Below are 144,179 nucleotides of genomic sequence, written 5' to 3'. Positions count from 1 at the left end.
AAGGATGGGCCTGAAACCATGCTTGAACTACCTCTGCGTGGTGAAAACTGACAATTGTCCCACACAATTACATATGTGACCCCTTCACCTTGACAGGCTAGCTCAATTTCATTGAGAAACTCAATAAGATGTGCAGCATTGTAGGAGCCAAGTAATAGCCTACGTCCTAGGACGCCATCTTCTGAGATAGCTGCGCACATAGAGATGTTTCCTCCATGTTGTCCAGGCACTTGGACAGTGGCCTTTGGCCAATAATGTTACGCCCACGGCGACGAGTTTTGGCAAGGTTAAAGCCCGCTTCTTTAACAAAAACGTACTTGTTCACATCAGCATCAAGCACCATAACCCTCTAAAAAATATATATATTTTGGTTAGTTCTTTTTACACTGTTGTTCCAATATGTGATGCTTCAAATAGTAACAGTAAAACAATATCATTGTCACAATGTCATTGTTCTCCTCAATTGCCTGCTTTATTTCTGACAGCCGTATATCATTCCTGGCCCTCACCATTTCCACCACTGCCAACTCTTGCTGGTCGGTCAGCACACAGCCACGACCACCGCTATGGGGTTTTCTGTTAATTCTAAGCATAGAACAGAGAATACTGTCAATAGATCATGATGTACAAATACTGTAACATGTTTACATGCTTTACAATTTACTGTGAATGTAATACAGTAGTATACATCTTCCAAACTTACCGGTTTTCTTGGTGAAAGGTTCGGATGATAGAATTGACAGTTGATCTTTTTAGATTTGGCTCAACTAATCTGGCAGCTTCTGCCATAGTAAGGCCTCGGTTCACCACATGATCAACGATGATGGCCCGGACTTCATTAGAGACAACAGTTTTGCCTCCCCCTCTCCGATGACCAACCCTTTGATGGGCCCCATGCCCACCTCTCTGACCTCTCTGACGTATCCCATGCCCACCTCTCTGACGGATCCCATGCCCACCTCTCTGACGTATCCCATGCCCACCTCTCTGACGGATCCCATGCCCACCTCTCTGACGGATCCCATGCCCACCTCTCTGATGGATCCCTCGTCCACGAGCTCTTCCAATTCCTTGCTGTCTATCCTGGTCCATGTTGAAAAAATTGCCAGTGTAAAAAGTTTACACCCTGACTTTTATATCTAATGTCCAATTGTGGTTACCCCATCTGAAATCAATTAGCAAGAACGAGTTTTCATCAGGTGTGGTTAATTTTTATGTTCGTACAAACACATATTTTATTTCTGTAGTTCTCAATCCATATACTGTATTGCTGAAATGGAAATATATAGGTTTACCAAATGGTTCAGTGATTAACCATTAAGATCAGTGGGAATAAGTGTTGGTCAAATGTATTTACACAAATCAGATGAGAAGCATATCAAAAGTATTGTGAGCATTGCATTGTGAAAGACAATTATTTCATACGAAAGGTAATTCTTGATGACACACTGATTAAGTGTGGTGAAAAAGTGAATGTGTAATTTTGTGCGTTGTACTTAGTCAATTGAACATGTGATTACATGTTTGAAAAAACAGACTTTTTGATGATCTGCTTTGAGTTTTGTACTAACAGTTGTGAGGTTTTACCACATACATGCGATAATAGTACCAAAGCGAATAAAAAAAAACTATATTATAGATAGATAGATAGATAGATAGATAGATAGATAGATAGATAGATAGATAGATAGATAGATAGATAGATAGATAGATAGATAGATAGATAGATAGATAGATAGATAGATAGATAGATAGATAGATAGATAGATAGATAGATAGATAGATAGATATAATTATTTACAATTTATTATAGTCAATTACTATGACTGAGAGTAAAAAACACACCAAGACTGAGAGTGACACACACATCAGTAGTCTGGGTTAGTGGTAACATACCCTGGGGTGAGATGTAACATAATGAAATAAGGATTATGGATATGTATATATGGATATATATATATATATAAAACTAAAACTAAACTCTTCCTCCTCTATGTTTCTTTTCCTCTTCCCTTTTTCTGGTTTTTGCTACTCTGAGTAGTATAATCTTGGTATTTCCAGGGTATCCACCAGGGTTAAATTTAACATAATGAAATAAGGATTATGGCAATTATAGAGAGAGAGATCAAAATTAGAGAACAATTTAGAAACATTAGATTTTTTCCAGAAATATTGTCGATATTCATTGTTTGAAGGACGATTAGCCTGTGGGTATACCATTGTTCTGCTAGCATGTTTTACAAAATACCAAGGTACTTCAACAAAAACCTTCAACAAAAACTGTGATAAAAATTAGAGAACAATAACCAATGCAGCACAAAAAAAACATAGAACTAAAATGTGATGCTTACAGCAGTCAAAAATTAGTAGGAGGTATAGAGGCTCTTGCTTTGAATGAGCTCAGCACATCTGCGGCCACAGGACATCACTATATGCTCACACTGCTCCGGTGTGATCTTCGTCCACTCTTCTTCCAGTCTCTTCCACAGTTCGGTAACTGTAGTGGGTTTCTTAGCCATAACTTTGTCGCCAATGATTTTAAATAGATTTTCAATGGAGTTTAATGGGATATATATACCTGTCCTGTCTTTTGAATGAAGCGGGTGATTCTGTCGTGCGTATGGAGGACGGAGGATCGTTCCACCAACAGGAACTATGAATGAAAAAGTTCTGGAGAGGGATTTCATGCCTATCTGTGATGGTACCACAAGCCTTAGCTCGTTAGCTGAGCGAAGGCTTCTGGCGGGGGGTTGTAGACTCCTAGGTGTGAGTCCAAGTATGTGGGTGATGAGCTTGTGGAAGATCCATAAGAGTCAGAGCTGCAATGCATCCATCAACACCAGAGCTGCAATGCGCAGCATTCTGGATCATTTGCAGCATTTTGAATGCACAAGATAAAGGTCCAGCCAGAAGCGCATTGCAAAAGTCAAGTCTAGAAATTACCAGGGCTTGAACAAGAAGCTGTGTTGCATGCTCTGTAAGGAACGGTCTGATTTTCCTGATGTTGTGCAACGTCTTTGAGATGTGGTCTTTGAAGGACAGCTGGTCATTAAAGATTACTCCAAGATTTCTGACCAACCCTGAAGGGGTAATCAAAAAAGAAACCTAGCCGGATGGTAAAATCGTGTTGTATGGTCGGATTAGCAGGAAAGACGAGCTGCTCAGTCTTTGCTAGATTGAGCTGCAGGTGATGTTTTTTCATCCATGCTGAGATGTCCGCCAGACAGCTTGAGATTCGTGCAGCTAATGTCGGGTCATCTGGTTGAAATGAGAGGTAGAACTGTGTGTCATCAGCATAACAATGATATGAGAGGCCATGTGCCTGAATGATGGGTCCTATTGATGTAGTGTAAATGGAGAAGGGGAGAGGTCCAAGCACTGAGCCCTGAGGAACCCCCGTGGTCAGTGCATGTGTTTAGGATACCTCTCCTCTCCAGGCAATCTTAAAAGACCTACCTGTGAGATAGGACTCAAACCAGTGGAGTGGAGTGGAGTGGAGTTCTTGTGATGCCCAGTGATGAGAGGGTGGACAGAAGAATCTGATGATTCACAGTGTCAAAGGCAGCAGATAGATCAAGGAGGATGAGGACTGATGATTTGGATGCAGCTTTTGCCATCCGCAGGGCTTCAGTAACTGACAATAATGCCATCTCAGTTGAGTGGCCCTTTTTGAAACCTGCCTGGTTTAATTCCAGTTGATTAGACTGTGAGAGGAAAGATGAGACCTGGTTGAAAACAACTCTTTCAAGTGTTTTTGCTATGAATGGTAGGAGAGAAACAGGTCTGTAGTTCTCTACAAGGGATGTGTTTAATGTGGGTTTTTTGAGCAGTGGGGTTACCCGAGCCTGCTTGAATGTGGTAGGGAAGATGGCGGTGCAGAGAGATGTGTTCATGATGTGTGTGAGTGCTGGTAAGAGTGTAGGGGAGATGGCTTGTAGAAGATGTGAGGGGATCTAGAGGGCAGGTAGTGGGATGGCTGGAGAGGAGAAGTTTAGATACTTCAGCCTAAGTGAGTGTAGAGAAGAAGGAGAGAAATGTTTGGCTGTGGATGTGGCTGATTTAAAATCGTGTGTGTGTGGAGGTGGGAACTGACTGCTGATGATTGTGGTTTTATCTGTGAAAAAATGGGCAAGATCGTCTGCAGATAGAGAGGTGGTGGAGGGGGACAGAGGAGAGAGTTGAAAGATCTGAAAAGTGTGCATGTGTCTGAGGTGCTGTTGATTTTGTTGTGGAAATATGAGGATTTAGCTGTATGGATATCATGTGAGAAGGAAGAGAGCAGAGATTGATACTTACTCAGGTCAGATGGGTTGTTTGATTTGCGCCATTTTCTCTCTGCTGCTCTAAGTTTGGTCCAGTGTTCACAAAGAACATCAGATAACCAAGGGTTAGAGGCAGTAGAGCGTGCTGGCCTTGAAGATAGAGGGCAGATACTATCTAGACAAGAAGTTAAAGTAGAACATAAAGTGTTTGCTGCAGAGATGAGAGGTAGAAAGAGAACGCAGGTTTCGTCTGAAACTAACTGGTAGAAGAAGTGAAAGTGTACGAGGAGTAAGACATAGATTAAATGTGATGAAGTAATGATCAGAGAAGTGTAAGGGTTTGACCAAAATGTTTTCTGTAGTGCAGTTGCGTATGTAGATGAGGTCAAGTTGGTTGACAGATTTGTGTGTGTGTGTGTGTGTGTGTGTGTGTGTGTGTGTGTGTGTGTGTGTGTGTGTGTGTGTGTGTGTGTGTGTGTGTGTGTGTGTGTGTGTGTGTGTGTGTGTGTGTGTGTGTGTGTGTGTGTGTGTGTGTGTGTGTGTGTGTGTGTGTGTGTGTGTGTGTGTGTGTGTGTGTGTGTGTGTGTGTGTGTGTGTGTGTGTGTGTGTGAGGTAGTAAGGAGTTTGAGATCGAATGAGGATAGAAGGGAGTGAAAATCCGTAGCATACAGTTTGTCAAGGTGGATGTTGAAATCTCCAAGGATTACAAGTGGGCTGCCATCCTCTAGGAATGAGGATATCAGCACATCTAGTTCCTCAACAAAGGTTCCCAATTGACCTGGAGGCGGTAAATGACTACAAGATGAATTTTAGCAGGAGCTGTAACTGTAATAGCATGATATTCAAACGAGTTGTTATTGCATAGAGAGGTGTGGGTTGAGTATTTCCAATTGTTTGTGATGAGAAAACCTGTGCCTCCACCTCTGCCAGTGTGGTGAGGGGTGTGCGAGAAAGAGAAGTTATCAGAGAGAGCAGCAGGGGTTGCTGAGTCTTCTGGATGGATCCAGGTCTCAGTCAAGGCCAAGATATTCAGATTGGATTGAGTGGCAAAGGCTAGAATGAAGTCAGCTTTGTTTACAGCTGACTGACAATTCCAGACCCAGAGAAAGGGAGGGAGGAGTAATAGTAGAAGAAGGAATAGGACGCAGATTAGCAGTGTTGCGCTGCCGTCTGCGTGTGAAAATGGAGCGTGGGTTAGAGATAGTGGGTATGTATTGTAAGCACATGAGAAAAGAGAGAAGGAGAAAAAAGACAGAGAAATAATTACTTAAGTGCATTCTCGGTGTTCATTCTTCGGTGGAGTCGATCGTAGGTAGAGTCAAAAAAAGATGTCTTTACCCTTGTCGGTCTTCACACGAGGCAGCTGAATGCTCCCGCTGACGCGGCTGACACGCTTATTAAATACACACGGATCACTACTTGAGTGAGAACAGCTGTGGAGGCTTTTATAATTAAGATAATATAAAATTATATAAATAATTTTATATAATTAAAAAAAGAGATATAATATAATAAATAAATAAAATAAAATATTAAATTAAAAAATAAAATATAAATTAAAAATTAAAATATAAAATTATAAAAAAAGATAATAGTTATCTCAATTAATAGTAGACACTTGTAACTAGTTTGAATCACAGTTTGAACACACTGGCTTAAAAGTATTCTAAAATATAGACAGAAAGGTCAAAAATGTTACAACCATCTCATTGTCCACTGGGGAAAGTTGTTTTCATAGTAAAAATTTCTTCATCAGCTACGGAATCATGGTATTCATGCATATGCCTTTAGTTTGTTTTATTTTTAATAAAATAACGTATGACGTATGTCTCAACCATTCAGAAAGAAAATTCTCATCAAGAGGGGTCAGCTCCGTAAAAGACAGGATAAAGTTCAATAGCAGAGTTTAATAATAAATACAACAGGTAATATAGATAAAGACGCTAATGCAAATGACAACGGACAAACACTAAGTGACGTTGAGGAACTAATATATACAGTACATGGTGATAACCTAGATGACAAAAACAGCTGTGATGATTAGTGTCCATGGGAACTGGTGGGAAAAATCAAACAAAGGAACACATGTGATGAATGAAATCAAACTAAAAGTCCATGAACATGAAACTAACAAACACAACTGACATATTGTGACACATATACAGAAGGAAATTAAACCAGGGCCATACAAAAACGGCATAAAATTCGGCATAAAAACTCCAGCTCTATATCCTCCCCTCATGTGTGCATTTATTTAATTATTTATTTATGTGTATGTGACTGTATATATGTATGTGTATAAGGGTTGGCAATGTTAATGTGTTAATGCATGTGATTTGTTTAAAATCCTTAAGACCTTAACATTAATTCTTAAAGTTACAATAATTTAATGCAAATAAATTAATAAAGCAAAAGTGCATCATTAACGTAATTTACCTTACACAGTTAGATGATTTTGGTAGTCTGAGATTTTCCCGCTGAGCATAAATGGCGCAAGCACACGGTTGCCAGAAATGCATATTCTAACCCTTTACCCACATTTTGCTTCTCTCTCTGTATGTGATCAGAGCATTTTAATCTGCTAAACCCAATAAGTTTTCAGTCTAAAGATCCAGTAAAGTAAACAAATTAATTCATTCAATCAGTCCAAAACTGCACCAATGTAAAGAAAGCCAGGATTAGGCTACTTCAGAGTGTAAAATACAAACTGAACAGAACACCACTGCATAGCCAGATGATAGACAAACTAAATTAAAACAAGCAAGCTTCTCACTAGTAAAGTGTTGATGGATGAGGACTGCAATCAAAGTAAAGAAGACTGTGGTGTCGTACATTAATTTATATTAAAGGGGTGATGAATTGAGAAATCAGCTTTGCCTTGAGCCTTTGATATATAAAGTTTCATCGTGATATTAGAATATCCTCTTTTGGATGTTTGAAGTTTTGGAGTTGAAAGAACTTTAGTACTGATAGGCTTTATGTGCGATCACTTTGGGTGCGAGCACAAAATCTGCGGGAAATAGTAAAATAGTGCGCAATACATGCCAAAATTCAAGCCATGTAATACCAACAATATTTATAGAAACAAATATGTGTATAAAAATAGTGAGTATGTTTGTATCAAAACAAATCAACTAGATTAGAATTCAGTAAAAAAAAAAAAAAAAAAAAAAAAAAAAAAGAGCTACAAGACCATACTTTCAATACTTTGCGTCTATTTTTGTAAGTTACCTTAGTCCTATATTTGATTTTGTGTATCTGTTTGTATGGATTTGTTTTGCTTAAAAAAAAGCAAAAAAGGAAAAAAAGAAAACCTTGGTAAGGGCTTTATGGCTCATAATAAGCTGTCAGTAATGGTATATTTTCTGATATATTTCACTGCCTCATCATCTGTCAGTCTGCCAGGTCCATAAATATTTTATCCTTTATCTTGTCATTCTTGGTTGGTTTATTGATAAGTTTATGACAGCATACTAGTAATGTATTCATATAATGATTCTGTGCTGAAGGGGTGGGGGGTAGATAGACATAATGCTATTTCATATAGTTTTTTTACACATTGTTTAAGACTTGGATTCCCATGGTAAAATTGGCCGAGGTTTCAAAAAATAAGCTGGACGAGAATGAGAGAACGAGTAAAATTTCACTGAACAATAACTTCTCCTGGAAGGGGTGCACGCACACGTCGACCAGAGCGATAGAGCAAAAGCACGCCCAACATGCTTTTTTTGCTTTAGGGAAGTCGTTGCCTTCACTGCACAGGTCACATGACTTCACAAAATCAACAATGTCACCAAAGAAGTGTGTTTTTGGTTGTGTAAAAACCATCTGAACAAAATTTGTATGCATTTAGCATCTCCCCGTCCGAGACAATGTCACGCTGAGTTAATCACCTAAGGATTGCTTTAATTTACATTTCATTGCCCCCATCTTTCCTCTCCATATGTTAAAATTTACCCCAAATCGTCACGTTTGAGAATAGACATAAAAATGCAGTATCCAAACTTAAATGGCTGTAATTCAAGAATGCATTGGAATATAAACCTAAGTTTGGTCTTGTTTTAACAAAAACACTCGACAGATTATTGTTGCAGTGAAAGCAATTCAAAATATAAAAGTATGAAAAAGTTATGGAAGTTTTAATTAACTGTAAAGATAACTACTGTACTAAATATTTTTTACTTTATATAAAATATATATTTTACAAAAAATGTTTTACTCCAAAATTACAATAAAATCAGTCATATTTCTAATCAAGCTTTGTTCCAAATTTGAAGTTGATATCACAAAAATGTAAGTTCCCATGATATGTTGTTTTGGCGCTGTCGCAAAAATAGCCACCGGGTGTCATCCACATTCCATTGATTGTTTCTTTTAATGCATTTTCCTGTAAATTTCTGTCCAAATACCACTTCCATCACAAAACAGTCAGCAAATAAGTAACCTTGAGACTCTGACCCTTCCGACAATGTGTTTTGTCAAGATTAGAAAATATTTTGATTATAAAGTAGTTAAAATATTTTTTTTTTATATGAAACATGACACCGCCCACTAGGGGAGGAGCCTGCTAGAAAAAAATGACCATTTACACTACAGTTTCCATGGTAACGCAAGGTCTGATTTCAAAAATGTTTTGAGTTCATATAAGTTCATAAGCTTTTGAATGATACTTAATTTATGATGATTACTAATATACAGTATACAAGAAAAAAAAAAGGCCATCAAAAAAAGAGTGCCAATCGTCCCAACTGTGGGACGGTGACAGTTAAGGGGTTGATTTGATCAGGTATCATACAGTATTATACATGTTTGGTATCATCTGAAATGTCTCAGTTTGACTGGTAGAAAGGTCTCATTCTCACAGAAGTAAAGCAAAAGTTAACAAAGGTTTTAGAGATATTTGGCTTGCAGTGGATCATGCAAATCATCATTTTTCCCCAGTAAGGTGTAAAATACCCACATCTGGAACAGTGATTAATGTAAATTCCTATTAACATGTTTCCATTTGAAAGAGGTTTCTGTCTTGATCTGATATTTAAAGAGAGGCGATTTGTAGAATGTTCGAAAGATCGGAGTCACCACGCAGGAGACGGGATTATTGAAGATGACGTGTTGGTGAGCAAATTCAGAGGAGACACTAATTGACACAGGCTCTGCAGACATTTCAAGGATGTGTTCGTTGGTCATGGCTGGGCGCAGGTCCAGCATCTGATCTGGATCTATGGCCCAGATCCGTCCGACTGCAGTAAACCTCGGGATAATTGACTATAATTAGCATAGATGCCACTCTTTTTATGATGTAACGAGTATATCAGGTGTTATGGGAAGTGTTCCCGGTTCCTTTGGTAAGTTTTGTCAGGGCGTTAAGAAATATAGAGCTGAGTATCGTCAGCATAACAATGAAAAGTAATGCCATGCTTCTTAATGATATCTGTAGAATGTACAGGGTGAAAAGCAGTGGTCCTAGCACTGAGCCTTACGGTACTCCATACTGAACTTGTGATCGGTGTGACATCTCTTCATTTACTGCTACAAAATGATAACAGCCAGATAAGTATGATATAAGCCATGCCACTGCAATTGCACTAATGCCAACATAATTTCTGAGGCTATTCAAAAGAATATTGTGATCGATAGTATCGACTGCAGCGCTAAGATCGAGTAACACTAATAGAGAGATACAACCACGATCAGATGATAAGAGTAAATCATTTGTAGCTCTGATGAGAACAGTCTCAGTACTGTGATACAGTCTAAATCCTGACTGGACATCCTTACAGATACAATATCTTTATAAGAAGGAGCATAATTGTGAAAACACTGCCTTTTCTAGTATTTTTGACAGAAATGGTAGATTTGAGGTTGGCCTGTAAATTACTAATTCTGTAGTATCTAGTTGCATTTTTTTAATAAGTGGTTTAATTAGCGAACTTAAAAGTATCCTAATGTCAAGGATGAACTAATGATATTACGAAGAGGATATATGACCTCTGAAAACACTTCTTTTAATTTTTCCTCAGTGACAATACAATGCACTGTCTGATGTGATATTGAAGTAGACGACTGCATGGTTATAATTTTAGTCCTAATATTTTTAAAGGGGGGGTGAAATGCTGTTTCATGCATACTGATCTTTTTACACTGTTAAAGACATGGAATCCCCATACTAAACATGGAAAAAGTTTCAAAAGTTAAGGTGGCCGTTTGATGGGAGTATTTCTTTGTCAAAAATACTACTTCCGGTTAGTCATAAGTTTCGGCAAGTTTTTTGCGATCATGCGTCCCCTTTGACGTTAATGGGGGCGGAATTTCCTTGTATGGGCCTTACGGACAATTCTACCGGAAGAGCGTGAGAGAGAGAGAGGGAGAGCGAAAGTAACAGGCTACGCCCATCAAAGCGCTGGCTCGTAGGCTGCGCTGCACAGGTGATGTGCACAATTAACAATGACATCAAAACGTGCGTTTTTGGTTGCCAGACCAAGACAGTCCTGCACAGATTCCCCCAAAACCCCGCGGTAAGGCAACAGTGGATGGAATTTGCTTTTCCGGATCAGCAACTGAGTTGCGCGAATGTTTATATCTGTTCGCTGCATTTCGGTGCCGACTGTTTCATAAACAAGGCCCAGCTTGACGCCGGATTTTCCAATCGCCTAATGCTGAATGATGGAGCAGTCCCAACGGTAAAGGTCCCAACGTTAGAACCGCGGGCGGTGAGTTAGACTGCTTCAAATGTCTGTGTTTTTGCCTATGCTCATCAAGTAGCCCAAACATGATCACGTATAGTTACTATATATATTACTATATATAGAAATTGATCAATGGAGCATGCGATGTGTAGTGCGTGTCCATTTGTTTAGCTGGCCACTATATGTGTAACTTTATGTTTGTGTATTGTAAAAGCACTCCAAACAACAATACACAAAGAGTGGGGAAATATGTTGAACTAAATAAGCGCGCTTCTTCATTCAAATGCGCTACTATTCCGTGTCTTTCTATGTAAACACTAACTTAGCCTGCCGTGCAAAACCAGTCCGCTTAATAACGTTACAATTGTCTACACAAACCACGCGTAAACACACACACACACGTGCACAACTGCACTTCTCACATGTACTCCTTCAAAGACAAAAATACGACGATATAATTCAAGTATAAATATGTAAATAACACAAGCCGCTAAGCATATTATATAGTTAGTGTATAACTTGTACCACATAGAGACGTCCTGCTCTAGTCGTTTTTGCTGCTGCTCCTGTTCAACTGCAGCCTCTGGGTCTGATTCCGGATCATAGATGTATGGCTGTATCTGATTAAAAGCCATATTTTTATTTTGAATAAAGTTTTTTTCCCGTTGTTAGGGATGACACAGCTTTACGACGCACTCGACTCAACACAATAACAGCGACGCGCACACGTCATTATTTAGCTCCGCTCACACGATACGCCCCCACCCGCTCGGCTTTTTTCGGAAAGACTCGGAACAGCGCATCTTTCTTATATAATTATTTAAAAAATAAAGACTTTTCGGAGATATGCAGGATGCAATGCTACTCTATAGGTACTCAAGATTGACATGACACTGACTGAAACTGAGTGTTTCACCCCCCCTTTAATCTTACTAGTAAAGAATTCATAATGCCATTACTGCTGTGCTGTTTACAAACATCAAAAGTTGAAGCTTTATTTTTAGGTAATTTAGCCACAGCGTGGAAACAGTGGATGGATATTTTTTTATTTTTTTTGTTCCCTGCATTTTGGCAAGGATTGTTTTATAAACAAGGCCCAGTTCAACTCCAGATTTGCAGATCGCCTAATGCTGAAAGATGGAGCGATCACAATGATAAAGGTTCACGGTCATGTGTTGGAACCACAGGCGGTGAGTAAAACTGCTTCAAATGTCTGTGTGTTGTTGGCTATCAGTGCATAAGTGGACACCAAATAAACAACATGGACGTGACTCTTTAGCTCCGCCCTTACAATACAATATTTTATTTGGAAATACTTGGTACAGTGTACCTGTCTTTTGCAAATATGATAATAAATGTGAGATTTGGTGGGTTACCTAGCAATGAGGGTGAGAGGACGCTGGCGTTGTCTGTTTGCCGCTTCTCCACCCAAAATCAAGTTAACTGTACTGTTAGATTTTATTTTATTTTATTATGACTCTATAAGTACTCACGATTGACATGAAATTGACAGAATCTGTGTGTTACACATATTTAAGTCATTTAAGACAGCTCCACCATGATGCCATATATAACAGATTGAACATTATCAGTTTCCAAACAGAGACATCTCCCCTTTTTTATATAAAGCACTATAAATGCACTAATCTGAGTACACAAACCACTGCTGCCCTCCATCTGTTGACCCAGAAATGGCTGGGGGTCACATTAATAACCAGACTTTTTTGTTTGCAGAGTATGATAATGAATGCAAAGCAGTGTGCAGTGTTGTCAATCTACTGTATTTAATGATCCAGATGTGAACGATTACCCACAAGAGATGTTTCGCATGCCACGTGAGAGTGTTGCAGGGGATTAACAGGACACTTTAACAGGACACAGTATCCCATTAAAAGTATTACTTGCTTCTTCGTACCGGTAAGTGTGTGTGAAATGCTGATTTTTATGGATCTTGACTGGCATCTGAATAATGCTCAGTGGCCACAGCTGAGATCACAAAATGTATGTATGTATGAGTTGACCATTTTATGCGAATGAGTCTCTTGCTCAATTTTATACCTGAATATTGAGGGGATGGTAGTGCGAACAGCTGCAGAGTTGATGATAATCTTTTCACAACGTCTAATCATGGACATTAGTCATGATGAAAGCATCATGGACATATCTTATTTTTTTATGGAATACTGCAGTATTTATTATAAATGATTCATCATTATCTTTTGTCATATTTTGATTAATGTACTCTCATTATCTTTTAGCAAAATATCTTCCTCTCCCTCTTGTAATCTCTTGTGTTTACTGGCGTAAGGGCAGGGCAACCTATCACTCACATAAGATCAATCAATAGCAAACCACAACCATCCAATCAATTCCCAAGGGGAAAAAAGGCACACCAACTTGGCCAATTTCTCCCATTCTTCTTTTCAGGACCTCTCAAGCTCCATCAGGTTGAATGGGGAGTGTAGGATGGACAGCAATTTCAATTGGGTGTAAGTCTGGGTTTTGGCTGGGCCACTCAAGGGCATTTTCCCATAGCCACTCTTGTATTATCTTGGCTGTGTGCTTAGGGTAGTTGTCTTGTTGGAAGATTAATCTTTGCCCTAGTCTGAGTTCCAGAGCACTCTGAAGCAGGTTTCCATCAAGGATGTCTCTTTGCATTGCTGCATTCATCTTTCCCTCGATTCTAACTAGTCTCCCAGTTCCTGCAACTCAAAAACATCCCCACAGCATGATGCTGCCACCATCATTCAGGAATGGTATTTGCCAAGTAATGAGCAGTGCCTGGTTTCCTCCAGAAATGAGACTTGCCATTCAGGCCAAAGAGTTCATTCTTTGTTTCATCTGACTAGATAATTTTGTTTCTCATGGTCCTTCAGGTGAGTCCTTTAGGTGCCTTTTGGCAAACACCAGATGTGCTGTCATGTGCCTTTTACTGAGGAGTAGTTTCCATCTGGCCGCTTTACCATACAGGCCTGATTGGTGGAGTGCTGCAGAGATGGTTGTTATTAATTGATAAATTGTTATTAGTTAATTGTGTCATAATGTATTAATTCCTTAATAACATATAATAACTAATAATGTAAGTTAATGTGTTAATTATCACAAGGGGTCAATTACCACAACTTCCAGTTGTCTGATTTAATTAATCATTTGCTAACTGTTTAGAAAGGTATGATTATGCTATGACTTGTTGGGGCACATGACTATTAACTGATTAAAAATTAATTCAAAACACATAACCACAATTACATATTACTTAATCAATTAGTTAATAGTCATGTGCCCCAACAAATAAAGTCATAACATAATGATACCTTTATAAATAATTAGCTAATAATTCATTAAAGCAGACAACTGGAAGTTGAAATGCTTTGACGCCTTGTGGTAATTAACACATTAATTTACATTATTAATTAATATAATATGTTATTAAGGAATTAATACAATATGACACGTTTAACTAATAACAATGTAATGATTACTTATCATCTATTAATCATGTAGAATCTTCATTAGTTGCTAATGCAGTAATCATTAATAAATGGGTTAGTTCTCCATTAATAATGCATTAACTCATGATTATCTGTGTATTACTTAAGCATGAATTAATGCATATCAGTGCACCTGTAACTGTCCTGATATTAGAGTAAAAATTACAGAAGAATAAAATAAAGCATATTTTGTTACCTTTTAGAGCTTGGAAGGGTTCAGTTTGAGACGTTTTATACCATCATCATCACCACATTACATTGTGTGTAATGTGGTGGCTAATATTCATGGCTAATATTCATCATCTCAATCATATTCTCAAAACTATAATTTTCAACATGAGGAGGAGGGTAGTGAATGGCGTCCTGGGTTACTAAAGACCCGAGGTGCGCTTTTACGGTTTAACAGGGATAAAAGCAGGGTTTTTGTTCAGTAAACAAAAAACTCCAGACAACATGAGCTGTGGAAAATTATAAATGATCTAGGAGCTTTATACAGCTTTTTACGGTGCATGCCATTGAAAACAACGCAAGTCTATCCCTCACAGCCTCACGTTCATACGTGTCATTGCTTTGCTCTAAATAAGGCCTATAAGAAATATAGTAAGTAAAATTATTAATTAAATTATTTATATTTTTATAAAGCTTTTGACGCTACAATGCACAAAGTGCTTTACACAATAATAACAATAAAAATGAAATACATAATGAAGAGCTATACACGATACACAATAAAGCAAAATATAATATAAGGTGTCAAAAAATTATTATAACTTCCAATTTTATGCCAAACTCAATACTCAAGAGTTATACTTTGTTATAGTTTAAATAATGAATACTATTTAATGTTACAAATGGCATTCTAAACAGTTATATCACACAAAATGTATACGTTTAAGATGAGTTATGGTGCTCAGTACTGTTATTAGCTGATGCTTATTTCCGAAGCCCTAAAGGGTTCTCAGCCATGGGGAGATTCCTTCCTTCAAGACAAATGTATACATTACGACACTGCTCCACTTTCACTTCTTCATAAATCTTGTGAAATTGCTGAGTTACAGTAATTGTGGTGAAGCCCCTAGCTCATTTGAGTCTTACCGTCTGATTCACTACATTGATCACCTATGTTCTTCCATTATACTAATTACTTATGTGTGAAAGCTAATAAGTCTCCCTAATCCAACACTAACGCCATTCAGAGATGTCTGGACAATATATATATATATATATATATATATATATATATATATATATATATATATATATATATATATATATATATATATATATATATATATATATATATATATATATATATATATATATACAGTCTTGTTCAAAATAATAGCAGTACAATGTGACTAACCAGAATAATCAAGGTTTTTCGTATATTTTTTTATTGCTACGTGGCAAACAAGTTACCAGTAGGTTCAGTAGATTCTCAGAAAACAAATGAGACCCAGCATTCATGATATGCACGCTCTTAAGGCTGTGCAATTGGGCAATTAGTTGAATTAGTTGAAAGGGGTGTGTTCAAAAAAATAGCAGTGTGGCATTCAATCACTGAGGTCATCAATTTTGTGAAGAAACAGGTGTGAATCAGGTGGCCCCTATTTAAGGATGAAGCCAACACTTGTTGAACATGCATTTGAAAGCTGAGGAAAATGGGTCGTTCAAGACATTGTTCAGAAGAACAGCATACTTTGATTAAAAAGTTGATTAGAGAGGGGAAAACCTATAAAGAGGTGCAAAAAATGATAGGCTGTTCTGCTAAAATGATCTCCAATGCCTTAAAATGGAGAGCAAAACCAGAGAGACGTGGAAGAAAACAGAAGACAACCATCAAAATGGATAGAAGAATAACCAGAATGGCAAAGGCTCAGCCAATGATCACCTCCAGGATGATCAAAGACAGTCTGGAGTTATCTGTAAGTACTGTGACAGTTAGAAGACGTCTGTGTGAAGCTAATCTATTTTCAAGAATCCCCCGCAAAGTCCCTCTGTTAAAAAAAAGGCATGTGCAGAAGAGGTTACAATTTGCCAAAGAACACATCAACTGGCCTAAAGAGAAATGGAGGAACATTTTGTGGACTGATGAGAGTAAAATTGTTCTTTTTGGGTCCAAGGGCCACAGGCAGTTTGTGAGACGACCCCCAAACTCTGAATTCAAGCCACAGTACACAGTGAAGACAGTGAAGCATGGAGGTGCAAGCATCATGATATGGGCATGTTTCTCCTACTATGGTGGTGGGCCTATTTATCGCATACCAGGGATCATGGATCAGTTTGCATATGTTAAAATACTTGAAGAGGTCATGTTGCCCTATGCTGAAGAGGACATGCCCTTGAAACGGTTGTTTCAACAAGACAATGACCCAAAACACACTAGTAAACGGGCAAAGTCTTGGTTCCAAACCAACAAAATTAATGTTATGGAGTGGCCAGCCCAATCTCCAGACCTTAATCCAATTGAGAACTTGTGGGGTGATATCGAAAATGCTGTTTCTGAAGCAAAACCAAGAAATGTGAATGAATTGTGGAATGTTGTTAAAGAATCATGGAGTGGAATAACAGCTGAGAGGTGCCACAAGTTGGTTGACTCCATGCCACACAGATGTCAAGCAGTTTTAAAAAACTGTGGTCATACAACTAAATATTAGTTAAGTGATTCACAGGATTGCTAAATCCCAGAAAAAAAAAAATGTTTGTACAAAATAGTTTTGAGTTTGTAGGTAGACACTGCTATTTTTTTGAACACACCCCTTTCAACTAATTGCCCAATTGCACAGCCTTAAGAGCGTGCATATCATGAATGCTGGGTCTTGTTTGTTTTCTGACAATCTACTGAACCTACTGGTAACTTGTTTGCCACGTAGCAATAAAAAATATACTAAAAACCTTGATTATTCTGGTTAGTCACATTGTACTGCTATTATTTTGAACAAGACTGTATATATAATACGCAGCATCATAGATTTTTCTGATTAATTGACTTCATATTGATGAATGAAGACACATATTTAGAATTGAAAACTGATGCACCTCTTGAAATAAATGTTATTGCTTGACAAAAACTTTGAATGAATTTAAAGGCCCACTGAAGTGCCTTGAAACATGTGTTGACGTAGGGGAGACTGGGGGCAATTGTAACACATTTTGGTCATGTTGTCATTGCTCAAAAACCTTTTGAAATATTTGGATAAAAATTTTATGTTGGTAACTTGTATCTATGTTCTACTTGTTATATTTCACCAAATTGTTGTACAAGCAATGTTAGAGTCACAATACTGATTGAAACATTACAAGTCAAATGTTACATCTGCCCCCACATGCGGGGGCGATTGTCACCATATGGGGGCAATTGTAACAACACATGTAATACCTTTGTATAAATATCAAGGACCCCAATAAACTTCAAAGAATATAGATATAGTTTAAACTATTTAAAATCAATTACAATATGGACAGTGAAACTTCCCTTACTATTTTCCTTGGTCTGAACAGCATGCTGTAAACAAAGAGTGTACAGGGCCTACTCAGTAAAATGGATCCAGATTGAGAGGCAAAATCTTTAACCTTTGTACTATGCCACTAAATATATTGATAACACAGTATACATAGTTTAATAGGGTATAGTTAATTTGTAGGCTATACATAAATATTAAACTAAACAGAAAAAACTTTTCACATTATCACATTATTATTACGACATTAGAAAAAAAACAATCATCTATTTTCTATATTGAATTTCCATGGTAGGCTTGTATTACAAGCCAAAAATAATAGTAAATATGTTGATCTTACACCAATGCATAGTATATGGCAGTCTTTAAATGCATAGATATTGAAGAATTAGAAAGCATTCAAATTTGCTCTTGGTGGGATTTGAACCCCGGTCCCCGGATTGAGAGGCACTCAAAGACTATAAACCACTGGTCTGCTACTGCAATATTTAGAGATGTATGACATAGATATTTAAAAACTGAACTAAATACCATTTTCTCAAATTATTGGGGGGGGGGGGGTACTATTTTGATGGGTGTCGGGGGCAACCCTACTAGCTAGAAACAATAAAGCAAATGTTTGACAAATATATAAAATGTTAGAAAACAGAATGGTCATGAATACATCACAGATTTAAATTTATAGACATTAATTTTTATATTTTTACATAAACAGTATAAGGAAAATTCTGTAGATGAAAAAATTTACTTTCACGCCTAAAAAATGAGTCTTTGCAGAAAAACTTTACATGCACGTATCACTCAGCAGCTTGTCCTTTGGCAGGCAGAGAGGGCAGACTCATTTCTGATTTCTGGTGTAATTTGAGATGTTACCATTTCCCCCTGTTAAGCCGCGTTTCCACCGCAGGAACTTTACCCAGGAACCAGGATCTTTGGGGTGGTAGGGTCTAAATGAAGTTCCGGGTAAATATTTCCCCCTCCAAACGGCCCTGCTCGCGAGGTAGTACTTTTTCAAAGTTCAGGAACTTTCGAGGGCGGGACTTGGGCGCTGAACATGCTGATTGGTTTAGCAACTTATTTCAACCGGCATTTTTAAAAGTCTTTTGCGAGGTTCGTTCTGCATTCAGTAAATATCAGTCTTGCTCTCTGTCTGATGGCGCGCGTTCATCTCAGCCATCTCGCGTTCAATGTCCGTAATAGCTGATAATAATATACATTGTCATTATAAATCTAGCTTTACAAGCTTTCTGAATATGCTAGTGCTCTTTTCTGTCGTTGTTAATTAGGCTACCTCTTTAGTAAACCTATACATAACCAACAAAAGCAGCAGAGCTTGAATCTCTTCCATACTTGTTATTAATTTTTTTACAGTCTATTTTACACCATGTAAATGACCTGACCCGATTACTTTTAAGTGTGCGTCCTTACATGACGTGACAGCATGCGCCGCGCTCATGTTGACGAGAGGAAAGTTCATTTTTCTGAGGTGTAAACTTTTTATTTCGTAAGTTATGAAGATAATGTTGGAATAATGACACAGCGTATATTGCCCCAGGCTGTTTTTACTTTAACTTCGCCTGACAGAAGGATTAATTTTTTTTCTGAGATGATTATTACACTTTACAACAAATAAATAGCTTATTAGTCCTGGTGGCCGTTAAGAATTGCTATGGCTACAGTTAACATGTTCCAGCTGCTAGAAAAAACAGAGTTGACATTTTTGATGCGGCAGACAAACTGCATGTGACAAAATGATTGCGATTGAAAGTCATCACATGTAAACACCAGATCGGTTTAGATAACGTCTCATGTAAACAGTCCACTAAATATTTCAATCGGAATGAAAAAAAAGTGTGCTTGTAAACGTGGATATAGTATCGCGCAAAAATTATTAGCCTACTGTCCGTCACTGACATGGAGAAGAAGGCGCGCAGTCCTACATCACCGGACTAATCTGCCTAATCATCATGGAACTTTAGGCCGCGGTGGAAACGCAGACAGTTGCAGGTCTGGGGGGAGAAAAGTTCCTGTAAAAAAGGTTCCTGGTACAATTTGTTCCATACAATTGTTTGTTGGTGGAAACGGGGCTTTACAATGGAGGGAATGCATCAACGTCACTTTCCTGCCGTAACACGCCCCCTCAGCCGGGGCTGAGTGGCAGAAGAGCTGCTGCGTGACCGGAGTTAATGGAGGAAAACACAAGTAGAGCAAACAATCCTTACAACTTACCAAAGATTCAGTGATCCATGGATAATGATATGCAGCCAGGAATCGTGTTTTCCTGACATTTTTAGGAGCCTCATTTCGACAAGAATGTTTATAACTGTCATTCATCACATTTTTCAAGTGAATCCCGCATGTTTATGTGGATGGGTCCGTGTTTTGAAGCGTGTAGTGGTGGTAATATACTTTATATTCACTAAAAACTGACCGCAGTGACGTTGGTATACAATGAATCTCTTATTTTCACAATGTCTGCACTTACAGAGGATTGCTGCGCGTGTTTAACTGAACTCAGCGCCTGGACAAACGGTCGAGCGGTGAGTGATTCCCAATTCAACACCTGTGATTGGCCAATTCCATTGTAGAAGTCTACAAACATGTCTGTGATTGGCTACATTACTCACCGAGGCGAAAACACGTTGGAAATGTAATCATTTGACGAGTGCAAATACAGATACACACTGGATCTTTTGCTAGCTTCTTTTCGCTGATAATATGCAATTATTACGAATTCTTACAGAGGATTACAGATCACAGACAAGCAGTTATGGGCAGCTTTTCACTCTAAAAGCAGAAGCAGCAGCAGGTGGCAGTGGTTTGAGTGAGAAAATTACACGCTATTATCAAGTCCGTCTCAAGCTCAGAACAGCAATGTCTATGCGGTCCGTGGACAAGCCTCCCCCTACCCCCCTTCTGGTGCAGGGCCTGGTTTTGTGTGTTTTCGCTGCATTCGCGCTGTAAACCAGTGCTGCCTCTCAGTCTTTCTGCCACTCAGCGGGGTGTAATCACAGTCACTCCAGCTGACGATGACGTCACGTGCATTCCCTCTATTGCCCCCGGTCTCCCCTAATTTACCCTGAAACGGCTCCAGCTGTTAGAAGCCCCTCCCCTTTTTTTAAAACAGCCAATAGCGTTTTATTAATATATAGTTTGACTAGACTAGAGTCTTTCTGTTTGGTAAAACCAGTTTCCTCTAACACTGTTTATCAATATAATCTCCTCCATATCGCTTTGAAATGCAGAATTTGTGCAGAATTTAAATGGGTTCGATATTTTTTGTTGTCTGCACCGACTAGCACATACTGTATCTGCGCTGTGCTCTCATGTCTGTAGTCTAACTTTAGACCAGAGCCATTGGTGTGCATGTGTGACTTCATTCACCTCAACTGAAAGCATATTTACACTGAATCGTTTCCTATTGCATATATAGTGTACTTTCACCATGTAGAAACAACCTGGTCTCACAGAATTCCGTGAAATGAACGCGGATCCTTAACTCAAAAATCTGTGGTAGTTTTACGGAATCGCCTAAAATTCCGTTATGGGTCCACGGAAGTGATGCCTATGTAAGTCAGTGACAGTCAGCATCCATGGTCCACACATGGATTCCCTGTTCCAACACCTTATATTCATCAGTTTGATTCAGTCAGCATAATTTTCTTTTCTTTTTATTCAGACATTCAGACAACACAATTTATTCTGAAAATACAAATATTCCAAGTGTTCCGAGGCCAAACGATTGATTTCTGTGAAGAAAATCCTCAAAGGCGATCAGTAACATCGAGTCCATCTGCCGAATATTAATACATTTCAAATATTGCCGCCGGAAGAAACGTCACATCAGCTTTGACAGCATTGGCTGTTGTATGTCACGTGACCAATTGCGTCATTACGTCCGCTTTGATTGTAAAATGCCATTGGCTCTCGTGTGTCTCGTGACCGATGGCGTCATGCTAAAAAGTTATTTGTATCATTGGAGCGCACTCATCATTTCGCCGCTTAAAACATTAAGATCAACTCTGTTTTTCACATGAAGATATCGTATGTCTTCAGAAGACTTGGAATGCAACGATGAGTAAATACTTCTATACTGTTTTGGTCCGTTTTTGCAATAAATGTCTGTGACTGTAGTCTACATTTATTTGCCTGTTATGTGTTTTATTTTATTGAGTGGTTAGGTTTAGGGTAGGAGTGGAGTTAGTTGCTCTGAAATATAAAAGTAGGCTATAAATATTCATAAAATCATGTCTACTTTTACAAATGCAAATAATTAAATGTGTGTTGGGAATCTGTGTGTGGACCACGAATGCTGACTGTCACTGACTTACATAGGCATCACTTCCGTGGACCCATCCGTGAAACTACCACGGATTTTTGAGTTTTGATTTTTGGGTCCGTGTTCATTTCACGGAATTCTGTGAGACCAGGTTGGTAGAAATCAGTAAATGAAATGTGTGAACGTTTCAGCTGCAGCTTCAGCAGTGTACAGGGCGGGCTGAGAAGGTGAAGTCTGCGATGATGTCATCAAAATCTTTAATTCGTTTTAACGGAAGTGAGAGACTGTAAGTTTTGAATGCTTATATCTCCTAAATGCAAATTTTGTCATTGTTTTGTCATTGTCACACCAGCTTATTCATAACTTTAAGGCAAACATAGTCATAGTAAAAGTTAAAAACTTAAATTTTGCTTTCAGTGGGCCTTTAAGGTCTGTAACCTGGACCTGGTCTGGAGATGCCAATTCATGTGTGAAAATGATTCTCCATGCGACCTCCCAACCAATCTTTCACAGTTTGATCCTGATGAATCTTAACATTGTCATCTTGGAACTATGGCCATGATGTATCTTTAAGAAGTGAAAATATACCCTCTACATCAATTAGGGTTATAAGAACTGTTGCAAAACATAAAACATGCTAGACACACAATAATGATCCAATCAGACTCTTGAGCGTTTGCCTTTTTAAATTAAAACAGCGACTTTATTTTTTGGCTGGGCAGTATATTTTTATGCTCGACTATTCAAAAGTTTGAGGTTGGTAAGATGTCTAAATGTTTGTGAAAGAAATCTCTTCTGCTCACCAAGGCTGCATTTATTTGATTATAAGTATAGTTAAAAAATATTTTGTGAAACATTATGACATCTTAAAATAACCGATTTCTGTTTGAATATATTGTAAAATGTAAAATCTGAATTTTCTACATCATTACTCCAGTCTTCAGTGTCACATGATTCTTCAGAAATCATTTTAATATGCTTATTTGGTGCTCAAAAACATTTCTTATTATTATACAGAATAATTCGTTTTTTTGTAGAAGCCATGGATCATTTTATTCATTAGGGTGTAATTTAATAGAATGTTGAAAATAACTAGAATACTGTATATTTGTAACATAATAGTCTTTACTGGCACTTTTGATCAATTTAATGCATTCTTACTGAATAAAATCAATCTTTAAAAAAAAAATCTTACTACACTTTTTCATTTTTGAATCAATTATATAATTAATACAAATAAAACATAGTGCATTCTGTATATTAAACATAACTTTATTTAATATAGTTTATAGTATTATCTACAGAGATCGGAAATGGCAAAGACAACACATATTCTCTCACAGAGGAACTCATTTTAAACATGGGTTTCATCCCACATTGAATTTTCAAAAAAAAAAGAAAAGAAAATCCATTCACACATACAACACCCACTGCACAAACATCCGGCAAATACTTGCAACCGCTGCCATTAATATGTACATCAACACTGTACTATGTAATTTGAAACACAACAGACTAAACGCTACAGTGACGTATCATCAGTCAATGGGGAAGGAAGCAGTTTCATTGAGTACATGCAATACAATTTGATGACACATGCACTGGTCTGCTAAATGAACATCCAAAGCCTGTCACATTCAGGTGCTGTGGTGGAAATCCCTATTCATAACTACATTTTTGATAATAAATATCAAAAATGTACCCTAAAGATGACCACTGTTATGGGTACAAATCAAGAAGTATCCATAGAAGCGCTTTAGAATATAAAATGCAGCTGTGTGTGAAAATCTCTCTCTCTCTCTCTCTCTCTCTCTCTCTCTCTCTCTCTCTCTCTCTCTCTCTCTCTCTCTCTCTCTCTCTCTCTCTCTCTCTCTCTCTCTCTCTCTCTCTCTCTCTCTCTCTCTCTCTCTCTCTCTCTCTCTCTCTCTCTCTCTCACACACACACACACACACACACACACACACACACGTCTTCAATCAGTCCTATTTCTTTCATACTATGGCAGTATTTTTGATCTTTTCAGTGATTAGTAAGCATTACAACTGAGCCATAAAAAAGCTGCATAGGGATTTCTTATGGCCTTAACTGGAACTTCTAAAACTGCATAACATCCTGAGGGATGTTCAGCGCATAGCTATCCTTAAGTCAGCGCATAGTTCACATTTAAAATTACTATTCACCAAACACAGCAATTCATACACATCTTAACAGAACAGCCAACTAGTACTTGCAAATTTCCAAAAAACTAATGAGACATAAACTTGCAGGGACCTATATTTGATATTTCATGAACATCTGTGTGATATTTCACATTGTGTACTCCAGCAGGGAACCAGCCTCTGCCTCAGTCGACTGTAAAACTCAATTTTACCACTATAGGCTACTGCTGTTTTGTTGTAGTGAAATGTTATTCTATACCTTACATCACTACAAATGTTTACACCATATGGCACACTTGAAAATGATTCAAATGTCATAGCCCACTGGTTTTGGGCTCACAGCTGGAATCCAATCTGATAATGACATGCAACACTACAATCAGTCATTTAGCGAATGTGCTAATAATAATATATAGGTTTCCCAACCTAACTGGACGGGGCGCGATTGAACTTGCAATGACAAATAAGGGTGCATTATCTCTAGACTCTATTGACGTCATTTATAACCACACTGTAGACATTTTAAGGTCATGCAATAATTCTACAGATTTGTAAAGGGCAAAACAATGAGAAAAGATGCATTTCACAATGTATTTGTTTTCCCTGAAAGTGACTATTAATACTGATAGTGCTTCTGTGGCTTTTAGCCATTGAGCTTCATATACTATGTCCCCTCGGTAACCTCACTCATATGGGACCTTTGATCCACTGCAGACTCCTCGTTTGTTGCCTAGAACATGACCTCCTCACAGCTGCCGTAGTCACTCTCCACCATGTCTGAGCCAGCATAACTGCGAGCTGTCCTTCTAGTAGATCCAGGCCGAGTGGATCCGCTGCTGTCCGCGTAGGAAGGCTGTGCCACGCTCAAACGCACACTAAGCCTCTTATAGCTGCTGGAGACGTTGTCCAGGCTGCGAGTGTGCTGGGTAGGGTAGTAGCTTATGGCCGTGTACTCATTAGGGCACTGAGAGCTGGGCAACGGCAGTCCGTCTGGCCCCAAGAAGTCATCTAAGTTCTGATTGCTGTAACAAGGGGGTAATGGAGCACGGCGGTCTGCGCGGTCCAGTGGGAAAGGGAAGCCTCCGAAACGAGAGTTCCTGCGTGACTCTGTGGCAGTAGTTGAGTAGGTGCTTTCCACAATGTCAAACTGTGGGAACTCTCGAACCGAGGGTCGGCCATAGTAGTCTGGATCAGCTGGATACACTGTGAATGAGAATTATTATAAATTGTTTAATTCTTTTTTTAGCTATGAGTTGCCAGATAGTTGATTAGTTCTGCAACTAGATAACGGGTCTATGTCAACTAGCCACATGACTGTTGCAAGTTGCACTTGTGTTAGATAAAAATAGTTAGAAACATTTTCATAAATGGCCCTTTTCGAAAGTTTGGGCATTTTAGTTTGAAGTTCGAAGCATTTTATTGCCAATTACAATCAAAATTTTGACATTTGGCTCAGAACTATTAATCAACCTGTTAGTATTTGGATTTTTCTTACAGTGTTTTCATCTCAATCAGACTAACAGTTTCAAAGATATTTGTGAAAGTTGTTTAAGTGCTAAATCGCAACATTGCACTAACCATAAGGTGAAACCTAGAATGTTTGGTATCGCTGGACTCAGGAGACGAATTCCATTAAAAATAAGTAAACCAAATCCAAAGTTTAAGCATGTGAATATTTTACCACTAGGCGTCGCTGGCTCAAAACTTCTTAAGCTCCTTCAGGGTATGATGCTGATGACCCATACCAACTATACACTAATGAGTTTGTGAAATATAGCATTTTGCTACAAAATTCTAAATGGCCGATATGGGAAATTTTAATATCAGTTGACTCGGCATGCCACCCCGAAATTTCTACCCCTTACGGTTCAAAAGTAATTTGGTGCTTGGCCCCTTTTCTATGTGAATATATTTTGAAATGTAATTTATTTATGTAATGCAAAGCTACATTTTCCACACATTACTAATCATTACAGTCTTCAGTATTACATGATCCTTAAAAAATAATTTATTATTAATAATTAATTATTATTAGGGTTCAGTTATCAACTATTAAAGGGTTAGTTCACCCAAAAATTAAATTGATGTCATTAATGACTCATCCTAATGTTGTTCCACACCCGTACGACCTCCGTTCATCTTCAGACACAGTTTAAGATATTTTATATTTAGTCTGACAGCATATCCAAGTGAATGCACACTATACTGTCCATGTCCAATGTTTTAGGGAATAAAAACATCATCAAAGTAGTCCATATGTAACATCAGTTAGTTAGTTAGAATCCCTTGAAGCATCAGAAATACATTTTGGTCTTTAGACTTTAGACTTTTTTCAGCATTGTCTTCTCTTCCTTGTTTGTATTCAATCCTCAAATAAAGATTCAAACAGTTATAAATCAGTGAAAGGGTTAATGATTCGAAACACGTGTCAAACTGCTAATCATGAGACATTGGCGATCCGAATCATTGATCGATTCACTGATTCATGACTGTTTGTTGACGGACAGATGATAAACAGTAACGTAATCATGCACGTCATCAAAGGCGCTTGGATTATATTTGTTCAAATCTTAAACGGAGAGCTTGTTTGTATATGCAATCACCTTCACTATTTCTCTCAGAAATGATGATCATGTTGGGTAAGTACTCTGTGTATCATTAAATTCTTGTATTTTTTTACAACAAAACCCGCCAACAACTAGTCCAAAACAATAACTTCTCGGGAGGTTCTCTGGGGAAAAAAATGGTGTTTAGGACTCCACTAAAATTCGCACTCATGGGTCTATAGATCACATATTAGTCGCTTCAACCCACGGACAAAAAAAACTTGGCAACATAGTGCAGTTGAGCTCTGTTGACATTTGATAATGCATCGCTTCGTTGCTCTGATTGGTTGTAGGTCTACCCAATTGAAGTCTTTCCTGGTTCGGTTGAAATACGCCTCATAATCACAGCCCAATGGAGCAGTTTCAGACTCATATTCTGGCTAGAATTGAGTATGACCACGTCAGGCTACCTTTAACTAGTTGCTTATTAGCATGCATATTACTAGGATATTGGCTGTTTATGTGTACTTGTAAAGCACATATTAATGCCTTATTCTTCATGACCTTATTCTACATCTCTTAATCCTACACAATACCTAAACTTAAATGCTACAAAAACTACCTTACTAGCTATTATTAAGCTGTAAATTAGGAGTTTATTGAGGCAAAAGTCGTAGTTAATAGTGAATGTGTTCCCCATAGTAAAGTGTTACCATTATTATTCTCATCATCATCATCATCATCATCATCATCAACGTTGAAAACACTTGCTTTACTATTTTTGTATATTTAAATGTGTTCTTGCTAAAGGATCGATTTCTTTAAAAAAACAAACAAAATTTCAAACTTTTGCAAGTATTTTCTTTTACTATTTTGTCTAAAAGAATAATGGAAAAAAGAAAATAATTTTTAAATTAATTTAGACATCACAATATTATAATGTACAGAATGAGATGTGCTAATTTACATTTAAGTTAAATTAATAAATTAAATTAATAAATCATTAAATTATTTGTTTTCAAAGATTCATTTTAAGTGAAGAGTTCGATAATGGTAATGCTAAACGTACAAATAGGGTAAATAAGCACACACAATTAAATATATAAAACAATTGCCAATAGTTATCTAATATTTACCAACATTGAAAAATTAAGAAATCTCCACTATCATCTGATAACCAGTGTGATCCCTAAAGGCAAGAGCAAAAAGTTCCTCTCACTGCTGTGTGTCATTCATTTTATACTGTATATATGAAACCAAATACCTGATACATCCATATTATATATATATATATATATGTTACACAAATAAAGTGTCACCCAGAGTCTTCCACAATACGTGAGTGGGATGTGACAGTTTTATGCTCTGTTTATAACAGTTATGACAGTTTACGGTGATAAATTCACACACTGTCCATCAACACATTGGTGTATATACTGTGTATATACTGCACACTGTGCCACATCCACCACAAGCCCTAGTTTAATATGTACTTTAATTCTCAAACTTTTTTGAAATGCTTACGTAACGAACGTTAAGGATGCAAAACTGTCCTTGAGATTTTAATGTCAAACGTTTTTAAGCCTTAGCTTTTAAAGAGAAAAAAACACGGAGAAAGCGCTCAGAATGATAAAATTGAATATGACCCACACATGCTTTTCCATTGACCTGCACAAGCACACGCAGATATTTTTCCTTCACCTCTCTCAACTTGCATTATGTGACTAAATTCCAAATTAAATGAAGAGCCTATGGGAGCTGAAAAAATAATCAATAAAACTTGAGTTCTTACCTTCGTAGTCATGCTCCCAATTGTTTTTCATAATAGAGTCGTTATCAGAGCTGGTGGAGGGTGGAGGAGGTAGATTGGGGGCCACGCTGCAAATCACAGGACCCTGAGGCCTCTGTGACCGTAGTCCCACCTGAGGGCCGAGCTCTCGCTGTTCACGAGGTTTGTGTGAGCGGAACGGACTGTTGTCCAGATCACCTACAGAGCCAATCAGGGTGCTGATCTCCATGGGAGAGCTGATCTCAGTTTCTTTCATCATGCTTTTGGGTAAAGTTGGGAAGTAGCCGTTGGAATCTTGCACGCAGCCGGACCTGTGCTTCCTTTTGCTGACGTAGCATTTTCTGAAACTCACAAAGGCCACAACGAGAAGAACAAGCCCCAATATGCCTGCGCAGATCTCTGCGATTTCCACATAAGCAAAGTAGGTGGTGCGCTCACAGCGGATGGAGTTATCCGCCAGTAAACAGTCAAAGCCATCCAGACATGGATTTGGAGTGCACGCAATCTGACATCTGCAAAGAGAAGGAACAATTGACTGAATGTAGGAGCGTGTGTGGGTTGCAATGATCTAGATACACACAAAACTCATAAACCACAGCTGAATTACCATTCATTGAGATGGTATATGCCATCCTGTATGTCATTTATAGATTATCTTTTTCATACTAAATGTCCAGTGTACTAGATCAAAAAAATAATAAGAATATATATTGAATGTTATCAAACCATCATATGGGTGTTTTTGCACTTTTTTTTTTCTTGAGAAGAAAAAGAGAAGAAGATATTATTCTTTTTTTTTTATATCTCCTAAAACATATAAAGATATATATCCTAATCACATTTGTATATAAATGTATATATTATATTGCATATAATTCTACTGTTAAGACCAGTGTTGAGGAATGTTACTCCCTAAAAAGTAACTAACTGCATCATTTAGATACTTTTTGTGGAAAGTAATGTGTAACAATACATTTGTGATTACCTGGGCTGGGCTTGCTTGTTGGCTTTTTAATAATAAAAAATGTAAATGTAAAGGCCTTTCACACCAAAAGTGAAATGATTAAGCCTCAGGGTGAAGTAAATGAGATTTCACCAGATTTCTCTCAACATGGGGACAAGAGTGGTGAATAAATGGGAAATCAGTAAATACATGGAAATGCAAAGCATCCTGAAAAAGCAACATAGATATATTTTTGTAAAATTAAAAGCAATGTAAGTAATGCTTGAAAAAATAATAATAATCTGATTATGTAACTCAGATTACTTGTAATATGTTTCTTGTTATGTTAAGAAATTTAAAGTGAAAATTCTTTGAAAACTGATTTTTATTTTTTTCATTTAACACATTACATATTCAAATAATTGCAATAAATTAATCATTAACAATGTGTTCGCTGTTCTGGGGGGGAAAGAATAACAAATAAAATTAAATATATAAATAAAACAAATTAAATAATCCGTAAATGAGTGGTACATATTTTTCATCAATATTTCTCACTACTTACTATAATTTAAAAAATGACTAATTATGCAGTACACAGATGTGTTGTTCTGGCTTTTGTCTTGCATCACTAATAAAAACAATAATTTTTACATAATCATATATTAACAATAATACCAGATATGTATCATGTGCAGTACTAGAAAATGAATTGACATAAGCACCTAATATTATTTCATAACTAAACAGTGTTCTAGTAACCAACATAGTGTTATGCTTTGATGCACACAGAGACAGACACTCAGAAGGACATCTATTGATTGAAATCCTCACTCCATGACTAATTTGCTCAAGCTTTGGAGTTATATATGAATGAGGACAATCAATATTGTTTTAATTTGTTAACTCAAAGGCGAGTTACAGCTGAATGCCAAATGCATATATCACACGTAACCTGTGTGGGCATGGGTTCATTAAAGAGATGAAGACACAGAATACACAAGTATTTATTTTCATGCAGATTAGTCATTCTTCTCAATGCCTTCACCAAGGACATAATATGCATGCGTGATTTCAAGAGCTCCGCTGTGCGAGTCTCACCTGTTTCCAGCAATTTGTGTGGAGCAGTTGCAGATGTACCCTTGATTATTTGGCATACACAATCCATCGGCACATGGCTGGGATGCACAAGGATTGCCCGGCAGCTTGCCGATCTCACAGCGGGAGCCATGGTATAGCACTGGACAGCTACAATGAAACCCTGGAGGACAGATGTAAAAAAAAAAAAAAATGCATCTTATACTTCAGACAAGATAATGGCAAGGTAACAAAGACATTTCCATAGAGTCTTCTCTGCTTGTGTAGACTGACACTGGGGTATTGAGTTATCTTCTGGATGCAGATACAATGGAGATCATCTCCCTAGCTTTATTTACATATCCGTGTATTTTTTCTCAGATACTCCAAAGACATTGAAGCATCTTGGTTTGTTGTCCCTTACCAGTTTGTTAAGGGACCTCTTTTAAAATTCAAGAATGAATTCCCTACTTCACAATTTTATTACATGAAACAGAGATGAAAACAAGAAAATGTGAAATATGGGTTTTCATCACTAAGGCACACTTACTTACCATCCAAACTGGCCAGGTTGTGTTCAGAATAATTAGAGACAATTAACAATAATGTTTAATTTGATAACATTAGTGTTAGAAACTAATGATTTTTTGGCAGCATTTGTTAATCTAGGTTAACGTTAATACACTATGATTTCCTGTTAATTAACTAATGTAAATGATGATTAAACTTTATTGTAAAGTGTTACCAGTTAATACATTTCAGTGCAATCTCTATTTTAATAAACCTCATCTGTTTTTATTATTTGCATATGTATTATTATGTTGAAAATAAAATTCATTTCATTTGACAGAGATGTTTGTGTTCATCATTTATTGTTTAATTAACATTTACCTAGATTAAGAATGATATTATTATTAAGTAATGTTCATCATAGTTCATGATATCGAATGCGTTAACTAATGTTAATGATTATTGATTATTGATTATTGATTATTAATGATTATTTATTTTAAAGTATTACCAATTTATTCTTTTTTATGATCACAAACCTTATCCATTTGTATTATTTCTACACTACTGTTGTGGCATTCATTGAATTTAATTCTAGTGATCATGGCATCAGTAATTCATCATAAAATTATGTAGCGTTAAAATAATCCTTATATCAAAACTCATGGTGTGTAGACTAACAAGATATTGGCATACAGATTTGGTGAACCAATTTGCTTATCTTATTTTATAAGTCGGTAGGTAAAACAAAATGGCCAAATTGTGCATTAGAGTAACATTGCTTCCCCACCTCCACTGGAGTCTTCAACACAAGTGCCTCCATTGTCACAAGGATTACTGGCACAGATCTTCGCATCAGCGCAGCACTGGTAGATCCCAAAAAGTCTGCCAGTCTGCAGGCCAGTCCTTGTCATCCCCTCCTCTCCTCTCACTGCTTCGCCATTGAAATGTAAGCTGTCCAAACAGCCCGTGAAGCCCAGTCGCTCTGCATCTGCGCTGGGATTAGAGCTGGCCAGCACCAGGGCCCCACCGGACTCAGTGAGCTTGCAGGGTTGTGGCAGGGTGACAGAGTTGGAATGGCTGGCATCAATGGTGAGTCTAAGGGTTGTGCCATTGACCTCCAGAGAGACATGATGCCAGTGGCCATCAGCCACAGGGTGGTTGGCCACCTGTATACTGGCAGGTTGCATGTTGCCACATCTATATCTGAGCCACAACTCCTTGTCATCCAGCTAGAAACACAAACATAAAAGAGTCAATTATATGTTCGTGATGATCATGATAAAGAACAGGACAAAAATCTAAAGCATTAGAAGAAAAGAGCAACAAAGTCAAAAGTCAAGTCTGTGTTTGTAGAGTGAGCATGCACTTTATTTCCAAAGTTCACTTTAGACATTCTACTGATACTAACTATATGTAACTTTGCAAATATACATGTCAACTCCTAGTCACTAGAGCATTAGTAGACTGTCTGCTTAATATCTGCTAACACCTTATTGTGATGCTCCCCAACAGACATTCTACTGACTATATAGGTCACTTTGCAAGTACAAGTACTTATTCTACTATAAATAATTTATATCATAATGTATCTCATAATCTTGACCTTTTTACAAGTTATAAAGTATAAATTGATTGATAAAGTCCCAATGGCGAGTTTATATCTCTCAATTCTGACTTTATAACACGCAATTGCTAGATACAGTGGGGCAAAAAAGTATTTAGTCAGCCACCAATTGTGCAAGTTCTTCCACTTAAAAATATGTGAAAGAGCTGTAATTTTCATCATAGGTACACTTCAACTATCAGAATTAGAAAAAAAAATCTGAAAATCACATCATCTGATTTTTAAAGAATTTATTTGCAAATTATGGTGGAAAATAAGTATTTGGTCACCTACAAAAAAGCAAGATTTCTGGCTCTCACAGACCTGAAACTTCTTTAAGAGGCTCCTCTGTCCTCCACTCGTTACCTGTATTAATGGGACTTATTTGAACTAGTTATCAGTATAAAAAAGTGGAGTGGCTTCGTAAGAAGCATTTCAAGGTTCTGGAGTGGCCTAGCCAGTCAGCAGATCTCAACCCCAATGAAAATCAGAACAGCGACAGCCCTAAAACATCACTGCTCTAGAGGAGATCTGCATGGAGGAATGGAGCCAGCAACAGTGTGTAAAAAACTGTGGAGACTCAGAAAATGTTTGAACTCTATTCAAAGGGTATATAACAAAGTATTGAGATTAACTTTTGTAATTGACCAAATATTTATTTTTTGACCATAATTTGCAAATAATTTTTTAAAAAAAGTTTTGTTTTTTTTCCTCTCATTCTGCCGCTTATAGTTGAAGTGTACCTATGATGAAAATTGCAGGCCTCTCTCATCTTTTTAAGTGGGAGAACTTGCACAATTGGTGGCTGACTAAATTTTTTTTTGCCTCACTGTACGTCAGTATAGTCAGAATAGTGAGACATAAATTTCTAATTCTGAGGAAAAAAACTTTCCCCTCAGAATTGGACTTTATAACTCCTAATTCTGACTTTATAACTCACAATTCTGACTTTTAACTTGCAATTCTGACTTTATAACTCACAATTCTATATCTCTAATGATGTTTAGTTGAAAGTTTAAAACTTAAAGTTTGAAGCTTTTCACATACAATTCACTGTATATATGAATTGCCTTTTGAATATATTTTTGAATAGTTTGATGTCTGCGGCTTGAATAAAGTTACATATTTACGGACTGTGCTCAGCTTGCATGGCTCTTGCTGAGGTAGGTTACGTAGCTTGTGTTTTTGCTCAGTTGGAAGCATGTGCTCTCTGTTCTCGCTCTGTGGGAGATAAAAAGTCCTTTGAGCGTTGAAGGTAGTTGTGAAAGACAGAGCTAGCGGGAGAACACAGTTTGTTCTTGTTAAACCGCACCAACAACTTTGTGATGCAAAACCACAGTCCAATCAGGAGCATATGAATGCACACTGACATTATGCCTCCTCAGCATTCCACCCACAAATAATAGATCACTCACATATGCATGTATTAGTTTCCTGTTCTGTGCATTAAAAAAACATAGCTTGTGTGTGCACTTCACATTTGAAAGTATTACACTGATGCTGAGAGTATGCATTATTAAGCAACATCTCCTTCATGGCAGCCTCTTAATTGCTGCGGCAGAATCTTCAGAGAGTTTTGCAATGTGAGAAGTGAGTACAGAGCCTTTTGCTCTGATCTGATACCAGTCAGCCCATGGGTTTTGCTCATTTGCTTTCATTGAATGGAGCTGCTGTTTGATTTTTCTGTACTGGGCTGCGCTGAGTGAGCAGTGGTGGTGGGGAGATGAGCACAAAAAAGGAAGAAGAACTTTTCCCAGGAGGATTCATCGAGGGTGAATGTTCTATCAGAGTTTTGCTTCCTTGAGGGCAATGCTGAGTTTGACAGGTAAAAAGGTTGTTATCCACCAGAGTCCACATCAAAACACATAGCACATAATCTTGCTGTGCTTGAAAATCGGATACAAAACATCAGCTAACTAAACATTTATGGTCAAGCAAGCAATGCAAAGTATCCTTAAACTTAAGTGATACTCCCTCCCTCCCAACCTATATATCTTGGGAGAAAATTCTGAAATGAAAATGTTTGCTGATGTAGTTAAACCTACTACTGTTTTACACAATATAATATTAAACAATTCTCTGAAATATTACATTTCCTGAAATTATCTTGACTATATCTGCCACCTTGAATAAAATGCTGCATTAGAATTTGGTAAAAATTACAGATTGTAGAAGCATAATTTTGTTCTCTTCCCTTTGGAAGAGGCATGGCATTAGTGTGCATGTGATGCCTTTCAATGCTGTCTAGCTAGGTTTCGTAACAGACCTCCTGATGTGAGTCCAGTTAGAAGAAAAACCTAATTATGTGATCAATGCCCCCACGCTCAGACTCCTCACTGCATTAAAGGGTATCAGTTCCACCATATCTATCCCCCAACAGATCTTGTTTCTCTAAATAATGTTAGATCAGACCTGTCAGTATTTATAAATGCTACAGCTGCTTAACTGACAAGTCACCTTTTCTTCCCTTTCTCTTGTCAGAGGTGGCTTTGCTCAAACAGACTACATTTCCATTTAAAAGTAATTACTTAGAAGGTAAGAAAGCTTAAAGCTACACTGTGTAACTTTTTTAGTTTATTCTTAGCTAAAATCACTTAGTTCTTTCAAAAATATATGTGCTCATTAATGTATATTTACTTCTTTCAAGTAATAATGCATTCTCGTAATATTATAATATACCATTGAAAATGCATAAGTGTTAGGGGTTCGGATGGCGGTCGCCATGTTGCTCCTCCATCTTGAAAGTACATTTGCCAAAGAGGGACATACCCGTAAATTCAAGCTTCGCTTTTCGCGTTTTTACACTCGATGGCACCGTGTCGAATGTGAAGAGGAGGATTGCTTGAGGCTGCTATATGATGATGGAGGATCACTCATAAGCCCCTTTCTAAATGCACTTCGGACCCGCAATATTCCCGGAACAACCTTCTGTGTGAAAGCAACCACGTCCCGGAATTGATTACCGAATTCGACCCGGGTCGGGGACCTAGTAACATTGCGGGATATGTATCAGAGTCGCCAGGGAAGCGGAAAAGAGAATTAAGACGGCAACGCAACGGGCAAATCAACAAGACAAAAGTAAATATCGGAGTGGCCTTTCCAAGATGGAAAGAGCTCATGAGGAGCAACGATTTTAAAAAAGAACGCCGACGTTTCCTGCTTTCTTCTCGACAGGTAATATTAATTCAGCCTATTTGTGTATATTGGAAGTTTTATTGTTGCTTGGCTAATTATATCATGGTGTGCTGAGCATAACACTAGAACGACGTCTAGGATAGTTTTCCTCGCGTCAATGATGAAAAAGTATTGTTTACCTTATAACATAAATCCGTGTTCTATGACGGATAACATGAGATTAATATTTGAATTGCATTATAATTTGTTTGCCTTACGCTAGTGATGTCATATAATATAAAGAATAAATAAATAAATAAATAGCTGATGTTAGCAATGAAATGGTAAAAAATAACGAAAACGTAAAACTATTATTCATTTTACATATATTAATTTGATCATAGATCATTTGGCAAATTAAATAACTGCAAATTATAATAGTTTTCAAAAGTAACCTCATCACTTGCAACCGCTTGCAACACTCACCGAAGAGGTCGAACTGGAAGCCATGACTAAATCGGCCACCGTAGGAGTTGAAATGAAATCGAAATTAAGAGGAACAGAAACTATTATACACTGGATGGTCATATACCGTTTCACCACTAGATGGGGGAAAATATCACACAGTGTAGCTTTAAAAATAAAAATAAAAATTCTAAGTAGGAGAAGATTTGAATTTTCCAAGTTTCCAAGTTTTCCAAAGCTGTCTCTCCTCTCAAATGAAATAACTGATAAGATGTGAAGTCATAGGAATTTGCTGATGTGCACCAGAATGTTCATTCTCCAGAGAGACTTATGACTTACAATTATGTCATGCATGGCTATGCAGCATGTGAAGATATATGCCCTAAAGATTTCTTGGATGACCACGTTTAACAATTCCTTTTGAAGCCCCTCTGCAACAATGAAATGGTCCAGCTTGCCAAGTTTCAAAACCCAGAGGTAAAGCTTTGAAAAAAGTGCACTTTTGATGTTGCAAGACACTTAAATTAAATATTCAATTATGGTGCATAAATCCTCAGGGAGAAATGTTATGATTTTCAAGCAAGGTCGCTGTTTTAAGTCTATCCGCCGTCTTTATATTACTTACAATATATAGAACATGAATCCACTGAAGCTGAAGTTTCAAAGCTGCATTTAAATAAACAAATACTCAAAGCGCCCTCACTCTACCTCTGAGTCAAATGGGGAGAGCAGTCAGCCATGAAGTCATCATAACACTCATTTCAGAAACACAGGTTGATTTATCACTGATATGCTCAAAGGGTGGGATGAAATCCACATCACAAGTCTTAACTTCCTTTATGGAATGCATTCTTAAATATTAATGCGCAATTAGTCGCTCATGAGAACAAACAAGCTTCTATAGCATTTGTCATGGAGTTTAGTGAAGTTTCCTGTGATCGTTCCATTGTTATCTGGATGGCTGGGTTTAACATACAACAATTCACTCAAAGTAAGGTTTTTGTGCAAGAATGTGTCAGTTAAAGATTCTTTTGTCAGAGTATTTGAAAAATGTTGTACCTCTAGCGTTCCCCAGTCAGAGGCATTGGTGGACATCACTGTGCCTTTTGCAGCAAATGTCTTGAGTCGAAGAGACAGATGGAAGTCCTCTTTGCCCTCTTCTATTTGATAGATGTATTTCAGATAACCCTTGCCATCAAACCTCACAGCCGATTCTGCAATGCAGGAAGAATAAATGGTAAGTACATTTGGCAAAATGTGTTTCAGCTGTCCACTTTCTCTTGAAACTAATAACTGATAACTGGCATCAAGTTAAACAGGCCTACCAGTATCTCACTAAATAAATTAATGTAAAGCATCGTTTTTATTTTATTACTTTAAAATAATATTATAAAATATTAATATAAAATAAAATATTTCATGGTTTCTATAAAAGTAATATGCAGCACAACTGTTTTCAACATTAATAATAAGAAGAAATGCTTCTTGAGCAGCAAATCAGCATACCAGAATGATTTCAGAAGGATCATGTGACACTAAAGACTGGAGTAATGATGCTGAAAATTCTGATTTACAAATTACTTTTTAAAGTATATAAAAATAGCAAACAGTTATTCAAAATTGTAGTAGTATTTCATATTTTACTGTATTTTTGATCAAATAAATGCAGTCTTGGTCAGCACAATGTTCAGAAATCTTAGTGACACCAAACCTTTGAATGGTATACAACACAAAACAATGAAAGCACATGCGAGCTCTCAAGATCTAAAAATAATAAATGTATCAATGTAAATACAATGTGCTTGCTCCTATTGTTTGTATAATCAATATGCTGAATTTACAATCATTATTCACTGGATATTCCCTTCTGGCCTAGCTCTCAAATCCTATTGATGTTCTCATACATTAAAATATAATGCCCCACACTTGACGTCAATTATGACGTCTCATCTCACACAATGTGCGTGTGCAAAGATGTCATATAGTTTCAGACATCTTGGAGTATAATGATAATAAAGTTATAGACCTATTGGTTCTAATAAACCTTTTTAACTCCAAGACACCCCATTGTCCAAAAAAATATTCAAACGCCCCGTGACTTTTCCAGTATTTTTATAATTTCCTGGAATAACTGGTAAAAATGTAAATGATATCAAGATTTTTATCAATTTATACTTTTAGGATTAGAAATCAAAACGAGACTTTATTATATACTCAGGTTTTCCAAGACACGTGTTTTTCAAAAACAAAAACAGTTGTTTGAGGGGGCAAATTATAAGAAATATATTTTAATATTATCTTTTAATATTTTAATTTGTTTAACTTATTTTAGAGCTTGTTTTGTCTTATTTTAAATAGTTGTAAGACATCTCGATGTTTCCTTGTAGGCCCTTGATTGAGAAATACTTATATAAAGTATTGTTTTTTGTTCTTATTGGAGCTTGAAAGCCCCTGGTCACAATATGTTTTTGTTGTATTATTTTGTTTTCTCTGGACAATGAAAATTCTGTGAATTTGTGATGTCATGAAAGGGCATTTCATTTAGGGTGTACTGTCCCTTTAAGGCTAACCCAGAGCAGTAAAAATAAAGGAACAACTAAGCAGTGGTGGGCTGTCAGGGCCATCAGGGCCTTCTCTGCTGGCCCTGTCAAAATTATATATGTGTGTGTGTGTGTGTGTGTGTGTGTGTGTGTGTGTGTGTGTGTGTGTGTGTGTGTGTGTGTGTGTGTGTGTGTGTGTGTGTGTGTGTGTGTGTGTGTGTGTGTGTGTGTGTGTGTGTGTACTTGTCTACCTATCTAACAGGGGACCTTGGCGTCGTTACACACTCACCAACAGGGGACCTCTGAGCCAAGAGGGGACATTTTTCAAGTCCCCTGTTGGTCATGCATTAAATCATGTGAAAATGAAGAAAAAACTAAAGAAATGCTCTGGTGATTTTTTAAATGTTTGACCAAGTAAGGACCTACAGGTGTGTGTGTTTAAATCATGTTAAAATCAAGAAACAACACTCTGGTGAATTTTTAAATATTTTGACCAAGAGGGGACCTAAGAGTGTGTGAGTGTTTAAGGCCATGCTCAGCAGCTCCCCTGTAGGCTGGAGCAGGAACTGTAAGAGCCCTTAAACACACGTCGTTCACACACACACACACTCCTCTATTGTTTGAATGGCCTGCTGTCCTCTGACTCTAGAGCTGCTGTTTAACAGGCTGCTTACTAAAGGAACAAACATTATATAGATTATATCTCTTTACTAAATACCCTGACTAGTTTCAAACTTTGCATTACTTTAAAATTAAATACTACAGGATCCAAGAAAAAAAGGATTAAAAAATCTAAACAACCAGGATGTAATTAGAAATACATCTGCCATCAAAATGTGTGTGTCCTCAGTTTCTACAAATAAATATAGTAAATACCATCCATCATGGCCGTGGAGAGACCGTAAAACTTTATTAAATTATTAAGGGATCTCATTCAATGCTTTTGTAAACATTTTTTGTTTCTGTGTATATATATAACATTTTAATGACAGTGGCCTATAATTATTGAAAAATAATGCATTATTTTATTTATATATAAAAAAAAAAGGTACGGTAAATGGGACAAACTTTGCATCTAAAGTTCTTTTAAACAAGTGTTAACATAGACATTATTAAAAACATTTTATTTTAGCCAAGTATTTGTAAAAATAATGTGTGACTTTTGGCCCATATAAAAGGCCCATCTTACCACCTTATACATTTATGAGCTTTTTAAACTAACCACTTTTGATTTATTTATGTTTAACAAAATGATGCAGGTCCCCTGTTAGATAGTAAATCACGACGCCTGTGTGTTTGCTGTGACATTTCTTATCATCACAAACACACTACAAAGATTTAGAGTTTTTACAGCAATACCTGAGTTTAAAGGGTTAAATCAAGCAGAAATAGCTCTCTAATGTATTCATTGCAGGTCATTATTGAATAGTGATTGTTACACACACACACTGACTCAGGTCCCCTGTTAGATAGTAAATCACGACGCCTGTGTGTTTGCTGTGACATTTCTTATCATCATAAACACACTGCAAAGATTTAGAGTTTTTACAGCAATACCTGAGTTTAAAGGGTTAAATCAAGCAGAAAAAGCTCTCTAATGTATTAATTGCAGGTAATTATTGAATAGTGATTACGTTACACACACACTGACTCAGGTCCCCTGTTAGATAGTAAATCACGATGCCTGAGTGTTTGCTGTGACATTTCTTATCATCACAAACACTATGTAAAGATTTAGAGTTTTTACAGCAATACCTGAGTTTAAAGGGTTAAATCAAGCAGAGATAGCTCTCTAATGTATTAATTGCAGGTCATTATTGAATAGTGATTACGTTACACACACACTGACTCAGGTCCCCTGTTAGATAGTAAATCACGACGCCTGTGTGTTTGCTGTGACATTTCTTATCATCATAAACACACTACAAAGATTTAGAGTTTTTACAGCAATACCTGAGCTTAAAGGGTTAAATCAAGCAGAAATAGCTCTCTAATGTATTAATTGCAGGTAATTATTGATTAGTGATTACGTTACACACACACTGACTCAGGTCCCCTGTTAGATAGTAAATCACGACGCCTGTGTGTTTGCTGTGACATTTCTTATCATCATAAACACACTGCAAAGATTTAGAGTTTTTACAGCAATACCTGAGTTTAAAGGGTTAAATCAAGCAGAAATAGCTCTCTAATGTATTAATTGCAGGTAATTTTTGATTAGTGATTACGTTACACACACACTGACTCAGGTCCCCTGTTAGATAGTAAATCACGACGCCTGTGTGTTTGCTGTGACATTTCTTATCATCACAAACACACTGCAAAGATTTAGAGGTTTTACAGCAATACCTGAGTTTAAAGGGTTAAATCAAGCAGAAATAGCTCTCTAATGTATTAATTGCAGAGTGATTATGTTACACACACACTGAGACTCAGGTCCCCTGTTAGATAGTAAATCACGACGCCTGTGTGTTTGCTGTGACATTTCTTATCATCATAAACACACTACAAAGATTTAGAGTTTTTACAGCAATACCTGAGTTTAAAGGGTTAAATCAAGCAGAAATAGCTCTCTAATGTATTAATTGCAGGTCATTATTGAATAGTGATTACGTTACACACACACTGACTCAGGTCCCCTGTTAGATAGTAAATCACGACGCCTGTGTGTTTGCTGTGACATTTCTTATCATCACAAACACACTGTAAAGATTTAGAGTTTTAACAGCAATAACTGAGTTTAAAGGGTTAAATCAAGCAGAAAAAGCTCTCTAATGTATTAATTGCAGGTCATTATTGAATAGTGATTACGTTACACACACACTGACTCAGGTCCCCTGTTAGATAGTAAATCACGACGCCTGTGTGTTTGCTGTGACATTTCTTATCATCATAAACACACTACAAAGATTTAGAGTTTTTACAGCAATACCTGAGTTTAAAGGGTTAAATCAAGCAGAAATAGCTCTCTAATGTATTAATTGCAGGTAATTATTGATTAGTGATTACGTTACACACACACTGACTCAGGTCCCCTGTTAGATAGTAAATCACGACGCCTGTGTGTTTGCTGTGACATTTCTTATCATCATAAACACACTGCAAAGATTTAGAGTTTTTACAGCAATACCTGAGTTTAAAGGGTTAAATCAAGCAGAAATAGCTCTCTAATGTATTAATTGCAGGTAATTATTGATTAGTGATTACGTTACACACACACTGACTCAGGTCCCCTGTTAGATAGTAAATCACGACGCCTGTGTGTTTGCTGTGACATTTCTTATCATCACAAACACACTGCAAAGATTTAGAGGTTTTACAGCAATACCTGAGTTTAAAGGGTTAAATCAAGCAGAAATAGCTCTCTAATGTATTAATTGCAGGTCATTATTGAATAGTGATTACGTTACACACACACTGACTCAGGTCCCCTGTTAGATAGTAAATCACGACGCCTGTGTGTTTGCTGTGACATTTCTTATCATCACAAACACACTGTAAAGATTTAGAGTTTTAACAGCAATAACTGAGTTTAAAGGGTTAAATCAAGCAGAAAAAGCTCTCTAATGTATTAATTGCAGGTCATTATTGAATAGTGATTACGTTACACACACACTGACTCAGGTCCCCTGTTAGATAGTAAATCACGACGCCTGTGTGTTTGCTGTGACATTTCTTATCATCATAAACACACTGTAAAGATTTAGAGTTTTTACAGCAATACCTGAGTTTAAAGGGTTAAATCAAGCAGAAATAGCTCTCTAATGTATTAAATGCAGGTCATTATTGAATAGTGATTACGTTACACACACACTGACTCAGGTCCCCTGTTAGATAGTAAATCACGACGCCTGTGTGTTTGCTGTGACATTTCTTATCATCATAAACACACTGCAAAGATTTAGAGTTTTTACAGCAATACCTGAGTTTAAAGGGTTAAATCAAGCAGAAATAGCTCTCTAATGTATTAAATGCAGGTCATTATTGAATAGTGATTACGTTACACACACACTGACTCAGGTCCCCTGTTAGATAGTAAATCACGACGCCTGTGTGTTTGATGTGACATTTCTTATCATCATAAACACACTGTAAAGATTTAGAGTTTTTACAGCAATACCTGAGTTTAAAGGGTTAAATCAAGCAGAAATAGCTCTCTAATGTATTAAATGCAGGTCATTATTGAATAGTGATTACGTTACACACACACTGACTCAGGTCCCCTGTTAGATAGTAAATCACGACGCCTGTGTGTTTGCTGTGACATTTCTTATCATCACAAACACACTGCAAAGATTTAGAGTTTTTACAGCAATACCTGAGTTTAAAGGGTTAAATCAAGCAGAAATAGCTCTCTAATGTATTAAATGCAGGTCATTATTGAATAGTGATTACGTTACACACACACTGACTCAGGTCCCCTGTTAGATAGTAAATCACGACGCCTGTGTGTTTGATGTGACATTTCTTATCATCATAAACACACTGTAAAGATTTAGAGTTTTTACAGCAATACCTGAGTTTAAAGGGTTAAATCAAGCAGAAATAGCTCTCTAATGTATTAAATGCAGGTCATTATTGAATAGTGATTACGTTACACACACACTGACTCAGGTCCCCTGTTAGATAGTAAATCACGACGCCTGTGTGTTTGCTGTGACATTTCTTATCATCACAAACACACTGCAAAGATTTAGAGTTTTTACAGCAATACCTGAGTTTAAAGGGTTAAATCAAGCAGAAATAGCTCTCTAATGTATTAAATGCAGGTCATTATTGAATAGTGATTACGTTACACACACACACTCACTCAGGTCCCCTGTTAGATAGTAAATCACGACGCCTGTGTGTTTCTCTCCTCAACCCCCCACTCACAATTTACATTTCAATAAGGGAAGACTTGAAAAACCAGTTTGTGAACCACAGGCCAATAGAGCTCAAACTACCAATGTGGCAGAACCCTTCTCAAATAAACTAGAGAAGATGCTGGGATTTGCCCTGCCAAATTAAACTAAATTACAGTTTTTACAATCGCTAGGCCACATTTCTCAATACTTTGGTCATTTTCAAAACTTGTTCTCCAAACCAACTTTCTGCTTCACAGCAGTTATTTCACATTCAAAATCCACAAAAACTAACAAAACACTTAATTCATGTCTCAAATCAAGTGCCAATGATCCACAGTTTAGCTTGCACAGACTGAAGTTGTGATCACTGTGTGAAGAGTTTTGAAAAAGTGACCAACATTTGTTTGACAAATTTGAGAGTGCCAGAGACTTTGACTAAGGAGAATATTCTGAGCACACTGTGTGATGTTATTGAGATCTTTTATGAATCTTTTTAGAGGTGACAAAAGTGAGAGTTCCAGAGTATCTAGCTGAAGAAAAAAGTCTGAGCACAGCATGCGATACTGTTGAGATCCCTTCTGAAACTTTAGAGGAGACACATATGAGCAATCCAGTCTCTCTAGCCAAGGAGACAAATCAGAGCATAGTATGTGATGTTGTTGAGATCTCTTATGAAACTTTAGTGGAGATAAACATGAGAGAATGTCATTTTTTGTCTCAGGATAAACATGTGAGAAGCGGGAGACTTAGCCTTATGTCTCAATTTGATGTTCACTTGATCTCATTTCTGTCTAGGAGAAAGATGTGAGTTGAGAAGGAGATCTCAGGTTTGATTTTCCTTTCCTCTAGGTTGGCCTTTGGTTCACAAACTGGGTTTTTAGGGCCCTATAAAATCCATTTTATTTTTTCCCAAATTCCGTTTTTTCCGTTTTAATTTTTGCAGATTCCTTTTTTTCCGTTAAAATGTTTGGTAATTCAGTTTTTTTACCCTTTACTGTAATTTTGGTGAAAAAAGAGTTTGCTTTTAATGTTAATATAATACAACATAAAACAAAAAATAGAAATGACCTTAAATTTATCGAGGTAACAAACATCACATTTACTTTTTAGGACAAATATGATATTTGACATAACACTGCACTTCAAATACTTCAAATATTAATGGTTATTAGCTTTAAACTTTCCGGTAAAATAAATTATAATAGTTTATATAAGTTAAAATGAAAGTGCTCCATTAGCTTTTTCTTTCAAGTAATTTTTTTTTAAAAAGAACTAAAAAAAAAGAATCATAAGAATCATCTTTTACAGTACTCTTAAGTACTATTAAGTAAAACATTTAAATTTGAAAATTAACATAAAAAAAAACATTGCACCATGAAATCATGTAGTGAATTGTTCTGTGTGTTTAACAATCACCATTATGATATCCAGAGCTGTGAAAAATAAAAATGCACGAAAACACAACACTGCCAGAAGTTTTTTTCCCCAACTTCAAAGGCCCCTTTAAATGATTAAAACTAGAGGCTTAATTTTAACTTTAAGGTTACTTATCATGTAATCTACCCATAGGCTACAGCATGTTAAATGCATGTTTGGAACAGACTAACAGAGGGGAAAACGGTCGCATTTGCAGCAGATATGCATTGCTGCCTAATGTGCCCATTATAAATCAAAGCACGAGATGACAGGGGTCGAGCAGAACACCGGAAAATCTGACAGAATGGACAATATTGGTCTGTATGTGCAATACACGAGCGCGGCTCACGCTCTCCATACGGAAAGCTTCTGCGCCGCCTGCGCGTGCAGTGTGAAACCGCCGTTAGCGTCGAGTTTCTTAACTTTTTCGCTGCCGAAAGCAGAGCCGTGGAGACCAACTTCGCCATACTTTCATTGTTTTGAAGGGCGAGCTGAAATGACGGGAGGGGTTGTGTCGCGAAGATTTGCTTCCCCCCGTCTGCACTTTCCTCAGACATACGTTCTTAACCCACACGACACAGAATTTCATTACAAATATGTAAAATTCCGGGGAAATCTGCGTTAACACTAGATCCCGCGTTTATATGCAGATTCCGCGTTAATATGCCAATTCCGCGATTCCGTGCTCGCGGAAATTATAGGGCCCTAGGTTTTCAAGTCTTCCCTTATTTATTATTATTAAAATGTAAATTGTGTGGGGGGTTGTGTGGATCTACTGTGTTTGTGGGCCCAGTTTACAGCAGTTAGTTCACCTCCAAATGAAAATTAGCCCATGATTTACTCACCCTCAAGTCATCCCAAGTGTATATGACATTCTTTTTTCAAATGAATAAAATCTGAGTTATTTAAATTTATATTAAAAAAGTCCTGGCTCTTCCCAGCTTTATAATGCCAGTGCCTTGTCGGTCCATAAAAGTGCATCTAACCATCATATAACTGATCCACACAGTAACTGATCCATAGACTAAAATACTAGCTTTCGGTTTTCAGTGCCACACGAATCACATTGCGCTTAAAGGACAACTCCGGTGAGAAATGACCCTAGGGGTAATTAACAGATGGTTATCGAGTAGATCGTTCTCTGGGATGCGGTTTCATGAAAATTCGAATTTAAAGAGTTTTATCTCTAAACACAGATTAGCTTATAATGTTTGTCAATGGGGCATGGAATAAGTGAAATTAAATCGCTAGTTAATACCACTAACAAGGCTCAAAATAACCTCACACTAACAAGGCAGCATAATGAGGATCCCTACATGCAAACCGCAGCATTGAGAACTTGTTAGAGTACATACGGTTTAATAAGAAGATACTTTATAAAGACAGTACATTACGTGTTTACAGACTGCAGCCATCTTGGAAAACAGTCTCGACTAGTCGAGCCACGAACGCTGTGCTAAGTGAGCTGACCGATAGGAATTAAGTTTGTGAAATCTAATTACATGGACTTTTTTTTTTCTTTTTTTTTCTCTACTGCGTTCAGTGCTTTCTTCCGGAAACAACGGCCCATATGAGATTCCAAGTCACAGTTCATCACTTAGCACAGCGTTCGTCACTCAAATCTGTTTTTAGAGATAAAACTCTTTACACTTGATTTCCATGAAAACGCATCCCAGAGAACGATCTACTCGGTAACCACCATCTGTTAATTACCCCGAGGGTCATTTCTCACCGGAGTTGTACTTTAAAGAGTAACCCTTCTTCACCCATGAATCCTTGACGTATGTGCACTGACAAACGCAGAAGATAAAGATAGAGCTTAACAAAACTTAGCGTCAGGGGTTACTCTTTTCATAATAACACTAAAACACAATTTCTTTCAATAAAAATAGTTTGTTTAGTCTATAAAGTTTAAAATATGGACATTGTTCTTACACAAACGTGCCACTTTGCTTCAGAAGGCTCTTCATTACTCATGTGCTATATGCGTGAACACCTAAAGCACACGCCCCAAAAGCTGTATCTCTGACAGTCCACGAATGCTAAACTAAAATGCTAAAATTAATACAAAATTATTTAAAAAAAAAAAATAGGAAGTATCCCAGTAAACATAGTTGCTTATGTCATAGTAGGTTCAGTTAAGTGAACATACACTTTGAAAAAAAGTAACTTTAAAATTATTAATTTATAAAAAAATATATATATATATATATGTATATATATTTTTTTATTATTTTATTTTTTTACAGTGAGGACAATACAGTGTTATATTACAACTACTGACAGACCGTCCTGAAAAGCACTGTTTATTTCATGTGTATCATATCTTTTGTATTTATTTGTGCTTTCACTTGTAATGTGTTTGGGCTAGTGGTTTTAGATGTGCTCTTGAAATTGGAATAGAGAATAGTGTGTGTGTGGAGTTTGCTGCTCAACCCCCCACCAGTAATTTACATTTCAATGCATGAAGACTCTCATTTGGGTGAGACACAGAACCTCACTACTGTTACCTGTGTCCTAGACCAAATACCCTGCCAAAAATAAATTGAAATTACATGATGAAATGAAATTACAATCGCTAGGACATATTTCCCAATATTTAGGAGAACTGAGTGAGGAGTTTATAAATTTGCTAACCAACTTTCAGCTTCACAGCAGTTAGTTTTACTTTTACAAATCAACTCATTCTTCCAGAGCACTAGCAGCGCAGGTTTACATCAACACTAACATCAGGAACATTAGACAATTAAATTGTCTTTACAAAACTAGAATGACACTCTCTACTGCTTATAATTCACTGCATACTTACAGTACAGTACAACATTATTCCTAAGTTTCCTCTTTTGAATGGATGGTAATGGGCCAACACTTGTGTTGGTGTTCAGTTTCATCAAAGTTGCTTTGATAGTGTTTGATTTTTTTAGCAGGATAAATTGCATTACAGTATTACTGTATACATGTTGTAAATTGCTGTCTCATTCAGTTTTGTATTATGCTATTGTTTTGTCCATAAGTTTAACACTTTTGAAAACAGCATGTAAGGATGTGCGAATTGGCCTGTAGAAAAAAAGATTTGATTGTGTTTGTGTCAAAGTGAGAAAAGATTTCAGGTAAATTGAAAGATGTTGCCATTGAATGCATTTTGTGCTAAAGCAATGTTGATCCACAGTTAAGCTGTGATATAAAATGTTCTTTTACAAAACATTTCTCAATAATAAACACACTTTTTCAAAACTCTTCACACAGTGATCACAACTTCAGTCTGTGCAAGCTAAACTGTGGATCATTGGCACTTGATTTGAGACATGAATTAAGTGTTTTGTTGGTTTTTGTGGATTTTGAATGTGAAATAACTGCTGTGAAGCAGAAAGTTGGTTTGGAGAACTGTGTGAAGGATTTTGAAAATGACCAAAGTATTGAGAAATGTGGCCTAGCGATTGTAAAAAATGTAATTTAGTTTAATTTGGCAGGGCAAATCCCAGCATCTTCTCTAGTTTATATGAGAAGGGTTCTGCCACATTGGTAGTTTGAGCTCTATTGGCCTGTGGTTCACAAACTGGTTTTTCAAGGCTTCCCTTATTGAAATGTAAATTGTGAGTGGGGGGTTGTGGGGGTTGAGGAGAGAAACACACAGGCATCGTGATTTACTATCTAACAGGGGACCTGAGTCAGTGTGTGTGTGTGTGTAACATAATCACTATTCAATAATGACCTGCATTTAATACATTAGAGAGCTATTTCTGCTTGATTTAACCCTTTAAACTCAGGTATTGCTGTAAAAACTCTAAATCTTTGTAGTGTGTTTATGATGATAAGAAATGTCACAGCAAACACACAGGCGTCGTGATTTACTATCTAACAGGGGACCTGAGTCAGTGTGTGTGTAACATAATCACTATTCAATAATGACCTGCAATTAATACATTAGAGAGCTATTTCTGCTTGATTTAACCCTTTAAACTCAGGTATTGCTGTAAAAACTCTAAATCTTTGTAGTGTGTTTATGATGATAAGAAATGTCACAGCAAACACACAGGCGTCGTGATTTACTATCTAACAGGGGACCTGAGTCAGTGTGTGTGTAACATATTCACTATTCAATAATGACCGACAACTAATACATTAGAGAGCTATTTCTGCTTGATTTAACCCTTTAAGCTCAGGTATTGCTGTAAAAACTCTAAATCTTTGTAGTGTGTTTATGATGATAAGAAATGTCACAGCAAACACACAGGCGTCGTGATTTACTATCTAACAGGGGACCTGAGTCAGTGTGTGTGTGTAACGTAATCACTATTCAATAATGACCTGCAATTAATACATTAGAGAGCTTTTTCTGCTTGATTTAACCCTTTAAACTCAGGTATTGCTGTAAAAACTCTAAATCTTTGCAGTGTGTTTGTGATGATAAGAAATGTCACAGCAAACACACAGGCGTCGTGATTTACTATCTAACAGGGGACCTGAGTCAGTGTGTGTGTGTAACATAATCACTATTCAATAATGACCTGCAATGAATACATTAGAGAGCTATTTCTGCTTGATTTAACCCTTTAAACTCAGGTATTGCTGTAAAAACTCTAAATCTTTGTAGTGTGTTTATGATGATAAGAAATGTCACAGCAAACACACAGGCGTCCTGATTTACTATCTAACAGGGGACCTGAGTCAGTGTGTGTGTAACAATCACTATTCAATAATGACCTGCAATGAATACATTAGAGAGCTATTTCTGCTTGATTTAACCCTTTAAACTCAGGTATTGCTGTAAAAACTCTAAATCTTTGTAGTGTGTTTATGATGATAAGAAATGTCACAGCAAACACACAGGCGTCGTGATTTACTATCTAACAGGGGACCTGAGTCAGTGTGTGTGTGTAACGTAATCACTATTCAATAATGACCTGCAATTAATACATTAGAGAGCTTTTTCTGCTTGATTTAACCCTTTAAACTCAGGTATTGCTGTAAAAACTCTAAATCTTTGCAGTGTGTTTGTGATGATAAGAAATGTCACAGCAAACACACAGGCGTCGTGATTTACTATCTAACAGGGGACCTGAGTCAGTGTGTGTGTGTAACAATCACTATTCAGTAATGACCTGCAATGAATACATTAGAGAGCTATTTCTGCTTGATTTAACCCTTTAAACTCAGGTATTGCTGTAAAAACTCTAAATCTTTGCAGTGTGTTTGTGATGATAAGAAATGTCACAGCAAACACACAGGCGTCGTGATTTACTATCTAACAGGGGACCTGAGTCAGTGTGTGTGTGTAACAATCACTATTCAATAATGACCTGCAATGAATACATTAGAGAGCTATTTCTGCTTGATTTAACCCTTTAAACTCAGGTATTGCTGTAAAAACTCTAAATCTTTGTAGTGTGTTTATGATGATAAGAAATGTCACAGCAAACACACAGGCGTCGTGATTTACTATCTAACAGGGGACCTGAGTCAGTGTGTGTGTGTAACATAATCACTATTTAATAATGACCTGCAATTAATACATTAGAGAGCTATTTCTGCTTGATTTAACCCTTTAAACTCAGGTATTGCTGTAAAAACTCTAAATCTTTGCAGTGTGTTTGTGATGATAAGAAATGTCACAGCAAACACACAGGCGTCGTGATTTACTATCTAACAGGGGACCTGAGTCAGTGTGTGTGTACCGTAGTCACTATTCAATAATGACCTGCAATGAATACATTAGAGAGCTATTTCTGCTTGATTTAACCCTTTAAACTCAGGTATTGCTGTAAAAACTCTAAATCTTTGCAGTGTGTTTGTGATTATAAGAAATGTCACAGCAAACACACAGGCGTCGTGATTTACTATCTAACAGGGGACCTGAGTGAGTGTGTGTGTAACATAATCACTATTCAATAATGACCGGCAATTAATACATTAGAGAGCTATTTCTGCTTGATTTAACCCTTTAAACTCAGGTATTGCTGTAAAAACTCTAAATCTTTACAGTGTGTTTGTGATGATAAGAAATGTCACAGCAAACACACAGGCGTCGTGATTTACTATCTAACAGGGGACCTGAGTGAGTGTGTGTGTAACAATCACTATTCAATAATGACCGGCAATTAATACATTAGAGAGCTATTTCTGCTTGATTTAACTCTTTAAACTCAGGTATTGCTGTAAAAACTCTAAATCTTTGCAGTGTGTTTATGATGATAAGAAATGTCACAGCAAACACACAGGCGTCGTGATTTACTATCTAACAGGGGACCTGAGTCAGTGTGTGTGTAACGTAATCACTATTCAATAATGACCTGCATTTAATACATTACAGAGCTATTTCTGCTTGATTTAACCCTTTAAACTCAGTTATTGCTGTAAAAACTCTAAATCTTTACAGTGTGTTTGTGATGATAAGAAATGTCACAGCAAACACACAGGCGTCGTGATATACTATCTAACAGGGGACCTGAGTCAGTGTGTGTGTAACGTAATCACTATTCAATAATGACCGGCAATTAATACATTAGAGAGCTATCTCTGCTTGATTTAACCCTTTAAACTCAGGTATTGCTGTAAAAACTCTAAATCTTTGCAGTGTGTTTGTGATGATAAGAAATGTCACAGCAAACACACAGGCGTCGTGATTTACTATCTAACAGGGGACCTGAGTCAGTGTGTGTGTGTAACAATCACTATTCAATAATGACCTGCAATGAATACATTAGAGAGCTATTTCTGCTTGATTTAACCCTTTAAACTCAGGTATTGCTGTAAAAACTCTAAATCTTTGCAGTGTGTTTGTGATGATAAGAAATGTCACAGCAAACACACAGGCGTCGTGATTTACTATCTAACAGGGGACCTGAGTCAGTGTGTGTGTAACGTAATCACTATTCAATAATGACCTGTAATATTCAATAATGTAAATACATTGGTGTACCTGACAATAATCTTAAATGAGAGATGTGGACTGATCATATACTGTAATTATGAAGACACAACAGAGAATGAATTTCTTAAAGAAATGACTTTTCTCTAATGTATTAGGTGTTATGTCTAAGGTATATTGTGTTTGTGTGTGTGTGTGTGTGTGCCTATTGTGATACCAGATGCCTGTGTAAACAAGTTAACTTTTTTTAATGTGTTGACTAACATACTAAAGCACAAGAAGACTTGTGGACTAACTAAGTGTAGTGTGTTACTTGATGTTACATCTTGTAACTTTATTGCGACTGTGTAATAAATATATTTAAAAATAAATTAAAGTATTAAAGTATATTTCAGGTTACAAATAAATACTTCTCAGTACATTCAAAAGAACACAGTTATTATAAAAAGACATATTATTACTTGACACATTATATAGTCTGTACGAAGCTTAACTGCATTTATGTTATTTATTTGTAAAGACATGTAATGGTGGAGATGGCATATATATATGCCAAATGCATATATATATATATATATATATATATATATATATATATATATATATATATATATATATATATATATATATATATATATATATATATATATATATATATATATATATATATATACATATAAAATGAAGACAGACTTGACTGCCAGCTCACTTCACATTCACACACACACAGCTCCACTGCAGACTAATGGAGGTCCCCTGTTGGATAGGTAGACATCGGTCACACACAAACACACACAGCTCCATTAGAGTCTATGGAGGTCCCTGTTGGATAGGTAGACATCGTTCAGGTCCCCTCTTGGCATATTTTTAAAAAATAAAAAAATGCTTATTTGAAGTTATATTATGAATAAGGACCTTAAAAGAAAATTTTGTATGTGATTTTTGTTTCTTCAAAATGACTAGAAACACAGGTCCCCTCTTGGATAGTGTAGAGTGATAGTCCCCTCTTGGTAATATAGACGTGTATGTGTGTGTGTGTGTGTGTGTGTGTGACGATTATATTTCCAGAAATAATGTATTTATTTTTTGTGAGGCTGAGCTGTATTTTCCATATGTCATTATCTAAACGCATCACAGCTCCGAGGACCAGCACTAGAAAAAATAGCTTGCCTTCCATTGAAGCTGCTAGTTTCCATTGGGCCATAGCTTTGACTGACGTGGGTCATCAACCAATCAAAGTTTGGCCCAGAGGCCCAGCGATGTGTCGGCGCACTACCATCAGCCGGCGCTGATGTCATCAGCCATTTGAACTTTTCGCGGATTGTGAGCGTTCTATGTGAAACGAGCTATGGCCGCTGTGGATGACAGGCTGCATTTGAATGATTGATCCTGATGTCAAGCCAGTAATGTTAGCTAATAAGCAGTGTTTTTTCTGTTTCTTTTGATGTTCTTGTTGGTCCGTGTTTTTGTTTGTTTAAGAGTATTTGTGCCAGTAAGATGATTTTGATTCATTTCACCATTTGCCTAAACGGTGACACGTGAGTGCAGTGGTATCATCAGTAAATAGTCAAATTGCCTTTTTGTCCGCTTGGCCCCTCCCAACGAACACGTTGAAAGCGTGGTTCGTAACAGTATTGTGTACAGTGTATTGTATTTGTAGAGTGTGTGTGTGTGGGGGGGGGGTTGTTATGGCGACGGCGTGGGGTGTGTTGATCGTTAGTGAAGGCCCTGACTGAAACCCCACGGTACGCTACTGCAACTAAGTGAGAAATTAGATAATATTCAAGGCTTCTGGGTTTATCCTCAGTGGACATCAGAATAAGACAATGATAGTCTGCCTACCATTGCAGGAGCACATGCTCTCCCAGCTGTGCTGGGGGGTGATGAAGTTTGCCCGCGCTGTGGCGTAGTTACTCAGTCTCCCCTGCCTCATCACTACTGCGTTCCTGCAACCCCGAGGTGGGCAACCAATGCCCAAACAACCATCATGCATCAGTCTCAAGACATTCAAACCCAGTGCATCTTCCACAGTTGAAGGGACCCCATTCAGGCGCTGAGCAGGCATGGGCTGAACGGAGCCATCCTGAGCTCGACGGACCAGCAGCACCTCCATGTTGACAGAGTTTGGCTGCTGTTGCAAACTGGCGATGTGCAGCTCTTGTCGGGGTATGTTTAGCTCCAAGCCCAGACTGCGCTGGAGGCCTCTCCAGTGATCGGACACAAACTCTTCTGCTGAAAGTCCAGCCAACTGCAACGTAAAGCCCTGATCCAGATCATGTTGAGCAGCAGTCCAAATGTGGACCTTCACTCCAGCCCAAATGCTAAATTTACCATCGGACACGCTCACGTTCAATTGGTACAAGCCTGGCTCCAGGTCCTTTTCCACCACGATCTTTCCATCCACAGTGTCCACAGAGAACAGGCCTGGGTCAGGGTCATTAGAGACCAGTTTGTATGATAGGATGTCTTGGGGATCTTGGTCCGTAGCGTGCAGCTTGCCGATGACACGTTTCGAGAACGTCCCCCCAGTGGTGGTGATGAAAACCTCTAGAGGAGTCACAGTGGGTGGATATCGACTCTGCTCTGTGATGTTGATCTTCACCACGCATATAGAGGACAGTGGAGGGTGGCCGCTGTCAGTGACCTGTAGAGATGATATTGTGAAGTGTGAAAAAACATTGCAACGTGCAAGCAATACACTGACCTTTGAGTCGCTTTAAATAATTTAAGATGGTGTGGTAAAATAACTGGCCCACAGATTTCAATTCAGTTTACAACCATAGGTAAGCTTGTACTGCACCATACAAGTCATATTCCCACTAAAGGGATGGCTCACCAAAAAAATAAAAGATTCTGTCATAATTTATTCACTCCTTTGTTATTTTTTGTTTTTTCTTCTGTAAGAAAAGACAGGAAAGAGAGGTTTTGAAAAATGTTCATGCTACTCCCTTCTGTATAATAACTGTGAATGGGGAACAGCATTGAGCACCATTTAGCATTTGATTAAAAAATGTTTTTCAACTTCCAACACCTCATTTTACAGTGCCCTTGTAACACAAGGTACATGTAGTTACTATTAATTACATGCATATAACCATAAACCACACCCGTTTTACCAATTGCTCTGACACTTGGGCTAAATATCAAAAAACCAAGACAAAGGAAAACAGGATTATGCTTAGAAATGCAGTGTTACAACATACAGGACTTCACAAAGTAAGAGTGAATACACAGAGATTAAACAGGCAAGAGTAAATGAGATAATAACAAGCAGGTGGAAGTAATCAGAACATGATTAATCAAGGCAATGGGTTATGGTCATGGTGATGGAGCAGTCATAATATAAAACAGGTAGAAGGAGTAATGGAGATCATAGGCGCTCCAGCTGGTGGTTATGACAGTAAGTACACGTAGTTAATTATTAGTACTCAGTGTATACAGTGTATTACTTTATTTGAAGGTGTCACTGTTACAGTGTATACATTTAAATACTAATTTATATTATGTAAATAGATGCACTTACTATAGGTTTAGGGTAATATTTGGGTTTGATTCAGGGTTAGTTGCATGTAATTATGCATTATTTATAGTTATTAACTACATGTAATATCTGTAACTGATACTGTACTGATATGAATAATATAATATAATATAATATAATATAATATAATATAATATAATATAATATAATATAATATAATATAATATATAAAATAAAATAAAATAAAATAAAAAATATTTCTGCTTATAATTCTTGGCCTTGAAAGTTTCAATGATGTTGCTGCCTATGGAAAGGTCCAAGAGCTTTCAGATTTCATTAAAAATATCTTCATTTGTGTTCCGAAGATGAACGGTCTTACGGGTTTGGAACGACATGAGGTTGAGTAACTGATAACAGAATTTTAATTTTTGGGTGAACTATATCTCTTTAAGGTGCATTTATTGTTGCCCTTGCTCACTTAGTCGCTTGAATTCACCATGCTGACAAACAGAAAGTTGCTTGATTTTACCACACTGGTAAAACATAAGGATGAGTAAATGATGACAGTCTTTCATTTTTGGTTGAACCATCCCTTTAAACTTATTACAAGCATGTGTTGTAAACATGTGCTGTACTCGTAACTGAAGTTAATGAATGAAATCTTTCACCTGGATTTTTAGCAGATGCTGAGGCTTGCTTCTCCTCCTCAGTTGGGAGGATACGGAGAGCAGTCCTCCTTGGTCAATGTGAAAACTCTTGTCCTCATTTCCCGAGACAATATGGAAAGAGAAGGGAGGGCCGTTCTGAGGCGTATCTTTGTCTGTTACCAGCAGCTGCAGAATTCCACTGCCCACAGCCTCCCCTTCCTGTATCCAGAAAAACACCATTAATCAAGCCGCACAGCTCGGGAAAATACCATCTGACTTTTAGGATAGTTGTGGCTGTCCATTCTTGAAGGTAAATAAACAATAACATAAATACATTCTTTATTTTGATTCTGATGATTCTCGCTCTTAAGTTCAGTTTTATTGTATTTTATTGCTGTGGCAACAGAATCGGCCTTGATGACCAAAGGCAAATCATCAAAATTGTTGGAAAAGAATAATCATGTTCAATCTACCCTGATGTTTGTATGTTTCTTGGTTCAAAATCAATAGCGTATTTCTGTCACGGGACTCATTCTTAATGCAACAAATCGAAGCTTGAAGACAAAACCCAATTCTGTCGAAATGAAAACACAGCAAGAACAGATGGTGATTTTTATCACTCTGTCTGCATTTGTCAGCCAAGTGCTACCGATTGGACTGACGTGTTCTCTTCGTCTCCCTTCAAGCTGGCACAACTGGAACAGGTAATTGAAACAGAATGATCGGCTGGAAGAGCTGAGCCTAATTGTAACTGACCACCTACATGGTGCCAAATAGCCACTGCACTCTAAAGACACAGACACCTTAGGTGGGGTAAATGGGGTGTGAAAAATATTTCCAAGTCAGCAGAGTTGGCCCTATAATTAGCAGCAATGGATCCGGCTGAATCTGAACGGGTAAACAGACGGACCGAATGCTGGAGCAGGAAGAAAAAAATCCTATATTATGCATGGCTGATTGGCTCTTTAGCCTAAAATCTTCCCTTCCCATGTGCCAATGAGCAGAAATTAAATGACAACTGTGTCCGAAACCTGAAAACAAAGCAGTATATGGAGGCATCTGGTTGGTTTTGGCACTTTTGATGTCCCACAACACTATGGACCCTATCATACACCCCACTTAACGCAAGTGTTTTTTGCTAGTTTCAGCCAGACACAGTTAATATTTTCCCGTTGTTTAAATAGCAATTGCATTAGCACCCATCTGTAAACACCTATGGGCATGCTGGTCTGAAAACAAGGTGCGTTCAGGCGCATTGTTTGCGTGTTGCTATTTTGAGACAACTGAAAAACAACTGTGACATTGACCAACAAAAACCTGGTTTAAAGTGTAGTATTGTTGTGTTATTTAAAGGGCGTACTAGTAATATGGGGGGTTCACAACGCGTGTACACTCTGCTAATTATACACGCAGGGACGCACAGCACCACACACTGCTATGTAAAAATGTATGTAAAAATAAAAGTATTCCTCTCTGGAGTCAATCTTTCCAATCGCAAATTCTGGCATGTAAACAGCAATTCCACCATGGTGCCAGCGCAACATGTGAATGGGAGATGAGACTCTGACTTGGTTTATTACATGTTACACACATAATTGATTAAGGTACAAATCTTTTGGACCATGCGCCTGGCGCGTCAACCGTTTTTTTCTGTCGTTAAACTAGCAAAAGTGGATTCGGACATGCACTAAGTCCACCTGCACCATGCTTAGATTTTTAAAATAGGGCCCATTGTGTGATTCAGTGGTTGGTTGAAGTGTCTGATGGAGAGGTAAGAATTAAAAATCAATTTTCAACACTATTTAATTTCTATCGCAAAATAACTATTGCATTCATTAAATATTTTCTTAGTTATCTCTGAAGAGCATTTGCCTGTCTGAAGAAAGTTAACTGATTAAATAGCTGGGCAGGGAGGCAAAAAGTGTGTTTACCTGAAGAACAAGGCTGTGATTGATCTGCGAGAACATCGGTGGGTTGTCGTTGACGTCAGATATGGTCACTGTCACCTGGACGGCAGAGGATAAAGGGGGATCGCCTTCATCGGCAGCTTGCACAGTTAATGAGTAGTGAGTTATCTGAAAAGCGAGGGGTCGTGTCATGGGATTATGAAGATATGAACATCATGGCAGGAACGTTCAATAACAGCAGTCAAATATGCACAGTAGTTCATCTGTGATCAGAGGATATAACTAAATCCCTGATAAAACAAGAGAGTACGTGTTTTGGGTGGCGATTAAAGAATGAAACCGAAACTCACCTCTTCCCTATCCAGGGTGGAGCGCACTGTAATGTGGCCGGTGCGAGGGTCGATGCTGAACTGCTGCTTTGGATCACCATTCACAATGGAGTACATGATGAAATTATTTGGAGGCCCATCAAGGTCAACGGCACTTACCTGAGACAGATGCATAGTGAAGGAAAGGAAGATGAGCACACCTGAGTGATATTAAGCAAAGCTTTAAAGCTCTGGATTACTGCCGATTCTTTTAAACCAACGGTCTGCATCAGACACGCCTAATGTCCCAATGAATATCTGAAAAGCCTGTGAGTGCTAATAAACAATCACCATTAGCTGATTGCTGCATTCAGAATGTTTTTCTGATCGCTTAACTGACAGATGCAGTAAATCATTCGCTCAACAGCTGCCACAATAACTTGTCTCAATCCCGTCACCAGATTGACAACAGCTGTCTTTACTTTGCTTCACAGAGAGCATAGAGAGAAAGTCCGAGACACATTATACATGTGAAGTCAAAGGCAATATGACAACAGTTCAAAAACACAACATAATAATAATAATAGTTTTCATACTGAGCATTTTTCTCTCGTTTTCCATTAAAAATCCATCCCTAAAACAAGATATGTTTAGTGCTTAAATAAAAATGAAATGAAATAAATGAAATTAAATCTAATTAAATGTAAAAACAGTACTAAGATGATTTACTAAAATGATTAAAACTAAAAAATACAAACATATGTATGCACATATGATTAAAAAAATAAATCTAGTGTTATTTGAGAATTATATAAATAATTCTCAAATAACACTAGATCTATTTATTTCATCATATGTTCATACATATTTTTTTCTATCCTCATTTCTGAAGGATATGGAAGGATAAGGAAAGACTTAGGACATACATTATTTGTCTATCTATTATTTTTCTTAGCACGTTGGAAAAATTTGTTTTCTTGATTTAGTGGGGTTTATGTGTTAAATAAGAAAAAAAGGATGTCCTAATGTGGAATACTCTTGCCTGGTTTCACAGACAGGGCTTAAATTAAGCCAGGCTTAGGCCTTAGTTCAATTAGGATATTTAAGTAGTTTTTATAAATGAAATGTGTAACAACTGAAAATCAAAATAAAAAATAAAAAAATTACTGAATCTTAAAACAAAACAATGGCACTGATATATTTTAGGATATGTCTGATCAAGTTTCATTCAGTTAAAACCGCTCAAACATGCATTTTAGTCTGGGACTAGCTTAAATGTGACATGAACTGGCTTTTACATTTTTATATTCTGTTGTCTGAGGTCAACTAATGACGTTTGTGTGTTTTTTATATTCAAAAACATCATAATAAATAAATTAAAGGCTATTTCCTACACTGGTTTTGAGGCTCTCTGCACTGTAAATTTGGAAGTAAACGCCCACGGCTAGGATTGAATAAGATTTGCATATTTAATGAGCTTCTGCTCCCCTGCCAGTTTTACATGAGGGATCGATTTTTTTGAAAGGGGCAACCGGAATGATTCTCTCACAGGGCTCGCAAAACGTCTATCAAACAAACACAATGATTTATCTCTCATCCACCCATGATTGATTGGAATATTATTATTTTTTATTACTTGGCCCGCCTGATTGGAGGATATAAGCGCGAACTGCACACACACACACATACTTGCACACATTCAAATATCACGCCAGGAGAGTGAACAACGTTGTCTGGCTATCACCAGTTACGGTTTCTCCGTTCTATACATCATTGATTAATATATATTTGAGAGCTCTTGTTTTCTGGGCCTGGTGTCAATAAAAGCTTTTCTTTGACAAGGAACAAGAAAGTTTTCAGCTCCGAAACTTACAGGATATTCTTATATCATGATTAACTTTTATATATCAAAGGCTCAAGGGAAAGTTGATTTCTCAATTCATCCCCCTTTTAAGCCTTGTCTGTGAAACCAGCCACTATCTTATGCATAAAGCAAATATATTTTTTCTTGAAACCAAGAACTTGATCATTGGCAGTGCATCTGCAGCAATAACACAGTCAGCTTTAGCCTTATTTGGAAAAGTTTCAACACTAGATGTTCAGTGACAGTTAAGGAAACATGTGATACCTCCAGAACCATGTCCCCAGGTGAAATGTCCTCGGCAATCACAGCACTGTAGCTACTGCGGTTAAAGACAGGTGGGTTGTCGTTGACGTCTGTGATATTGATGATAACCGTGGCAATGTCACTGAGCAGTGGTTTGCCCCTTGCCCCCTCCACTGACAGGTAATACTCGCGGCAGAGCTCAAAATCCAGCGCAGCGTTCAGAGACAGCAAACCTGTGGCACAAAGCAACAAAATCACATCCAGTCATGTCTGGCATTTTTAGTTTTTCTCATCCAGCATAAATCTATCTCTTTATCAGTTTTACCAGATATACTGACCAGGTTAAAAGTGCCAAAAATATCAGAGAAAATGAATGTTTCTAAAAATAAATAAAATAAAAAAGATCTACCACCATATACTTTGACAGGTTTGGCTGTAAAATTCCCAAATACTGCTTGTGTGAACAATATTGGCAAAATACAAAATTATTTTGATGTGTTTGGATGCAATTCCCCAGTGATAGAACCACAACTGACCAGCTCATTTACAATTCTCATGTAAACCGAACTATATGAAATTAAAGATTTATTGTTCAGTGTCAATCCAAACTAATTCTGCTGTACCATGTGCCTAACATGCTGTATGTTCAGTATATAATAGTGCTGACAGAAACTTTTGGATGAGAGTTAAAGCATTTCTATATATAATAGCATCTGATTTTCTTTTATCACTGCATAGACTGACCAAATAGAAAACTTGCATTCAATCTTGATTAAAATCTCTAATGTACTTCCCAGTGGAGTTGAACTGAATGCATAATATCTTTTATGCAATGCTGCAGTCCTGTTTTTGCAAAGTGCTTAATTCCTACAAGAGGCTGATTCATCTAAAGTATTTAAAAAGCTGTTGGGATTTACTCTGTGCATTATGGGTAGACACTGCTATTATATGTATTATTCCCCAGCAGCAGAGGAAGCTTAATGAACCTCTTGCTGATCTGTCTTCTCACATTTTTAGAGTAAAACCAGATAGAACGTAACAACAAAAGCATTGGCATTTTTACTTAAAGCTCAAGAAATGAGTTTTCAACAAATGCAAAATTGCTCTCTGTAATGTCTTTTTTCATTGATTTAAAAGATCAAGGGCTATGTTGTGTCACTTAATGGCTATCTTAGAGATCCACCAGTGTATTATAAACAATGTGCAGTGTTTGTCCTTGGCACATGTTCTGTCAATATAGATGTGTTTGAACATAGAGCTCGTGTTCCATTCAAGAGTGGAGAGCAATAGCAATCCTCGCGAAATCAAAAGAAGCACTTGTCAATGTCAAGTGTAGTGAAGATGCATCAGTGTTCTCTGCATTTTGCCATGGATGGTTCACTGGGACAAAATGTGTATCTATAGATCATTTAATTGTAGAATGGAGAGTGATGCAGGCTGTTATGGTAACAAATGTCAGCATTCATAAAAAATAACAGTCCATGTGGACTGTAAACGTAAACATCAGTTTGCGTCCGGTCTTTATTTTTCATTCAGTTCAAAAGGCAGAAATCAGCTTTTGAACATTCTGTTAGTGCAGAGATCACACTCCACTGATCTTGTTGTGAGAGAGGCAATGTGACACTGAACAGTGGGTAATAAGATGTAAAACTGTGACATCTACTGGAAGAACTGGAAAAATATATATTATTTCATGAGGGTTTATGATTCATGAGATCCTGAAATGACAAACCCATGCGCTTAATATTTATAATGGCAAAAAACAGGGTTTCTTGTCCTCTGATAATGATTTTACTCATGAGTGTTTAATTGACAATAAAGGACTACTTCCCTTCAGCTCTCAATGACATGTAGAGTACATTCATCTATTTTTATAATTGGTGTGAGAAAGAATGTCTTAATTGACTGATGATCAACACCCAGATACACAAATGTGCAACCTATTGAACAGACTGTACCTCACTGTTTTTAAAATGCGCTACCTTGATCATCTACTTTGACTAAGGGCATATGGGTGGGGGCAAATTCTGCAGTTAATTTGCCTACAGTAACCTGCAAAAAAAGTCACTCGTGAAAAATGAAGACCTCATGTAATGAGCATGTGCAAACATGCAAGTTCACCCATCACCCATAAGCAGTAAGATTCTTATTCAGTCATTTTAATATGTATATACCCCCATTACATTAGCTTTATGTTGTTTATTAAATTCTAATTAAAATAAAATGTAACTGTCTAATATGGTGATCAATGTTACTATTTTTGTTAATATTTTTTGTATTTGATTTTTAGAGTTAAAATGTGATAAGCTACCATGTTTTGGTAAGACAGGAAATGTAACAACTATAAAGCACCAGGTCCTCTTCAAAGAAGAGGATTTTTTTTTTCTAAATTGCAGTGGTATATCTGGATTGAAAACATAAACTATATGGTCAAATCATGCAAATTTCACCAAAATAGTTCATTGAGCCTGAAAGGAAATATTGCTGATACAACACTAAAGAACTGATTTTGAACTTTAAAACCATCTATTTAGCCCTGTTTCCACCTAAATTACCTGGAACAATTTGTTCCAAAACGTTGCAAAACCTTTTTTTTTCTTTTAAACAGAAATGGAGGATCATTAAACAACCGGTTCTGATGAAAATGCGTTGCCACTATGGCAGCTGAGAAGGCCATTCTTTGTGTTCTTTTTGAAGAATTCTCAGCGCCTGATGAAATCTGTATAAATATGTGTTTAATACTGCAAAACACCCTCGATGTTACAGTCACTACCCTTGCACCCCAGAATAAAAGAGAACATCCCAATCGAGTGAGGGGATTTATGGAAACTGTGGTCCCTAATTATTGTGATCCAACATTTGCCTCGCATTACAAGTAAAGGATAATCCACTTCTCACCTCCGAGACTGTTATATGATCTATAATGATATTGTTATTTGTATTATGAGTATTAGGCTTATCGTTATTGCTGATCACTGTTGTGCTAGGATATTTAATATTTAATACTAAATAATCAGAGGAGAACAAAAAAGTTTATGAAAGTGTCATTTGTTAATACAATAACAAAATATATAAACATAATATTATTATGGACCCATAGTGTGAGCTGTCACTTTAATACAGCATTGTTTATAAACATGTTGCTGATTGGGCTGACATTTTTGACACACTTATCAAACAAGGAAAAACGTATCTCAAACCTGTTGCACACCGTTTCCAGAAAAACATGTCGTTCAACGGGAAACGGTAGCAAAACGGTGTGCACTGGTTTGAGCTTGAACATGCGCCTGCTGCTGTCTGCATTTCCACCGCGGTTTAAAGTACCATGAAGATTAGTCCGGTGACGTGAGAAAACAAGGATAAAAAGGTCTTTTGAAAGGTGGCGTGAAACACGGAACTCCATGTTTTGAAGGGGTTCAAAATGGACACAGGGATGGCTTTTTTTGAGCTGGAAAGGTAGGCCAAAGACATTTCAATGGTTAAATTATGTAACAGTAGCACACTTGTTCGCTTAATTCATACAGCTACAGAGTGTTCTTTGTTGTGCCTTTCTCGTTTTGCTATGTGCATTATGGTACATATCAATTATTTTGTGCTGGCTATGAGAGGAAGCAATTCACCTCTACTCCACTTTAATTTGTTGGTATATGACAATTAGAAGTTAGACTGCACAGAAATACAAACTGAACTACAGGTATCCCTAATACACATTAAATGTAGTCAACAATTTGAAAATAAATTATAATTTGCACAGTTTGATGTGATATGATAAGTGATAGTTGAATTGAATCATCAAGATTTATTGCAGTGCTTTTTTTCCCGTGGTCAGAACAAAAGTGGATATTAACACTAGCTCAGATTAATATAGGGCTTGCCTTAATTTCAAAAAGGAGAATCTGTGATTCCGAATGACAGTATCCACACCAGAACAGTGACTGACAGCCACACATTCTCCTCAAAACATTGGATTCATCCACGCTGTGCCATTTCAAGGTAGCCTAGAAATCTAGAAACACCCTAGCGGCTGCAAATCTAATCTGCCGCGAGTGTCGTCTAGCAACTCTCAATACAATTCTGAGCTGTAAAAACCAAACTCTGGTCAGGCCAATCACATCGTGTATAGAGTCGGTGGGCGGGGCTTAACATGGTGACAGCAGACTTGCGCTTGCGTGCTTCTAGTAAACACAGAGGCTGTCGAACGGCAGTCTTTCAATTCGGCTTTGACCGCGACTCTGGAAGAATTGGAGTTAAGCTTTTCTCTGAGAAAAGAACAAAGAACGGCACTGAAGTCATTCTTAAGAAGGGAAGATGTGTTCGGAGTTTTGCCGACCGGATACAGCGAATGTTTAATCAAACAAACGAGCTCCGCTTCACGTTGCTTTGGTTGGTTGTAGCGATATCCTATTGCTTGCAAAAGGGAGTTTGAAAGACAACCGTTTATCCCGCCCCTCGGATTGAGCCCTGTCAATGGTGCATTTCCAGACCAAACATCTTGATGTGGGTTTGGCTTGTCAGGCTAAATTCAAGGCACAATTTAGGTAAAGTTGATAATTCCGCAAATAACTGCAATTGCAGATTACGAACAGAGATGGCAACAATGAGTAAAAACTACGGACTGCAGCTTTAAAATGAATCACTAAACTCTAGGCAAAAGTCCAAAATATAATACCCAGCAGATCTGAGCTTGACTATTCATTGCTGTGAATGTGTGAGAAACTACACATACACAAATCTACACATAGAGGATTTACAGCTTTTTGGAAAGAAATTACCTTTAAACAGCCAATTGATTTCTGCTGAATGCTTGCTAGCAGGCAGAACTCACAGTTTTGTATTGTTTGACAAGACAACTAATAAAGAGTTAGGCTCAATCCTTCATGAAAGTCCTGCAGCGTGAAGGCTCTGAGGATTTGCGATAAGAGGACAAGAGCAAGAAAGAGAGGGAGACTAAGAGGACTGAACAGATGGGAATAAACAAGCTAACAAGTGCCTTTGTGGATTCAAAACATGTCAGCACAGGTTCTTCAATTCAACATGTACTCATGCTGAAGAAGATTCCAGCTTTACACAACAGCAATAAAGCCACAGAGGATCAATTGAGGCATTTACAATGGCATTTTACTGATATGTCTACTTTCTATGAATGTACATAGATAACAAACATATTCTGACTCAAACTTGTAATTTTCATAAAAAATTCAGATCAGAATTTTTAGTAAAAGGGTTAATGAAAAATAAAAGTGTCAGGGATAGGACTAACTAAGTGCTTCTTGTCATTTTTTCGGTTGGTTCCACTTTGATTACATCAAGATAAAAGATTACGAAAAAAAACTAACAAACCCAAAACTACCTCTAAAATTAAAGTGTTTCTAAGTGTAAAAATGCTGATATGTTTGAAGTCTTGCCATTCATTTCATGATTCATAATTACAAAACAAATTAAACATTTACCAATAGAGAAAACTAATTGAAAAAGCCCTCACCTGTCATAGTGTTTATCTGGAATCGCCCGTCGTCATTGCCAGAGAGGATAGTATATCGCACAGGCTCGTTATCGGTGCCATCTTTGGTGAGGGCAGACACACTGATCACCTCCGACCCAATCTGTAACGATTCTGGGATTTGTAGAGAGTACTCCGAGCTGAGGAACAATGGCTGGTAATCACTCAGGATGACCACATGTACTGCAATTGTGGCAAAGGAGAAAAGGTGGCGAGGGAGGCCCCGGTCAGTTGCTTTTACTTTCATCTCATAGGTGGACTTGGTCTCATCAGCTAGAGATCTCTCCAGTCTTAAAATGCCTGAGATTTCATCTAGGGAGAAGAAACCACTGTCGGCGCCTTGAAGAGAATACCTCACCTCTGAGTTTATACCTGTAAGAGTTATATAACATGATATTCTCAGTATTATAGTACAGGATATCACAATAGCAGAGCAACAGATGACTGAAAACAAGAATCTGGGGTCTTAAAAGCAATATTATATCTATTTAAATACACTATTAACAAACAAACTACAGGCATTAAGCCGAACATCACACAAACAAACAAGGAAACAAGTCATATTGCATCTGGTTGTCGGAGAAAGTGTTAGCAGCAATATGAATTGAAAGCTATATCAATGGACTTTTAAGGTAATCAGCCAACCTAGGTAATTCTTTGTACTGTTGGTATTTTATTAAATTTAAATGTGAAAGTGTTAGTAAAATAAAAATAAAAACTTTTAGATATCAATCTGCTTATGCAATGGAGATTATGTTTTTTCTCAGCTTTGTTCACTCCTTTAAAGGTATCTTGAGTAAAACGGCTCTATGTTTAACAAAGCACATGCAAAAGACCTGAACCGGAAGCGATGTAACCTGTTTTACAGAATACAGAAGTTTGTTGCACACAACCCCTTTTGGCTACTGTTGATTTATGTTCACATTGCGAGATAAAAACATTCCTTTCTTTGACTTTGCACATGTCTGCATTACTTGTGCTTAGAAAGGATAACGTCATTAAATCACTTGTTGAAGACGCATTATATAAGAGCAAAGTAGTTCAAATCCACATGAATCCTTGTGACGGTACTCTACAAGTTCACACACATCTCCAGGTGTGGTCTTTCCCTCCCTATTCATGTTTCTCTGTCACAGCCTTCAATCCTACATCAAACACTGCATACCTTTAGGTTTTCAACCTGCATTTGATGGGTCAAAGGAAAAGGCAGAGACTTTTAATGCTTTCTGAGTGGATAAGCCGAAAATAGTCTGTGGGTTTTTCTTTAAAGCAGCCATTCGTGACAACAGAAACAGTGCCATACCTGTGTCTGGATCTTTGGCATAGATGACAGCAATAGGCGTTCTAATCGTGGTGTTGTCAAACACAGTGATTTCATAATGGCTCGTGGAGAATTGTGGCGGGTTGTCATTCAAGTCTTGCACCATGAGTGTGATGTCTGCCTGACAAGAACGGCCACCGCCATCAGTCGCTTTGACAACAAGATCATACTCTGATTCCCGCTCCCGGTCCAAGACAGCAAAGGTGTATAGCTCTCCTAAAAAAAAGCATATGCTTGAAACCAGGTTTTTTTTTTTTTAAAGACAATAACAGGGATCGGTTAAACACGGTGTTGGAACATGTATGGTATCTAAGACAAGTCTTAACTAGTTATTTATGTGATAAATATGTGCAACAGATTATTTACTTGAAGATAGTGGTTTAATTTCTTTACCATGGCTGCAAAAACAAAGAAAGTTGCTGTTTCAAGAACTTAACACTACAGAGCTTGACACAGTCCTATGTTTCTAGTGTTGCCTGAAGCATTTCATGCATCTTGTATCTTGTTAACTTAATATAGCAATCTTAAAAGATGTTACATTTAGATAGAATGCCCTGGAAGAGATTAGGTCACATAAACATATCATAAATCAAACACTCTCATTGTTAACAAGGAATTCCAGAAATCCAAAATGTCCTGAGAAAGTTGCCTCTTATCTTCTTTGTTGATTTGATTTCCTCATACAGTAAGCAAAAGTCGTTGCAAACTTTTCTTCAGTCTCAAACTGCTTCAAACTGTAAATGCTACCTCTACCTGTATGAGGTTCGAGAGATTAAAATTACCAGTTTTGGAGTCAAAATTGAACTTGTCTGCATTAGGTCCATGAAGAGTGAATGACACCTGGCCATTTGTTCCAATGTCTGGATCAGAAGCAGAGATCTTCAGGATGAACAAGCCTGGTGGAGAATTCTCCACGACAGCCTCTGTATATAGTAACTGGGAAAAGGGAAAAAAATTACGTTGCCATCAACCAACATCACATTTCAGAATTTCTTCAATTCTTCAGGTTCTAGTATGTAGACTTTTCTACAGGCCCTTTTATGTCCCAGGGGATTTTAACTGAATACATTTATTATTTTTTTGTGATTGGTGATTGATTGATTATCACATTAAAGCAGTATTGGAATCTATCTATTTTATATATCTGTGATATATATATATATATGGGGACAAAACTGCCACTATTTGAAGAAACACATATAAAACATGCAAAAACATACTGATATCTTCTGGAAAATGCCTGACTTACTTGTTCACACAAAGGACTGTTGTCATTGAGGTCAAGAACATGGACCTCAACATTGGTAGAGGTTTGAAACCTTCCATCTGTGGCTGTTATCTTAAGGGTGTACTTGTCTTTGTCTTCTCTGTCAAGCGGACCTTTGGAAATCACATTCCACTCCTCCCCTGCTGCTGTGACTGAGAACTGGCCTAATGGGTCTCCATCTTCAAAGATGAAGACAGCAACAGTATGTGTGTAAAACAAAAATACATAATTTTGCCTATGCAAAATACAACAGCCAAAGCAAGAAGTCAAATTTGAACTGTAAAGCCAGACTGCACAGTAGAAATGTCAGAACTCAGTTTCATTATATTAATAGTGTTATATTAAAATTATATAAATAGACAATAATAATTTAACTAAACAAGTGGCTTTGCGTACCTGTTATATAACATACAATCTGTCTATTATCTGCAGACACATCTTTATCAGCGGTTGTCAGAGTGACAATGGTTTCTCCAGGCCTGCTGTTCTCTAGGATGGACCCTTGGTACATTTCCTCTGTAAACTGAGGTGGGTTATCATTTTCATCTGTGATAGTAACCTCAACTAGAACTGAAGAGGTCAGTTTGACAGTGTCACCATGGTCAGTGGCCACCACATAGAATCTATGAAGCTGTTTGGTCTCAGAATCAGCCTCCTTTAAGGCAGTAATCCAGCCAGTTTGTGAATCAATTGTAAACATGTCGCCAACATCATTTGACTCTGGCTCAATTGTATATGAGACTTCTCCATTGACATTTGTGTCTGCATCATTAGCTGTCACTTGAATGACTGTGGTGCCGGGGGGCAAATTCTCAGCCAGGAAGGCCTTATAGGGGTCAGCCTCAAACATAGGCTGATTGTCATTAACATCTTGAACTTCTATGCGAACAGACACAAGAGAAGCTACATCAGTGCCATTGTGATTTCCTTGAGCGATAACATCGATCTTGTATATCTTGGTTTTTTCATGGTCAATGTTGTTCTGCATTACAACTGTACCACTATCTTTGTCGACAGCAAAAGCATGTTCTTTGTTGCTGTCTATAGTGTTGCCATTCACCAAGCTGTATATCAATGGCATGTCAGAATCTGCCTTGACTGTGCCTATCTCATATCCAATAGGTAGGTCTTCAGATGCTGAGAAAGTGTACAATGGCTCAGTAAACCGGGGCAGAATGACCTCCGGTGGGAGTACCTTGACCTGTACTGGAACAGAGGAGTTGTAAAAAGGAATGCCACCATCTCGAGCCTTAACTTTGAAGGTGAAAATCTTATTCTCCAAACCAACCAGACTCTCTTTGACGCTGACAACACCAGTAAAAGGATTGACCTCAATAATATCTTCAGTAACCTCTTCTGCTTCTTCTACTGTGTAAGTGACATCAGCATTTTTACCTTCATCTGCGTCATAAGCCATTATCTGTATCACTGGTGAGCCTTTGTTAACTGTGGACTGAATTGAAACCTGATACTCTGAGGCTTTAAATTGAGGGACGTTATCATTCTCATCTGTTAGAATGATCTTTACAGTGCAAAACCCCACTCTTCCTCCACCATCCTTAGCCATGACCTTAATCGCGATCACTCTTTGAGTTGGATTTTCTCTGTCCAATGACTGAGAAGTCACAATTTGTCCATCGTCATCGATGGAAAACTTCTCATCAGCAAGCTTGTTAATTATGGTGTAGTCTACACTGCCGTATGGTCCATCGTCCGGGTCAATAGCAGCCAGTCGGATCACACGAGTTCCCACTTCTGCGTTCTCTGCCAGATCTGCCTCGTAAATGTTCTGGCTAAAATAGGGGCTGTGCTTGTTTCCATTTGTCATGTCGATGTTAACAGGGGCAGTCTTCTGAAACACACCATCGGAAACTGCAACTGTGAGGTTATAAAATGGATCCACGTTTCTCTTGCACACATTAGAAAATGAGATAAGTCCAGATGATTCATTAATAGAGAAATATCTTTCCTCATTACCAGACAGGATCTTATATTGGAGGTCATCCTTACTATCAGGGTCTGAAGCCTGAACTTTGATAACGATGTGCCCACAAGTGGCCATTTCATCAAGAGAGGCCCGATAAGATGGCTCAATAAAATCTGGAGGGTTGTCATTGACATCTATGACATTCACAATGATGCGAGCCTCACCGCTGAGTGGTGGTGCACCTTTATCTATAGCTTTAACTTTCAGAGTGAACTGCTGCGTGGTTTCATAGTCCAATACTTGCAATGTCACCAAAATCCCACTTAGTGGGTCAATTTCAAAAAAATCACTTTTGTCAATCAATTGGTAAGTTACATCTGAATTTCTGTCTGAATCTCTGTCAACAGCTGAGACCTGTAAAACAGATGTGCCTATTAGAAGGCCTTCAGACACATCTGTAATATAAGACAGATTCTGAAAGACAGGGGCATTGTCGTTTATATCTTCCACATCAATCTCTACTTTGGCTTCGCTAAAGGTACCAGTCACCGAATCTGTCGCCCGAACAGTCAAAATATGCTTTGTTTGAGTCTCAAAGTCTAGGAAATCAGTGACACTTAAGACCCCTGTTTTGAAATCAATGTTGAAAAACCTGGAGGCATTGTCTTCCTCTAGATTGTAGATAAGGCGGTATCCTTCTGGGTTTCTTGCTTGCACATGAAGGATTGTTGTAAAAGGAGTAATATTCTCAGGTAATTTCAAAGGGTAGTACAGGCTTTGAAATATTGGATGAGAACGATTTTGCACTTGGACGTAGAGCGTCCCGGCAGCTGACAGACTCGGCTGACCAGCATCTGATACCAGTACAGTGAGCACATATTTATTCATAGACTCAAAGTCTAAAGGTCTTTGTAATGACACATCCCCAAGAAAAGAGTCAATTCTGAAGAGATTAAAATCATCCTCCAGTAAAAATATTATAGATCCATTCTCACCAAAGTCATCGTCAGTTGCTAGCACTTGGAAGAGAACATCCCCTGGTTCAGTTTCCTCTGATATAATCAACGAATTAGGCATATTAGATATTTTTGGTGCGTTGTCATTGACATCATCTATATAGACCTTAACACGAGTGACATCCACACGTGGTGGATGCCTCATGTCTCGGACCTCCACAGAAACATCATACTCATCCCGTTCCTCCCTGTCAAATGGAACTCCGGTGGTCTGCAGGACTCCAGAAGATGGAACCACTGCAAATTTCTCATGTGGGCTCAAAATGGTGTACTGCAAGGGCTCGTTCAGGTAGCTTCCTGTCGCTCTCAGGATGGCTAAAATTTTTACAGATGCAGTGTTCTCCGGTACACTGGCTACATGCATCCTGTCCTCAAACTTCAGACTAGTCTTTGTTGCATTGGTGATATTTAATTTCACTAGGGTTGTGTCTTTATATAGCCCATCGGAAGCAGTGATCTTTAACTCATTATGGGACCGTAGTTCAGATGAATCATTCACTGAGATAAGTCCAGTGGACTGATCTATTTTAAATGCATTTTTATTGCTATTCTCTGAAATCGTGTAGGTAACTGCTGAATCTGCATCATGAGCTATCACTTGGATCACTTTCATGTCTTCAAAAACTGGTAAAATGAGGGTAGATTCATATACAGGTAATGCAAATTGAGGAGGACAATCATTAAAGTCCAGGACACGAATATTTACACTGCATGGCTTGGAAGAGCTTAGCGATGGGTCACCGGAATCCCATACCTGAACGCTAAAGGAAAATTCAGGTGTTGCCTCAAAGTCAACTGTACTCTTTAAGAAGATGGTACCCATACTTGGATCTATTTTAAACACTTTCTGTGCTGCAGGCTCAAGGATTTGGAAGACCAGAAGAGCATTCGCGTCTTTGTCCGCATCTGATGCCTTGATCACTAATGGTGTGTTGTTCTCACCAGTCACCATGCTGTTTATGGGCGCTGACTCACTAATCTGCCCATAATACGTGTCCTGATGGAAAACAGGGGCGTTGTCATTTTCATCTATCACATAAATGTAAATTACAGCATCAGATGACACTCCCGCTGAATTTGTAGCTCTTATTTGCAGACGGTAGGAGGGGTGCTTCTCAAAATCGAGTGCATTATGGACAGATAGCAGTCCAGAGTTGATGTTGATGTGGAATGTCCCATTGGGGTCGCCTTGATTGATCCTGTACAGCACTGAGGACGGGCAGCTGGCAAAGACAGATAGCACAGGGAAGCCAGGAGGCATGGCCTCACTTATCTCAGTGATGTATTCTTCGGAGGAGAACCTGGGTGGTGTGAATTCAGACAGCTTTATGGTGATGGTAACGGGGCAGAGGGCACTGCGGTGGGGAAAGCCCTGATCTGTGGCTTTTGCTGTGAGGTGATACTGCTCCCGCGGAAGTCTGTCTAATGCATCAAATACACGAATGCTTCCTGTTTCCTTGTCGATTTCAAAGGCACCATCCACATTCCCACCTGGACAAAAAAAGGAGATTGTTTACTTTAAGAGAATTTTGTTAAATGTCAAAAACAGATTAAATATGATTATAATTTTTTTAATTGCCCCCCAAGATAATTTATAAATTCAGTATTAAGGCAAGTCTTCATTAATTTATATCTGAGCTTTTCATGAATTCTAAAAAGCAAAGGTAATAGAGTGCTCCAGGCAAATGTCTTACCAGTGTGAAAGGAATAAACAATCTCTGCATTGCTCCCTGTATCCTTATCCAGGGCTTTGACTCTTAGCACTTCCGTGCCAGTAAGTGCCAGATTATTTATGGTGCCCTCATAATGAGTATTCAGAAAAGATGGGATGTGGTCATTACAGTCTTCTACATGCACAACAACCTTCGCAAAGTTCTTTTTGATTGGGATCTTGTCATCTCGTACCTGGAAAGACAAATTACATGGGTCAATGTGTGTGGGATTTAAGAGTTAGGGAGATAACTTTTGACATCTCATGACCCTTTTAGGCACTTTATTAAGGTCAGGAATTTTTCAGGAATGTGGATTAATGGTCTTCTCTGTGCACTAACCCTCTCATTATGCCAGGGACTCAAGATAATTAATCAAGATGATTCAACTGCAAAATTAACCATTTCTTGCTCATCAAAGTATTTTTTTTATGCCTTGTCCGTAATTGTAAGAGATTACTCTGGCTATTATTAGTATTCTAATAAGACTTTGAGATGAGAGTCTAGTTGAATCAAGTCAAGTGTCACTTACCATCACAATCAGAGTATGAGAGGAGATGGTCTCATAGTCTAGCTCCTCTTTAATGACAAGCACACCACTCCTTTGATCCAGGTGAAAGTACTTGAGGCTGTCTGGGTTTAGGCTGCTGTGGATGGTGTAAAAGAGTCCACTGTTGGCATCTGCATCATGGGCACTAATGTGAAGGATCTCCTTCCATGGAGATGTGTCCTCTGGCACTCTTACTTCATAAAGGCTCTTCAAGAACATGGGCCGATGCTCATTTATATCCACTACTTGAATGTAGGCCTAAGAGAAGAAAAAAAAAAAAAACATTCGACTCTCAGCTGTCAATTGGCTTAAAGTGAGACATATTAAAATGCTGAGCTGATAACAATGGTAAATCTTTCGCTGAGGTGCACGCTAAGAATGTATTGACTCTGCGCTCAATGTGTGATGGATTTGGCATGTGTGTTCATACCTGAGTGGTTATGGCCTGAAATCCATCTGTGACTCTGACTGTTAAGTTGTAATGAGATTTTCTGCCTGCATCCTGACGTCTAGCTTTCACAATGCTCCCAGAGTTCTTCTCAATGTAGAAGTCCTGCTCTTCATCACCACCTAAGACACAACATTAGCTAGTGGTTAGATCAGTGGTTGTCAAAGGTTTGTTCTGAACCAAAAAAGAAATGTACATATTTAGGGTAGCAAAATAAAGGTCTTATGAAAAACCCTTCCCATGTATTTTATTTGTCAGAGGTCTTGTATCCCAATCAACCTTTATGGTATTTTGGTGCATATACACTCCTCTGAATTTGCCTCACCGGCACTTCATCCTCAATAAACCCATCTCCGGCGTGATGACTCCGATCATTCAAATATTCATATTCTTGTGTAATCGATATTATAATTGTAACTCTTGCGTGATACCCAGAAATTTTGAATATTCCGATCTAATATGATTTCTGACCTGTAAGGTTGCCAGAATAATAGTCATACATGTTTAATAATAGGCCAGAGGAGAACTGGCGCCCCGACTGAGCCTGGTTTCTCCCAAGGTTTATTTTTCTCCATCATGCCCTGATGGAGTTTTGGTTCCTTGCCACTGTCACCTTTGGCTTGGCTTGCTCAGTTGGGGACACTAAAATTTAAATGTAAGTTATTAAATTAAATATCCAAATAAAATGTATTTATTCGTTTTTATAAATTGTATAACCTATAATACTGATCCGCCAACATTGTCACTATATGATTGATTAAAATAAGCTGATAACATCACTGTGTTCTCCAGAGCGGCTGTACAGACGAATCAAATTTTAAAGCTTTTTGAAGCTGCTTTGAAATATTCGTCATTGTAAAAGCGCTATATACATAAAGTTGACTTGACTTGGCTTGTTTTACACATCTGTTAATTTACTATAGGCACTTCTGAGTGAACCTGTATGCATTTTTCAAGGCTGAGTGAGTAGCATAAAGTGTTATGACAGTAAGATTCATATGAAGTGCAATCCACATATAATTTTCTACAAGCACAAGTACAAGGATACTGTAGATTGAACACTTGAGACAACTGCTCTCTAACACCCACATGAGTCTTTGTTGTTAAGCCAATCAAGATACAATAATGACAGAAAACAAGGCCACATCAGGAGGGCACTCCTGTGACATTGTTCATGAGATCAGCACCATTGTTTAAGGGAAAACATTTGGCACACGTATAAAAAGACCAGACGTCTTACTCAGTGGGGGCAAATTCGTGCCTGCTTTAACAGATGGTGTTTATTAAGAATTCAACCTATTGAAGGCTTTATGGTCTCATTTTAATACAACTTTAATTTCAAGTGGCTCTTTACAATGCTTATTTCCAAACTTTAAAAAGCAGTCTTTAAATGGATTGATCGTCCTCTTGCTAAAGATGTAATGCTTTGTTGCTGAAGACCAACAATCTCTAATACTGACCTTGCTAAAGACTAAGATTTCTAAAGAAAACATTGCTTTTATTGCTTTTTTTAAAATCAAAACACAATTGGATTCTCAAGGGCTGAATATGTTGCTAAAGTGAAACAATTCCTTTAAACTCAATAATTAAAAGTTAAGCGTGGGGGATGGAGTTGAGCAAACTAGAGATGATTTTATGTAATCGTTTAACTTTTAACCAACATAGCACTGATTCAGATTTTTTTATTATATTCTAATCAAATATGAATATTTTAATAAATATAAAAAATATTATTTAAACTTCATCATTAAACCATTATAGAATACTTAAATAAACAAATGTTTAATTTTCAATAAACAAATAAACTATACACAGTGTATTCAGAAATGTAAAGTAATAATCCATAACTTGTTACTATATTTCCAATTGTTTTTATGCAAATTCAATAGGTGTGAGGTTTACAGGCAAGATATAAGTATAAATGTATTCAATAACATCGCTTTTAATTATCTCGCTTCATTTAGAAATATTCAAAGCACAAAGTAAAAATAAATATATATATATATATATATATATATATATATATATATATATATATATATATATATATATATATATATATATATATATATATATATATATATATATATATATATATATATATATATATATATATAAATTAAAATAAGCTGATAACATCACTATTTTCTCCAGAACGACTGTACAGCCAAATCTAATTTTGTTGCAATATTATCCTGTTTGACACTGTGAAGCTGCTTTGACACAATCGTGATTGTAAAAGCGCTATATAAATAAAGTTGATTGATGATGACAAGTTCAGAGCAACAAATAAAGAATCTGAAATGTATGTCCTGAATCTTTTGCATCAAATTGACCACAGTTTTCTGGTTAAAATATTCATAAAGAGTAAGACAACGCATTCAAAATTAATGCAGGCCTCGCTGTCATTATATCATGTTCAGTAGAACCACACTGAGATAAAACCAGTTCTGTAGCTTATAGGTGAACTTTCTTCCATGTGATTCATTTTTCCTCCCTACTACAAATGCTTCTGATTTATTTCCACTGAAGCTCATTTCTCTGGGAGTGAGTCTGCAGGGCTAAAGGTAAGAATGTGGGGAGCAGAGTGAAGGTCAGGTTCAGCTCTTAACTGCAGGCGAATATGTGCTGCTTGCACAGGCACAGAGAGACTGATGGCAGCTCCTCTGGTGCTCTGGCTTGTCATCTGAAGAAATGTGCCACTGCTAAGATCTGCCTCCTGGCACAGATCGTATCACAGAGAGGGAGGCTACAGCATCACAGTGACACCCGACCCCCTACATGCTGTACTGAACCATGTGCCCATGACAAGCCTATTACACACCTTCATTACCATTTGACTTTCTTTTGTAATACATTAATGTATAGGCCTACTGTACTGTAAAGTCCAGTGACTTCTGAAGCAACAATTATTGCTTTAAACATAAACATCACTAAATGTTGTTAGATTTAGGCTTACCGTATTGACAATGAATCTTGTTTATGTTCATTTATTGTAAAGATTATTGGGATAAATGATAGACCCTTGCTTACCGATAATGTCAAAAAAGAGCAGGCTCTTCGAGATCTCTGTTCGGATGATTCCCACCATGTCAGAGACAGGATCTGTCTCCATCACCACATAGTTGAAGGGTGGCTCATCAAAAGCCAGTACCTCAGAGCTGGACTCAGGCTGAGGCACCCATTGAACATGCAGACGGGTCTTAGAAATTCTTGGAGGGTTGCCTTGGTCTGTTGCTTGTATCTGATAGTAAAGGAGAAAAAAAAGGTGAAAAGTGCTCTTTTATTGTAATTTATTGGAATACTTTGTTGGTACATATTTTTGTATATGTTTGTAGAATGTGTAACTAGTTATATCGATTAAAAATACTGCACATTCATATTCATCATTTGTGAAATAAGACTTTTGAATTGTGAATTATTTGGTTTGGCCTTAATCGAATAATGAATTATGATTTGTTAAATTCAAAGTATACACTTCTTAAGTAAATTACACCTCATGTCTCTTTTCACAAGATACCTGCTAAATAAAACTGCTGTAGTATAAAAACGTACGTGCATAGAAGCTTGTTTCAGCCATAGAATAAAACATTTTTTTGATTTTTTTATCTCATAATTCGGTAACACTTTACAGTAAGGTTCATTAGCTAACATTAGTTAACTACATTAGTTAACATGAACCAATAGTGAACTGCACTTATAAAGCATTTATTTATCTTTGTTAATGTTAATTTCAACATTTACTAATGCATTATTAAAATCTTGTTAACATTAGTTAATGCACTGTGAACTAACATGAACAAACCATGAACTAACGTTAAAAAAGATTAACTAATGCTGAACAGAGGTGTTGTTCATGGTTAGTTCATGTTGACTAATGTATTAATTAATGTTAACTAATATAACCTTATTGTGAAGTGTTACCCATAATTCTGTCCCCCTTTTTCTTTTTCTGCAATTGCGACTTTATATCTCGCAATCCTGACATAATTGTGTGATATAAAGCCACAACTGTGAGTTATAAAGTCAGAATTGCTTGATAAAGTCACAATTGTGTTATATAAACTCGCAATTGAGTGTTATGAAGTCAGAATTGCAAGATTTAAACTCTCCAAACTCTGAGGAAAAAGGTCACAATTATCTTTTAAATTGTTTTATTCTGTGGTGGAAATAAGCCTCCTGTAATAAGATTAAATTTATTCTTCAATAAGATACATTTGTGTAAAATCAAATTGTGTATCAAATAGAACTGAATGGTAACACTTTACAATGTCACATTAGTTAACGTTAGTCAACGCATTAACTAATGTAACTCTCAATGAGCAACACATTTGTTGCAGTATTTATTAATTTTTGTTAACATAGGTTAGTAAAAACTGTTCATTGTTGCTTTTGGTTTTAGTAATGTATTAGTAAATTTTTAAATTACATTAACCAAGATTAATACAAGTTTTAATTGTTAGTTTATGTTAACTAATGTAAGTAACTAATGTTAATAAATAAAAACATACTGTAAAGTGTTAACAATTGAATTGCTCTAAATTAGCAAAAGTCACTTCTGAATCGAAAACAAAATTGTGAATCATACTCATTCACTGTCAACCTAAAAGTTCAAAGCCCCAGATTGTATTCATACCGTCAGAATACTGTAGTTGCCCCGAACAAAATCTCCTCTAGCTGTTACCACCCCTGTCTCAGAATGGATATCAAAACGATCCTCATTGTGGTCTTCCAGGTTGTACTTGATCATGCCATTGGGACCCACATCGTCATCACGGGCCACCATCCTGTAGATGTCCTGAGGCTCAGCTGTGCTCTGCTGTTCAGGTAGTTTTATCTGGAAAAGCTTGTGACTGAACTGAGGGCTGTTATCATTCTCATCCAGGACTGTAATGACTACCGTGGCAGTGGAGCTTAATGGAGGATCCCCTTCATCTGATACCATGACCTAAACAATGGAAGGTGAGGAAAATATCTTGAATACCATATGTACAAATCAAAATCACATTTCTGCCATGACAACTCTCGGAGTGATTTGCATGCTAATGAATATGACAATATAGATATTTATGGTCTTTTTGGCGGTTATTGCTTACTGCTGCTGCAGAGCAAGTAAGGCACTTGCTACTGCCAATATATACACAACATGCTGCTGTGAACCAATACATACACAACATGCTGCTGTGAACAAGTAAGACATGCTGTTGCTATACAAAATAGCATACATGAGTAACCCATATCAGATCTATCCAGTTGGAGCTGGGGAAGATGGAGGGTTTCTGAAAGCGTGCTACACTGCTATAGCAAAAGCTGAGTAAATTTGAAGGTTAAGCAGCGAGCTTATTGGCTAGCAACACAGCAGGTACCAATCAGTTGTGCCCTATAGAAAATGAAGTGATTGCAAGCAGATAAGACCTATAAGACTGCACCATCTAGAGTTTCATGACAGAACTTTAACCTTTTTAAAGTGTTTTCTTGCTCCTTAATAAAACATTTTTTAAAAATCAAACAGTATTGTTTGAGGGGGAGGGGAATTTTAAGAGACACAAAGGAATTACTCGGTCACACTTTACAATAGGGGTGCACTAATATGCATTAATTCATGCTTAATTAATACACAGATAATCATGAGTTAATTTATTACTAATGGAGAACTAACCCATTTATTAATGATTACTGCATCAGCAACTAATGAAGATTCTACATGATTAATAGATTAAGTAATCATTACATTGTTATTAGTTAAATATGTCATAATGTATTCGTAACATATTATATTAACTAATTATTTAAATGAACATGTTAATTACCACAACGGGTAAAAGCATGTGTTTCAACTTCCAGTGGTCTGCTTTAATGAATTATTAGCTAATGATTTATAAAAGTGTCATTATGCTATGACTTTACTTGTTTGGGCACATGACTATTAACTAATTGATTAAGTAATATATAATTGTGGTTAGAATTTGAATTAATTTTTAATTAGTTAATAGTCATGTGCCCCAACAAATAAAGTCATAAAATAATGATACATTTATAAATCATTAGCTAATAATTCATTAAAGCAGACAACTGGACGTTGAAATGCTTTGACGCCTTGTGGTAATTAACACATTAATTTACATTATTCATTAATATAATGTTATTAAGGAATTAATACATTATGACACGTTTAACTACAATGTAATGATTACTTTTAATCTATTAATCATGTAGAATCTTTATTAGTTGCTGATGCAGTAATCATTAATAAATGGATTAGTTCACCATTAGTAATACATTATCTGTGTATTACTTAAGCATGAATTAATGCATATCAGTGCACCCGTAACGTAAAGTGTTACCAATTACTCAAACACAAAACAGAAATGAATAAACCTGGCTCTTACGATAACTTAATAAAATTTGCTTAAACATTAAATAAATATTAAAATAGATATTTAATAATGCACAATACAGCATTTTAAATATAAACTATTATAACTGCAATATTCTTTATTTTGGAATACAGAGAATTTAGTAGTAGCATCTATTGCATTTACAACACCAGCATATCCATTTATCCATTTTACTTTCCCTCAATGTTGTGATTTTTTTATTTTTCTTTATTTTTATTGGTCAAATCATGTTTCTAAGGGCAGATCTCCAGAGCAAATATTTGTAACCTCTATGGCAGAAAAATGTACTTGCATCATGTACTTCATGATGTTCTGTTCTTTTTTATAGGACAAACTCTGAACAATCTTCATGAATGTCTTAAATTACAACAGTGCCATAAAAAAAAGTTCAGAAATAAAACATGATTAATAATCATGTTTTATTTGTGAACCAGATCAACCTGCTTGTTGAAACGACCTGGCCCAAAAGATGGATTCGTTATCATATTGGATGGATCTGGTTCACAGATTCAACAATCACTCAGTAGTCTCAGTGGATCTCAAGTTAACAGCACTCCAGAGGAGATGATTATAAGAGAATAATTCACCACTCAAGGTTTTTGCATGGCTTTAGAAGACTTGAAATAATTTATACACATACACATAGTGTTTTCCCCTTCTTGCATCATGGACACTATGAATTGTTGTATGGCAAATGACATACCTGAAGATTTTTCAAAATTACACAACAAAAAATAACAGTTGAGTAAGAAAAAATAAGACTGATGCACACACTGGGAATACAAACAGCAACATGTTCTCAGTAATCAGGCAGAGAAAGGCTCAGGCCTCGTTCGTGACCTAGTAAACAGAAAGTGAACCTACCTCAATGATATGCTCTGCTTTTTGTTCCCGGTCCAGAGCAGCAAGGGTGCTGATCACACCTAAACAAACATACAGATGAAGAACAGACACGCTGATCAATGCTACCGGCCTCAGATGGATGGCACACCTGTTCATTCACCCCAGGCTGCCCATTTTACTTTCCCTTCTCACAGGTTTGTTTTTCAAGCTTTATTTGTTTTGTTCCACAGTTTATACTAGGTCAGCCTGTGGTATACAAGCCGTGGGAACAACAGTTATTTTTCACATCCGTGTCAATGTGGATTTAGCCATACCTGATATATACTAAAAGATCAGACTTTCCAGTTGCCAAGGAACTGACAGAAAATGAGCCGTGGTTAAGAAGTACAAAAAGCAGTGTTATGAAAAGGAAAATAAAAGGTTTTTAGACAGCTTTTTTACAACTGACCGTTATAGGGGCTTGGTTAAGTGTGCTTTATTACTTAGCTGATTTCAGACTAAGGGTGGACAAAATGCACTAGTGACAATGGTTTACCACATACCGTAATAAACACTTGAGAGTGTCATTTTAGTGCAAGAGGACTGGCAGGGACCCAACATCTATCAACATGTGCAGCACTCAAAACAAACCCTGCTGGGCTTTTATGACAGCCTGTATTTAGGCAGGTGATCCTTAAAGTGTGGTTTTGGCATTAATGCCCACCTGTGGAAAGTCTGCCTTATTGTGCATTGGACAGCAGGTAAAAGCATAGATTTTTTGTCTTTTTCTTTTTTTCCTAAATGTCTTTAGCACTTTTAGCATTCAAAATATTACAAAAGAACCATTTGTGTCTCTATTCTCGTTTCTTAATCTCCCCTATAGAGCACTTGGCTTTTGATAATGTAAACTCTGTTTCCAACCCACCTAAGAATGATTTGTCTTACTTAGTCACTCTAGAAATGGTTCATATCAATAGCAATCAATTCTACGGTTTTGTGGTGCTAAGCTGTTAAGGCGGTTAGCTTTGTCAGCGTTCATACTAGTGATTAGTCATCTAGTCATCTAAATGTGCCAAAAACGCTAGTCCCTTTAGCCCTGGGAGAAGAGGGCTAAACTGTAACAAAGTGTTATTTGTTTCTGTCTCTGCAACTGATTAGGCGCATGAGCTGTAGCATTGGTTATATTCCACTTTTATAATCATTTAGCATTCTATACACATTCAGTATTCAAGGAGATCTGTCTCTTTTAAGATTAATGGTTCAAACTAAAAGAAGTTTTTTGCCTCAAGCTTTCAACCAAACCCATTAGCCCTTTAACAATGGAAATGAGAACTCATCTAAAAAATTTGGACCGGTATAAAACATCTACAAATAAGCATTTCAGTGTGACAGATCCTTCATATAATACAACCCAACCCCCTGTCTTTTTTGTAACCCTTGTCTATTAGCTCAGGGTGGGGCAGATAAAACAACAAAAAGACTAGCAAGTGCAAGCTTGCAACGCTGGTTAATGCGGTTCTAATTTTCATAGTTACTGTTCAAAGGCTAGGTTAAGCTGCTGCATAAGGGTCAGAATTTGCGTTTTGTGATTGTGTGACTCTGTGGGCCTGTTAAACAACTATCCTCACCCTTGACACAAAATGACACACTGATCACAGTATTCACAGTAATTAGAGGTCCTATTCATTGTGCCCTTCACAAGGCATACCACCCTTATATAAAACGTGTGCCTAGACATGTTTAATCAATCCATCAAAGGCTGCATTATCGCATGACATGAATCATTAATGTCAAAACTGATGAACAAGTACTTTTTGACCGACCATTTTAGGTAAAGAGTTTACCTGTTTTTGTGTCTATGGCGAAATATGTGCGTTGAGAATCAAGGATCTGGAAAACAAGCTTCCCCTCGGAGGATTTGTCCATGTCTGTGGCAGATACTTTTAGTACAGATTTGTCCTTTGGCAAATTCTCTTGCACTGAGCCAAAGTAGACAGGCTGGGACAGCTCAGGGGGATTGTCATTAATATCCAAAACTTCAATGTAGACCTCAGTCCAGGATAACAGTGGTACATTTCCCAGATCTTTTGCATAAACTGTCAGCCAATAGTGTGGAACAGCCTCACGATCCATAAGGCCTGCGGTCCGAATAACACCTGCAAAAAGTAATTATCCAGAATCACTAAGTGATAAGAAAAGCAATATATTGCACTGAAACATTTAACATTAAATGTGTGCTAGTCTTCTTATAAAACGTTAAATTATTTTTATTTGTTTTCTCATTTTAAATTCTGAAATCAATTCATAACCCAATGTACACAAGTATTGCTAAACTCAACCCAATAAAACATATGCAAGAGAAAGCCATGTATCATGTTGTCTTTACATATGTTTGGTATGCATAAGGAATGATCTGTAAATGTTTGAACATGCAGTGTTGACCCAAAATGCTGAAGGCAGGTAAAAGAGGTCAGTAATATCCATGAAGCATTTTCATATCTAGGTAAATCATGTGAGACAAACTTGAAATATGGTAATCACAAAACATACCTGTTTCTTCATCAATCGTGAAGACGCCAAGCCCTGAGCCATCATGGATGTAGTATCTGACTACTCCATCTCGTCCTAGGTCGTTATCTATAGCCGTTAGTGTCAAGACTGAAGTCCCTACAGCAGCATCCTCCATAACAGCTGCGTTATGCACAAAAAGGGTGAAGAGGGGCCGGTTCAGGTTTTCGTTGACATCTAACACTTCAACCTCAATGAAACATGAAGAGGATAAAGATCGCGGCTTTCCATGGTCTACAGCACGAACAGTTAGATTATAAGCCGGCTGCCTTTCAAAGTCCAGTTCTCGCTCCAGAGTCAAGCAGCCTGTGGATGTATCAATGACAAATGTCCCTGCTTCATTGTTTTTTAGGTTGTAGCTTATGAGACCTCCGCTCTCCAGATCTAAATCAAAGCTTTCAACCCATAATAGCACTGTGCCTGGAGGAGCGTCCTCGGGAACTTTGATCCTGTAGACTGTGGGTACAAACTTTGGAGGATTGTCATTGATGTCCTCCAGTACAACCACCAGATTTACAAATGAGAAAAGTTGTGGGTCCAGTTTGGCTTGATCTCTGGCCTCAATTGTCAGGTCATATCTACTAAAGGTCTCTCTGTCTAAAGGCCCAATTACCTTCACCACTCCTGTAACTTCATCAATTTTAAACAAATCGGTGAAGGTTAACAATGAAAATTTAAACGCTCCATTGTCATCAAAGTCAAAATCAACTGCACTGACTTTGAAGATGCTTTTGTCAACCTCTATGTTTTCTGGGATGTTCACGACATATCTTGGCTGAGAAAATAATGGAGGATTATCATTTGCATCAAGAATACTAACAGCAAGAAACTTCCACGTAGAGATTTGTGGAGATCCCAGGTCATACACAGTTATGTTGAGAATGTAAAACTCTTTTTGCTCTCTGTCCAAAGCACTAATAACCTTCAGATCCCCTGTGTTCATGTCGATAGTAAAACATCCATCCTCATTTCCACTGGAAATGGCATAGACAAGCTTTCCGTTAAAGCTAGAGTCATTGTCAGTGGCATTAAATTGCATCACAGATATATTAAGAGCAAAGTCTTCCCTGATGTCAATTGAGCTCGGTGTCCCTGTGATAAACTTTGGAGAGTGCTGGTTAATTATATGAACATCTGAGATAGACTCGTCTTCTTTGACCGTTAGAGATGGCTTAAATGACTCAATAAGCTTCTCTGTCAAATGCCTAGTAATTCCGGTCTCCTCACAATAAGTGGTGGCACCTTCGCCCTTGCTTGTGATACGTACGGTCATGGTATTGGGATCGGCACTATATTTTCCATCTGTTGCTGTTATTTTAAGTATGTATAAATGATCATCTTCATAATTTGAGGGAATAGCCCTAGAAAGTTTAATGGTGCCAGAAACAGAGTCAATTGCAAACAGTCCGTCCTCATTCCCAGATTCAATCCTGTATTTGATCTGCTGCAACTCATCCAGATCGAGTGCTGACATCTCTGTAATACTTTCCCCCACAGCAAAGTCTCGGGGTATAGAGGCATTGCATGCCACCCGCTCAAACACTGGAGTGTTGTCGTTGATGTTGGTCATGGTGATGGTTGCAGAGCATTCACTCACTCGGTTAAAAGGGCTTCCGCTATCAGAGGCCCATATTCTCAGGTGGTACCACCTCTTCATGAGCTCATAATCAAACTCCTGAGAAGTTGAAATCACACCAGTCAGTGGGTCAATAATGAAAGGAACAGGACTTGTGTTTGCTATAGCGTAGGTGACAAAACCATTGTTATCTTTGTCCACATCAATAGCAGAGACAGCTAAGATGCTTGTCCCGATTGGGACATTTTCAGCCAAAGAAGCCTGGTATGATGGCAATGTGAACCTAGGGGCATTATCATTTTCATCAATTATATCCACAACGACACGGGTAACTGCTTCTCCATCATTTGCAGTAACATCAAACTCATAATGAGAGTGTTTTTCAAAATCGAGTGACTGAGAAGTTACAATTACACCAGTTTTGGCACTGATTTGGAATGTATAGCTATCTGGGTTTTCTTTGATGCTGAAGGTTACATTTTTGAAACTCAAACCTACAGATACTCGAACCACATGGCTTTTCGGTGGAGAAAATTCACTAAGGGTGACGTAATAGAGTTCTTGTTCAAATGTCAAGGGTTTAACTTGAGGAGGAGGGATATGCACCGTTTCTATTGGTGTTTTCAGAGTAGGGCTACTTCTGTCTTTGGCCTGCAGGGAAATGTTTAGTCCAAATGGGTTTTGTGACCAGTCAATCCATTTTGTTGAGACAAGCTGAAAACCACCATCATGCAAAATTGATGGGATAATCTGAAAGCACTTTAGTGAATCCCCATCAACCACACTTAAAGACGCCACTTTCTCTTTGTCTTTGGGTTCCATATTGATGTTCACACTTATTTTGTCATCACCAGTTTGTGGACTAGTGGGTACAATTAGGGTAAAGTTTTGTGTCACCTTTTGTATGGTCACAACAACTGTTGCTACATTTCCAAACTTCTGCACACCAGAAATTTTCTTTGTCCTGTCCTCTGCCAGCACTGTTAAATCATACCGGTCTCTCTGACTGGCATCGAGTCTTTTGACAAGCATAACGGTCCCCGTGAAAGGATCCACAGCAAATGGGTGTGATCTAGTGGTGAATGAGTAATAAAAGTCAGCATTGCTGCCAATATCAGCATCCGTTGCACTCACTTTCACCAGGCTGGACTTGATCGGTGTGTCCTCTTTGATTAGCACATGATAAGAGGCAGGGTAAAAGAGGGGTTTCAGATCATTTGTGTCAAGCACCTGGATCGATACCTTTGTTCTAGCATGGTTCTCATAGGTACTTTCTGTAGCCTCAACAGTAAGAGTGTAAATGTCTCGTACCTCTCTGTTTAGCACTGCTGAGTTACTGCTTCTGGTTTTGATTCTCAGAAAACAGAAATCTCCTATGGTTTCCTCATCGGCTTTGAAAAAGCCATCATCATCACCAGAGACAACCTTATACTTAATGTCCCAGAAGGTATCAGATAGTATGATGCCCATTCGGACTGGGCTTTCCACATAGGTCCTGGGGGCAGAGTTCTCATAAATGCTCACATTATACAAATGATGGGTGAACCTCAGCAGAGAGTTGTCTTTAACCAGGATCCCCTGACATCTGGTTAACATTCCTAGGACTGTTAAGACAAAGAGAATTATGGCTGTGACTGTGAAAGCCATCCTCACCGTCTCAACATGGACCCGCAGACCTGAAGAGAAGGAAAAAAGATGTTTAAAACTCCTTATTTTTCTGACAAGTAGACCACGCTGTGCCAATACATGGTCTCTGATATGGCAAAGTAATATTGCAATGACCATTATATAAACACATACTGAACCCCAAAAGAACAAAACAGGGACACATTCACACACGCACTCATCTCATTGTCCGTTTCACCTTGTAAAAAACCATAGTCAGGTATTTATTCTCCTGTTTTGGCATGTCTTGACAAGCTACATTACATTGTTTAACCGTGAGAAGAGCACTAGAACTCTTTAAACTAGGTGATACATTTTCACATGGTAGGCCAGTCTTTTTAACTAAAGTCAAGTAAATTAGCATATGGAAATGGGACATGGTAACCTATGAAGTGCACTGGAACACTATTTAAAGCAGACACCAGATTTATATATTTGGGGGGTATCTGACACTGATTATCTGACACTGATCAACCCAGACCTGTTTAAAATGAAACTTACACCTAAAATGGACACCTTTACAATATATTCTTTATTAAAAAATGATAGTTATATTATAGTTATTACAGATGCCATGTTTATTTTAGTTTAGTTTTGGAGTCATTAAACTCTAGTTTAGATTTTAGTATTTTAGTTTTTTGCACCCAAATATGCGAGGTGTATAAGAATACCTTCTTTCAGATGAACACAATCTGAGTTATTTTAAAAATATCAAGGCTCTCCCAAGTTCCATAATGGTAGTGAATGGTGGTCCTGAATTTGAAGCCCAAAAAAGTGCATCCATCCATCCATCCATCCATCCATCCATCCATCCATCATAAAAATAATCCATAAGGCTCCAGGTTTTTTTTAAAGGCCTTCTAAAGCAAAACTATGTATTTTTGTAAGACAATTGTCCATATTCTGGTATGTTATTCCCAGATAACAACCGCCAAAGTTGAATAACACACCGCTTACCCGGGTACTACAAGTTATCTTGACCGGTACTACTTATATGCTTAACGTGTCACTCTGCTGTCATCGACAGTCTGGTGCCAATGTGTGACTGAAACACTTAACCACCACGGGTTACAATGGAAGAAGATTTCTAGGTGTTTTACTCATCTCATCCTTGATTTAATCACCCTTTAGTCATCCTAGGTTTATATGAAGTTCTTTCTTTAGACAAATAAAATCAGAGTTATATTTAAAAATTCCTGACTAATCCAAGCTTTTTAATGGCAGTAGTTGTTGCTTTGTTTTTGAAGTCCATAAAAATGCATCTGCCCATCAAATAACATGCTCCACACGGCTCCAGGGGGTTAGTAAAGGCATTTTATCTGATTGTATTCCATATTCAATTTATAGGAAAAGTCTTGAATTGCGAGCAGGCACTTTCAACACTTTTTCCACAAAAGGTGATCGGCCGGATTTTTCTTACAAAAATGCAGCAATTCGCCTCAGAAGCCCCCAGAGCCGTGCATGCATTTTTTATGGACTTCAAAAACAGAGCTACAACTACTGCCAAAGCTTGGATTCGCCAGGACTTTTTAAATATAACTCCGAAGAATGTCATACACACCTAGGATGACTTGAGGGTGAGTAGATCATGGGCTAATTTTAATTTATGGATGAAGTACCCTTTCAGCACTAATTTCAACATATATGCTAAAACAAAAACAAAAAAAATTCAGCAGTAGATAAAGGCTTAAAGCAGTTTGGAACTGTTTTTCTTCTTGTTTTTCTAATAGCTAATAAAATATTTAAACTCAAGACAATATTTTGTGTCTAATTTACCTGAGACAAGTAGCCGTGTAATAAGCGGGATAATGTCCCGCTTCGCGTCAGGGTCCTGATCACTCTGTCTGGATTTATTCTGCAATAAAAACCGGCTGGGTGTATATTGTCCCTTACTTAAAACTTTTTATCCTAAAAAAAGATAGCTTCCAGCAGACAGCCTACACAAGTCGTAAAAGAGTGACCCTGACCAGATGTGTGACATAGGATGTAAGAGTAGCTTTTACACCTCTCCAGGTTCAAACAAATAGTGCTGGGCAACAAACTCAAGCTCCTCCGCCATTTATCTTTAACAATTCTCATTTTAGAATTGTGATTCGTGACTGGTGTTTTATTTTGCTCTATCCTCTGCACTTCCATGGTCGTCAATTCGTTATGCGTCAGGTCAGGGTATGGCCATCTGTGGGAAGCTAATTATTTTAGTTTTTAAAGTTTTATATATGGATATGTTTCTTACTTTAATGCATCACTTCACTTCAGAAGGACTTTATTAACAGCTTGGAGCCATGTGGATTACTTTTATGATGGATTCACTTCTATGGACTTCAAAATCAGGACCACCATTCACAAACATGTTTTAATATAAATCCGATTGGGTTTGCCTGAAATAAGAAAGTTATATACACCTAGGATGTTTAGGGGCGAGTAAATCATGGGGTAGTTTTCATTTTGGGGTGAACTAACCCTTAAATTAGATTTTTCTTTTATTTCTTTTATTTCAAATGAAATGTATTTTACTTTTTTATTTAGTTAAAACACCCTGGCTGAAAGTATACTTCCAGTGGGGCCAAAAACATTGTTATGGCGCTGATTTAACTACAACTACAACTTTTTTAAGGCAAGCAGAGATAATTATTTAAAGTATTATTCTCCGCCAGTCTGTTGTATGTAAATGTATGATAACAGAACAGTTCTAACTGCCATAAATCTCGATATATGAGGGTGGGGGTATGGAGCAATATTTCCTAAAATGCACTGTGTGATAGAGGCACTAACAGAAAATGAATCAGTGCCATACTGGTTAAACCTAAAACTGATAAGGAAGCCAAGTGTTTCTGCGTGGGTATGTTTTAGAAACAATACATTTTAACTCTTTTGAAATCTCCTGAAATCAAACAGGTACAAGTTGTGAAATCCCCCAAGGTTAGTCTGTTAGCAGTAGGATGTAGTGTAGTTTTGCCCTCCAGCCTACACTCTCACAGCTACCTGCCGCCACACGCTCAGCCAGGCAGCACACTCTCAGATCATATTTCACTATCCGTTCTCACTTTGCCAGTTTTTTTTTTTTTTTTTTTTTTTTTTTGTAATGACATTTAAGGATAATCTGAACAGTTTAGCATGCTAGCACTTTTGTAATGTTTCTGTGTAATACGAAATCAAATTTAAGTGTAGCAAGCAATAAGACTACTCAAGACTCAAGTCACATCAAAGCAAACTGTAGCATGTTTAAAACATGTAGAAATATAAACCACTAGTAAGCCAACAAATTGAACTCTTCATCTGTAGTCCATACTGCAATTTTTCATTCCCCTTTTACCAAATCCTACAGGACTTATTATTACTTTCCCCTGCATGTTTAATGCTTTGTGGCACATGGATTACTACAGGATTACACTAGCTTTTGCTGTTGGTTTATTGTTTGCGAAAGTTGTGGCCAGAGCCAAGCATCAACATGCCCATGAATGTGTAATTTTCAACAGAGCAGCCATTTCAACTGTACTAAAGCATAACGGTAATGTTACGTCCTCCCAAAATATTTTTGAACATGAATAAGATTATGACTAATGCAGCTATTTTTTGTTTAAAGTTAAGCATTCAGTGCACACCTGTATATTTTATACTGTATATGACACTGACATTTAAATTATTGCGCTGAACATTTTTGTGTCAGTAGTCCCAATCTGTCATGGATATGAGGACCTCAAAAAAATTCCCTAATGTCCACGCCTATAATGCCACGGCGGGAATTGTCTAAATTATAGGGGTCTTCTGAGAAAGGATAGTTTAGACCAGGGGTGTCCACTGTCCTGTAGAGTTTAGCTCCAACTTTCCTCAACACACCTGACTAGAAGTTTCTAGTATCCCTAATAAGACCTTGATTAGCTGGTTCAGGTGTGTTTATCTGGGGTTGGAGCTAAACTTTGCAGGACAGTGGCCCTGCAGGATCAGGATTGGACAACCCTGGTTTAGACAAATGGCTTTCTCAGTTTGAATGGCCCTGGACACTTAAAAGGATAGATCACCCAAAAATAAAAATACTGTCATCATTTGTTCACTCTCATGTCATTCCAAAGCTGTTCATCTTCAGAACATAAATGTGTAACAAATTTAAGCTTCTGCAAGAAGTTCACCCTGAAGTTCATTCTCCTGTGTTGTGCAGCACGTTTCAGCTTCACCAAGAACCAATGAGGTTCATTCTTGTGTTACACAGCACGTTTGAGCTTCAGCAAGAACAAGTGAGGTTCATTCTCATGTTCTGCAGCACGTTTGAGGTTCTGCAAGAACCAATGAGATTCATTCTCATGTGTTACGCAGCACATTTGAGCACCAATGAGGTTCATACTTGTATTATGCATCACGTTTGAGCTTCTGTAAAAACCAATGAGATTCATTCTTGTGTTGCGCTGCACGTTTGAGCTTCTGTAAGAACCAATGAGATTAATTCTCATGTGTTACGCAGCACATTTGAGCACCAATGAGGTTCATACTTGAATTATGCAGCACGTTTGAGCTTCTGTAAGAACCAATGAGATTCATTCTTGTGTTGCGCTGCACATTTGAGCTTCAGCAAGAACAATTGAGGTCCATTCTCATGTTATGCAGCCCGTTTGAGCTTCTGCAAGAACCAATGAGATTCATTATCATGTTATGCAGCACGTTTGAGCTTCAGCAAGAACCAGTGAGGTTAATTTGCATGTGCTACGCAGCACATTTGAGCTTCAGCCAAAACCAATGAGATTCATTCTTGTGTGCTACACAGCACATTTGAGATTCCGCAAGAATCAAAGAGATTCATTCTCATGTGTTATACAGCACATTTGAGCTTCAGCCAAAACCAATGAGATCTGTTCCCGTACATTAAAGCAAGTATGTTTGAACTTCTGTTTATGTTCACTGATCAATGTTTATATGTGAATAAAAGCCTATAAAATCTGTTCATCATAAAGTAATTGTGTCTCTTCAGAAAAATGACTAAACCACTCAATTTATATGGATTAGTTTTACAATCTCTTTATACACTTTTTTCAAACTGAATCAAGAATCAAAGCGTCAAAGTGATAGTTGCATAGCTGTCAACAAACAGAAATCTCTCTGATTTCAAAAAAATATCTTCATTTGTGTTCTGAAGATGAAAAAAAGGTTACAGGTTTGGAACGACATGAGAGTGAGTAATTAATGACGGAAATAAATTACAATTTTGGACGAACTAACCCTCTAAGGTGACCACCTTCTTGTAATCATCAAGATGCCCACCTTCATATCCTGTGTGATACCACAATATGTAATCTCTTAATGACCACACTATGTTAAAATCACTTGATGGATGGGATGGGATACTTCTAGGTGTATTTAGGAAGAAATAGTATTCATATTTTGACTGAGATTACTCAGAAGAGAGGTTAGCTCCTGTTCATGTTGTAAATGACAAGTCAAAGGTTTTAATTAATAATTATTTATTATAAATATAATAATTATTAGAGTATTGGTTTGTGTCAACTACAAAAAATGTCTTACTATTGTCATTTAAAACATACAGAGACCTATGAAGTACACTTGAACAAACTTAAGGTCTTTTTCACATTAATAATTTGTAGCATCTTGATTAACAGCAGGAACTATATAAAAATATATATTTGTATAAAAAATAGGGTAACAAGGAGTTACATATGCTGCACTGCAACACTTGTAATAGCTTGACTTTAGCCCAAAGAAATGCTTACCACAGCAAAATAACAAGATGTATAAAATTCCACAAAGCATTCAACACCCTTTCAGATAATCACATATTTTGACTGCGTACTAAAATCAATTAACAGAAATGAGACAATGAAGTTTAGCAAACAGACAGCACATGTCTGACATCCCAGAAACTCACCTGAGGTCCTCGACTGCAGCTATACATAAAACTTTTCCCAAAGTCCTCACACCTTTGGTATGACAGTATTCCAACCCGGAAATAAAACTGATCGCTTTTCATCCATAATGAACACTAAGGTATAGTGTTGACGGTTCCAGCTAATTTACCATGTGAGAGTAGAGTTGCAAGGCTGTTGAGACACCTTATTCCCTGAGGAATCAGGTTGATCTTCTCCTCCCCAATCCTGATGACACTGTCCCTCCCTTTAAAACCCTCCCCCTCTCCCTAAACTCAGCCCAACACCCATCAACCATCAACCATCAGCTGGGCTCACAGATTCTCTCTCTCTGTCTATTGTTTGTTTTAGGCTGTGGGTGAGGTACAGCTCTAAGTTTTACACAAAGTTAAATTAGTCCTGTTAAAATTAAATACACACCTCACAGGTTTCCTATTGGTCTAATATAATGTACCGACTCTCTGCTTTGTGGTAGATGAAATCAGCTCTAAGATAAAAATGCTTTTGAAGATTGTGGACAAAATATCGAAGCTTAAACCTTAAGAAAATTAGTGCCTGATTATATCACGAAAGCAAAACACATAACCATTTCAACAGATACCAGAAAGGCAATTACCTATTATTACTGCTAGCGCTACTGCTAACTGCCTGAAGCACATAGTCTTTGTTTGACTGTTATGTAAACAGAGTGCACCGTTCACACTCACACTAGCTTATGCGAATCACGTTGTGACACAAGGTGATCGGCATTTCTTAGCAGTTTCCCAATTAAAAGTTCTCCACAGTCACCTTATGATAAAGACCCAAAATGGCTTCGGAACTGTACATTGAGGTACGTCCAGATAACCACCAGTGATGATGTAAACAGACCCCACGCCTGGTGCCAAGACCTGCCATGGAGTGAGAGAGGATGAGCACAGGGAGCAGGCATGGCCCACAAATAAGACTCAACAGACGGTGGGCACCAGGCCACTGGCAGCAGGTGGACTTTGCCGAAGTGCACTTTGAGGATGAAGTGAAAAATGTGCAACCCTAAGGGCATTAACAAAAGCCACATGCATCTCTATTTCACAGTGCTGCTTATTATGGACAGTTTTATGAGTGGATTACAACCATGTTCATATCAGTATTTAGTAACATCCTGTCCTTCAAGATCTTGTGCACTGACATGATTTCAAGCCATATCTTGATAATGGATCAATCATCACTTACAAATATGCAAGGAAGGAAACCAGACTACTTAATCCTAAGATTCACAAACTAAAAGATATGAAGCATTTATTGGCACGGCCTCAGAGTGAAGTGTTCTCTATCAGTCAGCAAAACAAGAAGTCTCATCTGTGTTTGACAGACACGCACGCATGGCCACGCATGGCTTGAGTGACAGCTCTGTTTTATCGGCGTCCTCTCTCTTTTTCCGCTCAGATAATGCGTTGACCTTCTTTGATTCTTTGTCTTCATTTGCCTTGGATTTGCATAAACCGTCAGAAGGTTGACAGTGAAACAGTGCATGTTCTTGTGTTCACAGTAGCTTCCCTTATAAAAGTCTGTAAACTTAAAGTTGTTGTACACACTCAGGCTGCAAATATTTAAATGAAGGTCACTGACAGTCTTTTCAGACTTGGTGTGTAAATGAGCAGCACTTAAAAATAAATAAATCAATAAAACAGCTAACATATAACATATATAAACATATAATACATATATTTCTACGTATGCTATAATGTTGCAGTAGTTGTTTTTTTTATAGTTTGAAATTACTTTGAACTAAACAGATTTGAGTTTGAAATTTACATCAACGAATTTAATACAGAATTTTGATCGACAACATCAATTAATAATTTTAAAAATGCTAATGCACATACGGTATAGTTACCATAACATCGAGGAACCCAGTTGTTACTTCCTGAACAAAAATAGAATTTACTTGAATATTTTGCTTGCTATTTTGAAGTTAAAATCTTAAGTTTTCTACTATATTAGTTGTTGTTTTTTATCTTTCACTGGCTTTTTGTTAAGACAAAAATCATGTATGTGATAAATTAAAACGCTATATGAAAGATCAGTGTATTTTGTAAAACAAAATCAGTTAAAGACAGAATATGTAATTTTTTGCCGCTTGAGGTCACTTATGCAAAAAAGGCGCAGATTGATAATGCATTTATTTCACGGAATAATGGAAGTTGTTGCCTACACCATTACAGCCGGTGGAAAAGAAACCACTGGGGCTAGGGCAGTTTGAAGCAGGGTGGGGCTGAAAGCCGTTGAAACGGTACAAGGCCTCTGGAGCGACTGCTAATGAGTGACATGCGTGACACACAGCTCGAGGGCAGTGGAGCCTTTATTATGCCGAAGTTACTGCTTCCGTTTCTTCCGCTTATGTGTATGTGGGGTAACGCAGCACTGTTTTATTATATTAGACCCATTATATGAGTGTGTTGTAAGTTAAATTATAATGCTACTCTGAGTCTGTGCATTTGCTCAGTGGCTACTATGCAACACTTGTTGCACACTGAAGTAAGCTCGGTCGATATTAGGCATGGTAAAACATGGTACTTGCTGTAAATCAAGAAAACAAGATTTAAACAATAAAGACTAAACATTTTGAGCTATATAACAATTTGTTTTCTGTCGATGAATGTATCCAAACAGTTGCTCACCTGTAATAAAACACATAATATCATAGCGTCTTTGAGGTTTTCTATGGTTTCTGCAAAATAAAACCAGAAATCTAGGGTAACGCGTGTATGAGATCACTGATAACGACATACAGACATGGCTCGTGTCCTGGTTAACATAGCTTATTTCTCTGAATTTAAACATTGTTGGAAACATTTGGGATAAGTCAACAAAATATATAACACTGTTCTATAGTGGTTTTTGGATATTTTAATTAAAAAACGTACGTATTGTGCCTTTAAAAACAAAATCAGTGTGTATTAATGTAATCAAATTGAGTTAAATATTAAACAAATAGAGATGAGAGATTTTTTATTCAAACTGACCTAAAAGCAGGCTGATTTTGTTCTTCAATCTCATATGCCCTCTTCCCTAGCCTGACAAGCCATAACCACATCAAGATGTTTGGTCTGGAAACTCACCATTGACAGGGCTCAATCCGAGGGGCGGGATAAACGGTTGTCTTTCAAACTCCCTCTGCACGCAATTGGATATCGCTACAACCAACCAGAGCAGCGAAGGTGAAGCAGAGCTCGTTGACAGATTAAACTTTTGCCGTATCTGGTCGGCAAAACTCAGAACACATCTTCCCTTCTTAAGAAGGACTTCAGTGCCGTTCTTTGTTATTTTTTTCAGAGAATAGCTTAACTCCAAGTCTTCCAGAGTTACGGTCAAAGCTGATTCTAGAGTTTATTAGAAGCACGCGCACGCCCAACTTGGCCGTCATTATATTAAGCCCCGCCCACCGACTATATAAACAGTGTGATTGGACCGACCAAAGTTTGCCGATTACAGCTCAGAAGTGAATTGAGAGTTGCTAGATGACACTCGCGGCAAATTAGATTTGCTGCTGCTAGTGTGCGTCTAGATTTCTAGGCTACCTCTTCCCAGAATCCAATGGTGCATAAATGAATATGGTTGCATTGTTTGATCGCTTGCCATAGTTGTCACATTAAGTAACTCGATAAGGATAACTTTACTTGTGTTATCATGAGTGTACTCAGATTGACAGGTTAGTTAATTTTTACCTTTTCATACACCAAGTCCAAGCTCTTTCATATAGCATTTTAATGTTCTTTATAAATTATTTTTGCCTCTTGAGGGTCCATCAGATGTTGTCAAAAGATAATTAATTTGCTCTCAATGACAAACATTTCTAATAGATGAAGCAGAAAACAAAACAGTACAAGACTGAAGGGAACAACTTGCACATAGCTTTTTTTTCCAAGGCTGCTTGTCATTTTTAGTTGTTAAAATAACAAAGTAATGGATTTAAAATTCAAAACTAACTATTCTATCTAACTATTGACTTCATTGTGTATACACATGACCTAGCAAACAAATGTCCAAGGATAAGCTACAGATACTGGCCTTGGCACGGTTCTGAGTAATAGCATGGTTAATATGGAGAGGAAGTACTATAAACCACTGTTCACATTTACAGGGCTGTCAAACAGAGTCGTCTGTCAAAGTGAGGAGCAGATGATTGACTGAAATACACAACTGCCTGCACCTTGTAAACAGTATCCTGCAATCATTGACCACATGGATTTAAGACATGTCAGGAGACTCTTCAGCGATGTTGACACAGTGCTGAAGACCTGATGGGAAAGTGCTGATATCAAATTGGTTGAGATCAGCTAGTGGTAAAAAAATCTATACGCAGCTCTTTTCCATACAGCAGTCATGATTGGATAACTGGACTGTCCAGCGAAACATATTCAAGGCGCAGCATCTCAAATGTTGGTTTGAGGTTTCAGAAATGCCTGAGCCAAAGTTTGTCCTCAAAATGTGCAATCTCATAGAATGTATACGCCAAAATGAGTTTAGGCGGGCCTAGTGTACGCAGTTTTTCGCATGCATTTGATACACACTTTATGGACTTTACGCACTTTTATGCAACAACCTCCATTTTTATCACAGATATTTTGTGCTAATTTGAAGTGACAAGCTTTGTTCTTTTGAATAAAGTAGATGGAAAGAAGTCAATTTGTTGCGTTATAGTCTAAGTCTTTTGATGAAATACAACATATTGTTTGGTTGTGTTACACTTTTCATTTTAAAATCATATTTAACTTTCAATCTGTTTTTGGACAATTTAAAATTTAATTTGGGTGGAACTGAAGGAATGGCAGATTCTTTCAGTTTTATCCCCTCCCCAGCATTGTCTCCATGTCTCCAATTGAACATTTTCTAGGGACTGATCAATTCAAAAAATTTCAGTTGGCCAAATTGAATTTCTGTGAATTTCTGTTCACAAAAATTCAATTTGCCCAACTAAAAAATGTAGATGTGATCGGTCACTAGAAAATTTTCAATTGGAGACCTGATTTTTTTTTTTTTTTTTTTTACAGTGTACAGTGTTTTTCAGATTTTCCATTGCACCCAAGCACAACTTTACCCAGTTTCTCTACAGAAGTGACTTAAACTGAAATTCATCAACTGGCCGCTAGAGACAGCTCCAAAAGAGAGCAGAATCTCATTGAGCGCCATGTTAAAATGCCCAACTTTATAGCAGAAAAAGCTTTACAGCCTGGTACAAACTGTGGTTTTGGTCTATACAGCTAATTTTTTCCTTCATGACAACCCTACGGGGTTGAGGGTAATTTTCAGCATAATTAAGGGTGTGGCCACTTTAAGTGACTCGTGGATTGCCATTTGTCTGCTGTCTGTTATTCACCACATCACCCCAGCTCCAGCCACGTCCTGCCTCTTTGCCTATTGTCAGTTATCCAGGAGTGATGTGCGGTGATGCGCTGCCAAGATGGCAATGGCCAACTTTGAGGCTTCAAAAACAATTTTCAGAAACCTACTGGTGACATCACGGACATTACATCTATATTTTTTACAGTCTATGATTGCACCATCACTCCATATTTACAATTATTTGCAGACATTGCTTCCTAATGCATTGGATCCTTCAGTGAAAACCGAACATTTCCTGCTAAAGCAAAATTGTATTTGACTCTGGTAAGCATATCCATTTCGGACTGGTGTGAGTGGCCTTGGATGTGCCCAGGCTGTTGAAGTTTGTGCTGTGAAAAATCTGATATCAGAGCAGCCTTACAGTCAGTCCTGTGTTCCTCGAAGAGGCCACGTGTGCTGTTTGCTGCTACTAAATCTGCGAGTGGAACTTCTTTGTGACGAACTTTAATAAATCCAAACATTATTCAATAGTTTGACAACATAGTTTGCGATTGTGGTTGCTGAATAAATGTACTTACCCTCTGTGCTACAAATGTGCCAACTACAAGTCAGCTTTTAATTGAAGTGTAGGCTGTTAGGTAAAGAACATGCAAAATGTAAAATAGCCTTATGCAATGAAAGTAAATACAATTTTGTACAATACATGCATCATAAGTGCACTTCATAAGATCTCTTTCCTCCAGGCTATAAATTATATTCCCATCGTGTCAAAACAATCTTTTTTTTTAAATATAATTTGGCAAGTACCTTTTTATTTATAGTAAATATACACAGAACAAAGCTTGTCATCAATGTTTGATAAGCATCACAACTAAGAATGTGCCTATAACTATTTCATGTTGAGGGTAGAATGTAGTCTGGCGTCAAGAACCAATGCAGATTTTACTGTTCATTTGTTCAACTCTAAAGCCCTGTCAGTGATTTTCTCTCAAGGTGAGTATTTTTCAGTGGTTTTGAAAACTGCATGACTATATTGATCATTATGTGAAATTCAATATGTTGGCTTCAGAAGAAGCATGGTGGGGTTACTAGCACAATAAGGAGAATGAATGAAACAGATTAACGGTTTTTACAGTGCATTGACAGATGCCTCATCATTAGTTTGCTACCTGAAAACACCTGGTGAAAGCTGTCATAAAACAAACACAGAAAAAATACCACAGAGATACAATGAAACCCATTTTTCTATTTGATATATCAAATCTGTATTTTTCCTCCTGATTAAAGGGACAGCTCACTCAAAAATGTAAATCTGTCATTGTTTACCCTTTTGTCATTCCAAACCCAGATAGTTTCTGAGGCTCGAATAGATAGAGTATAGGACCTGAGTGAGGGGTTACCAAAAAGGTGATTTTTTTGTTTTCAGTTCTAAAGAAACTTGCACCATTAAAGGCACAATATGTAAGATATTTGGATTAAAACCACTAGAATAGTGTTATATATGTTGTTGACTTGTGTATGTTTCCAAGAAAGTTTAAATAAGCAATTGGAAATAAGAGAAATAAGCAATTTTAACCAGGACACGGATCGTGTCCATGCATCACCTATCAGTAACATCATACCTGCCTTATCCTCGATTTCCGGTTTTATTTTGTAGAAACCATGGTAACACCATAGAAGCTTTAATATATCATATGTTTTATTAGACAAGGGAACAACTGTTTGGATACATTTATAAACAGAAAACAAACTATTTAACATTAAAACAGCATTTTCTCCACAATATGTTTTAAAATTAATTGCATAATATTTAGCTACACAAGCCATCCAGCATTTATTAATATGATATTTAATATCGATCTAGCTTCCTGTAATGTGCAACAAGTGTCTCACAGCAGCTGCCGAGTAACATTATAACATCATTTTTAACACACTCACATGTATCTAATATGATAAAACAGTGCTACGTTACCCCACATATGCTTCACTGGAAGCGGCTAGCGCCGCCTAATAAAAGTTCTGCTGCTGTCACCCTGTGTTTTGCTCCCACAGCACTCGGCCCTGCTCTGCATCATACTACAGTAAATAATCTCATCCATTAACATGATTGATTTCTGCTCGAGTACTGTCCCGATTCTTTTCCACCGGATATAAAGTGAAAGTATTAACTCCCATGAATCCACGCTCAGTGTCATCAAGCTACGCCTTTGTTTTGAATAGGCGACCTCCAGTGGCGAAAAACTAGTGTGCCTTTAACTTTAATTGTATGTAAAAGAGCAGCATGAACATTGTGCTAAACGTCTCCTGTTCATTCTGTTCATTTGAAGAAAGGAAATCACATAAGTTTAGAATGAGATAAAGATAAATACGTTTACTCTCAAGATAAATGTGAAATTTTCTGTGAACTATTGTATTTCTTCAAGAACTTGATACAATATTGGTTACATTATCTTAAAGTGACAATCATCTGGCATTAACCTATTAAGATTAGACAACTTTCGATGATCTCTGATTTAAATGCTGGCAAATGAACTACACAGTTGCGACTAATGTTATTGCGTTCGGACCTGTCATGGGTACATTAACTGCATCATTAGAATAAAAACAGCTGTTCACGGCCTGCATAACAATTCACACTGAGATCCCAGCGGCAGCAGGAGAGAGATCAGGACAGCTATGAGTTTGAGCTCACGCATATGTCAGTCTGACTCTGCAATGCTAATCTGAAGAATCCCTTGCTGCCTGCTTCTGTAAGATAATGAAGGTCCAATCAGAGCAAATCACTGGGTTATTATGTTCACATGAGAGGGAAGACTGATCCTCCTGCATTATTTAACAAATCAGGTATTTGAATAGAGAGATTTTAATCTGAATCGAGTCCACACACGGCTGAATGTTATTTCACGTTCAGCTTTAGACTGTATTGTGCAAGCACACAAAGAATTCCTGTCGGTTCAGTTCATCTACAACTGACTATACAAAACATTTCTGCAACTACGCATGTACATTTTAACAGAATTTTTGTACAAAAGGTTTATGCTTCGATCGCCCAACTGTTTGCAGTTTTCTTCTGTAAACTCTGTGACACAGATGTGTTGTCACAGGCATTAGAGTTTGCCAAGACAACTAAATCCCTAGTAGTACATTCAATTCAAAATTGTGCTGCCATTCCATCTTCTTTCCTGAGATGAGAGCAATTTTCTTTCAACAGGCCTTTTTGTCAGACAGTGGAGGAAATAGATGGAACTCTTTATTGTTAAATATGTGTGACACTTGCCGGTAGGAACATGAATAAAATGTCACTTTGAAAATTAAGGCTTTTTTTGGACTAGTCTGTATAGTTCTTTTGATTGTAGAAGATAAAATTGACCTGTCAAAATTTAAAGAACAAACATTTCAGATGCAGAGTTTAATGGATCGGACTGCTGAATAAAGCTCTCCCACTGACACTCTTAAAGGTGCCATGAACTGGCTTTTTTTCTTTTTTATACTGTTGTCTGAGGTCAACTAATGATGTTCGTATGGTTTTTACATTCAAAAACATCATAACTAATAAGTAATAGGCTATTTTCTACACTGGTTTTGAGGCTCTCTCCAAAACGCTGGGTTTTGATGGGCGTGCCGCACTGGAGACTTGGAAGTAAACACCCACGGCTAGGATTGGATCATATCTGCATATTAAATGAGCTTAAGCTCCCCTGTCAGTTCACCAGGGAGAGATTGAGGGAGAAGCGGCAACCAGAATGATTCTCTCGATCACAGGGCTTGTAAACGTCTTTATCAAACAAACACAATGTTTTATTTCTCATCGACCAGCGATTGATTGGACTATTATTTTATATTACACATAGCCCGCAAGATCGGACGATATAAGCGCTAACCGTGCGCACACACATACACACGTGTGCGCCGCCCTTCAGATGTCAACTCAAGAGAGAGAGAATAGTAGAACAAGAACGGAATATAATGAGATTCATCGGCCTGCCGGGCTTTGCAAGCCCTTGCCCATACATGTCTGAGTGCAGCGTGCTAAATGTATGCTCTGTTAGACACGTACACATAAGCAAAACGATCTATAACAATGCAATTCTATTACATATAAAATTACTCACATGTGTGTTGCACAATTCCTGTTAGATCCAAATCCAGCATCAACCAGAGATTTGTTTTACAAACGATCCCGCAGTGAAATGAAGTGAACAGAACACCACTGTCTTCCCCACGTGAGCTGGAACTTCATTAAAAATAAATGAAGTGTGACTGCGACTGTGTTCTTCCACAATATCTTGCTTGCTATCTTCCACATGTTTATTGCTGCTGGCTTGTGATCGAACAGCTCCATGAGTCGGTGGGCGGGGCTACTAAATTACATGTTCTGTTGAGGCGGTGTTTCGTCGCGCACTGACGTAAGTAAAGCCCCGTTCACACTGCCAGCGATTTTGTCACTGCATGTCACCAGCGCCAGAGATTCATGTCGCTAGTGGGCGTTCCCACTACGGGTTGCATATAAACGTCATTAAATAGTACCGTTTTTATTACTAGTTACTCACTGTTTTGCAGAACAGAGCAAGTTATTAGAATACACATACACTGTACTGTAATAGGTAGACCATATTGCATGCAGTTTAGTCAAAACTTACTTTATATCCCCACAATCCCAGACACGTTTTTCCATGCATCATTTTTTTAAATGTGTTTCTGTATGTAGGCTACACAGAGACATATTATAAAGAACAGGGGGCTTGCTAAAAGCTAATATCAACATCTCCTCCTGACACCGCAGTTGCAGCAGTATAGCAAGACGGATCACGTGCACTCCACTGACTTCACTCCTATTGGTTGTCGTTCGCGAAAATCGCTTCCCGTTTGCATAAAGTTACAATTTCTGAAATTTTGTCGCGTGTCGCGTGCCGCTTGACACGGCCACATTCTGTCACCAACGGTCACTGTCGCTCATGTCGCCGGAAGTCGCCAGCGCTCCATTGAAATGAATGGGATCATGTCGCTTTGTCACTGCGTGTCGCTGGCGGTGTGAACGGGGCTTAAGCCTGTTTGCTGAGCCTGGTGTCTATAAAAGCTTTTCTTTGACTAACAAGGAAGTTTTCAGCTCTGAAACTTAGAGGATATTCTAATATTACCATAACCTTTATATATCAAAGACTCAAGGGAAAGTTGATTTCTCAATTCGTCACCCTTTAAAAATAATGGTGGCACTGCCGGTGGCTGGCAATTTTTATACTAGGGCTGGGCGATATGACGAAATATATCGTCTGGACGATAGAAAATGTCTATCGTTTTATATAAGGCTCTATCGCGTATGCCACGATAAGGCGTTTACGGCAGAACTTTACGTCAAGATGCACCTCACGGCACGGCATGCCCATGCACGCTGCAATACATAAACAAACATGGAGGAAGACGGTAGTAGACGCGGTTCAGACCAGGGTAATTCTCAGAGTAATTATGCCAGAGTGGTGGCATAGCGCTCAAAACAAACTTCAGACACAGACGCTGCAACGGGCTTTTACGCGTGGCACACCATATAGCCATATATTGAAATATTTTAATGGCAGGTGTAGGGATGGCGAATTTGAAATAACAGCCACGAGCCGCGCTCCAGCTCTCTCTCTATCTCTCTCTCACACACACACATACACACGCACTGTCCTCCTAGCGCTCCCGTCCACTCACGTCACTTTTTAAAAATCCCCCACAGCGCGAAACACGAGTCCCGCAAACGCTTTTCCGAGGAGCTTGTTTGTAATCTGAGGACAATGGCTCCTTAGTTTCGAAATGGTTTGGTCAAGGTGATGGCGTTAGAAAATAAAGGCGTTTGTCTAGCGTAAGAAGCTCATTTGAAACATTGCCGCGGCTCATTTAAGAAAATGACAGCTCCGAAGAGACGTCGCGGCTTTAGTTCGAGGTAGTGCTAACAATAATAAAAAAAAGACGATCAACACCTTATGTATTACCACTGAAATGTAGATATTTCCAAATGTAAGCCCATCTTAAGCGAAATGCACGCTTCATACTGTCGTCTGCTCTGGCTCTAACCTCGAGTGTTTAGCCTGTTTACTTTTTGCAAACCTTGTGAGCGCACAAACCCAAACACTGGGACCTCGCGTCAAATGTTTTTATTGGTTTATTAAGTACAAACAGGCGAGTTATGGAAAATTGAGTGTGAGGAATATGTTCACTTCACACAAAAAGATTTTGGAATGAGATGGCTAACTGTAGTAGCCTTTAGTCCACTGTATAATAGCCTAATTTAGAGATCACTTTTCTTTTTTTTTAACCGACAACTTTGATCGATTAACGTTGATACGGTCAACCATCGGTCAAACGGTCATCGGTTAACATCCCTAGGCAGGTGTTAACTTTACCAACTGTCTTGCTTGAAAAAAAGGATCTAAATAAAATAAAAATGTAGTCCATACTACCTTTATTTGTTTTGTATATCATTTCAAACTGCATTTCCACATTGCAATTTTGTATAGACTATTCATAAACTGAATGAACAGAAAAATTGCTATATCGTTATGTATATCGTTATCGGGATATCAAATGAGCTATATCGGGATATGAATTTTTGGCCATATCGCCCAGCCCTATTTTATATATATATATATATTGCACGGTAGAATTCACACTCAAAGCTAGTAATTACAGCTCAGCAGGTACAGCTCAACTTTTTTGTTTTTTTTGTTTCAACTTTATATATATATATATATATATATATATATATATATATATATATATATATATATATATATATATATATATATATATATATATATATATATATATATATATATATATATATATATATACTGGCAGGGAAAGAGTTAAATTGATTAAATGTGACAGTAAAGACTATTATAATGTTATAAAATATTTATATTTCAAACAAATAGGCTTCAAAGATTAATTTTCAATGATAGTAATAAGAAATGTTTCTTTAGCATCAAATTCAGCTTTTTTGAATGATTCTGAAGGGTAATGTGGCATTTTAAAATATATTAAAATAGAAAAACAAACAAACATTGCAATAATATTTCACAATATTACTGTTTGCATTTTTGATCAAATGAACGCAGGCTTGGTGAGCATGACTTCCGTTGAACACATTAAAAAAAATCCCATTACCCAAAAACTTTTGGTACAACATTAACTATTATTGTTATTTATTTATTTATTTATTTATTTATTTATTTATTTATTTATTTATTTATTTATTTATTTATTTATTTATTTATTTATTTATTATTATTATTAACAACAATAATATAGTAAAAGCAGAAAGAAAATTCTCTGAAAAAAAAGACTTTGCCTGCTGAGCTGTAATTACTAGCTTTGAGTGTGAATTCTACCGTGCAAATCTCCCATTAGTGTAACACAAATGTGCATTTAATCCTCTATCCTTTTATCAGTCATATATGTGAGCTGTTCAAATACACGCATCATCCCACTTATTACAGGTTCACTGAGATCTAAGCAGCAATGCAGCACTTCACAACTGTTTTCATAGTCTTACAAAAACAAGTCTGGGTCTTACTGCACCACAAAAAGTTGTAAACCCAGCAACTTTTCTTACTTGAGGCATTAGAGCGGCATGTTTTATCCACCCTGTTCTGTCGTAAGAGAACGGCATGCCAACAGGGAACAAAGAGTGCTGGAGAGGAGAGAAAACCTTTCCTTGCGTCACATCATCATTGCTCAAACCAGGCCACGAGGGTGGAGGGATTTGTGGGTGGGTTAAAATTCTGTTTGGTCACTGGAGGAGAGAGGGAGGAGGATGAAGAGCGGTAGAGGCAGATGGCGCATGGTTGGGGAGAGAGGGGACAGGACCAGGCACAGCGCAGCACGCCCAGGAAATACAATCAAACTCTCAGCAGACCTGCTGAGTCTGACATACAACACATACAACTCTCTCTCTCTCTCTCTCTCTCTCTCTCTCTCTCTCTCTCTCTCTCTCTCTCTCTCTCTCTCTCTCTCTCTCTCTCTCTCTCTCTCTCTCTCTCTCTCTCTCTCTCTCTCTCTCTCTCTCTCTCTCTCTCTCTCAATATCAGACCCTATCAAAACGTCACCATATACCTGCTATGGTCATTTGCTATATACATATACACAGTGCCGGGGTTACATGTAACTAGATTATGTTTAATTACAAAATAAATGTAACTGTAATCACGTTACAATTACTGTTTTTTTAATTAATTAAATTAAATTAGTTACTGATGAAAATGTTAATGATTACAATTGGAATTACATCAGAATATTTTCTGTAAAAAGCTAGGATATGTTGAATATTAATTTGTTGCTTTGCCTGTTTTCGATGTGTATAATGCCTCCTGCCAGTTAAAGACTGTTAAGCAAAGCGATGCTATTCTGATGCTTTTGATTGATCATCTTGTTTGAATTTGCAGCACGACTGCCAATTATTTCAATCCATATAGCCACTGAAAGCTTTAGACTACAACCTGTCTGAGCAAGTGATAAGCAGGCATTTCAGTGCTGGAAGTTAGAAAAGTAATCAAAAAGTGATCAAATGTAATCAGTTACATTTCTTTAATAAAGCAGTTGAAACAGTTATACTACTTATTACATTTAAAATGTAACTTGTAATCTGTAGCCGATTACATTTCCAAAGTAACCTTCCCAACATGTTTATATGTTTCCAAAAGGTCACCAATATTATGACCTTTTCTGTACACATTTCTGACCAAAAAACTGCAGAGACTACAATAATGTTTATGAGTTTGGATGCACATATGCACATATGAAATCAGTTTAGGGGTTGAATGAGTTGTATAGTAAATTATCTGTTTTTATTCAAGTGACATATTAATAATATTTTAATATGACTGTTTAAATTGGACTTTTAATATTTAATATAACTGATTCAACAGGGAATCAAATAGCTCCTTAAAACTACATGTATCCACTTTTTGAATGTGTATGTTGCCTGAAGCTACATAAAGGTCTATGTAAGAACTTTACATAGTTTATATAAACGGGCTATAAAAGTGTTTGCTAAGAAACCTGACAGATATCATCATTGTCTTATCATTCAAAAGCATAATCATTTTACCTTTAATAATTTTGTAACATTCCACAATGTATAAAATTTATATTTACTACCATTTATGTTTAATGTATAAAATTGTGAATAACAATGCACCTCCTCCTCTAAAGATGTTTGTTACCTTGCGCAATGACAGTATAAGACAGACAAGAGCCTTGTTAAGAGGTGATTGTGATGTGCCTTTTAGGAAGAGAGATTTTGGTCGATCAGCCTTTTCTGTAAAGGCTGTAAGTGACTGGAATAGTTTACCAACTAATATTAGACAATGTACCTGTGTCCTGTTTAAATTGCATTTGAAAAGATTTTTAAAGTCAACTCATGTTTGTGATCACTAACTTTACAAGTTAAACGATTTTTAACATGTTTTTGTATTTCATGTAAACTTTGACATTTAATCTGTATGGTATGTTTTTGATGATTTGGTGTGCTCCTGCCCAGGGACAACAGATGAAATTTAGCTGTGTAGCTAATTCTGGGGTAATATTTTATTGTCCATTGTCCCTGTCAAATAAAGAATAAATAAAAATAAAAATAAAGCATCAAGTCCTCATAGGAAAGTTTTGTTTTATAGTTCAAGGAAAACACTTTAATTGGCAATAACAGAAAATGGAAATACGGCGTGGTCTTTGAATATGAGTATATGAGGTACATTGTCGCAAAACTACACTGTAAACAAATGCTGTAAAAAACAAAACAAAAAAAACATTTTGACAGTAACATGCTGTTTTTCATTAAAACAGCAATATACCGTAGAAAACAATGCATTCTGGGTAATATTTGTCATTTGCGAGAAAATAGCCAACAGTAATATACTGTGAATAAACAGCGCTTAAAGTCGAAACTCAGAGGCTGTGTTCAAAATCACTCCCTATCCCCTTATTCACTATATCCTACACTAGTTCACTGATATAGACCACTGAACGGAGAGCGAAAAGAAGTGAGTGAATTCAGACACTGATGAACACCTGCTGTTATCACTGAAGGAAAGAGAAACATCAACCGAAAAAGTTGATTTCATGAACGGAAGATAAAAGAAGACATTAAATCTCTGAAGATCTCAGCAGAGGAGGATTAAACAACTCCACAAACAGAAAGTATAATCAATGATTCCGATATGAAGCAGACGGGTCTATAATCATCTCATAAAAGGGTTTATTTTTCCATAATGACATTGCTGTGCTTATTGGATGCATGGCTCAATTCCCCTAATCAATAAAATAGATATCAAATATTTAGTACAACTAAAATTAAGTACAAACTGGTTTTGCCAGCACCATGATTTGCTCGATTTTATGGATTTGCATGGTAAATCTATAATGAAAACCTGTTATAGAGGTTGTTATTGTAATTTTATAATTTATTAGGTCACTTATTTGCCCAAATGCCTCTTTCAGTGGCCATCAGCATAGTACTGAATGACTGATGATCTTTATGAAATTTAAAGTCCATTGTCCTCTCAGCCATTCTTAATAGAATATGGCAGAGTTCCTGCTTCTTTAAGCCTGAGGAAAGTGTCATTTTTCTCTGCTAAGGGAATAAGTGCTAAGACAAAGGCTTTGTTAAGGATTTGAGCTCTGCTTGTTGTGACAACGTAGTTCAGCTGCAGATATTCAGAGCGGCGAAGAGAGTTGAGATAAGATTAAATGGTTGTGTTGTTCTCATTAGAAACAAAGAGCTTTTTGAACATGTCTGGATGTTCACACCAACAGAAGCTAAATAAAAAGACTACTTTGTGTAACAAACACAGATAATGGAGCATGTGGAGTGCTGCAGATATGTTTGTTTGAGAGCTTTTGGCCATGAACTACACTCCCACTCACCCCACATATACACATATATACACACAGGCCAAAGATCTGCCAGTAAATAACAGCGTTATCTATGGAGGAGAAACCTGGATCCCAAGCAAGAGGTTCTTTAACCTCCATGAAACCTTTCCATTCCATACAAGGTTCTTTATACTGTAAAAAAAGATACATTTTTAAAGAGCTGTTTATACTGAACGGTTATTTGGGGAACCCAAAATGGTTACTTGCTGTGAAAAGTGCCTCTATTATGCTATTTTAACATTCCCTAATATTGTTTTGTTTTCCTATAGAAGGTTTATATTACGGGCAAGGTCAAAAAACAGGTCAACAGGTCACAGGTCAACAGTTTGTGGGTGGGTCAAAGTAGATAAAAGACCATAGGCTGGTATTATGCAAATTTGTTTCAACGTAAACTTGTGCAGGAATTAATGGAATTACTGACAACTCAGTTCTTTTTTTTTGGGAGACAATAACGTCTCGGTTACATATGTACGTCAGGTTACATAACGGAGACGTACGTCAGAACTGACCGACGAATTGGGATCTGGTTTTAGAGACCGATCTACTTTGAGTGTGTTAAAAACGAGCAAATGAGCAAAAATGCTTTTCTCTGCTGAGGAGCCGCACTCGTGACTCGGCCTCTTATCGGAAGCACAGCACCTGGCGACGGGACGTACGTCTCCGTTCCCTCCTTCAGGGAACGAGGGTTGCATATATAACCGAGACGCTCCCTTTCAGTCGGCCACGTTCGACGTACGTTGGAACTGACTGACGATTTGGGATCCCTACCAAAACGCCAGGAGGCTGGCCCTTCCAGCGACCTGCTTGAGCGCACTGGACTGTCTTAGATGGTACGGAAGTCAGGGCTCCAAGCAGGGAGGTCAGTCACTGCTGTTTCTGCAAGACCCATTCAGTGTAACTATTGGATAACGCTGGGAAGCGTGCCAGTCTCGGGAGATGGTATGCTGCGGGGCCACGTCCTTCAGAGGAAGGATAGGTGGCGGAATACACATAAGGACTAACCTAGCAGGGTAGTGCAACATATGGCAGTCTCTGGGGTGGTTCCAACCTGGTTCCAGGGGGGAAAGAACATGCCCAGAGACGACAGAGCGGGCTCTGTCAAGGGAAAGACACGGGGCTAGCTGAGAAGGGTAGCTGATACCGTGGAGAATACCTCCCTTACCGTGAGGGAACCGCTACATATGGAACCCAGCTTAAACACACGTTTGACAGGCATACGGGTGCAGGCCTGGCGTCAGATGGCCCTAACGTCTGACACCGAAGGGGTGATGGAGGAGCTCGACAGGGTTAGCTGTTTCCGGGGAACACAACTGGAGACAATAGATGGATGCATCCAGCCCAGAGGGCGGGAATGGCGTTGCAAGCCGACACTTACAACGGGCACTTGCTACTGGCCCCTGGGGGTGAGGATGCAGAAAGATACCAGCTCTACACGGAGGCTATAGAATCTAGCGAACGTGTTAGGTGTCGCCCAGGCCGCAGCTCTACATATATCTGTCAGCAAGGCGCCTTGAGCCAACGCCCAGGAGGAAGCCACACTCCTTGTTGAGTGTGCTCACAACCCGAATCGGCATGGCATGTCTTGGGACTGGTAAGCCAAGACGATAGCATCCACTATCCAGTGGGCTAACCTCTGCTTGGAGACAGCCTTTCCCTTCTGCTGGCCTCCGTAACAGACGAAGAGTTGCTCTGAGGTCTGAAAGCTTTGAGTCCAGTCTACGTAAGTGCAAAGAGCACGGACGAGACATAACAAAGCCAGGGCTGGGACTGCCTCCTCAGAAAGGAGCTTTTGGCCGAAGGGAGTGGTAGAACCTTGGGCACGTATCCAGGCCGGGGTCTCAGGATGAAGTGAGAGTTGGTTGGCCCGAATTCTAGGCACGATTCGTTGACCGAAAGTGCATGCAGATCCGCTACCCTCTTCATGGAGGCCAATGCCGTCTTTATTGACAGGATTTTAGGCTCTTTTTTAAAACTTTTCTTTTATTCCATATTGTCAAGTGCAGTCATACAGTATGTCACAAATTAACATTTTGATGGTACAGTATTGATAGTGCAGTAAAGGGTCATGGGCAATTCTATAAAAATAAAATAAAAGGATTGAGTTACTCAATCCTTGAGTAACTATTGCGGACATTAGAGAAGAAACTGAAATCTTTCCCTTTTAGGTTTCTAGCTCTCCACGGGTCAGTAAGACCCAGTTTGGACATAAAGTTATTTAAAAAAATTCTTTTGGAGCACTGAGATCCCTTCCCCGTGGGTATCCTATCCAGTTTCCCATTCTGCACTGCATTAAAGTCCCCTGCTATTATTAATACCCCTTTTGCATTGCCTAAAATGATATTAGCGATCTCTCTAAAGAACATTGGATCATACTCGTTTAGGGCATATACAGTTAGTATGGATACTTTGTTTCCTGCAGCAGTCCCAACCACCATGACATAACGACCTGATTTGTCCTATATCAACTTCTCTGCAATAAAAGCCAAGTTTCTGTTGATTAAAATAGCCACCCCTCTTTTTTCCCATTTGAGGCACTGTATACTAAATTAACCCATTCCCTTCTTAATTTTATATGCTCATTCTCTGATAAGTGGGTTTCTTGTAATAATTAAATTGAACATTGCATTTTTTTGAGCTGATTGAATATTTTCTTCCTTTTGATAGGATGGTTTAATCCATGGACATTATAGCTTACTACAATCAGTTTATCCATGTGGATAACAGTATCCCATGACTGACCTTTGTAGTAGACATTACTTTTCCAAATGTAGACCCATACCCGTGTTTACAAAGCATCATATGTGACTGCTTAATTGTAAAAATAACATATAACTTCCACCATTGTGGAGAACAAGAACTCACAAATAGAACAAGAAAGAAATAAACTACTTCCAAAAACCTGACTGTTCTAACAAGCAGAAACTCAGTCTCAAACAGTCTCAACAATGATAGAGAGTTGTGACCGATCTCTCTGAAGATGCGCACACACTGTGCTGTTGCAACTATCGTATAGCTTACGCATGATAAGTTGCCTGTAATATGGCCTAGTGTAAACATTGATGGAAAAAATAAATAAAAAAATAACAATAAGTAAAATAAAAAACGCTCTACTGAGGAGAACCCATCCTCTCTTATTAGTTATCTTTAAATAATAAAACTGACCAAACATATGTTACAGGGTAACTTAAATAGTTTTTAGTTTTTTATAAATCACTAACTTACTCACAGTTCAGAAATGTTTCATTTGTTCATCAATGGCCACCATGGAGAATGCTCTTCAAGTCCGTGTTGGTCATTGAATTCGCTCTGATTGACGCTGAAGCCTTGGTCCATTTGCTTTTCAAAAGTTCTGCTTGTAGTGTCTCTTTGTTCAATTGTTCAACCGAGCGTTGCAGCCGCGTCTGTGAGGGTTGTGAAGGTCTTCGTTCCAGATTTCAGGTGAATTTTCAGCTTGGCAGGAAATGGTGATTGAGCTTTGATGTTCTTCTCCTTCAGCAATTTCATCACGTCTCTTACTTGCTTGCGTTTCTTCTGAATGTCTGACGTATAGTCCTGGTGAAAGTAAATCCTCTGTCTGTTATATGGCACTCCTCCACGATGTTTCCATGCTTCTTGGATTACCGTTTCTTTGATTCTGTAGTCCAGAAATCTAATGATAATGGATCTCGGGGGGCTGGCTGTGTCTTTCAGTTTCATAGTCAGCGAGCGGTGTGCTCTCTCTATATTTAATTTGAGCTCTTCCGGTAATGTCAGCGAGGTTCGGATGAGATAATTTACGAAACTCTTTGTTGGTTTCTTTGTATTCTTTCACGCCGTATATGCGGACGTTATTCCATCTTGCTCTTGGACTCTAGGTCTTCCAATTTTGCAGACAAGCTGCTCTTTTTGTAGCAAGTAATGAAGGGCTCGCTCATTTCTTTGCGATTTATCTTCTGCATCACTCAGCCTCTGTTCGTATTCAGTCACACACTGTTCTAATTTCGTCATCCTTTCGTCTACTTTGGCTAGTGCGGCTTCTACTCTTGCTAATGAGTCTTTAGTGTCTTTAGAGGCTTCAGCGTGCTCCTTTCTTAGTATTCGCAGCTCAGCTAGCACTGCCACCATGTGCTCTTCTCCTCCCTCGTCCTTTAGGTTCAATTGTTCTTCTTTTTTCAATGATTTACCCTTCTTATCTGTATATTTTCAATTGCAGGCCATTTCGATTGCTAATTGTGAGCATTTTTTGCAGAAAATAAGGTTTATAATTAAAGTTTGGCAAGATTTTACAAATTCTCCTCTGGGAGTATAAAAATCAGGCTCTGAGTTTGGATGAGGGGGATTCAGCCTCCTCACACCTCTGAGGTACCTGACGATTAGGTTGTGCTTTTAAGGACTTACCTTCAACTGCATGGTGATACACCGCTATTGCTGCGACATACACTTTGATGTCTTCGCTCCCACCATCTTGCAGGAAAGAAAGCACGATACTGACTGAACACAACCAGGGGTCCAGTGGGAAGAACCCCATTCAACGAATAGGTTACACTTCAAAGCATAGAGGTACCTCATAGAGGGGGCTCTAGTGGAAGAGATGGTGTCTACAACTGCCTGTGGTAGCCCACCTAGAATCTACATACTTGCGTTGGTCCCGGGGCCAGTGCATCTGTGCCGAGGGTGCCCCCGGTCAGGGAATAGTACCAATGACAATCGGTTGAGTCCGGAGAGGCAAACAGGTCTACCCGTTCGGCTCCGAAGGTATCCCATATCGGTTGGACCACCTGGGGATGGAGTCGCACCTCTCCCGGAGGTGTCGGTTGCCGTAAAAGCTCGTCGGCTGTCCGGTTGAGCGCACCTGGGATGTGAATGGCACGAAGCGACCTCAATTGCTTCTGACTCAACATGTGAAGGGAGCGTAGACCACCCTGATTGTTGATGTATGCAATGGCCACAGTGCTGACCGTACAGACCAGTACATGCTTGCCACGTAGCGGCCCCTTGAGACTGCTCAGTGTCAAGTGTACTGATCACAACTCGAGGCAATTGATATGCCAATGCAATTGAGGACCCGTCCACAGACCTAAAACTGCATGCCCATTGTAAGTGGATCCCCATGCCATGGAAGAGGCCTCAGTGAAAAGCACAGCATGCCTGGACACTTATTCTAAGGGCACCCCGGCCCAAAGAAACGAAGCATCAGACCACGAGCTGAAAGTTTGGCGGCAGTAAGGAGTCACTGTGACCCATTACTGACCGCTCTGCCACTGGGCGAGTATGAGCCAGTCGTCAAAATAGTTGAGGAATGCGAACGCCGCATTCTCTGAGTGGAACAACGGCAACAGCTAACTCTGCGACTTTCATGAAGACTCGTGGCGACAGGGACAGCATTCAGAACGGGAGTTTGTGCAGGGCCCGATTCAGGATACGAAAGTCCAAGATTGGCCGTAACCCATCCCCTTTTTTGGGTACAAGGAAGTAGGGGCGGTAGAACCCTGACTTCATGTCGGCTGGAGGAACTGGCTCGACCACGTCCTTCACCAGCTAGTCAGCGATCTCGGACCGCAAGACCTGAACATTGCTGCTTCGCACGGAGGGAATTGAGGATGGCCTTGTACTTGGGAGGCCGTTGAGCAAACTGAATCGCGTAGCCGAGTCTGATGGTATGGATAAGCCAGCGAGACGGCCTGGGGAGCTGTAGTCAAGCCCCCAGAGACCGAACAGGTAGGACCAACAGCACCACAGATGTAACCAGGGTGGGGCAGCGAGGCGGAATGCTCTAGCCCGACTCGGGTGGCCCGGGGGTGGCCCAGAGTATTACCTGAGCACTCCTGGTTTGGGCAGAGTGTGGGTGAGAAGGCCTGGAGGCATCCTCGGCGCCAACTCTGCTGTCCGCTGCCCGGAGGCAGGGAGGTGGAACACTCAGAGACTCGGGGGGCCCGGAGGCGGCCTGAAGTGTTATCTGAGTATTCCAGGGTGGGGCAGAGTGTAGGTAAGAAGGCCCGGAGGCGGTCTTGGTGCCCACACTGCTGCCTCCTGGTGAGGGGAGGGGAGGAAAGAAGCGGCAAGGGCCGGGGGCGTCGCACACTGCCAACCTGATCCTCTTGGGGCTCAGGGAGAGGAAACTGCTCTTTTATTGAAAATGTGGGTACCTTGAGTCCTTGGGGGGAGGTGTAGTGAGCCTGTGTGGGGGAAAAGTGTGGTGCTGCCTGGTGATTAAAGGACAACTCCGGTGAGAAATGAACCTAGGGGTAATTAACAGATGGTTACCGAGTAGATCGTTGTCTGGGATGCGTTTTCATGGAAATCGAATGTAAAGAGTTTTATCTTTAACAACAGATTAGCTTATAACACTAGTCTATGGGGCACAGAGTAGTAAATTAAATCGCTAGTTAATACCACTAACAAGGCTAAAAATAGCCTCACACTAATACAGTAGCATAACGAGGGTCCCAACATGCAAACCGAAGCATTGAGAACTTTGTAAGAGTACAAACAGTTTAATAAGAAGACAGTTTATAGACATAGTGCATTACGCGTTCACGGACAGCCACCATTTTGGAAAACAGTCTCGACTCATCGAGCGACGAGAGCTCTGCTAAGTGATGAACTGTGACTTGGAATCTCATATGGTCCGTTGTTTCCGGAAGAAAACACTGAACGCAACAGAGAAAATAAATAAATAAATAAAAAAATGTCCATGTTATTACATTTCACAAACTTAATTCCTATCGACCAGCTCACTTAGAACAGCGCTCAAAGATCGATTCATTGAGACTGTTTTTCGAGATGGTGCCTGTCCGTGAACGCGTAAGGCACTATGTTTACAACGTATCTTCTTATTAAACTGTTTGTACTCTTACAAAGTTCTCAATGCTTCGGTTTGCATGTAGGGACCCTAATTATGCTACCGTGTTAGTGTGAGGCTATTTTGAGCCTTGTTAGTGGTATTAACTAGCGATTTAATTTTACCACCCTGTGTCTACCCCAGGGGTCGCCAACTGGCGGACTCCGGTCCGGATCCGGACCGCGAGATGCATCCATCCGGACCGCGAAGCTGTTTGACACACTGAAATAACTAAATGCCAAATGCGATTTAAAATAAATAAATAAATAATCACATTTATATCAGGCAGCTCAGTAGAACCGTTTTTCCTATGTTGCCACGGTTGCGTTGACAGTTAAAGGGTTCGCACACCGGACTGAAGCTCATGGGCGCGTCTCAGGATCTCACAGCGGACGCACACATTACGCGCGAGCTCAGTTTTGAATCGACTCCTGACAGAAGAACTTCACGATGAGTGTATCTCTTGTAGCACAAGGTGAAATCAGTATGTACATGGACGATTTAAGGGAAATATAATATAAATGTAATACATCGTGCAGCTCTTCTGTCAGAAGTCGATTCAAAACTGAGCTTGCGCGTATGTGAGCGTCCGGTGTGAGATCCTGAGACGCGCCCATGAGCTTCAGTCCGGTGTGCCGCTACGTTACTATGCTCACTACATGTTTAGACGCGCATTGAAGAGACTGAAGAAAACGGCGCGCAAAACAGAGGCTGAATGAGAAATTGGCCCCTTAACCCATTCACTATTCCCTACGTTTGTCCACTATTACAGTTCACTTGAAGGAGTGAATGAACCCGAGTGCGTGAAGTCGGACAGCTGTTGTGTGTACATCGGCTGTACACCCGTTATTGCGGTGCAACATGTGAGTACACTCAAACATGTCCACTGTGGTTTCGGACGCCACTACAAATTGCTGTCCCCTCAAATAATGCCCTATTTAGGGTATAGGGGCGATTTCGGATTCAGCCATACACATTTTAAAGACCCCTTTATCCTCAGCAGTCTGAGATAAGGGCGCAGAAAATAAATGAGCCAATTTCTCACATGCACTGAAGTTCAGACAATGTAGCTATATTCACTTTTTTATTATTATTATTATTTTTTTTTTTTGGAACAAGGAATGTTTATGCTTCCATTACATCTTTAAGTTCAACTCAGCTCAGCCTTTTGAGAGGTTATTTACGTTTTTCTGGATTTAAAGGAACAGTTGAAATAAAGAGATAAAATATTTTGTGGACTTTTTCATTTTTCCAACACTGGTGGCACCTTATTTTTGCCTGTTTGTGTTTCTGGATGATATTGCAAATTATTTTTTACCAGTGCAATTTGAAGCACAGAGAGAGCAGTGCTGAAGATAGTCTCTACCTAACTAAATGTAGGCTATACATGTGAATGAACATAAAATTATGTTATGAGATTTCTGTTTTGTTTTTTAACCAGGAGGGTTTGTGTTCATTGATTGTTACTGTTTATCTCAGTTCAGCAGAAAAAGCACTTTAGTTGCTAGTAATGTTGAAATTAATGTATTTTCAGTGCAGATTTAGAGATGAAGGCATTTTTTCATTCATCATATTTTTGTCAGACATGGCTACTGGTTGAATTAGATATTTTGTACCAATGCAAACAGAATAACCTCAAAATTAAATACATTTTTTGAAGGATTACCTATGTTTGCTTTAAAAAAATGAAAAGACATACTTTATCTATATGAGAACATATTATATTTTGTTCAATAAAGACATTTTAATCTACACTAATTTCTTTAGTCTGGCAAAACGACATCGATTCATGTTTTTAGGTATATAACTGTCCGGACCTCGGCCGGTGAGAAGGTTTTTTTTCTGGACCCCAAGCTATTTTAGTTGAAGACCCCTGGTCTACCCTGTGCCCCATAGACAAGCATTATAAGCTAATCTGTTTTTAGAGATAAAACTCTTTACATTTGATTTTCAAGAAAACGCATCCCAGAGAATGATCTACTCGGTAACCATCTGTTAATTACCCCTAGGTTCATTTCTCACCGGAGTTGTCCTTTAATCACCAGGCAGCACCACACTTTTCCCCCACACAGGCTCACTACACCTCCCCCAAGGACTCAACACCAAAATAAAAGTCCTTGATAGAGAATAGAAATAATGTAAAATAAAAAAATAAAAACAAGATACAATTAACATTAAACAAGCAGCTTCACAATAATATAAAAAAACAGCACTTTAAGAGTGTAGGATACAGAGGAACAAATTAAGGAACGAGAGTTTCCATACTGAATAACATCTGCAATGGATATGCATTGTTAAGCAGCAAATGACAAAACTGTACTATAGGACCTGATAAATGGGCACCCGCACAACTATGGTTATGAGAAATGTTTAAACAGACAACAGCAAAAATGTCCTCTTTTTTGGACAGGGTTTATTTTACACAACCTTTCACCCAGTCTTTTATTCAACTGTTGAGCATGTTCCTCTATTACAGTATCAGTTTCTCTCTCAGGCTTTGCCTCAGCAAGTCTGCTTGTGTAGGCAAATGCATTCACTGCAGTTGCTCAATGATGCTTCAGGCACAGATTAGAATTGGCAAAGGCTTTCACAGGGTTCGGAGTCTTGATCTTACCACCCTTGAAGCATTTGAATCTAACCCAAAACATCAACAGAAATAACTGACTTATTTAAGTCAACTGCCTCACCACTGCAGATAAGGATTTTGTTGTACAACTAGTTTAAAGTAATGCACCTTTAGAATGTAAGAGTTACAGATTAATACGGTTGCTGGTACTTTATGATAATAAGACCAAATGTAGACATGTTAAAGGAATATTTCTGCTGTATCATTCTAGACAAACACTTTTCTTGATTTACAAATAAGTACAGTGAAAACTATAATATAAAGCATTTTGTTGAACACTGTAAGACTTGCCAGGAATTTACAGGATTGAAGAGTATAATTTTACAATGACTGTAATTTACAGTGAAATTTATGCATTTTATGAATTATTGTTAATCAACAGCAAAATTATGCTAACATCCAAGCAGTTTACTGCTCGTTTTACTGTGAATTCACATGATAAAGTTGTCTTCTATGCCGCTGTAAGAAATTACATTGTCACCATAATGGTGCTTAGTGTTCCAGTTGCTTGGGATTTTTCACATTAAAATGTTTGATCTAGCCAAGTCAGAAGTCTGACAAAGCCACACAATATTTAACTTTTCGCCGGTGGATTTCGCTCGAAACGGGCTTCCATAGTAAGAGTGCTGCTTGTGTAGTCACAGGTTTACGGTCAATTATGTGGTTTGTGCTACAAAATTGAGTTGTAAAATAATTGTAATCTAAGGCTAGATCAAGCAGATATAGGAGAAACATAGAGAACAATAAGAAAATCCAGTGCAGAAATGATAACTTCCTCACACAGCACTGGCCTTTCTCTTATGAGTATGTTGGATTTACTGTATGTATGATGATACTGACTATTGGCATTTAGAAATGTCAGCTATATTTCACAAGGAGCACACAAAGTCTCTAGAAAGCTGCAACATGGACTGTGAACACAGATTTTACTCAAGAAGCGATTCCTTGGATGGAATGTTGTCATCTGTAGAAATCTGTTCTGAAATGGCAAAAAAAAAAAAGTATGTTTCATTGGTGTACTAACTTAACGCTGAAACCAACCCATTTAAGGCACCTGCATATCCTCGCAGCTATGAAATGTTAAAGAAACACTGGCGAGTAAAAAAAAAAAGTTGTCAGGGAACCTGGTGTATTATGTTATTAAAGTATTGTCATGCATGAGTTCACCTGCAGAATTCAAGGCCAAGTGAAACCTTCATTCATTCCTGTACCTACAGGGTCTGTGCGAGTTATGGGGTAACATTATCACCCTGGGAGATGTGCGAATTGTTTGCCTGGCATAGATAGAGATGCTGACTATTTGTCTGGCTGACTAGTTTTATTGTACTGGAAATTCTACATATAAATGATGGGCCACAGTGTGTTCATAACAGATTGATTTAATGGATCTGCATAATTGCATAATCAGATGCTAAATTATTAAATCCTATGTGAAAGTCACTGCCTCTCTTGCCTTTTAGTGAGCTACATAACTATAAAAAAAGCTAATTTACACCCATTCTATAGTATGAATAATATCGTAATATGAATATCGATGCATGCTCACACACGCAATACAAGATGCACTTATGTGGCAGACATTCAACAAGACAGTGACAGTGACAGACTCTGATCTCACAATGTGTAAGCAGCATTCCCTGGCAAAATATTACATCAACCAAACAGCACTTTCAATTAGCGACAGAGGATTGTCTCCTGTTAGATAAACACACCATATCTCTTAGCGTTTAATCTCTATATGAAAATCAAAAAAGTATATTTCTTGTTAAGTGCTCTACTATTTAAAGGGATAGTTCACCCAAAAATAAATTCTGTCATAATATACTCACCCTCAATTTGTTCCAAACCTGTATGCGTTTCCTTCTTCTGTTGAACACAAAAGAAGATATTTTGCAGAATGTTTGTAACCAAACAGTAGATGGTTGCCATTGGCTTACATTGTATTTTTTCCTACTAAGGAAGTGAATGGCTACCGTCAATTGTCTGGTTATAAACATTCTTTAAAAAAAAAATCCTCTTTTGTGTTTAACAGAAGAAAGAAACTCATACAAGTTTGGAACAAATTGAGGGCAAGTAAATTATGACAACTGCATTTTGGGGTGAACTATCCCTTTAAGAGGACACATTTGCTATGAAGAAATGAGACCTTTATAAATAGGGAATGTTGTTAAAAGAAGACACACACACACACACACACACACACACACACGTATATATATATATATATACATAATTCTAGTCACAAGATTTCTGTCACAATATGATTTCTGAAGGATCATGTGGTACTAAAGACTGAAGTAAATGATGTAAAATCAGCGTTGCAAACACAGGAATATATCACATTAAAAAGTAATTTTAATGAATGTGTAATAATATTTTACAATATTACTGTTATTACTGTAATGTTTATCAAATACATGAAGCCTTGGTGAACATGAGACTGTAAAAATATATAAAACATTTTTTGCTTTTTTTTCTCCAAACGTTTGACTAGTGGTATATAATATATACTTATATGATTATAATTATAATATGCAATTAATTAAATAACTAGGATTAATTTCCTGTTCAAATTACATTGTCAGTGTGTTCAGAGATCACATGCTTCAACATGAGCTATGTGCATTTAAACTCTTTTCACACCTCATGTCAAGTGAAGTGACATTTGGTTGTATATAATGTGTATAGCTCATTTTTAAGTACAGTACATGACCTTTGAGCACATTGACAAATCCCTGGGTGAGTATGTAATTTGATAAGCGGTGATTTTCTCCAACAGTTTTTGACTGTATGAACAATGATGTGTTTGAATAGCACACAGTACTTTTAGATCTAAATATTGGGTGAGTATTTGGCACATATGGGCTGGCATTTACCTGCAGGCACATGCAGGGAGATTAATGGTGACTCATGCACTCATCATATGGCCTGTGAATACAAGTGTTCTTTCAAATACAACCCGAAAGCCTGATTAATGCACACGTTCATGATTCACAACAGAAGTAAACACATACTGACACAGAAAATTACACAGCCTTATTGCTCATGGCATTGTTGGTTATATATCAGACTGAATTTATGTCAGTGACTGTGGTTTAGAAAATGTATGGTCTTATTTATAAGGGTAGCATTTTATTTTGATGGTCCACTTTAGACATAAAGTAACTTTGCAACTACATGTGAACTACCAGTCATTATAGAGTATTGGTCTGTCTGCTTAAAGGGATAGTTCCCTCAAAAAAAAAAAAAATATTGTCATCATTTATTTGCCCTTCAAGTTGTTCCAAACCTGTATGAATTTCTTTGTTCTGCTGAACACAGAAGATATTTTGAAGAATTTCGGTAACCAAACAGGATGGATCATGGATCTCATTGACTTCCATAGTATTTTCCCCTATGGAAATCAATAGTCCATCGACTGTTTAGTTTCCCATATTCTTCTAAATATATTCTTCTGTGTTTGGCAGAACAAAGAAATTCATACAAGTCATACAACATATAATTCATACAACAACTTGAGGGCAAATAAATGTTGACAGAATTTGTATTTTTGGGTGAACTATCCCTTTAACATCTGCTAACATGGTCCACTTTAGACATTCTACTGACTAGAAGTAATAATAATAATAATAATAATAATAATAATAATAATAATAATAATAATACATTTTATTTATAATGCACTTTATATTAAACAAAATCTCAAAGTGCTACAGCATTAAAAACAATCAACAACAATAAATAAATAAGTAAGTAAATGAATACAAGTAACTTTGCATCTACATGTCAAACACCTAACCCTAACCTAACTAGCAGTCTACTACAGTAGATACTCTGATGAGTGTTAGTTGGCATTTAGTTGCAAAGTAGAATTTAGTAGAATTTTGAATTTAGTAGAACATTTACTAGGATGTCCAAAGTGAACCATCAAGACTCTGAAGCGCAAATACAAGAGCTCCATCTTGTGGCCACAGAAATGACAACAACAAAAGAAGGCAACTCGATCCCTCATCAACTGAATTTCAACATTTCTTAAAAAATAAACAATTGTTATTAACATGGAAATCAGCATAGATGACCAAGGAAAATCAGGTACTTTATATGGCCTTGTAGCCAATTGGGGGAGAGAGAACACATAAACTAAATCACTCCTTTCAGAATTCAATCATTAACCCCTTGAACATGTGTAATCTTTAAATACTCTTTGATTGTGTGACATTATCACACAATACACCACATCAGACAACGTATATATATATATATATATATATATATATATATAATTCTGAAACTTAGTAGAAAGGCCATCTAGAAGCTGATGGTAACTTTGACATGACAGCCACAGCCCAAAGCAAGACGCATCAGGTCTTGTTTTTATAATAACGCTTTAAAAGCTCTGCACAAAGAGTGCTGTCAGTCTACAGGAACAAATATGCTTTAATATGACCAGCAAATATTTAGATCTGTTCACTTCCATCTCGTTCCATCTGTTCAAATTCCACCCAATGTACATTTTTGAGTAATACTGTAAGTTCATTGGAAGAGAAATCTTGAAACTTTAAAAACTTTCTATATTCAATATAAGTCAATGCATCATCAGATATATTAAATAGAAGCCACTCTGATATTGCTAGAAATGAGCATGAGGAAAACTATATAAAAATCCAGAACAATTACTGTGACACAGAGAAGAAAACCCCAAAAAATGACAATTCTGTCAGTAATTATTCACCCTCATGTTATTGCAAACCTGTTAATCTTCAGAAAACAAAAAAGATCTTGCTGGATGAAATCTGAGAGATTTCTGTCCCTCCATCAGCTAAGCAGCTACCACATTAACACTTCAAAAAGTTTATAAAGGGGTTATAAAATAATCCATTGAAATTTAGCAGTTTAGTCTAAATTTTCTGAAGAGACTTGATTGCTTTATATGATTAACAGATTGAATATAGGCTTTTATTCATAAAAATTGATCAGTTAACATAAACAGAAGCTTAACCGAACTTGCTTGAAGTGCAAGAACAAACCTCTTGCGGAAGCTCAAACGTGCTGCGTAACACGAGAATGAACCTCATTGGTTATTGCTGAAGCTTAAACGTGCTGCATAACATGAGAATGAACCTCATTGGTTATTGCTGAAGCTTAAACCTGCTGCATAACATGAGAATGAACCTCATTGGTTATTGCTGAAGCTTAAACCTGCTGCATAACATGAGAATTAACCTCATTGGTTATTGCTGAAGCTTAAACCTGCTGCATAACACAAGAATGAACCTCATTGGTTATTGCTGAAGCTTAAACCTGCTGCATAACACAAGAATGAACCTCATTGGTTATTGCTGAAGCTTAAACCTGCTGCATAACACAAGAATGAACCTCATTGGTTATTGCTGAAGCTTAAACGTGCTGCATAACATGAGAATGAACCTCACTGGTTATTGCTGAAGCTTAAACCTGCTGCATAACACAAGAATGAACCTCATTGGTTATTGCTGAAGCTTAAACGTGCTGCATAACATGAGAATGAACCTCACTGGTTATTGCTGAAGCTTAAACCTGCTGCATAACAAAAGAATGAACCTCATTGGTTATTGCTGAAGCTTAAACCTGCTGCATAACATGAGAATGAACCTCATTGGTTATTGCTGAAGCTTAAACCTGCTGCATAACATGAGAATGAACCTCATTGGTTATTGCTAATCTGCCTGCGAGTGTCGTCTAGCAACTCTCAATACCCTTCTGAGCTCTAATCGCCAAACTCTTGCCGGGCCAATCACATCGTGTATAGAGTCGGTGGGCGGGGCCATAATGACGACGGCCGAGTTGCGTTTGCGTGCTTCTAGTAAACACAAAAATTGGCGAACGGCAGTCTTTCGAATCAGCTTTGACCACGACTCTGGAAGACTTGGAGTTGAGCTTTTTTCTGAGAAAAGAACAAAGAACAGCACTGAAGTCATTCTTAAAAAGGGTAGATGTGTTCTGAGTTTTGCCGACCGGATACAGCGAATGTTTAAAGGGGGGGTGAAATGCTGTTTCATGCATACTGAGCTTTTTACACTGTTAAAGACTTGGATTCCCATCCTAAACATAGACAAAGTTTCAAAAACTAATGTTGGACGTTTGATGGAGTATTTCTGTGTCAAAAATACTCCTTCCGGTTTCTCACAAGTTTCGGAGAGTTTTTTTTGAGTATGGATCGGCTTGACGCCAACAGAGCGCAAGGTCCTTGTATGGGCCGTACGGGCTCTTCTCCCGGTAGGCTGCGCGCATGCATGACTAGAGGCGAGAGAGCAAATGCATGCCCATAAACACTCTCTCAGCTGCAGATCCACTCGTCCGTAAACACTTATGTCGTTATAGTCCGTGCCATGCTCCACTTTATTCCTATGGGTGACATCAAGTGACTTCAATGCTTCAGCACAGCATTCCGGGAAGGCAGCGCTGCATTTGAACCGATTTGAACGCAGAAATGACGGGAAGCTTCACAACATCGCGGATCTCCACGGTCAATGCAGTCACAGGACTTCACCAAATCATACCAAAGAAGTGTGTTTTTGATGGAGCGGTCCCAGCAATAAAGGTTCGGTCCTGCTTTGGAAGCAGGCGGTGAGTTATATCGTTGCGTGAGTATAAACATCAGTAAGCGACACGATGGTGTATAGTTAATTTATCAATGGAGCATGCGATCTATGGTATGTTTAAATACATTTGTTTAGTTGACCACTAACATTATAGGTGTCACTAAAACCACCCAAACATAAACCTAGCGTTCTCACAAAGCGTGCTTCGTCATTCAAATGTGCGTTAACATTAAAAAATGGTTAACGTTACTCCATTGTTGTTCTATGTACAGGGAGTGCAGAATTATTAGGCAAATTAGTATTTTGACCACATCATCCTCGTTATGCATGTTGTCTTACTCCAAGCTGTATAGGCTGGAAAGCCTACTACCAATTAAGCATATTAGGTGATGTGCATCTCTGTAATGAGAAGGGGTGTGGTCTAATGACATCAACACCCTATATCAGGTGTGCATAATCATTAGGCAACTTCCTTTCCTTTGGCAAAATGGGTCAAAAGAAGGACTTGACAGGCTCAGAAAAGTCAAAAATAGTGAGATATATTGCAGAGGGATGCAGCAGTCTTAAAATAGCCAAGCTTCTGAAGCGTGATCATCGAACAATCAAGCATTTCATTCAAAATAGTCAACAGGGTCGCAAGAAGCTTGTGGAAAAACCAAGGTGCAAAATAACTGCCCGTGAACTGAGAAAAGTCAAGCGTGCAGCTGCCAAGGTGCCACTTGCCACCAGTTTGGCCATATTTCAGAGCTGCAACATCACTGGAGTGCCCAAAAGCACAAGGTGTGCAATACTCAGAGACATGGCCAAGGTAAGAAAGGCAGAAAGTCGACCACCACTGAACAAGACACACAAGCTGAAACGTCAAGACTGGGCCAAGAAATATCTTAAGACTGATTTTTCTAAGGTTTTATGGACTGATGAAATGAGAGTGAGTCTTGATGGGCCAGATGGATGGGCCCGTGGCTGGATTGGTAAAGGGCAGAGAGCTCCAGTCCGACTCAGACGCCAGCAAGGTGGAGGTGGAGTACTGGTTTGGGCTGGTATCATCAAAGATGAGCTTGTGGGGCCTTTTTGGGTTGAGGATGGAGTCAAACTCAACTCCCAGTCCTATTTGCCAGTTTCTGGAAGACACCTTCTTCAAGCAGTGGTACAGGAAGAAGTCTGCATCCTTCAAGAAAAACATGATTTTCATGCAGGACAATGCTCCATCACACGCGTCCAAGTACTCCACAGCGTGGCTGGCAAGAAAGGGTATAAAAGAAGAAAATCTAATGATATGGCCTTCTTGTTCACCTCATCTGAACCCCATTGAGAACCTGTGGTCCATCATCAAATGTGCGATTTACAAGGAGGGAAAACAGTACACCTCTCTGAACAGTGTCTGGGAGGCTGTGGTTGCTGCTGCACGCAATGTTGATGGTGAACAGATCAAAACACTGACAGAATCCATGGATGGCAGGCTTTTGAGTGTTCTTGCAAAGAAAGGTGGCTATATTGGTCACTGATTTGTTTTAGTTTGGTTTTTGAATGTCAGAAATGTATATTTGTGAATGTTGAGATGTTATATTGGTTTCACTGGTAAAAATAAATAATTGAAATGGGTATAAATTTGTTTTTTGTTAAGTTGCCTAATAATTATGCACAGTAATAGTCACCTGCACACACAGATATCCCCCTAAAATAGGTAAAGCTAAAAACTAAAACTTCCAAAAATATTCAGCTTTGATATTAATGAGTTTTTTGTGTTCATTGAGAACATGGTTGTTGTTCAATAATAAAATTAATCCTCAAAAATACAACTTGCCTAATAATTCTGCACTCCCTGTATAACTTTACACTAGTCTGACGTTTTGCTTGCTACTGCTAAGGTTTAGTCACATACAATAGTCCATAAACCGAATCATGTCCTCATAAACTGCGAGTAAACACACACAAGTGTTGACAGGCCACTAAATACAGTACATACCACAGAGACAGACGTCCTGATGTTGTTGCTTCTCCTGTTCAATTTATTTCAGCCTCCGGATCTGATTCTGGATCATATATGTAGTTGAATCTGATTGATAGCCATTTATTAGGGTAACGTTTTCTTCTCCACGCTTGAGGATGTCAGCTTTCAGAAGCTCTCGTGCTGTAGCTGCGCGCTCATCATTCTTTAGCTCACACGATACGCCTCCAGGCGCTCGTTTTTTTCCGGAAAGACTCGGTACAGCCTATATTTCTTTTATAAATATAATAAAACTAAAGATTTTTCGGAGATATGAAGGATGCAATACTACTCTATTGACATGAGATTGACTGAAACTGAGTGTTTCACCCCCCCTTTAATCTATCAACAAGCTCTGTTTCACCTTCGTTGCTCTGGTTGGTTGTAGCGCTATCCTATCGCGTGCAGAGGGAGTTTGAAAGACAACCGTTTATCCCGCCCCTCGGATTGAGCCCTGTCAATGGTGAGTTTCCAGACCAAACATCTTGATGTGGGTCTGGCTTCTCAGGCTAGATCTCCACCATAACACATGAGAATTTACCACAACTGATGTGTGAGTTGATGAATGTTTATGTGAATAAAAGCCATTTTAATCTGTTCATCATACTAAAGTGATCAAGTCTTTTCAGAAAAGTTGGACTAAACCTCTAAATAGTTGTAGCCTACGACCTCTTTATTAACTTTTTGAAGTGTCAAAGGGGTAGTTACGTAGCCGTCGATGGAGGGACAGATGCTCTAAATAAAATATGTTAATTTGTGTTTAGAAGAAATTAACTCTTACGAATTGTAACAACACAAGGAAGACAAATTCTTGACACAATTTTCATTTTGGGTGAACTAGGCCTATCCCTTTAAAATTATGAATACAACATAATATAATTGTAATTATATAAATTATAAACTCACCGGAGCCAGTATGACCTTGTTGAACTCATGATGGCTGTGATTTAAGATCGAAGAATAATAAATATCTGCCAGTGATGACCAAATGCTTCTTGCATGGCACTTTTTACAGGTCAAATGCTGCAAGTAGGCCTACCAAAAAACCACTAGTGTACAAGTGTCGTTTTCAAAAAAAGTTGAAAGTCAAAAGTTGTTTTCGTTTTTTGGTTTAAACCATAGGTTTAAACATGTCTGTTAAACATGTTGCTGCATGAACCGATGGACTGCTCTTATTCCTCCTGCCGTTAGAGGTCGCAGTAACACTGTATATAGCTGGATTAAATGCGGAAAGAATAATCGTGGCAAAACATTTAAATACCACAACACACTCACATGACACACACTGATAGTTCCTGAAGTGAAGCTTTTACTGTTTTTCTGCGCACTTTATTGCCTTGCTGTTCTGTCAGGCGCCGTTTAGTCACACCTTGTTGTGCAGTGCTTGTTTTTTTGGCATGGTCGCGTAGTTTTGTAAATATCTCTCGTTAAACAGAATCCAAAGTTACACTTCGTGTTTTTGACTAACGTTATACTGTGCAAAATGAAAAGCTGCGTTTCCGTGTTTATCGTTCTTTTCGCTGCAAACAGTTTTTTGCTCGAAGGCACAAGCCACTTCCTCAGCAGGAAAATCTCTAAATTAACCACGGTAAGAGTGTGAAATATTCTGTTCAGAGTCAGACTATATAATTTCTGTTTTCTTAATTTTTTTCATTTTTATAATTGAACAGGTGTGGGGGTTTTCTTGGCAAAACTGCGGTAAACCAAATGATCCTGCACAATTGAAGACTCTTAATGTATCTCCAGATCCTATTCCCATTCCAGGACAGTTAACCGCAGATGTGTCAGGCACAACATCAGTAGAGCTGACATCTCCTCTCTCTGTAAGTTAAGGAAGCATAGCATGGTTATAGAAAGACTAAATATATTTAGGTTTTTATCTTGAGACACAGAAATGCATGTTTGTAGAGGACTTTCATTTTAGTTTTTTGTTCATCTCTCTAAAAGCATTTAGATATTTATGAGAGAGACTTTCTGTAGGATTTTCAGAAATGCCAGAAGACATAACTTCCTCTTCTTGGTTTTTAAAAGGTTACTCTTTTTTGGTAGAAAGAGGATCTACATGCATTGTTCTGTGATTGACATTTCATTTTGTTTTGTTTTATATATATATATATATATATATATATATATATATATATATATATATATATATATATATATATATATATATATATATATATATATATATATATATTTTTTTTTAAATCCCTATAAAACTTATTACACTGCCAATTATTACATTTCTTTATACAAACTATACTGTTAAGATTGAAAATACCAATATTTATTTACACAGCACAACAAATCAGGACAAAACAATTTTTATACAATCAGTGTAAAATGTTGTTTATAACATCAAGAAAATATTAATAACTTGTTTTGATTAAAGGGCTGTTTAAATGAGCATTTCTTAATCATTTGTAAGCTAGTATGCATATGAAAAAACATAAATATCTTTTTCCTGCATTGTACTATTATACCAGTGTTACGGATGACATGCTGAAGAAGTTACATGAAGAAAAAAAAAGATAGTAGTGTCTTAGTTCGTTTTCATAATTCCCGATTTCCTAAAATTTGAGGGCAAGATGGTATGCTTCAAATACTACGAAGACATTAAATGAAAAAAATAGAAAAGTGAAGTATAGGAGGATATATCTTTACCTTGCACCATGAACCTCTGAATTCAGTTCAGAGTTTCCTGGCCATTCTTGTGACCTAATTCATGCCTTAATAGACTGCTAGTAAAAAAACATTTGTTTTTGTTTTTTATGCCTGAACCTCTGTTGGGTATCTTGTGACTATCACAAGAGGTAGTAAACCTCCATGGTAGTTTATGTCTTCATAATAAGGCATTGTTTTAAAGAGATTTCTGTTATTTAATGACTCTCCGTCATGTTGTTTCAAACCCATATGACATTCGTTCATTTCCAGAACACAAATTAAGATCTTTTTGATGAAATATGAGAACTCTCTCCCTCCATTGACGGGCCTAAGCAAATACCACTTTCAGAGAGGTAGTAAGGTCTAAACTTAATTTTATAATACATTTTAAATAATGTGATGAAAGTGTTTTTTTGTTTATGGCTAACAAATAAATTCATGAAACTGAGGTTGTATTACTTTTGTGATGTGTTTACTACCTTTCTGGTGCTTGAAAATGGTAGTTGCGTAGACTGCCAATGGAGGGGATAGAAATCTCTGATTTCACCAACAAAAAAATGTTTTAATTTGTGTTCTGAAGATGAACAAAAGTCTTATGGTTTTGGAATAAGGTGAGGGTGAGTAAGTAATAACAAAAATCCTTTCATTTTCAATTTCAAAAACAATTTCATTTTCACACTGTTTTTCAGGTAAATGTGACATTGGAAAAAGAAGTAGCTGGTGTGTGGGTGAAAATACCATGTCTGGATGAAATGGGAAGTTGTCATTATCCTAATGTCTGTGACCTGCTCGATCAGCTCATCCCCCCAGGTCAGGACTGTCCTGAACCTCTGCATACGTACGGCCTGCCCTGCCACTGCCCATTCAAACCTGTGAGTGTCTTCTGATTCATAAGATTTTATTTAATATGCAAGAAAACAGAAGTTCATCATGCATTGATTTTAGAGGCATAACACTGGTCATATCTTCTTCCCAGGGAGATTATTCTTTGCCAAAATCAGATATCTACATACCAGACGTTGATCTGCCTGGCTGGCTGACTAATGGCAATTACAAAGTACAGGGTGTTTTAGGAAGCTCTGATAAAGAACTGGGGTGCCTCAAAATCAGCTTCGCATTGCATTCCTCAAAGTAACAACGTTATCAAGCAGAGATCATTTACTGTTCTAGGTAGGACACTGGTTTTGGGTAAGAAGAGACAAAACATTTCATGATGAATGGTAGTATGTGATTTAATTTAGATCTTTCATAGGTTTATCTTTCATAATTCTTTAGAATGTGAGCACATTTATTTTTAAGAAATCTAATTTAATAGTTTTTAAATGATTGGTAGAAGCTGTATGTGTTCCTACATCAGATCGCTTTACAAACCACTGGACAAAGTTTGACATCTCTAAGACTCATGGGTACTGAAAATCTTTGAATCATAAACTAAAGATTTTTTCTTTAATCAACATGAATGTTTTAACTTCTGATTTCCTTTCATGATTTATGTTGTTCTTTTGGTACTAATGAAGTGTCAATGCGAACCTCAATCAGTTGTTTAAAAGGGAAATGTCTTGTTTTTGTTCTTAATAAACATTCAAACACAAGTTCTTTTGAGTATGCAATTCTTTATTACATTTTTTGTTTTGTTTTAATATACTTTCAATGTTTTGTAGTTACTGCACATTATCATTATGATAATTATATTTTCAGAAACAGCCCAGCAGCAACATGTTTTCATGCTGAACATGTTTGACACTCCAGTGTGTTTTTATGAAATGCATAGGCCTGTAGATTTTTTTTTTCCTTCTTCTTTTTTTGTACAGTTATTGTTGTAGATATCTTTTTGTTTTCTTAAAGGGTTGTCATGGTGTGAATCAGCCTGTAGAGGTCACTGTATAATTGTATTTTAATAAATACTATGCAAAAAACATATTTAACAAACACAATCACATGACACACCTTCTAAACTTTGTGATATGGAATAATCTTGTTAATACACAGTGTTTGAGTTGGCTATCATTTCCTTAACTTGTAGTAAATACTTCTTAGATAATAAACCCCCCAAAAATAAAGGTGACACTAAACCCTGCGAAATAAACTGAATTTCCGTGTTAATCTGCCAACTTTTTATTTTTTTTAGCTGGAAACCTCGAGCCAAAGGCATATAGCTTTGAATTTATTGTGTGATTGAAATATTTGAATATAAATAGTTTTTATACTATTTTAGTTTAATTTGTATTGTTGCTACTGTGCTATTGTAAGTTTAAAAACTTCCTGGGACAACTGTGGAAAGTCAGATGATCCCATATATGTGAAGACTCCAAAATCCGAACCAAATTCCTACACCTGGGGCCTATTGCACAAAACTAGGATAAGGGATTAAGCTGGGATATCTTGGTAATCCTGGCTTAATTTATCCGCTAATATACAGTTATCTTTCTTTATCCTTATCATTCTTGGTGTGAGTGTGCCTTCAGGGTACGTTTACACGACACCGGTGTACTAAATTTTCCATACAGATGACAAGATCACCAAGATATCCTGGCTTAATCCCTTATCCTAGTTCTGTGCAACAGGCCCCAGGATATGTATTAGCACCTGCGTCAGCCCATCAATCGGCAGATATGTTTAAGCTCAGTTTGTGCCAATTCTGGATTTTAGGTACCATTAAAGTGGTTTGGCTTTTGGAAGTATTCATCTCCCAAGTAACTTATGCTCCAGGGCTGTTATGTTCTGAATAAGAGATCTCAAACTGAAATTAGATCAATCAGCTGTGAGCAAAGTGACACACCTCTGATGCAATTAAGTCACTCCCCCTGTTTCTAACACATATTGAAGGTCATTACATAGATACAAATGGTTTTTAAAGTCTGAAGCATCTGGCTTTTAACAATTCTTATTTATAATAATAATAATATTTTCAAATTATTCAGATGTCATTATATGTAATTATTATACCCTTAGTCAGTTACACATCATTTTAGTTAATCAATCATTTATAGAACTTTAATAAAATTAATATAAATAGCCTATATAAAGGTCACAAAGCTCAAAATAGCTTGAAAAATACAGATAAAAAATAGCCTTTTGGCTAATTCTGGCTTTTTTTAACGTGTGTGTGTGTGTGTGTGTGTGTGTGTGTGTGTGTGTGTGTGTGTGTTCATGTGTTTTTATGAAATTGCATTGTCCCCTTACAAATAAAGTAATCTTAATCTTTAAAGTCAATAAATAAAGCTATAAAAATTAACACATGAGCTTAAATGTTCAATTCTCTCTGTATCTAAATCAACTAAACTAATTCATGATCATTCCCTTCCATTAATGTATAAGATTTTTCTTTAAGCTGTCCTCTAATTTAGACACTTCATAAAGCAATCTACATTTCATGAATTGAGATGTTTTAATTGATAACCGCTGTAACATTTTCAGATTAGTTTACTTTAAAGGAACACTCTGCCGTTTTTTTAGAAATAGGGCTTATTCAACTTCTTTCCTACATTTAGATATGTGGGCAAATGCATTTTGACTATATATTACCGGGGAAGCACAGGCGAAGCACTGCTACTTGGGCGCAGAGATATCACGGCTCCTCACATCCTCCGGTTGTTGAGCGATGCAATGTGTTGCGTGATATATCTGCACCCAAGTAGCCTGTGCTTCCCCATAAAGTCCCAAGTCAATATCTGCCTAGGAAATCTTAATCTGCATCGCTATTGTACTCATGAATACACAGGCCACAAGAAATAAGGTGTTTTTTGTTTTTTTGGATTACTTTTACTCAGGAAATGCTAGCTGGCAACATAGGATTCCATTCAATATGCTAAGCTAAGCTAGTGGCGACCCAGCCAAATTAAAACAATGCATGCATTTTTGTCTGCAATACATGTAGACAAAAATGCATTTGCCCACATCTCTAAATCTAGGAAAGAAGTTGAATAAGCCCTATTTCTAAAAACGGTGGAGTGTTCCTTTAAACTTTGGAAATGGAAGAATTTATGCCAACTCAGACATCACAAACACAGCTCTTACAGTTGCTGTTATGTGTCATGAGTAAACAATTGAGTTGTTTGAGTAGAGCGAACATGAGCAGCATCTCTCTTTTAATAAACCCATCCAACGTATCTTTACTGGGGGTGCTTTTTTTTTTTACATGAAGCTCCACAACTGTTTGAGGCTGTATAAATAAACGCTATAAACGTCTTAGCGTGTATAGCATCTCAATGTCCTGTTCGTTTTGACATGTTCATGATCCATTTAATCTCTGTAGGTCTAAATGCAGCAATAGTTTGGCTTGCACACCTGTACCCGAAGCTGAATGTAACACTTTACTCATGGTCTGACACTGGATAAACAGAGATCCTGCTCACGTGCAGCTTCACATTCCAGCTCCCTGTCTGTGGATGCAATGGGTGGACTTTAAAGGTCTAATCTTACCCTATCCCATATCCCTAAACCTATATAGGTTAACCTTCACCCATTAAGCTCAAAAGAGATGTAGCTGTAGGTCAAGTTCTACCAATTACATCCAGAGAGGGAGAGCTGGATGGCATAGCAATAGAACGGTGCAGGTCTGACATCACTTCGTAGGCCAAAACATGTAAGCATGTAAGTGCAAAACATGTAAGTGCATTTTAGCACTTCCGGTTCCATAGTCCTGAAGTCAATGGGTTTTTTAATGGGGTTTTGGTTAAAAGACTGACATGAGGTCACACTTTCATGTTTTATTCTATGACATAAGATACATCAGTTTTTCTTAAAATGTTACATGTCTTTGCTAACAAGTGGCTAAATGGGACTACTGAGGTTGTCGGGGAGATTAAACGTCATTGTGATAAAAATGTAAACTTCTGCTTTTACAGCCTAATTGTGCTCTTTTAAACTATTCTAACTCAAACTTTCTGGGAAAAGGTTTTTAGATGACTGAAAGAGTTCAGCTTAGTGGTGGTGATATTGAAATCGAGCGCCTGGTGTAGTCCGTTTAAAGCCTACATTTTAATTCTCGCAAATTTAGGCTTCAAAGTTCCTAAAAGTTATGTTCGTCTGTGATAATTATCTTGATGGACAAAATGTGTAAATAGCTATCATAACCTTTGGTTGATTACAGAGCTTGTTTTTTTTTTATATAATCCAAAAGCCTAATGTTGTTTTGTTGAGTGCAATGCTAACTGCCAGTTGGCCTACAAAGTGACATCACCACTTGGCTAAACACCCCTGGCTCTGTCTACAATAATATCCACATCCCAAACTCAATAGCTATAGGTTGAGTTGGAAAGCGGCTGGGAGGATCAGTGGTTAGGTTACACATAAGCTATGGGGAATATAAACACATGGATGGCATAAACAAATAATAAAATGGGTTAAGTGATCTTTTTTACCTTTAAAATTATTTTATATCTTTATAATTGTTCTTCTTAATAAACATGCAGATCAATGACAGTTTTCATTAGTTTGTATTATATTTTCCCAGTGAGTCTGTAATGCTATGCTAGTTTATTTATTTATTAAGGCCTGGTTTTACAGACAGGGCTTGGACTAAACCAGGATTGGGCCTCAGTTCAATTCGGACATTTAAGTAGCTTTTATAAACGTTTCTTAAAAAATTACTGATGTTTTATTACTTAGTTATTACTGGTGTGTTTCTTGAGACAAAACAAAGATGGTGACATATTTTTAGATATGCCAGTGCAAGTTTCTTTCAGTCAAAACAGCTCAAACATGCGTTTTTGGTGAAACCGAGGGTATAAGTCTGGTTAAACCTTTTTTTTTTTTTTTTTTTTTTAATCTTTCCCCTGTACCATAGCTCTCAAATCTCATTCGCACAGTCATGTCATTGATGCAAAATGCTATTCTCACATCTGCACACGTGTAACCAAAATTTTAAATATATGCAAATACTATGAGAATGAGATTTGAAAGCTGCAGTTTGTGCCTATACTCTATAAAAAAAAAACAGCAGACTGACTCTGACTTAAAGGATTAGTTAACTTTAAAATGAAAATTACCCCATGATTAACTCAAGGCAGGTGTATATGACATTTCTGGAAACATCAAACTATTAATATAACTCTGATTGTGTTAATCAGAAAGAAGAATGTCATATACACCTAGGATGGCTTGAGGGCTAGTAATCATGGGGTAATTTTCATTTTAAGTCTTTCCCTGCAAAACAATGAATTTTCTGTTTTCACTGTACACTTTATACACTGTTATTCTGCTTTATATTACATGTTTTCATTGTTATATGATCTTTTTGTTCAGAACAACTTGTATGTCTGGTTGTGTGTGGACATCAGTTGTTTAGTGTATATGATGACCATTATTTATCTGGAACTATTTAAAGTCAGCAGGTATATAGGATGTACCAACATTCATGTGTTTTCCAGGTGTGTGTGTGTGTGTGTGTGTGTGTGTGTGTGTGTGTGTGTGTGTGTGTGTGTGTACCTAATTTGATTTTGAGAAGCATTCATTTTTTGACTCTTGCATATATTTTGTAAATATACACTGAATATGCATTCAAGTCATCCTTATTTCTGTAGCATTGAACAATACAGATTGTTTCAAAGCAGCTTGACAATAGTAATACATTAATATTCTGCTTTAAAGAAGCTCTAACAAACCAATAGTCTCATTGTGTCTTTTGATGAGCTATTTGTCTATTAATAATAATAATAAAATGTACAATGTAAGATGGTGATATAGCTGTGCACCTTTTTAAAGGATATATACTGTAAAAAAAAAATTTAACAACTTTTTATCTTTTGTCAAATATTTTGAGTTTTTGGGTTCTTCCAACAAGCTAATCAATAAGGTCTTACGAAAAAATTGCGGGTAGGTGAATTCGCTCATGATTTGAGCTAAACTCTGCAGGACATGGCCCTCAGGATAGAGTTTGAGGAACCCTGTATTAAACAAATATTCTTCATAGTGTTAACTTACATTTTTTATTTTCAATCAACTAAAAATTAAGGCAACTGGGTAACTTACTTTTTCCTTTTTCCACTCCATTGGCATTCAGAACATTCCCACTCACAAGAGCAGTGCCAAAGTCCATCTCACTACAGTGGCTGTACAATAATGTTACAATGCAAAAATAGTTATTGTGCAGACAAAAATCAAAATAACGACTTTATTCACCTAGTTATTGACGTGAACTCGACTCATGCGTGAGAATATGATGCAGATCAGCCATTCAGATACATGACCCGGAAGAGGAGGAGTGCCCCTATCACATGAGTTCACGTCCGAGACCTACACGGAAGACAATAACTTGGCGGATAAAGTCATTATTTTGATTTTTTTTTTTTGCGCACATAAAACTATTTTCGTTGCATTGTAACATTATTGTATAGCCACTGTAGTGAGATGGACTTTGTATCGATGTGTTTAGTGCCTTTATGGGTCTTGTGAGTGGGAATGTACTGAATGCCAATCGAGGCCTTTCTGAAGCCTTTTTCAGCCATCAGCTTCAAAAATATCTTCATATGCGTTCAGAAGATGAACGAAGGTCTTACGGGTGTCCAACATGAGGACATGAGGGTGCGTAATTAATGAAATAATTCTCAATTTTGGGTGAACTAACCCTTTAGAGAGTGTGTGTGTGTGTGCGTGCGTGCGTGTGTGTAACTGCAAATTAGAGCAAAAGTTGTGTAGACTGTAGAGTATTCCAGGGTAAAGAAGGGTAAAGAAAAGCAAACTTCGATTTGAAATATATTTCTTACCAGGATATGTTCATAGGTTCAAAACATCACCTGGGTTTATTCTCCTCCTGTAAACATGGTTTGCATTCCTGATTTTTCAGGCGGTCTTTCAAGATTTGTACATCCCTCAATCCAGATGTCCAGGTGGAATACCAACCAAAGCAGATTTCCACCGTGAACAAGACTAGCCATGTTCTTCATTTTTAATGTTCGCTAAACCCAGATGTACCATCACTTGTAAAAATTTCCTGACGTGTGAAATGTGATGATTATTTAAATAAAATGCACCCTATACAAACTCTCAGCCGTATGTGATCAGCATAGTGTAGTGCTTTGCATATCAAAGTTTTACGGTTTTAATTAAACCTAACTTGATAGTTCCCTCTCAGTAGGACTTCTATGTTTTATTTCGCCCTCTGGAAAAGGTTTTCCGAGATCTTGAGGCTTACACCATGCCTGGGGTCGGAGGGGGAGCAATGGAAAGAATGTTATCTCCTGGCTGACTAAGAGGCTGTGTCTGTTTTTTTTTTTTTTTGGTGGTTTTTTTGTGGCACAAAGCACGTTCATAAAGCTTTGTGGCACAAACTCCACCTGGCTGGCACACTATGTGTTTACCATGCAAAAAATATTAAAAGCAGAGAAATACATTATATGTAAACTTGAACAATGAACTTAATGTACTGAAATATTAAATTGTTTTAAGGTAATAATTTTTGTGACACAAAAAAATACCAAAAATTATGAGTATTAAGGAAATAGGCTTGATTTATTGTTCTCCTTTAAATCCCTGACCTCATATGTGATAAGCCTGTTAACTTTGGCAAATCCCATGTTAAATCCAAACATACAGTTTTATGCGATTTGCTGTGTTTTTGTTCCTGTAGATAACTGGAGACCTGACCTACCAGACAGCTCACTTTATTATTGTCACCGCTAAGCTGCCGAGACCCTGCAGCTGCCTGTCAATGGAAAGTTTGTCATGACGCACACTTCTCAGCAACAACTGCTCTATCGCTTTTATGACAGATTAGAGACCTTACTATAAATAGACCGTGCTTCAACAGAAAGGAAAGTCTCAAATTGCCCAGATGATCCAAAGTCGATGTATCGTATTAGTGCTTAATATATGCCAAACAAGAGGCCAAAAATAGATGCATCTCTGACACTCTACTGTATACACCATATATAGAGCAGTGATCAGCTGGTTTATGTTTTGTCCACTGAACATTTAACAATAGTTTATGTTATGATAGGCGATGACAGATTGGTAGAAATGTTTAAATACCCATCTGTCTCTCTTTCTAAATGTGCACGTAAAGTTGAGCTCATTCATCATTAAAATGACATTGGTGATGAAATCACAACTGGCAGCCAGTATAAACCTTGTTATGTTTACATTCTGCATGTGCATCCACATCCACATACCTCACCACTGACTATAGATCATTGCTGTTTTGACAGTTTCTCTAAACAGAATTCCTCTAAAGCAGCAGGGTGACAATAAGATCACTTCAAGTACAGGTTTGGAACAACTTGAGGGTGAGTAAATGATGACAGAAGTTTTATTTTTGGGTGAACTATCCCTTTAAAACATAATTCTAAGACTTAATTGAACTTTATTAAGGGAATTATTATTTTAAAAAAAAAACTTAAAGAGGGCATGAAACAGAAGTAGGCCTAGATGTAGTCATTTCTTCCCTATTGTGAGGTAGGCCTGTATTGAGTGGGCGGGGCTTAATTGTGTCCATCCGTAATAGAGTGAGTATGAGGTCTCAGTGAAACAAAAGCCTAGCCTCTTGTTAGCAACTGCCTTTAACTCATGAGTGGGGTAAAGCACATCTTGAGCTTGTGTTCACCACAGACCTTATTTCAGCCGTTTAACCAAAATCTCATAAAATTAAATAAAAAAACTGACTTAGGTACGTAACCAGAAGTGATAAAATGTAAAATCCCTTTCACGTTTGATGTCATAGGGTGCGTCTCAATCAGCTCCCTAGTTCAGTAGTCAGGGCACTGATCAGGGAGTCAGCCCATTGACTTACATCCTGATCAGTGCCCTTACTGAACTAGGGAGCTGATTGAGACACCAATAGTCATACCGTCATACCTGCACCATGCTGTTGGTTGGATGACTGTGATTTGTTATTGCTGTGATGATCTCATGTGAGTGACAGGTTTTGTCCCACCCTTGCGCTAGTAAACACGTCATCAGAGAAGAGGTCACTGCAAGAGAAATGGGAAGTCAACATTGTCATACTGATAAATAATTTATAATAAATAATGCCCTATTCTTAAAAAAAAAAAAAAAAAACGAAAAGAAGAAGTGTCCATTTTGATTTCATATAGTGACTTTAGAATAGGCCTATTCAAAGCCATTTGCACTTTGCGTACATTCGAGGAAGCTGCGGTGTAGGCTACGTGACGCCAGTTCACGGTGCTGTGCACGGATTCACCGATTTTCAGCTTGTCTTGGCGTAAATTGTTCATGTAAATGTAGCCTGCGTTTTTGGAACGCAACCCTGACCCTGCAGTTCCCGCCCCTCTGCCCAGTCTCAGCCTATTCGAGCGGATCAATGAGAGAGCTCTTATTTGAACTGCTACACACAGGCAAAAAGTTACTACCGAAGACTGGGTAGAAAATAGAGGCGAGGCAGCGGAGTATGGGTTGTCACAACAGCAAAATTTGTGGCCAGGTCCCCCGGAAAAAGGTAGGTCGATGTAAAACCTTTTTAGTATGTTTCATAAATAACGCGAAGTTACAATGAGCCCCGCAGCAACGTTGAGGCGGTAGAGATGTTGCAAATACACCACGTGTGAATGTATTTGTGTTATGGGAGCCAGTCTTGTGTTGTTCTCTCAAATCACTTGTTACTTCCTCTCTAATGCGTTAGTCGATGCGAAAGCTCTCATGTTAGTTTGTCGACTTGTGAAAGTTTTAATTAGACACAGATGACGGGTTCAGCAGATGAGATCTTAGCTGTTGTCTAAAATGTGCTGCTGCTGGCATCCGTTATGACAAATTTAAGGTGTGTTATCCTACATTTAAGTGTGATCAAATTTGCTCAGTTTTAAAATGTTCCGCGTTTCGGTCAATGGCAAGTCAGGATGTGCGAGCTAGGAGAAAATCTTATAAACATTTAGTTGCCAGCAGGTTTTTAGGCATACTTTGTGTGTGTTGAACCATGATGATGATCTTCAAATATTATGATTTAATGGGTTTGAAATATACTTGGGTACACCGTTTAGTCGATATTTTCTAAACGATTTTTATATTTTCAAGAGAAAGTTTTTAAAAATCTTGAAAAAAAATATTCCATACTATTTTTGGAAACTTTATTTTGCTAGTATCACCTCTTTAATTTGAAATTTTGAAAACATGTCTGTCATAGAAAAGGCATACAGCCAATTTTTGAATAAATAGCATTTTTAATGTGTCTTTTGCATTTCATTTCATTTGAAGTACCCCCAGAAAATCATTTACTCTTTAAAAATGACGTGAAAATGCATGAGACAAATCTGGCCATTCCCCAGGCCTTTAGACATACAGGGGAAATCTGGCTTTGATAGCGACAGGGTCAAGCTTTCATTAGCCCAGATTGCTAAAGGATTTAGATTCACTGGGCTTGGATGTGATAGACAGGGTCCCAAGTTTCTCACTGTAAGTTTTAATGTGACCTATAAACAGACAGAGTTCCTTTGGTGCTGTTAATCACATAGCCATGTGTCAGTATACTTGACATGGACAACTGGAGAAGTGTGAAAAGTCTCAGAAGACTAAACAGAGAAAGCCTTACACTCACTATTACAGCCTCTGTTGGAGTCGCTTCAAAAGCACACAACCAACCACATGACGATGAAGTGTAATAAAGCCAAAGGTTCATTAAAGTTCCAGAACATTTGGTTCCCTGCCACTGAGAGCCAGCAAATGCATAATACTGTTGTTGTGGATTAAACTGAATTATGAGATGGAAGCTGTTCCTTTTTTTGCTTGTTATTTCTGAATTCTCGTTTAAACAGTCTCACGTGGCAGTGAGTCTCTCACTTGTGATTGACCATGATGATTTGACTATTTATTCTTGATTGAGGGTGTTTAGCAGAATGTTCAATATGATGAAATTGAAAGGTGACCAGGATCAAGCCCTAAAAATGGCATAAATCATGATAAAAGTGGGTCACAAGTCATACTGAATTTATTTGACTTGCTTTGTAAGAGTTAGGAGAGAAGTTAAAGTCACTGATAGTCTTTGCCGCAGCTCTCAAATCTTGTGTGTATAAAATTTGTTTTGTGTGAAAAGCTCCAGAAATGGTGTTAAGAGACACTTCTTTAATCTGAAGTAAACAGAAAATGTTTCTCTCAGTGGAGAGACGTTTTGCACTTGTGAGTGTTTTAAGTCTGTGCATGTAGGCTATATCTCGGCAGACATTTGGCATGTAAGCTTCAAAACGTTAAATCGCCTGTGAATATTGCCGGCCTTGAGCGCCAACTCCAAACATTCACACTGGAATGTAGAGCTGCATGATTCTGGATGAATTTTTTATTTTATTTTTATAACAAAGGTCACGATTCTGAATAGACAACTGAACAACAACACAAAAAAAACCACATGCAATTCACTAGAGGTTCTGACAAAGTGTTAATTACTGCAGTCTGATTAAAAAATGTTTTACTTTAATTTATTTATTTTTTAAATCAGTTTGAATGAATGATTGAATAACTCCTAAAGACTTCATTAAGGGATGAATCAGCTTTTTTAATAAATCTCTTGAATGATTGAGTCGATGGCATACATTTGAAGTCATTTGTCGCCACCTACTGGCATAATGATGTAATTAAAGCGTCAAGCTTTTTTAAAAAGTTGATTTACTCTTTTAATTGCTTCTGTAGACATCAGTGTTTTATATCTGAATCTATATCCAATACTTCTGTTATCGTTAGAATTATTGTATCACAGAAATGATACTGTGTGGTTGAAAAGACTTTGTGAAGCGGTTTCAAATACATGACAACCGCTTTCTATATGCCAACACAGATCTGAATGTTCGCTGTGATGCACACATTTTAATAGACCTAGCCAAATTATTGTCATTTAGGAATCATATTTGAATCGAGATCACAATCTTTTAAGGATTAATTATGCAGCTCTACTGGAATGGCACTTTCTTTGCTCCCTATGCATTAGGGATGGGCATTTTGAGCAAAAATCATTTTCGATGATCACTGGGAATTATTCAACTATTATTTGAAAATCGCACCCTTCCCTCACATACGCATGTATGAGAGAGAGAGAGAGAGAGAGAGAGACCATTCACACTTTTAATTTGTATGATGGTAAACTGTTCAATTCATGAAGGAATAGATAATCTTAAAGGGTTTTTTTTACCCAAACATGAAAATTCTGTCATTTAATTATTTGCCCTCATGTCGTTCCAAACCTGTAAGACCTTCATTCATCATCGGAACACAACTGAAGATATTTTAATGAAATCCCAGAGCACTCGGAGTCCTCCATAGACACCAGACAGTATTGCACCCACAGATATTGAAGCGATACTGTGCGTTATTGAAGAAAAATGCTATGAAAGCATTCTTTTGAAATGTTGGCCCATATTGATAGGATAGCATCTTGCAGTTGATGGAGATTTGTGGGATGCACATCCAGGGCATGAAGCTCCCGTTCCACCACATGCCAAAGATGCTTTATTGGGTTGAGATCTGGTGACTGTGTGTGCCAATTTAGAATAATGAACTCATTTTCATCATTGACTTATGTCCTGATCAGTGCCCTTTCTACTGAACTAAGGAACTGATTGAGACACAGGCAAAGTCTCAAACACCATTGCCGCCTCCTTCATATGTAAACTTGTTTGTGAAAAACACCACAGAAACACAAGCAATTCTCAACATAACGCCAACAGTGATGCAATTGCTGGGATCATTAATATGTACGCCTCCAACATTTGCATGTTAGCCAATGTTCATTATCAGGCGGAACTGCGCAGCCGTCGGGACTTCAGCAGGTAAACCATGCGAGGATAGTGAAAATGGCAGATTGTGGAAATGTTATGATCCAGGCTGTGCAGAGGACGTGAGGACTTTTCATACCCTTCCCACAGATAAAAAATTTCAACAGTAATGGTTGATGTTTATTATAATCAGATACCGCAACAATTTAATTCAAAGTTGTTCGTTTGCTCGGCCCATTTCACCACAGACAGTTTTTCTAACCTAGGACAATATTAAGCTTCGCTCAACGTCTAAAACTGAAGAAAGGGCTGAATGTAAAGACATTACTACCTTTCTAGGCCTTCAAAAAGTGATAAATTAAATATGTCTATTAAGGACTCCGAGAGCTCTCGGATTTAATAAAACAATCTTCAGTTGTGTTCTGAAGATGAATGAAGGATTTCATTTCAAGAATTTTTATTTTTGCGT

The 144,179-nt window shown here is 37.7% G+C and overlaps 3 protein-coding genes across 3 annotated transcripts in view; 2 read left to right on the top strand and 1 right to left on the bottom strand.

Annotated features, from left to right (window-relative positions):
- Nucleotides 1-24,022: 24,022 nt before the first annotated feature.
- On the bottom strand, nt 24,023-93,358 carry fat2 (FAT atypical cadherin 2). The gene is made up of 24 exons (XM_067457807.1): nt 93,150-93,358; nt 84,019-87,288; nt 83,313-83,624; nt 81,511-81,569; nt 78,885-79,196; nt 77,282-77,492; nt 74,231-74,370; nt 73,783-74,058; nt 73,236-73,446; nt 68,995-73,032; nt 68,581-68,777; nt 68,114-68,267; nt 67,314-67,547; nt 65,993-66,382; nt 60,532-60,743; nt 58,446-58,583; nt 58,120-58,263; nt 56,210-56,407; nt 53,903-54,704; nt 37,449-37,603; nt 31,995-32,436; nt 30,719-30,878; nt 28,678-29,186; nt 24,023-25,542 (listed from the first exon to the last, which is right to left on the bottom strand). Exons 2-24 carry the CDS (start codon nt 87,257-87,259, stop codon nt 25,070-25,072), a joined length of 13,008 nt encoding a protein of 4,335 aa, XP_067313908.1. The 5' UTR covers nt 87,260-87,288; nt 93,150-93,358; the 3' UTR covers nt 24,023-25,069.
- A 35,272-nt stretch (nt 93,359-128,630) lies between these two features.
- Nucleotides 128,631-131,653, top strand: LOC137092354 (ganglioside GM2 activator-like). Its single transcript, XM_067456634.1, has 4 exons — nt 128,631-128,985; nt 129,068-129,220; nt 130,751-130,933; nt 131,038-131,653. The coding sequence occupies exons 1-4, from the start codon at nt 128,881-128,883 to the stop codon at nt 131,194-131,196; spliced, it is 600 nt and encodes a 199-aa protein (XP_067312735.1). The 5' UTR covers nt 128,631-128,880; the 3' UTR covers nt 131,197-131,653.
- Nucleotides 131,654-140,181: 8,528 nt separating this feature from the next.
- ccdc69 (coiled-coil domain containing 69) overlaps nt 140,182-144,179 on the top strand; it is a 12,130-nt gene continuing 8,132 nt past the window's right edge. The window contains exon 1 of the mRNA XM_067456633.1: nt 140,182-140,454. Coding sequence (XP_067312734.1) covers nt 140,407-140,454 — 48 coding nt within the window. The 5' untranslated portion in view covers nt 140,182-140,406. The remainder of the gene's footprint in view (nt 140,455-144,179) is intronic.

The sequence above is a fragment of the Pseudorasbora parva genome, chromosome 11 (assembly GCF_024679245.1).
Source record: "Pseudorasbora parva isolate DD20220531a chromosome 11, ASM2467924v1, whole genome shotgun sequence".
NCBI classification, from domain to species: Eukaryota; Metazoa; Chordata; class Actinopteri; order Cypriniformes; family Gobionidae; genus Pseudorasbora; species Pseudorasbora parva.
Note: the sequence above shows the minus strand (reverse complement) of the source record. Positions and strands in the feature narration are given on the sequence as shown.

Bases quoted from the DNA above. Each gene is read 5' to 3' on its own strand.
- fat2 (XM_067457807.1), bottom strand. From the start codon at position 87,259: ATGGCTTTCACAGTCACAGCCATAATTCTCTTTGTCTTAACAGTCCTA. The intron at 77,493-78,884 runs GTATGAATACAA...CTTTACTATCAG, and splicing joins GCAACTACAGTATTCTGACG to ATACAAGCAACAGACCAAGG. The intron at 74,371-77,281 runs GTAAGCAAGGGT...GTTGTGTCTTAG, and splicing joins GCTCTTTTTTGACATTATCG to GTGGTGATGAAGAGCAGGAC.
- LOC137092354 (XM_067456634.1), top strand. From the start codon at position 128,881: ATGAAAAGCTGCGTTTCCGTGTTTATCGTTCTTTTCGCTGCAAACAGT. The intron at 128,986-129,067 runs GTAAGAGTGTGA...ATAATTGAACAG, and splicing joins AAATCTCTAAATTAACCACG to GTGTGGGGGTTTTCTTGGCA. The intron at 129,221-130,750 runs GTAAGTTAAGGA...ACTGTTTTTCAG, and splicing joins AGCTGACATCTCCTCTCTCT to GTAAATGTGACATTGGAAAA.